Genomic DNA, 144,179 nt, shown 5'->3' with positions numbered 1-144,179 from the left:
GGTTCCTTGGCTCTTCTTTTGTTCTTCCTGTGTTATGTTGGTGAAAGTTTTGGTTATACTGTTGCTTAGTATGTAAGTGTGTATTCTATGTTTTAATTAGTGTCCTAGTCATGCATAATGAATTGTCGTTGTTGTTGTTGTTGTGGTGGTGGTTAATAGTTTGGTTTGGTATTGTTATTCGTTATTTGTTTGTTTGTTGTTGTTTTGTTCCATAGTGCTCTCATTTGTCACCGTTTTTTTCATGCGGATATATATATCTTCTAAATGTTATCTTGGGTTTCAGTACACAACAAATTAAGGTAACATCTACCGAGATAATAGAGTTCCCAAAACCGAGATTATAAATTGACCAATAATCTCATTTCCAAAAGAACTTTGACATAATATCTAACTTTATAATCTCTGTTTTGATGTTAAAAGTCGAAATGAATAACAAGAATAATATTGATTATAGGTGCATGCCCTTCCTACAAATAATAACATCATTGTTAATTAATAAATATGACCCAACCAACATTTTTATTTAAAATTCATGTAAAGGTAGGCCTATCTTTGATTCATACGCTCTTGTACATTTATATAGTAGTGACTGGTGAGCAAGTTGAATCTAATGTCATTGTACTTCTCAAAGTTGTCAAAAACAAATTTTAATTACTACGTAGGAATTTAATGACATGTGAATGAAATTTAATGACATGTGTTGTCCAATCTTTAAAACAACCTTGTTGGCAGCATCAAGCTTTGCCTTGTTGGCATCTAAGTCATTTGCACCGAGTGCGTTCCTAAGTTCTGAAACCTTGTTGGCATAAACGGTCACAATACTATACCATGAATTGGTGATTATAAGATGCATGAATATATGTGTTTGACTCTAGTTTCATCTAATTTTGTACTCACTTTGGTACTGAATATTAGGTCATTGTATGTATGCGTAGAGTTAGCTGGAAGTCAGTGTATGCCTAGAGTTAGCATTGTAACTCCTTGGCCTAGTTAGTGTATGCCTCTACATAACTATTTAGCTATTTTTCTTGTTCTGAGTTTCATTCATTCTTTCTTATCTCTTAGAAGTACATCATGGAGTCAACGTGCTTGATAGATAAGAGTTGGATTGATCTAGACGATTTCCGGCATCCGCGTTTTATAAGAGGTGTTACAGAGTTTGTAACCTTTGCCTCGGAACACCACGTTAACAAGAATGTCCTACCATATAAAATGTGGTTCTTGCACGATGAGAAAGAAGTGGAAGAACAACACAATGAAAGAGGGTCGGGATTTCAAGAGAACGTGCATGTGGTTGACATGAATGCTGCTTTCCACACCATTGCTCAAGAGTTTAGTCTTGACAACTTGGACACTTTTCTTGGAGATGATCCAGGAGGTTGTACAGAGGGGAGAGAAGTCATAGACGGTGTTGCTTTTAACGCTAACTTGCGTGAAGCAATGACTGCATTATATCCTGGATGTGACTTCAGTGTTCTTAGATTTGTCGTGAAACTCATTAACCTGAAGTACACAAATGGGTGGAGTGATAAGAGTTTTACCGTATTGCTTCAACTACTCCGCATGGTGTTACCTGCTGGTAACAAGATACCAGAGAATAACTACAGGGCAGATAAGATGATTAAAGACTTGAAACTGAAATGCAAGAAGATTGATGCATGTAGAAATGACTGCATCTTGTATTGGGAAAAGAATGAATTTAAGGTTACCTGTCCTACTTGTGGAGTTTCTAGATACAAAACTCCAACCATTGAGGATTTGAGGAAGCGAACCAGGGTGTCTGCTAAGGTCTTGCGATACTTTCCACTTACGAAAAGATTGAAGCGATTGTATAGTGTGCCTTGGGTGGCAAAGGAGATGCGATGGCATTCTACTGGAGAATCAAAGCCTGGCACGATGAGGCATCCTGTTGACTCGGCAGTGTGGAAGCAAGTCAATTTAAAATATCCAGACTTCTCTGTAGAACCACGGAATGTTCGCTTGGGACTAGCCACTGACGGTTTTACTCCTTATGGCAACTTTGGGCATAACCACGTTCATGGCCTGTTATGCTTGTGAACTATAACCTCCCGCCTTGGCTATGCATGAAGTCTCAATTCACTATGCTTTCAACTCTCATTGAAGGTCCAAAGCAACTAGGTAATGATATTGACATTTATTTGCAGCCGTTGGTTAAAGAACTCCAAGAATTGTGGCGTGATGGGGTGATGGTTAAAGATGCATTTAAAGGTGAAGAGTTCCATATGCGTGCCATTTTATTGTGGACAATCCATGATTTTCCAAGCTTATGGGAATATCTCCGGGTTGTAGAACTAAAGGAAAAATTTGCTTGCCCTCCTTGTGGTCGAAAAACTGCTTCTATAAGACTTCACCATGGAAGTAAGCATGTGTATATGAGAAGTAGACGGTGGCTTCCATTGAGATCCGAGGCTAGAAATGATACAAGAGAAAGCACCTATGATAAGACAAAGGAAGAAGGTGAGCAACCAATAAGGTTGACTGGAGTTGAAGTTAAGAGAATGACTAAAAGTTTGAAAAATCATCAATTTGGGAAGCTCGGCAAGAATAAGGAAGGGAATAAAGGAAATTTGTGGTTTTCAAAGCGATCTATCTTCTTTAAGCTCAAGTATTGGAAACACATTCTCGTCCATCATAACCTTGATGTCATGCATATTGAAAAAAATGTATGTTAAATTCTTCTTGCTTTGATGTTGAATACTAAAGGGAAAACTAAAGATGATGTCAATGCACGCAAAGATTTAAAGCGCATGAAGAAAAAGAAGAAATATTGGGTGACTAAGTTTGGCGGGAAACAGGTTATGCCTCAAGGTATCTTTTGGCTTCGAAAAGAGGAGAAGAAGTTGTTCATCCAAACCTTGCGCAATCTTAGTGTACTTGTTGGGTTTAGTGGTAACTGGTCTAATATTGTCAAAGGAGATTCAATGGATTTGAGACAAATGAAGTCACATGACTATCATACTCTAATGCAACATTTGCCGCCGGTATTAATACAGCATGCTTATAGAGATGGCAACAGAAAAGAAGCTCGAACAATTATTACTACCATTTGTACTTTCTTTAGTGCTTTGTGTTCAAGAAAGTAGAGATTGAAACACTTGATGTCTTTGGAAAGGGGTATGGTCAAGGCATTGTCTTGTATTTGGAGAGAATCTGCCCACCATCATTGTTTGTTATTATGATGCATCTTCCTATTCACTTAGCTCATGAGGCTCGCCTTTGTGGGCTGTTTTCTTTAGGTGGATGTATTGTTTTGAAAGGTAACGTAGCCTGATTTTTTGTTACTTATTTTATTTATTTATTTTCTCATTTTTAAGATTCTATTGCTTCTAAAATACTTTTTAAGGTACATGAAATATTTCAAGGATTATGTTACCAACAAAGCTGGCCCGGAAGGGTGTATTGCGTGAGCGTTACTTGAAGGAGGAGACACTAATGTATTGTCTTTGGATATAAAGGAGGAGGTGGTCATTTAGATAAACTTGATAGGATGGCTGAAAATGAACCCGATGTTTTACGGATTTTTTGGATAGTGTAGGCGACAACCCACACCGCCAATGAGGGTGGGCCACTTGGCCCAAGTGCAAAGTATTTATTGGAAGGTGTGGAGTATGAAGCGAAGCACGCCAATGGGTACTAAGAAGTCATCCTAGTTATGACAGATGGCACACGTAAAGTATATCACGTCATTAAAGTTTTAGAAACTTAACACAATCTAAATTATATACATAATCCTAACTAACTTTATTACTTCAAAAATCATTTAGGAAGTACACTAGCTTCATTGAGGACAATAGAACAAGTGCAAGGAGGAGGATTGGGCACACTAGGGTTGCATTGTGTTCTGATGATTTCATCACATGGTTAACAAAACAGCAGGAGTTCCTCGAATCCACTGATGATCACTTCAAGGATTTAGTTTGAGGACCTACACACTTTGCTACAAAGTACCATAAGTATTGTGTTAATGGGTTTCTCTTCATCACCAAAGACTATCAGAAAAATAAAAGGAACCAAAACAAATAGGTGTTACCACAAGTTTTGCCCTACAACTTTTCGTTTCTAGTTCTAAGGATAAAAATCCAATTGATGAAGATGCAGATTACTATGGCGTTCTAACAAACATTGTTCAACTAAATTATCGTGAAGACTACAAGACTGTTTTGTTCAAGTGTGATTGGGCTAAGTGCACACAACTTGGTGTGAAAGTGGATGAGGAAGCAAAGTTGAGGTTGGTCAACTTATCCAATCAACTTCGATTCGGACCATATATGTGATGAACCATTTATTCTTCTGAGAGAAGGCTATTGGGTTTTCTATTCCCAAGATCCCAAGAATCTTGAATGGCATGTAGTGCTGGAGGTTCCAAGAAAAGTGTATTTTGATGAAGGTGGATCGTGTCTCTCAGAGGAAAGAGTGGTGAATGATTCAGATATAGGGCCAAACAACCTCAACATTTCTATGGTGGATGAACTTATATTCAACGACCCAGACGACATGTTTGAAGTTGTTGAGAGTAGCAGAAAAAGAAAGAGATCTAGAACATAGTCCATTTATATTTTGTGTTGACTTAGTGGTGTGAGTTTTGTGGTATTAAAATTTTGGTAGTTCTTTGATTAAGTGCAACTTTTTGTTTGAACAGGGTATGCCTGTACTTGAATCTTTTTATTTTCCGGCTGTATTTTTCATGTGTGCATAATAGGCCTTTTATGGAATGCTTTCTCTTGCTAGTTAAATAGAAATTTAAATAAAAAAATTAACTGATCTTGATCTTTGCACCATGGGCATGCATACTTGTTGTATTGTATTACAGCTCTTTGCACATGGACGAGGGACAAACACATAGCAGCTCACATTCACTAAGTGATAGCCTTGGTGATGACTTAGGTAATGGAGATGACTTTTAGTTTTCAGTTTTCTATACCATTGTTTTGATCTTACTAACAAATTTGGTTGATATATGCAGGTGAGACACACATTTCTGGTGCATCAACTTCCTCTTCTAAGGAAACAAGAGGTCCTTCGATAGGTGTTTCGAAGGAACTGCCCGAAAGCTATGAGAAGGTAATCATTAAGCTTAATGAGTGGGGTCAACCAGATGAGCCCAAAGAAGAGGTTGACCATTTCATCACCAAGCTTGGTCACATTGCTCGCCGTGACATCCCAATTCACTATGATAGCTGGAAACCAGTTCGTTCGCATGAGAGCATCATACCCAAAGCTATTAAAACTTTAGGAAGAATGTATGTGTTTGAAAACATCGATACTATTTACACGGATTGGACAATAAGCAAATTCCAGAAAGTGTGGAAGGAGTACAAGCATGAGTTGTTCAAAAAATACGTCAAAGATCAACCTCCTTCCTTTGTGAGGGAACATCCCAAACAAGGAATTCCTCTGCAAGATTGGCGACAATTTGTAGATAATTGCAATTCCGAGAAATTCAAGGTTAATGGGTTTTCTGTTTTATTTCATGGTGATTAAGTATATGTGTTTTGATATAAATTAAAGTGCACTATTACTAACTTTAACATGTGCAGGCTTCTAGTTTGAGGAACACAGAAAATCGTAAGCAACAAAATAACTCTTCGTGTCTTGGGAGGAAATCTGTAGCTGTAGCTAAAGTTGAAATGGCAAAGGAGAAAGGGGTCCATGTGTCATCTATCACTAGATTGGACCAATATATGCACAATCATAAAAGAAAGAATGGGGAACACCAAGACCCGGAGCTAGTTGTTAGTGTACTGACTTAATAAGAATTGAGATACTAAATTATTTTTAAGATAGTAATTTGAGATATTTTTGTTTATCCGATTTACTAGGAAAAGCTTAATGACTACACTGCTTTGCACCCGGAGTCACGAGAGACGTCTGTGAATGATGCCCTCACAAAGGTCTCATATTGAATCATAGTTATTGTAATTAATTGTTGTTTGACATGATTTTAAGGGTATTAAATTGATTGTCCATTAAGTACAGGTTCTTGGGCCAGATAGTAGGGGTTGTTTTCGAGGCATGGGTGAAGGGGTCTGCAAAACATCGGTGAAGAAGATGAAAGTTATGGCACAACAGAATTTAGCTTTGAAAGAGATGAACACGGACCTTGTGAAGAGGGTAGATGTGCTTCGTATCTGATGTTGGAGAATTCAGCTTTGTTGAGATAATTTATGCGCCTAAGGAAGAATGCCTATGGCAGATGTTGATTCGCCATACGTTCTAGTCACGCTTCCCGGTAATTATTCGAAGTTATTTTTGAAAAAATATCTCTTATAAGGAAAAAGACCGATAACACAATTTAAATTTGTAGGTTGTCAATGAATATATTGGTAAAGAATGTGATCTGCGTGGTGGTTGGCCACTTAGAGTCGCATGGCGAGAGGTATCGCGGCAAGATATTGATCCTAATACCGAGTTTGGTAACAGGAGATTGGAAGAGGGGAACTTCAAAGTTCATGTGAGCGTGGTTTATGAATTTAAGGTCTTTGTACTACCATTGCCTCATGATGATTGGAGATCAAAGCATGGCGAGGTCGCTTCAAGGAGTGTTATCCGCCCAAAGAATTACTAATGTTGTAATCATTGGGTCACCTTCTTGAAACACCGCTCATTTACTTAAATGTTTTTATTGGCTTTACGGTGCAAGTACTAAGTAAACTAATCGGCTTTTTGTTATTTCCTTTTGGGTTTTCGTGGTTTGTGATGTATATTTTTATCACTATGTAATATGGTTCTTAGGAAAGCAATAATTGAGTTGTGTTCTACCAACCCCTTGGTAACTTCGGCTGTGCAAACTTATGATAAGTTTGCATTGCTGGTCCCAAGCCCAGATAAAGGAGGGGGGAGAAGGATGGCATATGTTTTGTTTTGCTGGATTCACCTATGTTAACTGAAGCTGCTGGTGCTATTATAGATGTAAGTAATTCTTTTTCTTTCTTCTACGATTTCTGCTTGTTTCTATTCATGGCGAGAAACTCATATTTTACTCCATCCTGTTTCTTAGGGCAATATGGAGCTTTTATATGTTTTACATGGACAAGAAGGTGAAGTTACACATGTAAGTGAATACTATCATCCTTTCCCCCTGATATTCATCATATATGTGTTGCCTATGTTTTTCTCCCTTCTGGTGGATGCATTTTTTAAATTTGATTGTAAAGTTTAGATTTCGTCTCGAATGTACTATTTCCACTTTTTCTGCATGGAATCTTGCATGACTCTTATATCCTATGCAATTCTGCCACATGGGCATCCCATACCACCCACCAAGTTGGAAAGACAACATTTGGTAGGAGAAAAGTGTCTGGATGGTAGAAGCGAGAAGCCAAGTTATAAGTGAATAGCTTACAAGGAGTGATTTGGACTCATAAAATGTAAATTAGGTGTTTGACAGACCCTCAAAACCCTCTAAATAGCATTCTAAGTATCTTCTTTCATTGAAAAAATCAAGAATATCCCTCTTCATTTCTACCTATTCACTCTGTCTTTGAATGCAGTTTGAATCTTTGGTATCAAGGTGTTAATATTCGGGTTTTCAATACACATTCTTGATAAGCGTAAAATGATAATTTACCTACTTAAATGAGCGATAAAACTCAAAACGTAAGTAAAACTAAAACTCTGCTTTGTTACTAGATTATCAAAGTTTTCTACTCTCAATCAAATTAAGATATAGTGGAGTAGGAAATTCGTTCCACTCCTAGTTATTTAGCATGCGATGGTTTCGTGTCAACTAATCAATCATAAGTCTAGTGAGAGATTTACGAGGGGAATTCTATACTACGAGGTGAATTCAATTAACAAGTTACGAATAACGAAATGATAGAATGCTAAGGGTTTGAATCTAGATAAAGAATTAAAGGGAATTAAATCCACCTTAACTCGACTTAATCCTACTAACAAAGACTCATCGTGATCCAAATTGAATGCTTCGCATATCAAAATAGTAATTCTAATCCCTAATTATACATGGCATTTCTACCAATTCATAACTAGCATGTGAGCGATTAAACCCATTCTCATGGTGAATTAATCATTTCTAGAGTGGAATAACTATCACGACGATTTCTAAGTTTAACAAAGATCAAGCTTCATCAAGGCTTCTTCAACCCCTCTAATGGGGGTTTAGCCTTGATTCATACAACTATCATTTCCCATTGAATTAAAACTAGACATCATATAAAAATTCTATCTTTATGCAATTTGTCTAAACAATAATTGAAATCTTAGGTAATAACTGGGAAATGAATAACAAGTAATAAAGGAATTTAGATCTAAACAATTGTAAATGACAAAATCAAAATGAACAAGAATCTACTATTTTATTTATCTAATCGATGAAGAACAATGATTTAAGAGTTTAATCTAAAACAAGAATTGAATTGAAACTAAATTTAATTAAAAACAATTAAAACTAGATCTAGAATTATCTATAGTTTAGGTCTAATTAGCTACCATAAACAAAGAGCTAAGCTTTTGTTTTTATATGCTTCAGATCCAAAAATCGTGCATGGGCTTGGAGCCATGAAATCGGGCCCAAAACCCAATTCTTTTAGTCAAAAAAGGGATCTTCAGCTGGATTTGGCTTCAACAAACTTTTTGTCCACTTCTGCTCCTCTGATTAGGTCAAGACTCAGACCATTAGAAAGATCTTTCCGAGCCGGTCGTTTTGACATAAGGTAGACCCGATTCTGAGGTCTGAGTCCAAAGATACGGCCTTCGGAAGTTCTGCTGACTTTGTGTGCTGTTTCTGCCCGCGTTGACTTTGACTTCTTAGCTTTTACCGGGCTTTAGAAAGGCTTTGTCTCCTTGAATCTTGGCCTTTATCACAGAACTTCTAAGCAACCAATCCTTACTCCTTTATCTCGCCAAAGTAGCACATTTCTGCACATAATTGACTTTACTGCCTTAAATACATAAAAAACACGTAATCAGTGTTAACTCTTATTTATTACTCACATAATTGGTCTAAAAGTATAATTATTAAGGGGTTAAAACTACAGTTTTGGGCTCTTATCAGTTACTTATTTTCAAATTTTACCAAGAGGGTATCTCTTATTTTTCTGTAGTTTACTGTGTTGAAGAAGAAGTTTTGGTGAAGTTTGGAAAGAATCTGTGTGTGAGAGCTAAGAAGATGGTGGGGGCTATATCACTTATAGGTTCATCAGTTGTGGACTCACACACTTGCCCATGTCTTTGTTTGGATGCCCTTTCATCATCTACTATGAGTTTCAAGAGTAGTGGTGATATTGGTTTTAACATAAATTCATTTGGTAAAAAGCAATTGAAGCGAACAGAACAATTGGAATTGAGTAGTTCATTTGTTGATTGTTGTCATGAGTGGCGCCTTTTTATGAAAGTGCTCTCTGGGATTGTCAATGGATATTCTAACAAGAGGCAACGGAAGGTTCGAAGTCTTGTGATCGTCAATGAACTGGATGGTCAGTATGAAGACAACTTTGACGATGTAAAATGGGTTAGGGAACTGATCTCATTTAAATAATTTGTATGTATAATTTTGTTCTAATGCTGAAAACATGAATTTGTTCACCTAAACTGTGCAGCTCATATGTGGTAGATTTTTTTGGAAATTGTTATTACGATTCAAGTGAATTACGTTTTAAGATCTAAAATTATATATCCTTCTCAAGAACGCTTTGAGTTTGTGCAAGACCAACTCTTTACTTTCCGCAGGTTGTAATTTGCATTTAGTATGTCTCGACTAACCGGTATTTCTCTTGATTTCATCACCGTAAATGTTACGCTTTTATTTCCCTTGTTTGTGTGTTTGAAAAGCATCTCTAAAATCAACGAACACTATTATCTGCTTTATACTCTTGCAAGGCTCACTCTCTCAATGCAAATAATTGGGTTCTTTGTGAGGATGGCGTCTTCAGTAATATGGATCCAGATTTACAGAATGGGGGTTTCATTTGTAGACAATACACGGGAAGCCGATTATGATTTCTTAAGTAGTTTTTGACTCCCTCAACTTAGCCTAGACTAGGCAGAATTCTCATTCTGACGAGATTTTAGGAAGCTCTATTTATAGTCCAGCTTATTTCTCATCTCTTTTTGAAGATGTTCAAGAGAATGGATCTGCTGATGGGGTAGTGAGTTTCTTTCTCCTTTTGTTTTGAATCCTTTTACTTTTCTTCTTTCTATGTTATAGGTGAAATTTCCATGATCCCGTTAGCTTGTTTTGACAAAACCCAGTTGATTCAATGCCTGAAATATGTACCTTCTGGAAAGAAATGAAGGCGAAGTCACTAGTGAACATGCGTAATCCATATTGGAAAGAAATGAATGCAAAGTCTTTGAAACATAATGGGAATACTATTCTTTGATTTGATATCTTAGACTACATCTTACAAGTTTGAAAAGATTGTTTTGTAAAGCATGCTTTGGAGAAGGGATCGAGATTGTGGCAATTGGCTAGTAATTTACTAATTTAGTGGTGTAAGGACTATTCAACTTTTCAGTGGTTCAACTTAGTGTTGTTTTCCTTTAGCTTCTCCCTGATTAGAGGTATTTAGTTTCTTAGCATTGAATAAATTCTTATCCGATTTTCACTTGGGAACAAAAAAAGCAGATTAACAAAAACAACATTAATAATGACAACAAACGTTTCCAGTAGTTCAGTGCGAATTGTTAGTTTCTTTTTTTATTAATTTGTATAGACTCATTCATCGGAATTATTCTTTTTGTAGGAAAATAAACTTGATACTGATGATTTGGAGCGTCTGCTGTGCTGATTATTTTCATTGCCAGTAAGGAGTGGACCTTCTAAATATCGTTGTCACTATATTTTGTCAATTGTTAGTTAGTTTACTATGTAATTTCCTCCAACATCGTTCTAGAGTCTTCGCCTCTTAGGTCTCACTTCCCATTGATGTATTCATTACTTTGGTATAAAACTTGTTTTGGTGGGTTTAGATGACATCTGGGTTGGACTGTTGTATTCATTCTTCTTTACGGCGACCTAGCGAAGTCACCAAGGACAATAGCGATTCGAGGATGATTCATCGATGAGGGCGAGGATGAACGACCGCCAAGACTTTAAAGAAAAATGTAAGATGAAATATTTTTGTGAAATGTCCGGTTTGTTACTTTTTGTTTGTGTGTACCGTGTATCCGCATCCCTTGGTTACATCTTTAAGTTGCACACTAAATTTCATTGTGTAATCGTTTATAGTGGGAACTTCACTTTTGAATTGGTTCCCATCACCTATCTCAACAGGTTTGTCGAGTACTTTCCAAGGTTTTTAATTTCGATTTTGTGTGGTTTACAAAATTTGATAAATGATGATGCCTCCGAATTTAACTAATGTAGGGAGCCATCACGAAGAGAATGATAGCAATAGAGGAAATGGCGGGCATGGATGTGCTTTGCATTGATAAAACTGGAACTTTGACCACGAACAGCCTCTGGAGACGGAAATCTTATTGAGGTTAGGCGGATAATACTCTTTGGTGGTTTGTTCTTTTCTAACGACATACGTTATGGAATATAGACCTAATAGATCTGCATGATACTCTTTTGTTCAGATTTTCTTGAAGCTGTGTTAAATGAAGTTGTGGATTTGGTACTTGTTTATCTCTTCTTTTTCATGTAAAGTACATTTTTTTGGTTTTTTGATGAGTTTTGTGATGTTTTGAGTGCAGGAAAACATACCCATTGAAGAAGTATTTGAGAATTTAAGATGTAGTAAAGATGGTTTAACAAGTGATGGTGCTGAAGAGAGATTAGTCATTTTTGGTCATAACAAGTTAGAGGAAAAGAAAGTTTGTTTCATTGACACTCTTCTATATGCCATTTGTTTTATTCATTTTGCTTCAAAATTTGATCTTTATTTCATTTCTATGTGTTTATAGGAAAGTAAGTTTTTGAAGTTATTAGGCTTCATGTAGAACCCTTTGTCTTGGGTCATGGAAGTAGCTGCAATTATGGCTATAGCACTAGCAAATGGAGGGGTGAGCTTAAATTATGTGTTTTATGAAGTTGTTTGTTTGTTTTATGTGATTTTGTTACGATTTTTAAGAATTGTGTTGCAGGGAAAGCCTCCTGACTGGCAGGATTTTGTGGGGATTATTACTCTACTTGTTATTAACTCAACGATTAGCTTCATTAAGGAAAATAATGCCGAAAATGTCGCTGCAGCTCTTATGGCGCGTCTAGCCCCTAAGGTTAAGGTACTAGATTGAACAGATTTTGCTTATACGGGTTTTTTTTGCATTTAGTTGTTTTCTTCAATCGATCTGTTTTAATTTTAAAATTTGCATCGATAATTATAGCTATTGTTTAGAATCTATTTTAAAGAAGTTATGAACACCATTGGTTTTAAAAGGCTTTTTTCAAGCGAAATCTGCTTTGGAAGCCGACTTTAGTTGTTTGGAGTTGGTATAGTTTTGATTACTATGCCTAATGATGAGAAATTGAGTGTTGGGTTTAGATAAAAACTAAACTAGAATTTGAGTGATGGGGTCATTTAGGTGAAAATAATGATATTTTAGGCTTGATAGTAGTAAGTCGGTGATATTCTAAGTGAAGAGTAAAAAATAATAAGTTGAGTGGCGTTTTTGAATTTGTTTCATTTCCATGTGGTATCTAAAATTGTTATGGGTTCATGAAACTAAAATAGGTACCGAGATGGAAAGTGGAACAAAGAAGATGCGGCGAGTTCTTGTTCCCGGAGATGTCATCGATTATAAAACTTGGAGACATAGTACCGGCCGATGCTCGTCTCCTCGAGGGAGACCGATTAAAAATTGACGGTGACTCTACTATCTAATGATCGTCCCTTTTTAAAACTCATTATGCAATCGAGAATACCCCTCCACCCTCTTAAAATTCTAATCTGTTCTCCTTTTGAATTTTCAGTCTTCTCTAACCAGGGGAGTCCCTTCCTGTAACAAAGGTCCGAGGAGATGGTGTTTACTCGGCTCTACATGCAAACAAGGTGAGCTTGAAGCTGTTGTGATCACCAGCATGGTGTTCATACCTTCTTCGGAAAAGCTGCCCATCTTGTAGACTCCACAAATCAAGTTGGCCATTTCAAAAGGTAAGTAATCTGAGAAAAAGAAAATTTCTTGTTGAAGTGATTTACCTATATTCCTATTCACTTTTTACGTGCTAGTTTTATATCTGTATATACACTACTTCTTAGGTCTTAACCGCTATTGGGAACTTCTGCATATGTTTCATTGCCGTGGGAATGATTATAGAGATCATCGTCATGTATCCCATACAAGACCGGAAGTATCGTCCAAGAATTGACAACCTCTTAGTCTTTGCTCATTGGAGGAATTCCCATTGCAATGCCCGACCGGTTTTGTCGATTACAATGGCAATTGGTTCCCATCGCCTAGCTCAACGGGTTTGTTAGAGTACTTTTCAAGGTTTTTAATTTTGATTTTGTGTGGTTTACAAAATTTAATAATGATGATACCTCTGGAATTTAACTAATGCAGGGAGCCATCATGAAGATAATGACAACAATAGAGGAAATGGCAAGCATGGATATGCTTTGCGACCGATAAAACTGGAACTTTGACCTTGAACAAGCTCTCGATTAGGAGAAATCTTATTGAGGTTAGGCGGATAATACCTCTTGGTTTGTTCTTTTTCTAACCTAACATACATTCGGAATATAGACTGATAGATCTCGCATGATATTCTTTTGTTGATTTTCATGAAAGGAGTAGACCGGATAAAGCATCGTTCGATGGCAGCCGAGCTTCGTGTGGAGAATCAAGATGCAATAGACGTTTTGCTATAGTTGGAATGCTGGCTGATCCAAAGGAGGTAAGTGGACGAACCATCTTATTGTGAAAAAGATTTTTATTTTTATTTTAAAATTTTATTTGTAGTTTATTACCTCTGTTCTTTTCCCCATATTTTCTTTTGGCTGACTTGTCCCTTTCTCCTCCTGCCAATAGGTGTGAGCTGGTATTCATGAGATTCACTTCCTTTCATTCAATCCGACTGACAAGCGAACAGCTTTAACTTATATTGACAGTGAAGGCAAAATGCATCGTGTCAGTAAGGGTGCACCTGAGCAGGTAAAATTCGTCTACCTACACATTTACTTTTGCTCTATATTATTATTTTTTGATTTTGTGATTTTGTGACTCTTTGATTTTGTGATTTTCTTCGCTATCTGGATCAATTACTTGATTTTATTTATTTATTTTTGTTCTTTTTTTGACTTGTGTCGGTGATCGAGTTGGCAATAGCAAAGGAAACAGTCGCCATCTGGGAATGGGAGCGAATATGTACCCTTCATCCGCTCTACTAGGTCGAACAAGGATGAATCAATTGCGACCTTGCCTATTGATGATCTAATAGAGAAAGCCGATGGTTTCTTTGGTGTCTTCCCCGGTATGGTTCACTATCCTCGTATAAGGTGTCAAATTGTCTTATGGGGCTTAAAGTTTGCGTCTCATTCGCGTTTTATTGTTTTAGAGCACAAATATGAGATTGTGAAACGCTTGCAAGCGAGGAAACATATATGTGGAATGACCGGTGATGGAGTGAATGATGCTCCCGCCCTTAAGAAGGGTGACATTGGAATAGCAATCACCGATTCAACTGATGCGGCTCATTTCGTTTGCCGACATTGTCCCGACAGAACCTGGCCTAAGTGTCATCATCGGTGTTGTATTGACCGAAGAGAGCAATCTTTCGGAGGATGAAAAACTATACGGTGATTTTTATTATGTTCATGGTCTAATATGGATTAGCTATACTTTACATTTATCCTTTTCACCTGCAATTTGATTGCCATATTTTGCTTTTGGATAGTAAATGAAATGAAAACTAGATCATGTTTTGTGTTTTCTTTTCTTGATAACGTTTTTGGTGGTTGCGGATATATATGCGGTTTCCATCACAATTCATATTGTGGTAAGCTTCCTAGTAGTCTTAGGGTTATTCACTTGCATCATTTGAGTAATTGTAATCGGAAAAGAGTAGGCATACTAGATAGGAGTCTTTTTAGATTTCTATCATCAAGTTTATCTGATTCTTGCCTTCTCACCATGATTTTCATTTGACAGTTTGGTTTCATGTTGCTTGCTCTTACGTGGAAGTTTGATTTTCCACCTTTCATGGTGCTCATCATTGCAATCCTGTGTCATGTGTTGAAGATTGAGCATTGCCAGATGGATTGGAGAAATGGCATATTAGGCAAGGCTCAACAGGAAAGGCAATTTCTAGTCGATTTACTTTTATTCATAAGAAATTATGTTTCCCTCCATGATCAGTAGGTAGATTTCTATTAGAGGCATATCAAATACCTCTCCCAGGAGACGTTACTAGTAATCTTGTGATAGTCAAGTGATCTAGTGACTCATGTCAGAGATCCAAGCTGGTTAGACATTCAATGGTGGCGTTACTATGTGCTTTAGAGCTGACCAGTCCTAATTTTGAATTTCAGCAGGTTGCTAAACAATTGGTGCTTAGTCATTGCTATGGTACTAGAGATTACTAGGACTAGTTGCTAGACAGATGGTGTGGTGCTGATTTTTGGTTTCTGAAGGAAGTAATATGTATACTTAGTGAACGACATGTCTTATTCTTGTTTTTTTTTATGAACACATTGTTTCTTTATGAATACATTAGCGTTTGTAGCATTTGAGTAGGAACTTGCAAGAATGTAATTGTAGTGCGGGGAAAGAATGTAATGTTGGGATACGAAACAATTATTATAAGAAATATTTTTTAAATAAAGAACTAATACCCGACGGATAAAAGCTGTCTAATAGCAAACTACCCAACGGCTAGTAGCCTGGCATATCCGGCGGCCGGTGATAATCCTGGTCTAACCGGCCGGTTCATAGCGGGAGAACTATCCGGCCGGTTTTTAACGGTAGGAATATCCGGCGGTTTTAGCGGCGAGGAATATCCGGCGGTCTTTGGCGCCCGGCAACTATCGGCGGTTTTGACATCCGCATATCCGGACGGTTATTAACAGTAGGAATGTCCGTCGGCAAAGATCTTCAACCCGGCGGCCTGTTTTGACCAATAAAACCGTGAAGGAAGCCTATGCCGACCGAGCATTTTCCGGCGGTCTTGCGGCAGTTTTGGTCTGTCGGGTAATACCTTTCGCGACAGCCATAGTCAGTCGGGTAAAGTCGTTCTTTTTGTAGTGGGTAACTAGAGGAAAACTATATTTTTAGGTTTTTAACGTTTATTTGGCTATATCGATCCAAAAATATAATGGCCTAAATTCCCTCATAGGATATGGTGTGGTGATCAAGCAAGTGGCGTGTGGTCATTCTACCCAGGCATCATTTGTGTCATCACTCGATAATCATTCAAATGAGGCTTTTGGCTAGATTCTCACAGGATATGGAACTTAATTGTTCTAAGCTTGGCTTCAAAAACTCACTGCTATATACACACAAATGCTAATGCATGCCATTCATGAAAAAATACATAAACTATTGTACGTATATTAGTCTAAATTCGAAGAACAAATCCTTAATCTGTTGCTAAAATGAGACTTCTAAACTTTTTATTCATCATAGAAAAAGGAAACAAGACTTTTTAATACTAAACATAAAAATATTTTTGGACTTTTTAGAAAAAAAATTTAGAAAGGAAGAAATATACTATTATATATACTATATAGAAAATGCCTAGTTTTTGAAAAATGTTACTATACCAACTCTATGATAGAATTATGCTTGTCTTCAAGGTATGAAGAGATAAGGAAAGAGATTACCATAGAACATGAGCAAAAACGGCGATACACCTGTATTCTGTTCTTCATGATGAAAATACGCCACCCCCAAATAAGTTTAGGGGGCGTGGGTTTTTTGATATAGAACGAGAAATGCATGGTTTATTATACTAGGGATATTTATTCTACTATAAAATCTTTTTAGGTTTTTGTATTTTTGAAAACATATATGAAATGCAGAAAATATAACATGTATGCATGAATATTATTACACTAACAAGTGAAGAAATAAAAAGTGCGAAATGTAAAGTATGTAAACAACTATCTATACATACACATATGAAGTGTGTGTGTGTGTGTGTGTGTGTGTGTGTGTTTTGAGAAAAATTGTTTTTCTCAATCTAAAGATATCTCTAATCATATAGAGGTTTTGACAAGAAGATAAAATTATACGTGGATCCGGTATCATTTTGGTTACTCCGGGGCATATAATTTTCATTTTTATATCCTCTAGTTTTAAAAACTATGGAGAGATGTTATAAAGAGACTCGTACTCAAAAGCCATGATTTTTATTGCTAGTTTTTGAAAAAAAAAACCATAACAGTACTTTCAGGCAACTTTCGTGTCGGCTCTTTATTGAACCCAATCCAGTCAAACTGTGGCTTCAGTATGTGTGTTGGGGGGTTTACTGTGCAAGATATAATGGAAGGGTTTAGCTGGTTGGACACTAGTGGGTGGTGGAACTAGGTCTCTTTGGTGGATTTTGGTAGTTCTGATTAAAATGGGGTGGAACCAATGCTCTGTTCTGATTGTTGTAGGTACCTTGTCCTTGTCTAAATGTATTTGGTGGTTGACATGATGATATGTTGGTGACAAGGGACAATTGGTATCTATATAGTTTAAGCTGAGACAGAAAGTGCATGGTGGTATAGGCGACCCTTAGTAAGATATAACTAATCCTCAAACCGCCCTTAGAAGAATGAAGATTGTGTACTTCTAAGGGTTGGTCTATGTGGAATCCATTGTCCGTTTTGTTTTTGGAAAATCACATCACTATTGATGTATCTAGAACCTTACATAATGAGAACGGAGAAAAACAACAATATTGAAAAAGAACTGTAAAATAAAGAAAAGAAAAATTGTATACTCGTTCCACATGTTCACACTTACTCAAACGATGAGTAAAAAGTGCTAACAAGGAATATACAAATATATGTGGACTAAGGCTCTGGCACTTACAACCACACACTCCAAATGGAGTGGTCCGGTTACCTTAATGATGCACTCCCATGGAATGCATCGAGAAAGCGTAACATGAATATTTTATAGTCAGATAGTTAAGACTATATGTGGGGTCGTTTTAAGTCAGATTCCCCAAGACTATGCATATAAGATGGATGATATGTTGTTAACTATATACTAATAGTCTAAATAGTTGGGGGTCAATATAGAAAAACATATAAAAGCATACACCCCCAAACAGAATGAAATGATACATTTGGAGTGTAAGATGCAGAATGATAAGAGAAAGTTTATGCAACCCATCATAGAGCTTATGCAATAACCCGTCATGTTTGAATTGTCCAAAAGAGTGTGAGGTTGGTAATGGATGTTCTTAAGGAAGCTTAGATGATGTGGAATATGATATACTAAGGTTTTGAACCACTTGAATGATGGGTTCATCATCACATGCTTTCAAGAACTCCAATAACTCTTTATCTAGCTTGGGTGAATCTACAAAATCAGGGTCAGTGTCGGCACCTTTAAGAAAATCATCGATTTCGTCCATTGTTAAGTCCATAACAACCAAGCTAGATTGGGATCCACATAACACCATAGAATTTGTTTCCTCTTTTTTTGACACTTCAATCAAAGCGGCGTTCTCATCAACTGGAATGATAGGCTCATGAGTATGTATGTTGGGCAAAGTCTCTTTATTGGGAAGGTTTAGAAAATTATGAAGGATCTCAAAGGCAATTGGCTTAAGTGCGAAATTGAGGTTTCTTTAAAATGGTTTAGTGGTGCAGTCCTCAGAAATGGGTAGATTTTTTATGAATGGAGGTTGGATTTCAAGAGGTGTTAAATTGGGATAGTGATGGTTGGGTGGTTGATAAACGTAAAATGAATAGTTTACCTACGAAATGAACGATGAATTCACAACGTAAGTAAACTAAAACTGAACTTTTATATTCTTAATTTATCAAAGCTTCTACTCTCAATGCGAATTGCACTAAGTGGAGTATGAAGTTCGTTCCACTCCTAGTTCCCTAGCATGGATTGTTTTCTAATCTAATTAGTCGCTCTTAAGTCAATGAGAGCTTTACGAAATGTTATACTACGCTGCAATATGGAAAGCAATATGTTGAATGTCGCTACGAAATATATGGAAATACTAATGTTCTTGAATCTAGATAAAGAATTAGAGGGGAATTGAATCCACCTCGAATCCAACTTAATAACCTAGCAATAGATTATTGTATCTCGATTCTTACGTTCTTACGGCAAGAATTCGAGTTCTAATCCCTAGTGTTCATGGCATTTCTACCGAATACTAACTAGCATGTGAGGTCGTCCTCCCATTCTCATGGCGAATCACGACCTTCTAGAGTGGAATAGATTCTACAACGCTTCTACACTATATCACTAAGTTTTCATCAAGGCTTCATCAACCCCTCTAATGGAGGTTTTAGCCTTGATTCATCAAACTAACATTTCCCATTGAAACTAAACTAAACATAATATAAAGATTCTAACTTTATGAAATTTAACTAATCTAAATTAAACAATAACAAAATCTAATTAATAACTAAGCATTGAATAACAAGTAATAAATGAAATTAGATCTAACAATTGTAATTGACAAATCGAAATTGAATCAAGAACAACTATTTTATTATCTAATTCAAGGGAGAACAATCATTCAATACTAAATTTAAAACAAGAATAAAAACTAATTACTTTAATCTAAAACTAGAATTGAAATGGAACTAAAACTTAATTTAATTAATAAAACTAGATCTATAATTCTATATCTTAATTTAGGTCTAACTAGCTACCATTAACAAAGAGCTAAGCTTTTGTTTTTATACATCCAGATCCAAAATTCGTGCATGGGCTTGGAGCCATGTTTTGGGCCAGAGAATCAGGCCCAAAACTCAATTCTTTCAGTCCAAAAAGGCCTCTTCAGCTGCAGTTAGCTTCCACAGACTTTTCGTCCACTTTTACTCCTCTGATTGGGTCAAGGCTTGGACCATTGCAAAGCTCTTTCCGAGCCGGTCGTTTTGACATAAGGTAGGCCCAATTCCGAGGTCTGAGTCCAAAGATATGGCATTCGGAAGTTCTACTGACTTTTGCTCCTTTATCTCGCTAAAATGGCACATTTCTGCACATAATGGACTTTGAAGCCTGAAATGCATAAAAACACGTAATCAGTATTAACTCTTACTTATTATTCACATAATTGGTCTAACAGTATGATTATTAAGGGGTTAAAACTACAGTTTTGGGCTCTTATCAGTGGTTGTTCTTCATATGATCTCGAGGACTTAGAGAATTCTTCACCTAGTTTTGGCGTTTCCACAAGATTGTGGTTCATATCTGCAATAGTAAGGATGTCACAAATTTGTTCCATCAATAAGTCTTTAATGGCCAAACTAAATTGAAATCCACTTTCCACCATAGTATTTACTCACTCTTTCCCAAGCACTTCATTTTATTTATCCTCTCTGCCTAGATCTTCATAAATTTTCTCAATACCATTTTCCAAATATGTCGAGTCCAATACATGCTCTTGAGTTTCTTCTGCTGGAGTTTTCTCATTTATAGGTGATGATGCGTTAAGGCATGTGAGGGAAATTGTGACTTTAGGCAGATAGTCATCGTCATAAGATCTAGAATTCACACGATAGTCAGGTAGATGGTGATGGGATTTTAATTGGTCATTAATATCAAGATGGGCTTTAGCAATGGGTGTTGTTATAGTAACACCTTGTTTCTCTTGTTGGATGGGTTTTGGACTGGGTGGAAGGATATTAGTCTCAAATGTGGACTCTTTTGAATTGGATTGGAGAAAACATAAGGTAGTTGCTATTTCCTGAGTTAGTATTGTTTGCTTGGCCATTTCCTGGTAGAGTTGGTCTGTGATGGATGGTGGAGTGGAATATGAATTTGATATGGATGGTGATGTGAATAGTAATGGGTCTTGGTTGAAACCATACTCTGACTGACCAAGTAGATATATGAATGGTGTTTGACTATTTATGGTGGAACTCCATGAATTGTCGGCATGACTAGAAAACTCTTGAGTGCATGGGGTACTAGGGAAGTTTGAAAATTAAAGCTCGTAATTGTAAGGATTTCCCGTAGTAGACTCGAATTCCGTATATGATGGACAATGAGATAACCAGTGATAAGGACTACCGCAAAAAGAACAAGGTTCTGGGGTTGCATTGTAATTCCATGATGGTTGCGATGCATATTGAAAAGACATAAATGCTCAATCAATGATGATGCACAAACAGTAGAAATTCATTTTTTTGGATTTTTTTTTTAAATATTTGCTTTGGTCTATAATTTTCTATGCCCTATTTAAAGGAACAATTGGGCGCGAGACTAAGATGGCTCTACTACACGTCTCAGAAGAGTAGGCAGTCACTTCACCAAGTGGTGTGCTACCAAGAATCTCACTCACAATGAATCCGGGGGAGGGGAGTGAGGAAGGTAGTTGGTCCACCGGAATATGGTAACTAATTACTCTAAATCTTCGTGGCTATATTTTTGTCCTTTTCTAGAAGAGCGTGACTACTTTGGGCTCTAGTTGATTTGTTTTAATTAATTTTTTTGGTCTAGGGCTTTCAAGAATCAAGCAACATCCAATTTTACTTACATTAGGTAATGACTTCCCAATGGTTGTTATGGCTCGGGTTCAGCCTTATGTGCTAATGTGAATTGTAGTGTGGAAAGTAAATTTCAAACAATCACATAAGCATACTTGAACACACAAGTATCCTCTTACTTGGGCTTCGAGGAGGTTTAGAATTTACCTCTCAAGCTATGCTTAGATGCTGCTTGAGGAGAAGACAACGTCAATGGGCGTTTGATTTGAGATTTAGGCCCAATCTTTCGAGCTTTACCCTGTTTTAAGTTACAAATAAAGGCCCACTTAAAAAGCTCACAAGTTGGGTTTTTGACAATTTATACAACTTTGCCTTCAAGGGCTCAAACTTAAACTAAACTAAGATTATATTAATCTAATTAACTAGTTTTAGATTAATCTCCTAGATTAACTAGAGTCATTTGGACTTAGAGTGTTGATTACCAAGTTGATTCAAACTGTGTGAGCTATGATCCACAACTTGCCTCACACACTTGAACTTCCCAAGGCAATTAAAACTCTAATCCCTTAGTAAGTATTAAACTTAAACCAAGTTTAAGCCCTGTTCATTATAAGAAATCAATCAAAAACCAAGTTTTCTTTTTTTTTCGTTTTTCTTTTTGTTACAAACAAGTTCCATTGTTTTCTCCTGCTCTATTACAAAATCCAGGCTCAGAGTACAATTGTGTGTCACAAATGAATTGGACCTCGAAAAAATCTCACGCACTTCTATGGAGGTGAACCAGCAGTTGCACTCGCGCCGCCCGCTCGGTTGTCGGCCGGCACCGGTGGATGGCGGTCGTCTTTGGCCTATTGGATCAGCTCTTCTCCACCTTTGTTGTCCCACAACCTGATTTGCAAAAAAGTATCTCAGCACAGAGAAACAATAAAAATAAAATGATGAAAAATAAAAATAAAAATAGAAATGGAGAGGTGAGAATGATGCTCCTTTCTTAGATTCTCAACCAATCACTCTCACTCCTTCAATCCCAGGCAGCGGCACCATTTGAAGCTTTCGTATTGGTGGAAGTATACTTCAAAAGAGTTTAGAAGTTGAGGTTCATCCTAAATTATTTAGAGTTTGAGTGAGGGAGATAGAAGAAGAAAAGTAGACTCTTGAATCTTAGAATAGTTCTAAGCTAATGAACTTGAAAACTTTGATTGTAGATTAAAATGACTTGAAAACATGAAATAAAAATTGATTAAAACATTGAAATGAAACAAGAAAACAAGATGAAGATTGAAAAAAAGAACAAATAACAAGTTGATTGAAATAAAAGAAATGAAATAACAAGTTGATTGAAATAAAGGAAATGAAATAACAAGAAATTAAAAATATGAAATTAAAAACAAGACAAAAAAATAAACAAACCAAATGGTTTAGATCCTAAGACAATGGATGAGTTCTCTCTCCTTTGCTTTTTGATTATATACTCATACTTTTGCTATTTACAAATTTGCCCTCATCCATTCTAAACAAAACACTTCACCCCTTTCACTTTTGCTTTTGCTTTATGGATGCCTTCTTGACCAAGATAGGGTTAGGGATAAGTCTTCATAATTTGAAATAAGGGTCTCCATCTTTGGTCTTTTGATTTGAGTCCTTTGACTGTTAACTTTGACTGTTGACTTTGACAGGTTGACTTGACTTTTTCAGCACTTTTCCATAGCAGCTACTGGTCTTCATAATAAGCGTGATTAATGCTCCTTTTGGTGCTAAGACGCAGCTTTTATGATAAGTGGTCTGAAATACTCCTTAACCTAAAAAAGGCAGTAAAAACTATGAGTTGTCTTTTCGTTAAGCGTAAGAGGGACTGTAATGCAACAATATACGGGTAATAAAACGCACATTTGGGAGCTGATCACTAGTATACTAGTTAGTATCCTTTCAGGTTCACCTGGGGATTTGACTGTAGGTAAACGAAGTAATAACTTTCAGTTTTGGCTATCCGTGACAATACTCATCATACTTGTCGTACTGGTCAAGTTGCATGATCATGTATGCTGCACATACCCCTTTGAGCTCATGCTTCAAGGGTGTATACTTGACACATTGTCTCATGTGCCAAACCAAGTTTTTGTTTAATTTGTGCACTTTATGTTTGTACACATTTGTAGTTACAATGTCTTTGCATATTACATGTGTCAGTTAGTATTAAGTCACATCTGTTGGAATCTTTTTAGATATTTCAAACTATTTGTGTGTGTGTGCAAAGTGGAGGAGATGAACTTTGAGTGTTCTCTCCACTTGTGCTTTGTTTATAGTCCTACATTAATTAGTAAGTCACCACTAACCTTGTATGTATATATGGGCTTTCTCTAGCATAAGGGCGTGCCCTTAGGGTATAAAGGTTTTTGTGTTAGAAGAGAGGACTCACACAAATCCACATGCGCTCGCGCACCGTACCGAGCTGAGTCACGTCACGTCGTGACATGTCTAGTTCGGGCTTGGCTTGGGCTTATAGTGTGTGTCTGGTTAGTGGGTAGTGGCAAGTTTCGAATTTCTATTCCCAGTAGGTTTCCTATTCTGTTTTGGAAATTGACTGTGACTGAACTCACCTCTATATAAGTGGTATGTGCGTCCAGACCAGAACTTACTTACAAAAATAGATCTTGAGCCTCTCCTTTTCTTTCTATTAGCCGCCAGAGAGTGTTATATCATCGTTCTAGAGAGAAGTCTAATTAGTGCAAAACTAGGCTTCTGTAACCATTGTATCCTGTGAGGAGAAGACGCCACTATAGCCTTTCTGCACTATTGGAAGGGGCGAAATCTTCTTTAAGGATAGTGTAATCCATGCCTTGGTTGTCTACTGTTCTTGCTGTCCTCTTCTAGTTACTATTTCCATACACCGGTTTGAACAATCTTAAGGAAAGATATTCAAGATGTCTTCACCACCAATCACACCGAACAAGGAAACAAATTCTGGAATAATTGAGGTCACTTCTGATTTGAGGGATACTGCTCCCATACTGTTCGCATGCAACTTACCTGATGTGTCCAACATAGAATCCTTCAGCGGCTCTCACTTCAAGTGTTGGAAAGAGAGGGTGTTCTCAGCCCTAGATGTTCTCAACTATGCAAAGTATCTCACTGATACATCACCCATGGAAGATTCTATTGATTTCAAAAGAAATCATGTTGCTTGGCTCAAAGGAAACAAGGTATGTCGTCATGTAATTTTGAGTACCCTATCTAATGAGATTTTTTATATTTATTGTTCATCTAAGAATGCACATGATATATGGGATAGTTTGAACAAGAAATACATAATTGAAGACGCTGGTACTCAAAAATATGTTGTAGGGAATTTTCTTAAGTTCCAGATGAGAGAGGATAGAGATGTAACGTCTCAAATCCATGATTTTCATGTGCTAGGTAGTGATTTGAAAACTGAAGGTATTGATTGACCTGAGACATTTATTGTTGGATGTTTAATTGAGAAACTCCCTGAGTCTTGGAAGCACTATAAGAATAGTATGAAGCATAAACGCAAACCGATGCTTCTTGAGGATGTGATAATTCACATTATATTCATATAGAGGAAAAGAACAAGACTCGGGATGATGTATTGTCTAAGGAATTCAATTCCAAAGCCAATATAGTTTAAGGTAATCCCAGTAAGTACAACAAAAACTCTAAGAAGCAAAACTACAAAAAAGAATACGAATTTCAAAGTCAAAGGCATTTCTTTTAAAAGAAGTGGTACTGGCAATGTAAATTGTTATGTTTGTGGTAGACCGGGACATAAAGTTTTTCAGTGCAGGCACAAGAAGGGCACAGATGATCCTCCCAACGCTAATTTAGTTGGGGGAGAGGACATCATAGCTGTTATTGTGTCCCAGGTTTTCATGGCTACTGGGAAGAAGAACTGGGTACTAGATTCTGGTGCTACCCGCCACATTTGTGGTGATGTTGAAGCCTTCTCATATTACATACTAGTGAAAGATGTAAAGGTCTATATGGGTGACTCAAGGTATGTTCCTATTGAGGGAACATGTAAGGTTCTACTGAAGTTAACTTTAGGGAAAACCCTTTCACTTAGTAATGTTCTCCATGTTCCTGAGATTCGTCAAAATCTGATTTTTGTGTCACTTTTGGGAAATGTTGGTGTCAAGGTGACTTTTGAAAGTGATAAGTTTGTTCTGAGTAAGAATGAAAGCTTTGTTGGGAAAAGTTATTGTAATAACAGTGGTCTTTTCATGTTGAATATACTTGACAACATTATTATGAATGAGAATAAATTTGTTTCTGTTTACTTAATTGACTATTTTAATACTTGATTTACCATATAATATATTGTAGAACTATTTTTAGAGATATATTGTAGAATTGTTTCTAGAGATAAAACTGAATTACTTACCCTTATTCATACAGATTTTGGTGAATTTAGAAGTACCATGTCTAGAGGAGGGAAGTTATATTATATTACATTCATAGATGACTTCTCTAGGTACATCATGGTATATTTACTTAGAAACAAGCATAAGGCAGGTGAGATGTTTCTCAAGTACAAAGCTGAAATTGAAAACCAGTTTAACCGTAAGATTAAAAGACTTCGGTCTAACAGGGTTGGAGAATATGAGTCTAACCCCTTCCAGAACTTTTATGGAAAGAATGACATTATTCATGAGACTACTCCACCATACTCTCCTGAGTCTAATGGAGTAGCAGAAAGGAAAAATAGAACACTAAAAGAGATGATGAATGCTTATAACTTCTGGAGCTTCCTTGAACTTGTGAGGGGGGGAAATAATCCTATCTGCTTGCCATATACAGAATATGATACCCAACAAAAAAACAAGGAAGAAAACACCATATGAATTATGGAAGGGTCATGTACCTAACCTGAAATACTTCAAAATGTTGGGGTGTAGATAAACGTAAAAATTGATCCTTAATTATCTATAGAAGAGCACAAACAACTAATGATCAACTTCCTTATCAATATTATTCCTACTCTCAATTCATTATGCAATATAGAGAGTCAGGATCCGTTCCACTCTTAATCATTTAAAATTCCACTAGAAATCATGGTGAGAACAATGAAAGTAGTGTTGTGATTTATTTAAACTAAAACTAATTATAAATTAATTAAACTAACAATGTAATAAACTAATTATAAATTAAACTAATTTAAACTAAGCAATTAAAATGTGATTTTAATGAATAGGAAGAACATAGAGGAAGGATTAATCCATCTATGTGAAGCTATGATTATTCTAACTAGTTTCTCATATTTTAATCTTAACCTTTATTAATCTACACAAGATAAAACAACAAAAGTCACATTTTTTATTGATCCCTAACCAATCCTAGCAATCTCTGTACTAAGATATGATTAGCATAAGAGAAATTCTCCTCCACAAATCTTTTTGTGGAGTTTCCATTCTCTAGTTCAACTTCTATAATCTCTATCTCTACGATAGGGTTATATACTAAAAGCATTACTTTTGTATTAACTCTAATTCTTCATTTTTTTAATAAGAATCATATGGGCAAATGTTATGCATATTAGTTATATGCATGCGTCTAATACTTTATGTTGTAGATAATATGGTGTGAACACACAGAAGATCATATCATCAGTACCTTATAAAGTATAAGTAATCGTTCACAACCTAGATAGATTTGGACAAACCATTAGTACGGTTGTAGTATAATCTGGTATTAGTCTATCTTGACTATAGGATTACACTAGTACACTTTGTGTGTATTGAACAGGACCAAGTGAGGTTGTTTCTCTTTATACTAACTATGTAAGAAAACAAACGCCTCTGTTATTATGGATGTTTGTCCTCCTAATCCGGATATAATAACGGGCACTTACGTGCATTGTACATTACTTTAAATCATTAATGAGTGAGATTCATTTGTGAATCAACAAACTCGATGGATTGGGTAATGACATTGTATGTAAGGTGTGTTATTGATTATAGAAGAAATCCGTGTCCTGCAAGAAGTCGGGTTGATGATGTCCCCTTGAGGAGCTCAAAAAGATTGTCATGTAACCCCTGCAGGTGGATTTATTCCGACATGACAATGAGATTGAGTGGTACTACTCAAAGACATAAGAAGTTGATTAATGTAGTTGTCGAAGAACTTGACTTAATCAGCGGACATTCGATATCTTAAACACGGGGAGATCAACGAGCATATAATATGGAGCCCATAAAAATCTTGACCGTAATTTGGGAATAGGGCGGTAGTGCAATAATGGCCTTTAGTGGAATAAGCCATTTGTTGATGGACTTGGGTCGTGTGTTCGGGGCGAACATGGGAAGCTCAAGCCCGTCAGGAGGTCCAACCCTAATTTCTCCTCATGGTCCCTGTTGTAGCCTATAAATAGAATAATCTCTCTCTGGCCGAAATTGACTATTCATCTAAACAGAAAAAGAGGCAAGGAAAGATAGATCCAAAATTGGATTTAGCTTTGTGAGAAAGAAGGGGGTTGGTAGATCGTTGTCCACACAGCGTCCAATCTATTCTAAAGGAATACAACAGAAGATCAAGGGGTTGATTGTTGATTCAGATTCATAAATCTTGGATTCTCAGAGTTATCAAAACCGGATCTAAAAGGTATGTTCTCTATCCAAATCGTGAGAACCCATTGATTCCGCTGCGCGTGGTTCTCGCGGTTTGTAGAAATATTGATTCTGAAAATAACGGTTCCTACATAGAAAACTATAGAACTTGAACTTGAAGCACATAAGACAATAAGAAAACTAATGAAGAACAATCATAACCTTCACATAGACTTCATAAAACTCCTCTAATGGAGTTTTTAGCCTAGTTTCATTGGGTTCATTAATAATAAACAATAATAAGAAGACATAATTAAATTAAACTAAACTTATATTAATAAAACTAATAATGTAATAGAGTTGGAGGCAACAACATTAAACCCTAATTACTCTAAACTATTTGGGGAAGGAAGCAGATATTATTCTAACTAATGGGAGAGAGAGAGAGAGAGCTCTAATTTACAACTAAAATAAAGAGGGGAGTAGTCTATCTTGTTTAGCCTTAACTCTCTTTATATAGGAGAGAGTTAGGTTTACAATTTTATGCATGGGCTTTTAGCCTAGGTTATGGACCCATAAATCAAGTCCATAACCCAATTGGTTGAATTCAAGACTTCCAATTCTGGTCATGTTACTGTAGCGCGTATTTTCACTAACTTATACTACTCTGATAGAGTCAAGGCCTAAACTATTGGAAAGGGTCTTTCTGAGCTGGTCATTTTGATATAATATGGGACCAAATCCGAGGCCTAAGTCCAAAGATATGGCCTTTTGAAGTTATATTGACTTTTCTTTAGCTCTCTAATCCGGTTTGACTTTCACTTAACAGTTTTGACTTGGTCTTTTTAAGGGCTTTTTCTCCATTAAATTTAGGCTTTCTTCATGAAACTTATCTAGCAATCACTTTAGCTCCTTTTAGCGCCTAATTAGTAACGAATTGACATTTATTCAACTCCAAAACCTGAAATACTCAAAAGCACGTAATTAGTGATAAACCTATATTATTAATAACATAATTGGCTAAATAGAAATACTATTAAAAGGTTTAAACTACAATTTTGGGCTCTTATTAGATGTCTTGCTAGGTTCTAGTGAACGAACCTAAAAAAAGAAAATTGGGACATAGAACTGTTGATTATGTGTTCATTGGTTATGCTCATACTAGTGTTGTGAAGAAGTAGAAAGTGGTGAGTTTTATTTTATTAGTTGAAGTTCATCCTAAATCTTAAGATGGGAAAAATGGTTGATAACTAAAAACAAGAACTTTTTCAACTTTTCTTATTCATTGTTCTATATCTAAAGAGGTATTGAAAAACAAGTTACTTATGAAGGGAAAAACATTGAAGTTGGTGTGGGATTAAAACATGAAGTGAAAAGATGGTGTGGGATTAAAACATGAAGTGGAAAGAGAGGAAAGGAGATGACTTTGTCACCAAGTCACACTCACTTGATGTCTTCAAATGAGTGTAACTTGTGCTCTTGATATTTAAATGACAATGAAAGTTTAGAAACAAGTGTGATTGAAATGACAAGATTGAAAACAAGTATTAAAAACAAGTATTGAATACAATAAAGAACTTGAAAACAAAGAAAAACAAATAGATTGAAATAAAAGAAATAACAAGACAAGAAAATAAATTACAATAATGTAAATCTACCTAAGAAAACATGATAAAATTTTATCTCAATTTTTGGGTTGTCAAACCAAAAATTGGGTAATGTTTTTTCTCTCTACTTTTTGCTTTTATACTCCTATTTTTGCAATGACTGATTTATCCTCTCCCTCTACAATTAAGGCACCTCACACATTTGTTTTTTACTTTTCTTTTTTCCTTTATGCTTTTGTTTTTCTTCTTTCTTCTTGAGAAAGTTAGGGTTTGAGCAAGGCTACTTTTGAGACAAGGTCATCCATCTCTAGTCTTTTGAGTTAAGGACATAATTTTCAGTCTTCTGGATTTGAGTCGTTGACCGTTGACTTTGACTTTTCAGCACTTTTTCATATAAGCTCGAGTCCTCATAAGAAGCGTTAATAGAGCTCCTTTTGGTGCTAAAATGCATTTTTTATGATAAGTGGTTTGAAATAGCATGTAACCTGCAAAAGGCAGTAAAAGCTATGAGTTGTCTATTTATTATGCATAAGAAAGGCTATAATGCAATAATGTAAAGGGATAAATATGCACATTTGGGAGCTAATAATGCTGCATATAGATTTTTAGTTGTAAAATATGATAATAACCTTGTGGATGCTAACACTATTATAGAGAGTAAAAATGTTGATTTCTTTAAGAATGTGTTTCCTTTGAAAATTAGCATTAAGAGGTTGGTTGCTCCTAGTGAACAATAATCGACAAACCACGAAATTTTCGAACAAGAAATTGAGGAAGAGTAAAAAGAGATAGAAAATTGTTGATGTAGATAGTGGTGTATTTGAGGTTCACCATGGAATGTTTAAGGAGAATGAATAGAGAGTTTTTAGAGAAGGAGGAAAGGTACGGTAGTTTCAATGAGTTTGATCTTTCAAAGTTCCTACTTTGGTTTGGTTTTGTAAGAAGAAGATGACTTAACTTTAAATGAAGACTTGAATGACAACAATTAAATGAAATGTTGAGAGAAGAGTTGAAATGGAAACAAACATAAGGACTTGAGATTAAAACTTAGAATGAAGAACTTGATAAACAAATTTGGAATTAAAAACTTGATAAACAACAAATGAAAATAAAGCAAATAAAATACTTGAAAATAAAGGACTTGAATTAAAATTCTACACTACTCCTATTGTCACTAGACTAACTCTAGGTGCCTCTCTCTCTTCTCACTTTTTCATTTATATACTCCACTTTTTACATACAAGTTACAGATTTGCCCTCCTCCCTTGGATTCAAGCCACCTCACGAATTTGCTTTATATTTTTTCTAGATGCATGGCACCTTATGAGTTTGTTTTTTCCTTTATGCTTTTTCCTTTATCATTTATGCTTTAGGGTTTCTTCTTGAGCAAGCTTGGATAAGGATGGCTACTCTTGAGATAAGGACATCCTCTTCAGTTTTCTGAGTTAAGGACATAATCTTCTGTCTTTTGGGTTTTAGTCATTGACCATTGACTTTGACCTTGACTTTTTAGCACTTTCTCTATAAGTTTGAATCTTCCTAAGCAGTATTATTAGAGCTCTTTTTGGCGCTAAAATGCATGTATTAGGATTATGAGTCTTGTAAATGGTTTATTAAGTATAAGAATGACATATTTGAAGCATTGTAAATATAATAAAATGCACATTGACTTTGACTATGACTTTTTAGCACTTTCTCTATAAGTTTGAATCTTTAAGCAGTATTATTAAGAGCTCCTTTTGACTAAAATATTTAGGATTATGAGTCCTAAATGGCTTGTATCCACGCAAAGGATAGCAAAAATATAATAAAATGCACATTGTAAATATTTGCACATTTGGGATCTGATAAAAAATCCACCAATTTTGGTGATGACTTTTACACGTTTTTAGTTGATGATGATCCAGTAACATATAATGAGGCAATCAGTTCTAGAGATGCACCTTTCTGGAAAGATGATATCAACTCATAACTAGATTCGATTATATCTAATCATACATGGAAGATAGTTTATCTACCTCCTGGGGCGAAACCTATACTTTACAAGTGGATCTTCATAAAGAAACTGAAAAATAGAAGGTTCCATTGATAAATACAAGGCTAGATTAGTAGTTAAGGGATTTTCCCATAAAAAGGGCATTGACTATTTTGATATTTATGCTCCTGTAACTAGAATTTCTTCTATAAGAGTTATAATGGCTCTAGCTACTATTCATAATTTATTTATTCATCAAATGGATGTAAAAACTATATTTTTGAATGGTGATCTTGATGAAGAAATATATATGATTCAGCCTGAGGGTACTATTATACCAGGGAATGAGCATAAGGTATGCAAATTGGTTAAGTCCTTAATTATATGGGTTGAAACAAGCACCAAAATAATGGCATGAAAAATTTGACAGTGTGATGATGTCCAATGGATATCAAATTAATAATGCTGATAAATGTATTTACTTTAAATCTTTTTATGTGAATAAATTATTTGTCTATATGTGGATGACATGCTCATCATGAGTCTTAGCCTTGATGTTGTGAGAAACACCAAGATGTTCTTATCTTCCCAATTTGAAATGAAGGATTTGGGAGAAGCTGATGTGATTCTTGGAATCAAAATTATCGAAACAGTGTGATGGTTATACGCTTTCACAAGAGCATTATGTTGATAAGTTTTTGAAAATTTTTAACAATTATGATAGTAAGCCTGTGTTGACACCTTATGAGGCAAATAGTGAACTTAAGAAAAATAATCAACATAGTGTATCTCAATCTAAATATGCCCAAATTATTGGTAGTCTCATGTACTTGATGAATTGCACTAGACCTGACATTGCTTATGCAGTTAGCAAGTTAAGCATATACACTCATTGTCCTAGCAAAAAACATTGGAGTGCTTTAGAGAGACTAGCCAAGTACTTGAAAGGAACAATGAATTACGACATATGTTTTAAACGAACTCCACCTATGATAGAAGGTTATTATGATGCAAACTGGATATATTATTCTCATGATATCAAGTCCACTAGTGGTTATGTTTTCACCCTTGGTGGAGGTGTAGTCGCTTGAAAATATTCTAAGCAAACCTTGATAGCTCGTTCAACCATGGAGTCCAAGCTTATTGCTTTAGACAAAGCATGTGATGAGGTTGAGTGGCTCAGAAACCTCTTGGCAGATCTTTTTTTTTTGAACAATAAGTTGAGGTTTTGGCCTACCCCTAACCTGCATTAATTAATCCTCATATACATCTTTCCCTCCATGTCCTCCTTTACAATTGTTTGCAACATTTCAGACAATGGAGGAGTGAAGATAATGCAAGAGTCATCTAACATGTGCTCTGAAGGGTCAACCAAGGATGCCAAGTGATCCGCTGCCCTATTAGTTTCTCTAAAGACATGTTTAAATTCTATAAACTCAAAAGACAAACCCATTCTCTGAATGGATGCTACCATATCTACCATCTGCCATGGGGGAGCTTCTATCTTCGTTATAGCATGAACTGCTCTTCATGAATCAGACGCCACCAAAACTTTTGGGATACCAAGTCGCATACATAAATCCAGCCCTTGATGTATAGCATTTAGCTCTTGGTATAGGACAGAGTTATTTAAACTACTTCCCATGTATGCCATTAAAGTGTCTCCATTGCTGTCTCAGATGATACCTCCAGAACTAGCCCCTCAAGAATTAACTGCTCCATCAGCGTTTCACTTCACAATTCCTTCATCCAGTTTGATCCAGAAGCATGGTGTTTCTACAATCTCTTTGAGCTTGACTTGGAGCATAAGAGTGTGTAGTAGTTGTTTGGTGTCTCTTGTATCCACAATGTTTTTAATTTTGGCCTGTAGATAGATCTTCGTTTGCTTAACAATGAGCTCGATTAGTTCCTTTGCTTGAGTATGCTGAGCTGACTAAAATCTTCTCCTATTTCTTTGTCCATATCTCATGAACCGTAGCACATATGAATGCCCGATATATATATGCAAGATCCTTTTTTTTCTCACATGATCGAAAGATGATGGACCATTCTCTATTGGCATTAACAATGGAAGTGTACAAATTCAACAACATCTTAATCCCATCCATGACTTCCCGAGAGTAGGAATACTCAAAGAACAAGTGTTTTGAGTTCTCATTTGAGTGATGGCAAAAACAACATTCAGAGTAATGAAGAACTTTTCGATGCACTAACACGTCACGAGTTTGTAAACTCCCCGAGAAAAGTTGCCAAGTACAAAATGCATGTCTTGGGTGCACCCATCTTTCCCAAACCAAAGACGACCATCTAACTGTTGGAGATTCTCTTGTAAGAGTTGTATAGCCAGAGCTTGATATGTATAGACCTGATTGTGATGGAGTCCAAATCACTAAGTCCTCTTGTAGATTCGAATGTATTTGCACGCTACTAATCTGTTGTTTCAAGGTTGCATCTTGAATGAGGTTTATTTGGGAATTCCATCGGCCATTCGTAATCAATTCACTCACTTTAGCCTCTGGTGGTAGAATCCCATCCCAAGCAACTTTTGCATGTGCATTTTGAAACAATGGTACTGTCAAGCACCATAAATCATGCCATATAAGAGTGTTTGAGCCATTAGCAATTCTGCTCCTCATGAACTAGGCTGCAACGGATCTGGTAGATAGAACTTGCCTCCACACGTAAGAGCAATCTTTGGGACAAGGCATGGACTAGAAATGCTTACCATGGAGGTGTTGCTCATATACCCACTGTACCCAAATAGATTGTTCCTTTGCTGCAATACTATACACAAGTCCATAGTAAGCTACTTGGTTCCATCTATGCAAAAATTTTAGGTTCAGGCCACTTGCTTCCTTTGTTAAACATATTTGTTCCCAACTAGCCTGATGCATCTTCCCTTTCAATTCAGGTCCACTCCAAATAAATCGGGCACATATACTAGAGATAGTATCGAGAATACTCTTGGGAAGTAGAAATGATCTTGCCCAATAAACATGAAAAGACTGTAACATAGATTAGACAAGTTGAACTCTTCCAGCATGCGACAGAAATCTAGCCTTCCAATCTGTAATCCTCGAGGTAATCCTCTCAATGAGTGGTTGACAGTCTTTGATCTCTAGACGTGCTGCAATAAGCGGTACTCCAAGATATGTAATTGGTGGGAGCATAAGTTTGACATGTATGCTATCAGCTAATAATGTGGCATCACCCTCGGATAGACCCCCAATCAAAATTGTAGTCTTAGAGTTATTTACTTGAAGACATGAAACTGCAGAAAATATGTTCAGTGCATCCTTAATAGCAGTTAATGATGCATGATCTGCCCGTGAAAAGATTAACAGATCGTCAGCAAAGCAAGAGTTTTATCTTCTTGCAATGAAGATGCAACTTGATGGACTTCAATATAATCCCTTCCTATAGTAGACACCCAAGGATTTCCATAACCAACACAAATAGATATGGGGAGATGGGATCCCCTTGTCAAAGCCCTCTTTTCCCTCTAAAGAAACCTTCAACACTTCCATTGACTATGACAGAAAAATGTAGAGTGGTCATACATATAGAAATCCATTTAATGAGCTTAGGAGGAAAGCTAAATATGTGCATCATAGTTTTGATTGTTTCCCAATTCACCATGTCATATGCTTTTTTAAGATCAACCTTGAGAGAGCATGCATCTGGGAGAGAGTCTGTTCCTGGTGTAACCTATTAGCAGTTCATGCGATAGAAGAATGTTGTCTTGAATGTTTCTCCCCGGAATAAAAGCAGTTTGATTACGTGAAATCATCTCTTCAATCACTCCCTTGAGTCTGTTTGTGAGAACTTTTTTGATGCACCTATAGATAATGTTACAACACGTAATAGGCCGAAACTCCTCCAACTTAGTAGGATTCTTAACTTTGGGAATTAGACATAACAGTGTAGCATTTACTCCCCTTGGCATGTTAAAAGAAGTAAAGAAGTTGAGCACTGCGTTAGTGAAATCCTTGCCCACTGTACTCCAACTATGCTTAAAGAAAAAAGCATCGAAACCATCCGCCCCTGGTGACTTTGAGTCATCCATGGAAAACAAAGCTTTCTTGATCTCTTCTGGGCTCACATCAATATCGAGTGCAATTGCAAGTTTAGGGAATATAGTCTTCCTGGCTCGAAGGTCCATAAAAAAATCAGCATTGACCTGCATTTGATGATTGGTACCCAAGAGTTCTTGATAATATTTCAAAATCTCAATAGTTACCTGGTCTTGAGTGCTCAACTGAACACCAGCAGATGATACAAGTGACCTGATTGTATTTTTGTTCTTTCTTTCCTTTAGACAGTTGAAGAAATATGTCGTGCCCTTATCTTCTTGTGTGAACCAATCATGCGAAGATTTTTTATCCAATTTAAAATATTCAGATTTGGCCAAAAGAGCATACTCCTCCATAGCAACATTTTCCCTTCTTACCAAAGAAATATTCAAAGGGTCATCCTGAATCTGCTTCTGAAGACTGAGCATGCATAAGCTCTTTAATTGCTTCAACCCTCGAATGAATACTAGAGAACAACCTTTTTGCCCAAGGTCGCAGCTGACTTTTGAGTAGTTTGAGCTTCTGAAGAAGGATATACATATGATTGGTACTAATAGGTTGGTTCCACACATCGAGAAGCATAACTTTAAACTCTGGATGGTGTACCCAAGAGTTGAAAATTTTGAACGGACTTGCTTTCCTACTGTAATCATACCACTTCACCTGTAATGGACAATGATTAGAGATTCCATGCATGCGGTAGAAACTCTGCCTCTGATGCTATGAAAGACTGTAGCTATGCTGAGTTAACTACGCATCGATCAATCTTAGTCATTATTCTGTTTCTGCCTTCTGAGTTGTTAGACCATGTATAAAAGAACCCAGAATACTTCAAATCAATTAAGCCTACAGTCTGCAAATTCTCTTGTTTCTCTTGGATGTAAAGATGCCCCACCACATCTCTCTCTAGCATTCGTCACATTATTGAAATCCACATCTCTCTTGACAGATCTTCCTATTGGCTCCAAACTGCCTCCAGCTATACCTATGCATTGTGACTGTCAGGCCACAATAGCAAAGGTAAAGAGCAAACTATACAATGGGAAAAGCAGACATATACGTCTGAGACATAAGTCTATAAAGCAGCTGTTGGAATTTGGAGTTGTGGCTCTAGATTATATGAGGTCAGAGTTAAATTTGGTCGATCATCTAACAAAACCACTTAGCAGGAGGCATTTGGCCGGTTGAAACGTCTAGGCTAGGGGGATGGGACTTTTGCCTAAGATATAGGGCGACACTAACGGCAACCCTACCTATGTGATTGGTAATCCCATGAAGTAGGTTCAAAGGGAAAAACAAGTCATTTTAAATGGATGCTCGATTTGGGCCGAATTCTTTGAATTTTTAATTCTGCCGTCTAGAACTTGTCAATCAACAAAAATCTCAAAAACTACAAAATAATCAATAAAATATTATTAGGATAGCGGTAAGTGAGGTATCGATCCACATCTTGAAGTGAAATAGGGGAGAAGAGATTTCATAAACCAATAGCTAACTTGGCGATTAATATTAGAACAATTGTTGAGAATTTTTAATTTCTTATCTAAACTAAAAATAAAAGTAACTTGTAAGGAAACAATAACTAACTAAAGCAATTAATTTTCAAAGATCAATTTATAAAAACCCTTGGTAGAAAGTTACTAACTCACCAACAATTCTTGTATTTCATTTTGGGTTAGTTAGTCATACCCCCCAAATACACACAAAAAAAAACACGGTCAACCCAATTTCCCCAAGTTGATTTTTTTTTTTTTTTTTTGGGGAAACTTGGGGAAAATTACCCCATCTAGGTAGGGGGGAAATCCTAATTGGCTCATCTAGTTAACCCTTTCTACCTCTTGTTAATTTCTCCGAAACTTCATTAAATCTTAAACGTTAGTTCTAGAATTAGTGGAAAATATAACTTTAATAACATAATAAAACATCTCAATATTAAATTCAATCATCTATTCTCTTTGACTCCAAATAAGAAAATTTTAGGCATTCAATGTCCACAATAAGAAGTATAAAAAAATCCCAAAAATCCCTTAATAACTAATAAAGACGAGTCTAAAAAAAATTTAACAAAAATAATAAACTAACAATGGAAAATACCCCGTATTTTCCACGCTGATAGAAACCATGCACATTTAACCTTAGTGTAAAAAATCAATTAAAAAGAGATATCATTGAATTTCATGAAAAACACATATAGTGGAGATTCTAACAAAAATGACAAAAACAAAATAACAAGAATTTCATGGAGAGCTTTCACTTTCCACCATGGGGTGGAAGCTTAGCCCTCCATGCTATTAATTAATATGAAAGAATAATTAAAGACAAGAGATATAATAAATATTGAAACCGCCTTTATTGCTTTGATGTTGATCTTCCGAAAATTGCACACTCTAGAGCACACTTCCTCACTAATTAAATGTACTAAAACTGCAAAGCAAAATTTCAACTAATTGAATACTAGAATGGAGATAAAATGTGCATTGAATGGGGGTCTCCTCAATGCCAATTCTCTTATCTGTTTATAGCTTCCACAAACAAGATCTTAGTGCATATAATATCTCCACACAAAATGCAAATAATCTTTAGGATATGGGAAGAAAATATAAGATAAAAAAATTTAGGAAATGGAATATGGAAAAAATATTATCAAGGCATGAGGAAGGAATGAAATATAAATTGGTAATCAAATAAAAGATAAAATGGAATGATATGGTTTTGAATTAGGAATGGAGTAATTGGCAAGAATATGGAGGATATGGGGGAATATATATGGTGGCAAAAATATAAAGTATTAAGGAATGATTTGATAGAATAAAATCAAGGGGATAAATAATTAATGGAAATGGGGATATTTAATGTGGTGAAAATAGTAAGAAATATATAGTGGTAGTTACAATTATCATTTCTTGATTTTCTTCTATAATTATTAATTCTCTAATATTTCGTTCCATTATTGATAGCACAATTTATTCCATAAGCTCTCACTTATTGATTCTTTAAATGATTCTCTTTGGCTCATGGGATCGAGTTTTGATTGGGCTTTAACCAACATCTTTATTTCCTACAAAAAATATTAAACCAACTTAATAAAACATAGGGTTAGTTAGAGTTGCAATTTGCAAGATCCAAGTGATACCCCCCTCTGAGATATATATATATATATATTTTAGGATGAAGAAATATGACCATTGGATCTTACAAATTATGGGGTCTAACTAACCCTAAAACATATTTTGCATAAGACTTTTCCAAAGATATGCACATATATGCAAATAATTATTTATGACAAAAAAATGTGCATAATGGCATGGAATAAAGCAAATATATGGTTTTAAGTTAAAAATACGCAATTAAGCATAAATTATATTAGAAAGTGCCTATAAAACTATATATAAGATATACAATTTTAGACACTTATCACTATCGCCTTTTATTTTTGAGACGTCCCACCCTATGACGATATGGTAATTTTGTATACATTATATAACTAGAATTGCAGTGATTAAGGATGAGTTATTTTACTCTTATTGGAATTCATAGTCCATTTTATTATGAGATAGTGTATTTTAACTGTAATGTACACTTGATGGAAATCCACAATCCACCTATATGAATGTAGAACTGGGTCGGTTCTTATCGATATTTAGGCATGTATCCTAGAGCATTCATGAAACACAAGTAGCGCAGGGCCAAAAAGCGCAACACCGAAGAACTGACATATAATGAAAGGCTAGTGTGGGTACATATCATCTATTTCACTACAAGGGAATGTTGGTTCAAAAAAATTATATCTACCACTTTCACGTGAGATAAGATATGTTACCCTATGACTGGTTTAACCCCGTAAGGCACCAGTATCTTAGACATTACAATTTCGTTTCTCTCTGTAGGCATTTCGTAAAACCTTTTTTTTTGTAATATCCTATTCCAAAATAGTGGGAGATTATAAGTATTTTGAAATAGTGGGGGATTGTTGGAATTTCTTTAGATATTTCAAACTTCTTGTGTGTGCGTGTGTGTGTGTGTGTGCAAAGTAGAAGAGATGAACATTGAGTGTTCTCTCCACGTACTTGTGTTTTGTTTATAGCTAGTCCCACATTAGTAAGTCACCACTAACCTTGTATGTATATATGAGTTTTCTCTAGTATAAGGGCGAGCCCTTATGGTACAAAGGCTTCTGTGTTAGGAGCTGAGGGAGGACTCACACAAAGCCACACGCCCGCACTGGGCCGAGCCTTGTCGTGTCGGGTTCGGGCTTATTGTGGGTAGTGGCTTGGCTAATTGCCTAGACTTGTTTTTGCTTTTCAAGTTCCTATTCTGTTCTAGAAACCTACTATGACCGAACTCACCTCTATATAAGTGGTCTATGCGTCTAGATCAGAACTTATTTACATAAACATATCTCGCACACAAAACCCTAGCCTCTCCTCTTCTGTTCTTTCTTTCTATTAGCCGCCAGAGAGTGTTATATCGTCATTCTAGAGTGAGAGAAGTCTGATTAGTGCAAAACTAGGCTTCTGTAGCCATTGTATATCTTGTGATAAGAAGACGTCACTGTAGCCTTTATGCACTATTGGAAGGGGCAAAAATTTCCTTAAGGACAGTGTAATCTACTCCTTGATTGTCTATTGTTACTGCTGTCCTCTTCTAGTTATTGTTTTCATACCCTGGTTCTAACAACAACTCCCTATCCCTAGCTATACTACACACAATGCTTATCATACAATAAATATACTAAGTGAAAAGAATAATATCAAAGACAAAATGGAAGTGACTTGGAGGTTGCAATATATATAAAGTCCACTGCCACACAGATCGATAACCAATGCCAAGTCTCCCAATGCATTGGTGACAATGATTGAGATATGTATTGTCAAATGTAAAAATACATAATGGCAGAATTATAATACTGAATGGCTGAGTTGGCTCATGGACATGCAATGAACATGCAATGAATGAGGAACAAAGGACAAATAGTCTAACACGGAGAAGACACTGTGGACCAGCTGGGAACCAACACATAGCTTTCCTGGATTAAGCCATTTAAAAGATTTGACTTGAGGCTCATAGATCACTTCGTTTTAGGCCCCAGTGACCTAAGAGAAAAGGGCGCATGAAGCTTCACTATCATCAACATATATTCAGCCAACAAGTCTATGACCCCTTCTTTCTATTTTTTTCTTTATTTTTCAAGTCGGACGTTGACATAGATTTTGTATAGCCAGAAGGGAGTTAAGTTGATCAGTTTGGTCGGGCTCGCTAGTACAGACACATGTTCTAAGTCTCTAAGCCACAAAATGGTGAGGCTCATATGTATTGCTGATTTTTTTAACGTAGTCGTCACTTGATGTAGGATTTTGGTTACACTGAGACCCATCTACCAAGTTATTTTATAAAACCTAAGTAAGTTTTGGAAGGATACTAAGTTACTAACAAACAATCACGCCGAACATCAGAATGTGAAGATCGAGCATGTGGGTTTTGGAGGCGACTAGAAGTCTAGAACTCTAGAAGTCATGTAGTTATTTAGCTCGTTGATGCACTACAGTCCTCCAGAAACCATATAGTATCTCGAATTCTCAATCGCCAGCTATTATAAGACAGAAAAACGCATACATAAATACAGAGCAGTTGATCAGTAGGCAGCCATTGTCTTATATATTTGTTTATGAAGCAAAAATTATTAACACATCTATTAGTTATATAATTAACTAATCCTATTAAACTTGTGCCAATTAAACTAATAAAATATAGCAATTCAACTGATTAAAAAAATGCATCACCAATAAAAGGGAACTGATTATTCAATAATGGTTTTTTTTTCCTAGGTCAATCACGGGGCTGCAAAAGCGTGGACACGTGAGGAGCAATCAACCCGATGTTACACAATACATTCCAGCTGCTAATGAGGACTTCTCCTACTTTTACATGATCACTTAGGACTGCAGAGTCAACCAGTTTAAGGGTCTTATTCTAAGTGAATATGAAAGAATGGATAATTGTTTGAAGCATTATTACTACTTGTTTGTTCAAGTAATACGCAGTACAAGTAGTCATGGAAGAAGCTAAATTTAGTGTAGCATGTAAACAATACAGGCAACTTCAGAAGAGGTACCTGTAACATGTAACCGGCCAGTACCTTTAGCTTGTTTTAATTATCAGTTTCACAAAATAAAATGGAAATAAAAGAAAGACTGCAACAGATTTTGAATGGACTTTGAGAAGAACTACTAAGAAAGAAAAGTCAGCTAAGTAGATTTGTGGCAAGAACCATATCTTAGACAAACTTCTTAAGATCACCTATTTGTGCACACAAACCACACACGTGGTAAAAGAGATCAGATGCATAGATTGCTTCTCTAACACACTGTAGGCCACAAGAGAGTGAGACAAGCACGCTCTTTTGTTTTCTTTTGGTTTTTATATGAAGGGAGATGGCCATGCTAAGAGTTGAAAATTTTCGGTTGGGAAGGTCAAGCATGAATATGGGACCAACTTATATCTGACTAAATATTTTGTCAACGGTTACATTATATGGAATCAGTCCCCGGATTCAAAACTCAACGTCTGGTTTTCTAATACTTGTTACTATTGCGTACTAGGCATCCTTTGCATTCCTTTCTCTTCTCTTCTCTTCCTATAAATACCACCATGCACCCTTTATTTCATCACACCTCATCTCTTTTCTATCACAAGATTTTAGTTTTTTGTTCATGCTTCAGGCCTCAATTATTAAACCATATCATAAGAACTTCGCTATATTCTTAATTAGCTTCAATCCATTCTTTTTTATTACATCATGTCACCAGCAATGACCTTGCCAATTAAGAGAAGCGTAGAGGATGATCTACTTAACAGCTCATACCAGAAGGGAGTGAAGCATCTATGTGACAGTGGTTCCTAACAAGTATGTCTTGCCTGTGTCTGAGAGACCGAATAGCAATAGCGAAAAACAGAACCAGCTGCTGATGAACATTGCCGCCAATGGCAGCATTAAGTTGCCAATCATAGATTTTGCACAACTGCAAGGTCCTAATAGGCCTGAAGTTCTTAAATCACTAGCAAAAGCCTGTGAAGAATATGGATTCTTTCAGGTTAGTGCTGAAATATATGTTGCAGTATCAGCTACCAAATAAAATAGGACTACAAATTTTAATCAAAATTTGGATTGATTTGTTAATGCAGGCTATAAACCATGGCATTTCGCATAACGTTATTAAGAATATGATAGACGTCGCGAAAACCTTCTTCGAACTCCCATTTGAGGAGAGAGTTAAATTCATGTCGCGTGATATGTGCGCCCCAGTTCGTTATGGAACCAGTTTCAATCAGAGTAAAGATGGTGTGTTCTGTTGGAGAGACTTCTTGAAGCTGATGTGCCACCCCGACGTTCTTCACCATTGGCCTTCTTCGCCCATGGACTTCAGGTAGGTGTCTCTCCTCAATTTAGTACCAAATCCTCATATAAAAGGAAATTTGAACATGGTTCAAGCTTATACTTTCCGAGGTTATTTAATGACAAGTTTACTTGCTTGGCAATTTTAACAGGAAAGAAGTTGGTTCTTATTCCAAACAAACCAAACTCTTGTTCCTTAGTGTCATGGAGGCTGTCCTTGAAAGCTTAGGACAGGAATTAAGTACTGAAATTGCAAATAATTCCGACATTTTAGAAGAATTTGAAGATGGGAGCCAGTTAATGGTTGTTAACTGCTACCCTGCGTGCCCCGAACCTGATCTAACTCTAGGCATGCCGCCACATTCTGATTATGGATTTCTCACACTTCTACTTCAAGATGAAGTGAAGGGACTTGAGATACAGCACAACGGCAAATGGGTAACCGTCGAACCACTCCCAAACTCTTTCGTCGTCAATGTTGGTGATCATCTTGAGGTTAGTTGAGCGAAATCCCCTTATGATTTCTTCATTGTTCCATTTCTTATAAAATTACTATTCTTAATTTTTGAAGTTGGAAAATCCTCTTCATTCACACAAAATAATGATTGATTGATTTTTTTCGTAACTCTGCAGATATTTAGCAATGGAAGATACAAGAGTGTGTTGCATAGGGTTCTTGTGAATGACTCAAAATCTCGCATATCTGTGGCTTCTTTGCATAGTCTGCATTTCGAAAGAATGGTTCGACCATGGCCAAAACTTGTCAATGAAGCTAATCCAAGACGATATAAAGATACTGACTTCGCTTCGTTTCTTGATTATGTATCATCTTGTGAACCTATAAGAAAGAACTTTTTAGAATCCAGAAAGTTGACATGAAAGAAATTCAATTCTGAAATTTTTAAAAAGAAATGAGAGAGAGAATTTTGTACCTCAACTTCTGTAACAAAGATTGTACCTAGGATAATTTAATGGATTAAACAAATTACAAAAACTCAAATTCAATGTACATATACCGAAATTGTTCATCTCCAAGCCAAGCAGCTGCCACAAGATACTGGAGTACATACCTCTGGTTCTTTCCAAGCAATGCCAACTTCTATTTGTTGTGAAGTTCGGTGTATAGTTCTGAATTTCTCATGTGTGGAACATTGTATAAGCTGCCTGTGAGTGGCTTCTTTATAGTTTATGCATGCTATCCAAGGGTTTTAGCTCAACATAATATCAAAATGTTGTAAATTTCTACATAAGCAGAATTTCAAATAACATAGACGTTGCTATATATTTTTCGGCCTTTGGTGTTCATTATGAGTTGCCTCATTTCGAAGTTACCATCATAGCATGAAAACCGACCTACGGATCAATATATGGCATTGTGAATTCTGAAACCTCAAAGGTACCTTTATCCCCTCCCTGCAAGTATCCTATTTATTTAATTAGGGCGCGATGCCATGTCATCTCAACCTAAAATCTAACGCCTAATGCAAAATGAGATCCAGGGCTCCAGGCTGAAAACAAACCTTAAAACTCTAAAACCATGAGAGATATACTATATAAGACTAGATCAAATTAAGGTTTTCAGCATTGACCTAATTCACTTATGGTCATTAACCGCAGCTGGCAATCGGGTATGGACTGGCATTTTGGCTTGTGTACACAACTACACACATACAGGCGTAGGCGAGAAACTGAGCAATTGGTTTTTTAACTTTCTGGTGGTTGGGCTATTTAACAGACTTTTTAGGTTATGGTATTGAGCTTGTATAATGCTTGAAAAGTTGAAAGCTCAGCAGGGCCAACTTTGGGCATATTGGATTTTCATATTGCAGTGAACTTTAAAGCCCAAACATATTCAAGTCGACAAGTAATGATTATTGTTATGTTATAAAGAAATGCTAAAAGCCTGTAGAATGCGCGCAACTTGTATAACTCCTTAGAACTTTAGTAGTTAGATCCTTGTATAATCCAGTACTAATAAAAGTATGGAGTAGCAATGTTTATCACGTTTCAATTAGCTATTTATATCCACCATATACAGTATAAGCTTGCAAGGGATAATTGCAAAAGATTAGATAATTCATCCCCTGGCATAGGTGTGATACGGTATGATATGCTATATTGGCTGAATCTTTTTGTTTCAAATCATCCATGTGGAGTATTCCACTGTTTAGTTTATGTTTATCAATCTTAGTGGATGTGGATAACGTTTAATATGCTATCTCAAGTTTGTTTGGTTGCTATAAAAGATCTCATAAAGATACTTCAATATTGGATACATACTTTCACAATTTAGGATAGAGAGCAATAGTACTTTTTATGTTTTTAAAGCAATCAATGTCAACCATGGTCGACTCTAAAAGAATCTACGAGTTCAAAAGTGAGTGCTCACATCAGGCCATCAGCTAGATTTCTCTTAAATTGCAGTATGCACAATGACAAGTGGGCAACCTTACAGTCGGCATACCTTTTTCTAGATGAAACCATATATGATTAGAATCAGCGGTTGTACAAACTATATATATTCACACGTACAATATAATAAAGGTGTACGATGCCGGCAACACTTTTATCTCCCAAGTACTTATCTTCACACCTCCCTCCACTACTCTCACTCAGTTTCGAACTATATATACACATTTTTCTCGTCTTACTTTCCTAACATCACTGATATTCACAAAAACACAATATATTACACACAACACCTAGACAGATGAATACCCTTAATCGCAAACTACTATCCAAAAATGCACCACTTACCACTCAATCATTACCACCTTCTCAACCACCAAATGCTAAACAGCCTTTAATTTCCTTAACAAGCTTTGACTGTTTAATCATTTTAACCATCTTATTCCTCGTTACCATCTTCTTAATCTCTCTATACTCTTTCTACATTCGTCGATTTTCCACACCCGACCCACTAGTCATCTCGCGTCTAAGAACGCAATTGGTGGGGCCCACATCTTCTCATGGTCTTGACATGTCAACTGTACAATCATTGCCTATATTTGGTTATGATGGGAATGCAAAGGAGGCTGTTTATTGCTCTGTTTGTCTAAGTGAGTTTGAAGAGAAAGAAACAGTTAAACTGATTCCAAACTGTGGACACGTGTATCATTCTGAGTGCATTGACAAGTGGTTCGTTTCACACGTGTCGTGTCCCCTTTGTCGTTCCATCGAGTTGTTCAAGAAGGATACGGTAGTAGTTCTAGAGTGTGAATTGCTAGAGCATAGTAGAGAGAGAGAATGAAGAAAAAGCTAGCGTAAGAAGGAATAGTAGCTGCTCTAGCTTAAATGAGAGAATTTTGTTACAAAGGAGCTTGAGTTTCTCATAACAGAAGTGATGACTACCATAAAAGAAGAGAAACAGAATGACCACTCAATTGGCACTTCTTGTAGTCAGCTGAAACGTATTAGTTGGATATAAATGACCAGACACTTAGAAATTTAATTTGTATTCTATCATTCTATCATTCTATGGATCAAAAACAATTTATAGAAGGGAGTGGAAGACCAACATCAGTAAAAAGGCTTTTGGGAAAGAAGAGAAAGGAAAAAACAGTCCATCATTTTGTTTGTAATCCTGTCCAAAAAGATGGCATTCTCGTATATGTTCGATCAGGTAATAGCCGTATAGGCCCCATTTCCTGTATACGTAGTATACCCATATTAATTTGGGCCTTCCTTCTGGGTTATTTGAGTGGGGCTTCTGCAATCGGAAACTGTACATTGGCATCAGCAACCACTTGGTGAAAGAGATCACCAGATACACTTCACACTTGATAGCAACGAAAAGCGTCCTATAATCGACTAACCAATTACTGCAAGTCCTTTGCAACATTCAAGTTTTAATTGTGTCATTTACGCAATTCCCAAATACAGTCTTCCGCATTTACGCAACATGGCAAAAAATAAACAATGCAACACAAAATTTGACCTGTTATTAGAGAGCACACAGACAGTTGACTCTGCGTCTTTAGTTCATTAACAAACAAGTGAATAGGGCGCACCCTTACAAAGAAACAACATAAATTGTATGACTGTCCATGTTTCTTTATACTAAATCCTAAACAAAATACTTTATAAACCATCTGCAATAATTCTCCTGTAGACCTGTCCCTTCTATTCTAAAAGATGTTACACTTCAACAACTTCTTGTTGTGTGTTTCCACAACTCTTAACCCTTAAAGTCCTATTTATTTTTATTTTTTTTATGTTCAGTCTTGACAAACACCACCTGAGACTTCAAGCGAGAAAAAAAAACACCACCTAGAGACACTAGAACATTTCAGATAAACTAGCATACATTTTGCTCCATATATTAAATCAGTTTAGCATTCACAAAGGAAAGACGGGGCAAGAATAATAGCTGTCTTCACACGATTCAATCCATGTAGCACAGACTTTTGTAGGCTAACACAAAGCAGTTTCTAAAACTGCAGCGATGTCCTGCTTTGTCCACACCATTGCACACAAGATTACAGTTATATCCTCAATAACAAACATCAAGCATGACTTCAAATCTATCTGCTACGCCTGGGTGACAAATCAGCCGACCTAGACCTTGATCCAGGTGGGGATCCAGAAGCACGTGCCGGTGATCTCCATTCAGGTCGACCTTCTTCAGTATCATCATACACAGGCTTTCTGCATTTAACCAAACACAAATTGTTCAGCTAACAAGGCATTGTAAATTGACCAAATTACAACAGAGTATACGTGATCAACAGAGCACTTGAGACAATGCTGAATAATTATGACGTGTCCAGGAACCTTTCAAATTACTAAAAACAGCTCTTTCTATCTTAGAGTATATTTTACAGTAGAATTAATAGCACATAGTACACATCTAAAATAAAAAATACCAAAAATAAAGTCATGATCAAACAAAAAAATACTTCACTCACTTTGCATGGCCATTATCAGCTTCATGATTATCAGCACTGTCGTAGCCTGGAGAGAATGATCGGCGGCGCACATGACCACTTTCACGTTCTTGCAAATGGTCTCTTGGCGATCTTGAGTGATCCATAGCTCTTCCTCTAGGGGAAACAGAATAATCATCTCGCTGTCTTGGAGCAGGAGAGTAGGACCTTGAAAGGCAAAAAGCAATAAATTAAACCACAAATAAAGCACAAAAATTCAAAAAGCTCCCCCCCCCCCAGCCAATATCTTAGCATCCTCTTAACATCATGCTGCCTTGTGAACACACACACGCATATGGGGAATAACAGAGGGAGACAGAGCTTACCTTGAGCGGTATCGGCCTCTAGATGCTGAAGTGTAACGAGGAGAACGTGAACGAGATATGGAACGAGATCGTGAACGACCTGGAAAATAACATATCCGAATTATTACAAATCTCAGTTCATAAATGCTTTATGTTATTACAGATGCAACAAGTCCAGAACAACAAAATCAATACTAGAGCAAACTAGTTTTGCTCTAGGCAATGCGGTACACAAATGCATTAAGCACTTAACATCAGTGTTATTCTGCAATACCTTGAGTTACTAGAAAAAATTTCAAAATGAGAATGTCAACAGCTGAATAAAAATATAAACATCCTACCATAATGAGACGATCGGCGCCCACCATATCCGGAAGAAGGCCCTCTGTAAGAAAAGCAATTGTCATATTGTAGCATTTTTAATGTAGGTTGAGATGTGACACTAGAGATTCCACATACCTAACCCTAGCTCTGCTACGCATTTCCTCAGGCCTTTTCCTCGTCTCTGCAGCAAGTACTACAGTTATCTCCCTCCCACCAAAAAGTTGCCTATTCATGTGATACTGAGCCTCTGCAGCATCATAACCATCTACAAACTGAACAAAAGCAAATCCTCGAGGTTCCCTGCATCAAGATTGGTGTCATTGTTCAACATCAAATATGGAAGTCCGAAAAAACAACAGCTTGTGAGATATGGGACCAACTGCAAAAAATGTTCACCAGGCAATATCAGCCAATTAAGTCACGCAGACAACATGTTCACTTGGTATCACTTCCTCGCTTTAGTTAAACTCATTAAGCTAAGAACATTTCCAAGAAAGAGGCAGAACATAATTTTGGCCTTAAAAGAAGCTAGCAAACCAAGTTTAGTAGCTAACCTTTTCTTCTATACTCAAGTATGTAGGGCAACTTCAAAAAATGCAAGAGACTTGAAATTTCTTCATATGCTTGTAAAAACATGAAGCACTTGAAATCAATGTTGCTCCAAACTTAAATCTTCTCATGCAATGCCCAACTCAAATTCATCAACGTTCAATATTCTTCCTCACCAAACTTCTACAGAGTGAATTAATATTTTGCCTTCATACAGGAACTTTCTTCATTTGAACAAATTCATAAACACCCTTGGGGGCACCACAATAATAGGCAATGCTAAACAGTAGGTCTTCGTCATATGCGGGGCTTGGGCTTGTTTTAACTTCAAACCAACACACCCCCTGACAAACCAGTTAAAAAAGTAACTTACCATGGAAACAAGTAAAACAAGAAGAGAGAATCCATTGTATTGATATATCAGATTCTCTTTGGTTCGAACTCGAGCAACTAAATTTATTTACTAATTGCGCAGCACAGAATTGATGCACACTACATATATGTAGAAACACGGACAAGACAAGGCTAAGCAAGCGATAAACGACTCACAAATCTCAAATTTACCCGAGGGTGTATGGTGGTCCCCTAGTCAAGCCTTGGGTGATTGAATCCTATGGTCTAGGGATCAGAACCCACCTCCACCGCTGAATTGGGATTTAAGAGTATCTGGGTTGACATCATACAAAGCCGTACCAATAAAAAAAGAAAATACAACTAGAAGGTATCTAGCCTTGTATTATTCCTTAAGGACATCCTTTTGAGAGGTAGTAATCTACTAGCTGGAAATAAGTGTCAATGTTCTCTAATGTTCTCTGAACCCATAAACGGAGCTCTGCTCATCATATAATGTTTTAAAAAATATACCTACTCACAGAAGACACATGCTAGCATCAAAATATATGAAAATTATTTGCAACGCACATTCAATAACAACAATAGGATTAAAAGGTTAAGCAACAACCACATAATTCGATCACTGTCCATTCACTTAAAAAAGAAAATCATACCCTGTGTAATAGTCCTTTGGCAAATACACATCCCTTACTGGTCCAAATCTTTCAAATGGAACTCGAAGATCTTCAGGCCTGTAGTAAGTAATATACCATAAGCAAATGTTGATAGACACAACTGCATACAAAATGAAAAAAAAAAACAGAAGAAACACACAAACCTGCAAGTGAGAGGAATATTTCGAACCAAAAGACTTCCATTATTAGGTTCCCTGCTGCGTCCACCGTACCCTCTTCGTGGGGGACTCCTTCCTCGACCACCGTATCCTCTCCTAGGAGGACTATGGTAAGGTGGACTGTACCTCCTCATTATATATCTATCTACAATTAATAATAATAAATCTTTAAACTCAAAACCATCTAAAAATTTCTAAAGAACAAACATATCAACAGATGCAAACACACTTAGCAAGCAACTCCTCACTTGGGCAATTCTTGTTGCTTCAGTGAAATTGGGGTATTTAAAATTAAGGGGTGGACTGCAAAAAGCAATATTTTTCTAGTTCATGCTAAAAAGAAGTTGTATTTAGTTCCATAACAAACATTCTAGGTAAAATTATTACTTAATTTCATCAAACCCTAAACAAGTAGTTAAAAAATCAATTTTGTGTAATTGATACTAAAATTATTATGATTAAACAAAAGATTAAAGTAAAAAAAGAGTAAAAAAATAACCGAATCGAAAGCTTCTAGTCTGATTTGAGTGTGAAGAAAGAAGCACAAGTTTGGAACACGATAAAACAAATGGACTTGTGACTCAACCCTAACTTAAGTCAACTTATTCACGTACCCCTAGGACTGTCAATGGGCTTGGGCCCGTTTGATACTTTGAAGATAGCCCATATATGGCCCAGTGATTGACCAATACGTATGTGACATCAAACACAACAGCTAGTAGTAACCCAAAATATATATATATCTGACCTAAAAATACAACGTATTTTGGTGTTTATTACATTAAATACAATATATTTTTTTTCTTGCCTAAAAATACAACATAGTTTTAATTTTTTACAATTGATATCATTCGTTGGATCTGATTGGACAGACTACGATTTGGCAGTTAAAAAATGGTCACGTGACTTGCACCCACTACCCACCTCCAATTTTTTTTTTCAGTAAACCACCACCTCCAATTTCCCATTTTCTGTAATGAGATTGAAATTGAATCACCATCTTAATTTTTTGCATCCACCAAAATAAAACTAGTCTAGTTCTAAGGACAATTTCAATTTAATTTACAAAAACAATCCAATTACTCATCTCTCACCAATCCAAACTGTAATATTGTACCTTGAAAAATCACAATAATACATTAAAAGAGTTGTGTGAGATATACAGTTTTACGAAAGAAGAAAGAAGAAACCATCTTTTGCTCAGCTTTGAAAATCAGCATTATTTGATCACCATGATCTTGAAACTCAGACACAAACTCAAATACCCTTTTCTTTATCACCTCAGAATCTATCTCATTATCACTCCCAGCAAAAACACCATTACCCAATTCATTAATTTTCTCAGGACCAACAATATAACCATCAATAATAACAACTTTTGGTAAAAGGGTACTGTCTAAATCAGTTGGTAATGTAACAAAAGTTGTAGAAACAAGTTTAATTTGAGAAATTTTATTGAAAGAAGTATCAATGAAGTGAAAACTTTAATCTTTTCTACTAGGCCAAGATAATGAAAGAACATACTGTGAAAAATATAATTGTCTCTAAGCTTTTGAAGTGAAGAATATGAAGAGAGTAAAGGTGTTACAGTCTTCTAAAGTTTCAGCTATTTGGAGAACAATTGGTTCAAAGAGAACAAGAGAAGTACTAGTTTTAATGGGTTGGATAGTGAGATGAGTTTTTGTTTTGAAACGGGGTTTTGAGAAAGACGGAGAAACTAGTTTTTGTTGGAGAATTGGAAAGAAAGAGAGATGAGATGGTTGAACAAGAAGCCTTGGTTGATGGGGAGTGAGTTTTAAAGGTGATTTTAGTTGAAATAAAGAGAGGTGACAATTTTGGATGAGTTTATGATTTGGTGGTACACGATATATTGGTGGTGGCGATAGGGATGGGGATGGGGCAGTGGCGATTCAGGCGAGGTGGAGGAGGAGATAATAATACTATTATCACATAAAATCCATAGCAAAAGATGGACAATGGGAAGTGGGCAGTGTCACGTGACCTTTTTTAACAGTTAAATCGTAGTCCGTCGAATTAGATATAACGGATGGTATCAATTGTAAAAAATTAAAAGTATATTGTACTTTTAGGCAAGAAAAAAAATATATTGTATTTGTAGGGGTCAAATTCGTGACATATAACATCGTTGGTGGCGAAGGGTCCGTATACAGAATAGTGATGAGAAGACCGGGTGCAGCGGATCTGAGCCACGGCACCATATCCGCCGAGAACTGCGGGGCATGGCAGGGGTGGTGAGTAGGCAGTAGTCAGAGTAATGAAGATACTACAGGGTGCATTGGATAGGAGCCGCGGAACCCTAACTGCCGAGAACTGCGGTGTATGTTGTGGGACAGGTGGCAAGCTGATGCACGTAGGATCAGGGTGGATGGACAAACGAGAGAGAGCGGTTAGAGAGAAGAAAAGTATAAGGACAAAGGAGAGAGAAAAGATAGAGGGAAGAAAAAGACGAGAGGAGAGTAAGAAGGAAAGAGACTAGTAATTTCATAGGGTGTAATTCTTGTAGTTACATTTGGCGCCGTCTGTGGGGACCCGAAAGAAAAATTGCTACTGTAGTGAAAAGAGGAGTAGGAAAACCTAAGAAAGCAACGGTTAGAGAAGTGGTGGAGGAAACGGAGAGCACCGAGGTGGAAAGGGTAGGAGAGGAAGAAGTATCTGACGTGGCGGCGGACGCTACCAGACTTCTCCAAGAGGAGATAGTCAGGCTACGAAATGAGAATGACGAGTTGAGAAAGGAGAGAGAGATTACACATGGTGAGACTCGGCGAATGATAATCGGGAGAAATGAAGTGGAGGGGGAAAATGAGGAGCACCCACCACCGGACGCAGAGCAAACGGTGAGTATCACATTGGAGGTAGTACAGGCTATGATTGAGAAGGATAGGAAGATAACCCGCGCAGCATAAAAAGCAAACTAGAGTGCTACGCAGAAGGAGGTTGCAAGCCTCAACAAAAACCCTCTGGCAGATTCGATATGGAATTCGGAAGTGCCCAAGAGGTTCTCCCAACCCAGGTTCGAGAGGTATGATGGGAAGGGAGACCCGACGGATTATTTGCACCATTTTCGGCAGCAGATGCCGTTGTGGCAGGAGAGTAAGTATGATGGGCTTTGCTGCATGATGTTCCCCGCAAGTTTAAAGAGGGGAGCCTCGGATTGGTATTATCGGTTGGCCAGCGGAGCATCAAAAGTTGAAGAACTGGCCGCTTGTAGCGTTGTTGACCACTTCATACACCGAAAAAAGAAGGGTGGTTGATATCGCCAGCTGCATTCAACATAAAACAAAGGTCTGCTGAATCATTGAGAGAGTTCCTGTGCAGGTTCAAGGAGGAGACCTTGAGAGTGGAAAATTTGGATGAGAATACTGCGGGAACCAGGGTTCATGAGTCGGTTTCCAAAATCGAAATCACTTCGTTGCATGCTTTGTATCCCAAGGTAGAAAAATACATACGCTATGAGGATATAATGCAGAGGAACGCGAAGGAACAGAAGAGAGCGGGAAAGGTAGTGCAGGCTGTCGACCGAGATGATCGGAAGGGAAAAAGCAGAATGGAAGAAAGAGAGGAAAGAGCGTATAGAGGGGAGAGCCGAGGTCCAGATAGGACGGGAGACCGCAGCAGAAGGGATATCCGAGAGAGGAAGCCATACTGAGAAATCAAGCAGACACCTCTTAACTACAGACCCTTAGAGGAAATCTTGCCTCTAATTAAGGGGCAACAGTACTTTGAGGGTCCGCAGAGCACACCGGTGGAAATAGAAGGGAAGCCATTTTGTGGCTATCATCAAATCAGGAATCATGCCACGAATGAATGTTATGCTTTGAAGTGGTTAGTGGAGAGAATGATTGAAAAGGGGATGCTCAGGGAGTTTGTCGCAGAGGTTCGCCAAGCCGAGAGAGTGCCTGCTCTGGCTAGAATTATAGGTACCATCAATGTCATTTTTAGTGAAGAAACCCTGGGAAGAAATGCACACAGAGAAAAGGTGAGAAAGACAGCGAGTTTACAACAGATGAACGAGGTCGTCAGCATACCGTGGTTAGTTAAGGGAACCGCGAAGGGTGAGGAAGGCATAGTGTTCACCCTGAAGGACTTGGAGTCAGTAATTTCCCCGCATGAGGATGCATTGGTGATTACTATAGCGATGGGTAATTATATGGTAAAGAGAGTGTTGATAGACTGCGGAAGTTTAGTAGATCTGTTGTTTAAGGGGGCCATGGAGGAGATGAATATAGGTAGAAATCAGTTGAAAGCTCCTCAAACCAATCTGTATGGGTTCAATGGCAGCATGACAGAGCCCATGGGGGAATTTATGTTACCAGTTACAGCCGGCCCGACAACGGTATTCACCAGATTTATGGTGGTGGATTCTAGCTCCCAGTATAATGCTATCTTAGGGAGAAAATGGATCCACGAAATGAAGGCCATCCTATCGACATTTTACGGTGGTGGCTTCCCGACTAATGGGGAACGTGACGAAATAAGGGGGATCAAGTGGCAGCCGAGAACATCCATCAAGTTTGATAAAAATATGGTGCGCGGTACCAAAAGGGGAGAGGCCACACGAACCGGGGTCAACATAGCAATTACAGGGAGTGCCGAAACGAAGTGTACGAGCCTCCGCTGGGACCGAAAACTTTGGATGAGTTGGAAGTGGTGAACCTTGGGGTGGGAGATGAAGAAAAGTTTACATCGGTTGGAGCTGACTTGCCGGAGGAATGGAAATGCAAGCTGGTGCAGTTTTTGATGGACAATACAGATGTATTTGCATGGGTAATCGAGGATATCACTGGTTTAGACCCAGAGTACGCCTGTCATCATTTGCATATGAATGAAGATGCTAAGCCAGTAAGACAAAAGATGAGGAGCATAAGAGCCAAATACATAGAAGGTATTCGCGAAGAGGTGGTACGGCTGAAGGGGGCGGGGATAATAAGGGAGGTAGAGTTTACGGAGTGGTTTTCAAATGTGGTCGCGGTACCAAAAAAGAACGGCAAGGTTAGAATGTGTGTGAACTTCACAGATGTAAACAAGGAATGCCCAAAAGATTGTTATCCTATGCCCCGGGTGGATGAGTTAGTGGATAGAACGGCAGGATATAAGGTGTTTTCCTTCATGGATGCATCGATGGGGTACAATTAGGTCGCGATGTATGGGCCTGACAAAAAAAAAACCACCTTCGTGGTAGAAGGTGGTACCCCATCGTTACACCGAGAATGCCCCCGGCTTGAAAACGCGGGTGCTACCTTCGGCGGTTGGGAGAAAAGATGTTTAAAGGCAAGATTCGGCGGGGATCGAGATATACATTGACGACATGGTGGAAAAAAGTATGTCGGAAAAGAAACACTTAGAAGGTCTCCATGAGACTTTTGGCATATTGCGCAAGCATAAGCTGAAACTCAATCCCGAGAAATGCACATTTGGGGTAACTTCAGGAAAGTTTCTGGGCTACATAGTCACCCACCGCGGAATAGAGGCGAATCCAGAGCAAATTCGATCATTGATTGAGATGCCATCTCCGCAGAATGTGAAGGAAGTACAAAGATTGGCTGGTAGGGTCGCGGCACTTAACAGATTCATTTCCAAGTCTTTGGATAAATGCCACCCTCTATATCATTTGTTGAGGAAAACTCCTGACTTCCATTGGACCGCAGAGTGTGAAGGAGCCTTCCAGGAGTTGAAAGATTACTTAGGGAAGGCGCTATTGTTATCACGACCGGAACAGGGTGAGAAGTTGCATTTATATCTGGGAGTTAGCGAGTACGCAATAAGTTCAGTGCTAGTGAGAGTGATCGACAAGATAGAAAAGCCAGTTTACTTTCAAAGTAAAACCCTACTGGATGTAGAGACCCGGTACAGTAGGATTGAGAAGTATGCTTTGGCTTTGATATTTTCAACCCTTAAGCTGAAGCCTTACTTCGAAGCTCATTTTGTGGTGGTAGTGACGAATTTGCCTCTCAAACAAGCGTTGAGGGGTGAAGTCGCAGGATCTTCGAAGTGGGGCGATTATTACTAAGTTCTTATGAGATTACATACCAGATCAGGACGGCTGAAAAGGCGCAAGCCATGGCGGAGTTTCTAGCCGAATTCCCATCAGAGGATCCCAATTGGGGAGAGGAAATGGTAATGGAATCGGATGGGGAGGTCAGTTGCGATCCTTTGGATCCTTGGGATATGCACAATGGGTGGAGAGTTTTCATGGATGGTTTTGCTATGGATACCGGGAATGGAATTGGGGTCGTGTTAGTAACTCCTGAGAACAATCGCCTTGAGCTATCAATGAAACTGGGGTTTGCGGCTTCAAATAACGAATCTGAATATGAAGCTATGATAGTTGGGTTAGACTTGGCCAGAGATCTGGGGGTGAGTGAGTTATCTGTGTTTTCAGATTCCAATTTGGTAGTTTGTCAGGTGAACGGAGGATTTGCAGCTCGCTGGCCCCAGATGGCGAGATACCTGGAAGTCCTACAGGGAAGGGCAAGCAAGTTCGACAAAATAAAGTTTGCCCACCTAGGCCGCAGAAAGAATAGACATGCCGACACTTTGGCTTATGTAGCGGTGGTTCTTCCTGGATTAGAAGGTCGGTCTATTGAAGTTAGAGTGTTGAGCAAACCAAGTACATCAGATGAGGCTGGCGTTTGGCTCACCACCGAGTGGGATCAGGGTTGGATGGAACCGATAAAGGCTTTCTTGAGGGAGTAGAGATAGAGAATAAACAGAGAGGCTTAAGAATGGAATAAGCCGGAGTCGAGGTACACATTCTTTGGAGGATGACCTATACAGGAGAAATTTCAACGCCCATTACTAAGATGCATAGGGCAGCGCGCAGGAGTTTTGGCAGAGGTTCATGAAGGCGATTTGCGGGGAGTCATTCAAGAGAGGCGAACAACTACTCACAAAGTTGATATCTCGGGGGTATTTTGGCCTCATATGAAGAGAGACGCCACGCAGTACGCCAAGAAATGTGAGAAATGCCAAAGGTTTGCACCATTCATACATTCTCCAGCTGAGCCCTTGCACAATGTGCTCAGCCCTTGGCCATTCTCCATGTGGGGGCTGGATATTGTTGGGCCTCTGCCAATGGCAAGCGGAAAAAGGAGGTTTATGTTGGTCGCAACGGATTATTTTACCAAATGGGTGGAGGGTGTGGCTCGCAGAGTGGTGTGAAGGAAGAGAATGTGAAGAAATTCTTATAGGAGAATATCATCTGCAGGTTCGGGCTGCCCCATACAATCATCGCGGATAATGGAACTTAGTTTACTGGAGGAAGAGTGCGATAGTTTCTTCAGGCATTTAGGGTAAAGCAGGGGTTCTCAGCCCCCTATAATCTTGAGGGAAATGGTCAAGCCGAGGCGTCGAACAAAATCATAATGGATAACTTAAAGAGAAAATTGGAGGATCGTAAAGGTGCGTGGGCGGATGAGTTGAATCACGTGTTATGGGCTTATCGCACCACACCGCGGACGTCTACTAAGGAATCACCATTCGCAATGGCATATGGAGTAGAAGCAGTCATCCCGGTGGAGATGATAGAGAAAACGACAAGAACCAAAGCCGTGGAATTGGGAATAAATGAGAGGATTTTGGCCACCGAATTGAACCTCATAGAGGAGAAAAGAGAAATAGCGGCGCGATAATGACCGGAGGAATATCACCGAAAAGTTCAGAGAGCGAGATGATAAGCGAAAGTGAAAGCCGGACTTTTAGCGTGGGGGATTTGGTACTGCGGCGTGTTACACTGGCCACTAAGAAAGAGAATGATGGTAATTTGGGTCCCAACTGGGAAGGACCATATGTCGTGACAGAGAAGGGTACTTCAGAAACTTACAGGTTAAAGACTTCGGCAGGAGAAATGATAGAGAAACCATGGAATATCAGAATGTTGAAAAAATTCCATAGCGGAGGCAGTCGCTAGTTAGTTTTATTTCTATTTGTAGCAGAGTAAAAATAGAATTGCTAATGAATAAAGTTATGTGTGAGAGCCTGAAATATTGTCTTTTGGTTATCTTAGTTCCTTGAATAAAAGGAGGGTGTTGATTCCTCTAACAAATAAGATATTGCATGAAGAACAACAACCTAGGGGCAAATTGAGCTGCCCCAACAGGCTTCACAGCCGATCAAAGACAGCGGGGGGGAAGAGCCATTCGTAGACTTTAAGTCCAAATCAACTTAGGGGCAAATTGAGCTGCCCCAACAGGCTTCACAGCCGATCAAAAACATCTGGGGGAAAGAGCCCTTCGCGGACTACAAGTCCAAATCAACTTGGGGGCAAATTGAGCTGCCCCAACAGACTTCACAAACCAATCAAAGACAAATGGGTGGGAAGAGCCCCTTGGCGGACTTTAAGTCCAAATCAACTTAGGGGCAAATCAAACAGCCCCAACAGTTTCACAACCCGATCGAAGATACGGAGGGAAGAGCCCTTCGTGGACTTTAAGTCCAAATCAACTTGGGGGCAAATTGAGCTACCCCAACAGCTTCACACCGATAAGGGGAGAGAGAGAGAGGGGAAGAGCCCTTCGTGGACTTTTAAGTCCAAATCAACTTGGGGCAAATTGAGTCGCCTAACAGCTTCACACAACCGATTAAAGACAATGCGGAGGAAAAGCCCCTTTCGCGGACTTAAAGTCCAATCAACTTGGGGCAAATTGAGTTGCCCCAACAGGCTTCACAAGCCTATTAAAGACAAATGGGAAGAGCCCCAGCGGACTATAAGCCCAAATCAACCTGGGGGCAAAGTTAGTTGCCCCAACAGACTTCACAGCCGACCAAAGACAAAGGGGTGGTGGAAGAGCCCTTCGCGGACTATATGTCTGAATCAACATAGGGTCAAATTGAGCTAGCCCCACAGGCTTCACAGCCAATTAAAAATTATTTGCAAGGACATAATATAAGCACCAATGAAGAGATCCCACTTTTGTCAAGAGAGTAAAATAAAGTTAGATGGGTGCATATGAATCAAGGAATATGATTGCACAAAATGAGTAAAGACGATAACAAAAGACACACTACATTTGATTGAATACCTGCTGGGCATACCCAGAAAAACAGGCAAGTTACATATTGCAAAATATACTGTTAGAGAGTGAACATCAGAATAACAAGGGTACAAAAATATATTTCAAACAAGCCATGCGGCCCCCGCGAACCACCCCATGCAGGGAAGAAACTTCGGCCCCTTCCACCGCGGTGTTTGAGTCAACATCCACATCAATGGGGGAGGTGACCCGTTGGGAAGTACCGCCAGGAAGCACTACGGTAGCAAAGATCGGGATCGCGAATAGAGGGTGAGGCATTTTGAGCATCAGCGACTGGGTCTGGAGGCGGAACGGGAAGCAGACGTCCAGCTGTAGCAAGCTCTTCGAGTTGGCTCTTCAATTCACGAGCAATTTTCCTCTCAGCTAGGACTCGGAATCGATCAGCCGCATCCTTCACAGCTTTGTCCACCGCGGCCTGAGTAGCAAGCTTCTCCATCTCCCTTTGGCTCTCCATTTTGGAGGTGACCCCAGCGACATAGTCGAGGTGCTTGTCCTCTGCTTGTTGGAGAGCTTTTTGGGCCTTCACGGCCACGATCCGAAAATCATCGCAGTCCTTCTCTAACTGGGCATGCTTGGCTTTCCACCCGTTGGGGCCATTGATCTCTTGTTTTGCGACTTCCAGAGAGTCCAAAGTGTTGGTCAGCCCGCGCACCACATAGCCAATGTCCAGACTCAGCTGTGGAGGTATTCGTTAGAAAAAAAAAAAAAAAAAAACCTTTTCCCAGCCAGTATAAATGGATGTTCGGTGAGAGGAGAAGGAGCCTGAGTCGTCGTATACTTGGTCTCGGGGGAGATGAGAGCTAAAAAATAGAGAAGCAACGACCGCGGGGTTGTCAAGGGCGGAGTCGTGTATATTTACATCGTGGTCTCGAGCCTTAAATCGCGGGTGCCATATCTCCACAGCGCCGGATGAGGGAGGGACTGCCGAAGAATGTTCTTTGCCAGGGGCGGCGGGATGTAACTGGGGGCCGCGGTATTTGGGTTGATGGCTCTGATGGAGGCGGAGGAGCAGTCCGGGCTTTTTTGGCTGGGGGGCTCTTGGCCACGGCTTCAGTAGGCTCATCACCTTCGGAGTCGCTGTCCCAGAGTTTAAGTTTGCTAGAGGCCATGTCCGCGGCAGGAGTAGAGGCAAAAGGATGGGTAAAATCATCTTCCCAATCCGCTAACGCAGAGTAGGAAGAGGGGGCGGTATCTGTAGGGGTAGGGCGGGATTGAGCGGCGGCTCGTTGGGCGGCGGCCTTGGAGTGGGAGATCTTGGTTGTATAGCCGAAGGATCGGTGAGTTGGGCGTCTTCTTCTGGCAGAAGGAGAGGATTTGGGTTTGCGCTCTTTGGGTGGCAGCAAGCGGTAGAGGGACCTTGGTATTTCCCTATATCTTTAAGAGAGGGGTCAAGCAAAAGAGGGTTGCCTTTGTCGGGGTCTATGCCGAGAACCTCGCACTGGTTACTCCCTAGATTCCGGAGTTCTTGAAAAATTGCAGAGGAGATGCCGGCGTAGAATTGAGAACGAGAGTCTGGTTTCCAACCTAGGCCACAGAAAGAAGACACATTAGAAAGAAGGATATGCAAGAGATCAGGGGACCAAAGTGTTTTACTTACCACTTGTAAGAAAATTGAGATGCCTTAGAAAAACTTCTGAAGGGAGGTCCGTGGAAATAAAACTTCCAGACACATACAAGGGATAATGGTGCCACACCTTGTCTGAAGTTGTAAGGCGGAGAACAAAAGACTTCTTCCGCAGACGTGTACAAAAGGAGTGGTACCCTACGCCCGAATTTAGTGCTCTTTTCAAATAAAACGGGGGCGATTATGTCGTGAGTTGGATTTTAGGGTGTGGGTTTTCGTTGTAATGGTTAGCGGCGTACATCACGCGCCAAAAGTTGCCTATGCCTTGACAAGGCGGAATATTAAAATGGTTGCATACCTCGATATCGAGAAGAGTTAAGGGGAAGCGCAAGCCGGCAGCTATCTGGCCAACAGTCGCGACAAGACATCCTGGCCGCGGTGCTACAAAGTGTGGAAAATGTGTAACGCCAGTCACGTGCTCTAGCAACACGTCATCAAGGATGCCATAGGCAGTTTTAACTGCTTCTAAATTAGGGCGGCGGTAGTATGATGGAAGGGGAGGAAGAGAAGTCTTCCTCCCAGAGGTAGAGGGTATAGCGGCTGGGCTGGAAGAGCGAGACGTTGGAGAGTCCGACCTGTCCGCGGTAAAGTGGCTAGATCTGGATGAATAAGCACCGGATCCATCGGATCTGGCGGCGGAGGAATCCGCCGAATCAGATCCCGACATGTCGTAATGGACACTAAGAGGGGACAGGTGAAGAATGGGGGAAGAACACAAATTATGAGAGAGAAAAGAATGTGAAAACAGTATTGAAATTGGAGTATAGCAATAAACGAAGGGGAGTGAGAAGGTGGAAGACAAACCTGAGATGCAACAGCAGCCAAGGTGGTGGAATGACCAAAACGGACGCAAACGGAGCAGGAGAGAGCCTTGAGAAAGAGGAACGGCGGGTAGAAGTTGAAGAGTTGGGGAAAAGGAAGAATGAAAAATGAGAAGAAGAATTGGGGGTTTATGGGTGTTGAGGAAAATGAAGGGTTTGGACGGGATTTGAAAAAGACAGGGGCAAAAGCGTAATTGCAAAAAGAGAGACCATGGGAAATGGGACACGTGGGTCTCGAGAATTGAGAGGTCATATTTTGGGCGGCGCATGCGCCGTTCTCACGCGACAGTAATGATGGAACATGTGTCATGCAACAGATGGAACGTCTTAAAATAATGGAGATAAACCAGGCTGTGAGATCGTTAGGTCTCGGCCCCATCGGTTGTCCGCGGACTACTAATAGGACCGAGAGAGGGCATCTGTAGGGGTCAAATTCGTGACATATAATATCGTTGGTGGCGAAGGGTCCGTGATCTGAGAATAGTGATGAAGACCGGGTCGCTGGATCGAGCCGCGGCACCATATCCGCCGAAACTGGGGCATGGCGGGGGGTGGTGAGGGAAAAGAGTCGAGTAATGAAGATACTACAGGGTGCATCGGATAGGAGCCGCGGAACCCTAACTGCCGAGAACTGCGGTGTATGTTGTGGAACAGGTGGCAAACTGATGCACGTAGGATCAGGGTGGATGAACGAACGAGAGAGAGCAGTTAGAAAGAAGAAAAATATAAGGACAAAGGAGAAAGAAAAGATAGAGGGAAGAAAAAGACGAGAGGAGAGTAAGAAGGAAAGAGACTAGTAATTTCATAGGGTGTAATTCTTGTAGTTACAGTATTTAATGTAATAAATAGTAGAATACGTTGTATTTTTAGTTCATTATGTCAAAATTAAAAATGTGGTTGTTTTTTTATGTATAACGAAATTAGTAGAATACCTCGGTGGTATTGCGTGGTCGATCATCCAGTGATGCTGAGAACATGGAGGCCGGTAAAACAGAACTTAGTAGAAGAAGTAAATAGAAGCATATGGATTATGAAAAGTCCGACCCCTTGCATCACCCACAACTCAATATCGTGATAGATCAACTATGACCGCAACGTCAAAGTTTGGTTAAAAGTCAAACTATGTATAAGAAAGATGCACTGATATGTAAGTATCAAACTTACGTAGCTAGCTAGTAGCTACTACTATCGTTCAACACTTCAACTCCACTAAAAAATACTGAACAACAATGAATGAAATCCAAGCACTCAAACAATTTCATTGACCATACATCAGCACAAACGATACAAGAATAAATTCAATAAATTTATACAGGAAAAGGGGCCAACCCAACTTAACATTAATAGTTCATTTCCAAGAAACGGATCGGAATGAATTGAACAAGCTTATAGACGCTTAGGAATTTACATCACAATACGTGGTCTCAAACTTTCTTGAGGGATCCAATTGCACCCCAACGGGTTTGCAGTAGACTTTTAAAGTGTGATGTGAAGACTTCCAAATCCCCACCTTAAAACGAATTCTTGCCTTCACTAGAACTGCCAATTCAATCTGGCCAGATGATTTCTCAATTCTAAGATTCTTAGATACTGAACCCATCAATGGAACAGATCGAGCCATGGGCTTCACCTCAAGTCTAGTAACATTGTGTCTTGGTTGATGAAACGGATCAACATAATCAAACGCGATGATTTTATCGTCATAGGCCACAGATACCTCAATTGAATCATAGTACAACGAGATCTTATGATTAGGATTGTAGGACTTTAGGATGAAATCGAAGCTTGCATTGAGATGGTTTTTGTATAGATCGAATCCGTGCACCTTCCCATCTTCAACAGTATAGACTAGTCGTTGTGGCCTGACCGCTAACCAAACAACTAACACTACAAAACCAACAAGGACAACTGTTAATACTATACCAATGACTATACATCTAACCAGCATAGGCCGTCTTTGGGGACTAATTGGTTGTCCTCCTATCGGCCCTGGACGACTGGCCATGGTAGGTAGTGCTGAATGGTTGTGATCCTAAGTTGGGATGAACACATTAATTTGTTCTTTCTTTTATAGGAAGCTTTTAAGAGTAGAATATTTGCTTTTCTTCACATTCTAAATTTCACTTTCCGCCCTTTTTCATTACTTCATTCAAACTCAATCGTTGGTCTTAGAGTTTCTAAGTTTTATTTTTGTCCATCTCTTGGACATTCAAAATGTATAAACTTTAAAATATTATGTATATCTTGTTAAGTGAAAATCCCACTGCCTTAATTACCATATATCAAATTCTTTTGAATATCGAATGTATAATTGTATACAACTTTAAACCATAAAACTGGTCACCAGTCACCACGTACTTAGCATGATTTTAGTGAGTAAAGGATTTTCCCATATATAGTCAATTATATTTTTCAGTGATACTTTCTTTATATTCTTCCTGAAACAATATAGACACTCTTATATTTCTTCTCCGAAATATTAAGATCGATTACATAGCATGATGCATTAGAAGCTACCTATTTTCTTTCTTCGTCATGAAAAAATAAGAGAGGGCTCGAGGGCGGAGGGCCAACTACGTGAGAATCTACTTTCCCATTTCCCTTATTTCTTGCCTTGTCCCCAAGTTATTCCTTACTTCGGGCTCAAGCAAAAAGCCCATATTATGAATATCTACGTCTTTCCCACCAGCGTAAAATCGCAGTGGAAGTCTGTTGAACAAGATTGTTCACTGAGCTTGACCTCGATTCCTTTCAATTATATTCGTCTTTAAAGATAAGTTCTATGAATATAGTAAATCCTAATTGGCTCATCTAGTGGGGGATAATACTAGCTAACCCTTATTTGTTTCACTAAATATTGTTTGTGCTTACATATGCCGCATGTCACACCCTAAATTTCCAAAAAAAATTAAAATAGAAAATTATTCAAGATATAATTATCTCAATCGTCACCCTATTCAATCATCTGAAAACCCAGGATGAAACGAAACCCTAATAACATATTATCAACCACGATATTAAAATATGAGATCAAATTTAAAACCAAAACGAATTGAACAATCCTTCAATCACATTATTAAACTAAAAAGAAACTAACCAACTCTATTACATCTGTCTCAAAACAAAACCGTCCACTTTCGAAAAACTTAAACCAGGAGACTCCAAAAGCAAATCCAAATCATGTGTCCTCATCCACTGCACTCCACTATCTATGTTTCCAAGAACACACCCACGTTGCAAAACAAAGCAAGCATGGGTCAGCAAGTTGAATTTGCTGGTATGAGTAGGACTAAAAATATAAAAACAATATGTTCAATATTTCAAATAAAGGAATATACTATTACAATCATTTCAACTTGGAAAACAAGTTAGTTCCGTTTCGTTTTTTCAAAACGGTATGTAGTTTCTTCCCAAGTAAGATTTCACTCCCAATATACAATTCCAAGAATCTCATATAACAGTACTCATCATTTCCACTTTCTAAAATAACTCACAATATAAATATCACTTACATTCCACTTATTAAATGCACATATGATAACCTAATTAAATATGAGTTTGATACACCTTATATTTAAGGCAACACGTCATCTTAGAGTAGGATATTTACGTCCCTGCATAAAAGATTAATAAATCCTACCCTCCTGCAAAACAGAGTTAGACATCACAATAAAATGATTTATCTCAGTCAGTCAAATTTTCATTCATAATCAAACCTCATTTAAGACATTTAAGTCTAATTGATACAACCTGATTTGTCCCGCATATTCGGGGAATACCACTTATCACAATACCTATATCAAGGGTAGTCATTCACATGACATCATTACGTCATAAAGTTTCTGCGTGCATAACCATAGATCTCAGACTATCACAAGTCATTAATATTTTCGTAATAACATATCAAGTTATAGTCATTTCGCAATCACATAAAAGATCACAAGCATTCACTAGTATTATTCACAGTCACACTTCGCATCCATAACATCAGACAAATTCACATACTTTCAGTTCAATCAATTCTACAATGTATCTTGTTTATTAATCACTTATTTACTGACCTCATCTTTAGTTCCTACTCCATGTTTTGCATTTCACACATTTGCCAAATCATACATACCCGTGTGTCTCTCTTACACCGAGTACCACAACAAGACATATGCCCGAAGCGGGGATGTCGCCTCTAAGAACATATTTACATCTTGCAAACTCGTAACTTGTGAGTCACAACCATCTCTGGGCCTTCCATGAGCATAATCACAGCCTCTTACAGGCATTCAATATCTCAGGTCATTCATGGCACATTCAATGAATACCTTGGGTCATTCCCACCACATTCAGAGAATACCCATCATACACTAACAAGTCATTTATGGCACATTCAATGAATATCTTGGGTCATTCCCGCCACATTCAAAGAATACCCATCATAACACTAACAGGTCATTCATGGCACATTCAATGAATACCTTGGATCATTCCTGCCACATTTAAGGAATACCCATCATAACACTAACAGGTCATTCATGACACATTCAATGAATACCTTCCTATCACATGACATCTCAAGTTATATTATATCATTACCAAATCCTGAGGCGTGGAGAGTTCTAAAGGTGTGGTCGACTCGTTGAAAATATTATTCTCAACTCACTTATCATTGTACTAGCATTAATCATGCACAAAAATTAATCACACGTGCATAAAGCTATTTTCACGCATCAATGCAAACCAATCATGCACACATTTAAATATCATTGAACACAACACGAATGGTGTAAGACCCCAAATTATTTTTACATTATTTTGTAACAATATTTAGTATTTCGGAATTTGATATTTATTTCTTGGTCAACGGGCTAGTAAATGTGAGCTTGATTTTTTTTTTATAGAAAGAGAAAGGAAGGAAAATTAGTATTTTGAATTTTGAATTTTTGTGTAGAGATTTTTAATATTTGGAAAGTTTTCAAAAGATATATTAATATAATGTATATAATAAATATAATACTTATAGTATATAAGAATATTTTATAATTAGGAATAGAGATAGTTGGTAAAATAAAAAGTTTCTAAAATATTAAGCTGAATATAAATTCTTTAGAATGGAATGGTTTATCATAAATTTAGGATTTTTAAGAAAAAATAAGTTTTTGCTTAGAACTAGACTAGTTAACTAAAAGAAATAACGGAGACACGAATCGTGCATCTTTTAGCTAACTTGGGATCGGACTTCTGGCGTGATATTCTATTTACTTTTTCGCGATACTATAGGTGAGTAGTTATTGTTTTTTTTTTTTATCTTTCACTGAACCTAGATTTTTACTTCTATTTAAAAATGGTCAAATATATATAAGGTTTCGCTTTCCAAAGATTCTTCTACTCATTTTCAAGGCTATATATGTCCGCCGACTTTGAAATACATACTGTTGATCGTATGGTCGAATATATGGTTTAAATAGTGTCCCTATTACCATTTTCAAATTGTTATAAATTGTTAATGGAGATATACTGCCCCAAAATTTTTATATTATATGAATTTCGCAAGTTATTATACTGTCTTTAGTTGTGTGAATAAAATTGTTTGGATGATCAAATGGGTTGTTGATTTATGTCGATTGGTTATTGGTTGTTGATTGAGTTGGGTGTTTTGAATTTTAGTGTGGTTGAACTGTTGAAGCTCTGTAAAGGTGTTAATGGAGTCGAACTAGATTTTGGGTATGTAAGTGATGGGAATCAAGTTTTGATTATATGATAGTATGGGGTTTTATTAGTAATCCAAAACCGAACTGTTTCAGTTGTGTTTGGTAGTGTGTAGAGGTGATGTTGAAGCTCTCAAGATTTGTTAATGGCGGTCCAGATCTAGTTTGGAGGAAGGGGATCGATGTAATGTATGGGGTTTTTGTGTTTGTTAAAGTATTAGGGGTTTTCATCAGGAGTAAAATCGGTGAGATGAAAGTGGAGGAAGAGGAGAACTCGTGGTGGAGGAGAGCTGATGGTGAGGTGAGGAAGACGACCTCTTAGTGGGCCTTGGGCCGAAATTTTCAGTTTTGTTTTCTTGGGCCAAAATCTTAGTTTGTTTCTTTGGGCCAAAACTAATTAGTGATTTCTTTGGGCCAATTCTATTTTTGGTTTTAGGCTGGTCCATATGACTTAAAATGGGTCCAATTGGGTATTTAAGTGTTTAGACTTTTGGGCTTTCGTTTTGGGCCTTAGTTTTGGGCTTTGTTTTGGTTAGTTGGATTAGGACTATAAGTTGAAGTGTTGTGCATACGGGTTTGCGTCAGGACCCGTATGGACGAACACCGATTTGGGACTGGTGACTGTTGGGTTTGGCCTTTTGACTGTTGACCGTTGACTGTTTATTGCGTTACGTACATTTTGTATATATTAAATTTTATGGACTAATCTAATGGTAGCATGTTGTAGAAGCCTGTGTAAATTGGTTTGTCATTATCTAAGAAAGATTTGACGTTGATATTGTGTAATTTTGACATGTGACGAGAGTGAAATTTTAAGAGACATGATATTCTTAAAACGCTATAAAAATGTTACGCGGTACGTTTGGAGCAATTGTGACATTATATGGTATGTTATGATATATATTAAATGCGATATTTTTGAGAAATAAATGTTAACGCTCCATTATTATATCGGTGAGATCCTGTTATGAAGTAGTATAATATTTGTGGATATTTCAAAAGGGATTGTGGTTTAGTGCAATATATTTTATTTGACACATGATAGAGTGAGATGGTTATAAGATACAAACATATGATATCTGAATAAATTATTTAACGAAAATCCTAGAACCTAGCTACCACAACTCATGTGATTGGCCCATGTGAAGGGCGTATGTGATATGATTGGGCCTTATGTAGGGGTATGAGATGTTGATTGACCCATGTATAGGGCAATCGTAGCTGAATAGTGGTTTGATTTTCTCGTTTGCAAAATTAGAACGAGACGCGCGATATTTTATGCCGAATAGTGGCAGTACCCACGTAATGACGTTTGTGTGGGGGTTACCTGGTATGCGATATCCCGCTTAGGGTAATTACGCACGGAGTGGTTCATTACGTGAGGGGAGACATGTGGATGTACATGTTCGGCATTGGGGAGCGATTGTGGTAGCCAGGGAAACTAGGTAAAACATATAGACGACGTGATTCTAAAGACACTTAAAGAAACTCTAAACAATAATTGTGATGAGATATCAAAGTATATGTTAAATCTATAATAAATGATTTATTGTAATTTATGTTGCATTCACAATGGTTTTGCAGAAGGGTGGGTTGAATTAATTATTTATGTAGGTGTGGCATACTCTGTGATTAGGCCTACACCAGTTTAAGTATAGAGTAAGTTTTAGTTTTGTTATTTTATTATTAGATGCAGTTGATCTAGTACGGTTTGAAGCTAAGGCGCCTCGGTGGAGGAACTAAATGCCTTATTATTATTGAATTGGAAACTAAGGCGCCTCAGTGGAGGAACTACCTGCCTTAATTATTGTATTTAAGAATATTGTATTATTCGTTGGATGTTAAAGCGCCTCGGTGGAGGAACTAACTGCCTTATGGATTGTGTATGTATATATATGTATAAGTATATTTTGTATATTAGGGCTACTCATACCAACATTGTTTATAATGCTGACCCGATTTGCATGTTTGTTTATCGAGTGTGTTCATAAAATGAACACAGTTGATAAGTCTTGACAGGATTAGTGTTGAAGAAGGTTGATTGCTGCTTGTGGTTCGTGTTAGCGTCTCATTACAGGATATGTCTTGTTTTCCCTTGAGGTGTAATAGATTTTTAATTGAGACAATGTTTTTTGTATTTTCAGTTCTAATTATAATTAAAGAGTTGTTGAAAGGAAATTTATAACTTAATCATACTTGTGAATTTTTGTAATGAAGAGGACTTTTGTTTATTTGAAATTTATATGGGTTTTTGGAAGTTGAGTGTGCATCACACCTCGAAAATCGAAAAGTTTGGAACAAATATTGTTTTTATGATTTTGTCGAAATTCGGGGTGTGACAAATGGTTATCAATCAAATACAATTCAAACAGCTACAATCACGTACACAATTAAATACTCACATTATACACATATAGTTATCACAAAAACTAATATATAATTTATAATATAATGGTTGCACTTTTACTCAAAGCTACCTACGTATCCAAATCTTTCAAGATTGGAATCAAACCTTCGTAGTTCTTATAGGCCACATATTTAAAGTCAAAGTCCATCAGTGCCAATATATATAATTGCATAATACCACACCAAATCTTTAGCTACCAATATACGCTCTATACATACAATATTCATCAAACAATTATGCATGCAACTCTTATTCCAATACATGTAATAGAACTCTTTAGACAAATAAATAATTGCTCCTCCAATAAATACACATTTATTTGAAATATTAATACGATGCAAATTGCATGATCATTACATTTTTTTTCTTGTACAGCTAAAACCTACACTAATAAGTTACGTATATTGTTCTATGCATGTAGGACAGTTTGACCTTTGTCCATTCTAAAAATTCTAGAGAATTCATATAATCAAAGGTTTGAATCAATTATACCATTCTGAAAATTAGACAGAAAATCCATTTCAATACAAAAATTCCTAAACACTAATTCGTTTAGTATGTACCCTAAACTATGTGATGGAACAGACCCAACAACTTAAATACTGCTATTCAATTTTCTGACGCACTTTCTTGTAAAATTCACATCAAATAGAATATAAAGTGGAATCAGTCAAGGCCAATTGGAAATGAAAAATGACTCAGAGAACTAAAATTGTTTAGTTCTGTCAAAAAACTAGTTACATCATCTAATTAGTCGAATCTAAGTCAAAAGTCATTACTTGTGCAGAATTTTGCAAACATATAATCTTTCCGAAAGACAATTAAAATTTCAAAACAAATAGCAAACGTTCATAATTAAATATGGAACTTTTATAAAATGGTAATGAATATATATATATATATATATATATATATATATATATATATATATATTAATCGAAAAACGAAAATGTTAGTGAAAGCAAAATAATCGGCAAACTCGAAAATCAATGGTAAGGTGTTGTCTTCCTCCACCCCTTTATCTTTCAAGCACTCTCAAACAATAGCTATCTCTCTCTTTTTTCTCTTGTACGTCTCTCTCTATTTTTCTCTTGTATTTCAGAAACCAGAAAAAAAAAATGCTAACAAAGAGGGAGGGTTCGGTTGTAACCAAACCCCTCTAACTCTCCCACGTTTTTATCTTATCTTATTTTATCTTTATCTTTTCTTTTCTTTATCTTTTTTTTTAAAAAAATCTTATTATTACTTGTTAAACTCTAATAAATGGGAAAAAAATATAAAGAAAATAAACGGGGTGTTATACCACATCTACATAAATACTAATTAAAGAAATGTTCTTCAACCTCATCTTGTTTTTTATGAGCTTCAAACATTTGATCATCTTCTTGTGACTATTAAAGTTTTGCACGACCCATTTAAAGTATACAGGCATCACAAAATTAGCCAACCCTAACTAAAACTGAAATTCTAAGAGCAAGTCCAATGGGGGCTATATGGGCTGTTAAAGGCAAATATAGCACCCCAATCACAAAAATGTCATTCCAATGGGGCTACTAAAAGGGTCTTAAATTTTGAAGGAGTCAAAAACCCAGCCAAAGTTAAGACCTTCGCTAGCAGCTGCTATAATAAGTTTCGGAAGACGGACGACATAGTTTCTGCCGTCTATTGATTATTTATGTACAGACGGTAGAAACTATGTCGTCTGTCTCCCGTTTTAATTAAATGGATGGACGGCAGAAACTCTGTCGTTTATACCTGGCAAACGCAAAAACTGAGAAATCTTGTTCTTCTTTTCATATACAAATTCATATCCACTCACTCCCCAATCCATTATCATTCATTCCACAACTCAACAATCCACACATCTATTCAACTAACCAAAATTCATTCATTAAACAAACATAATTCAATTTATTCATTAAACATAATTCATACAAACATCAATCAATACAAACATAAAAAAAAATAAACTAATTTCGACTCGAACCCTCGCCAGGTTGCCTCTTCTTTGATTTACTCCCTCACCGTGATTCTCACAATGTCATTTCTAGAATCTGCACTTCTAACTTTTGCTTCTCTTCTCGCTCGGCCACCAAATAATGACAAGATTCGTTTGTCAGTAGTCATAACGAATCCGCGATCCCATGCATCATTAAAATTGCGATTTCGGCATATCACGCTCTAAGTGTAGCCTACAAAAAAATCAATAACTTTAAGAAAAATCATCACTATAAACCAAATATAATTCAAGTTTCAAAATATAAACCAAATACTAACCTCTAGAGTGTCAAAATCCGGGACAAGGTTCAGAAGATAACTTTGATCAACATGAGGTATAGGTATGGCGACATGTATTCCCTGAGATGTAACTATGTCATAGCTCCATGGGTTATTTGGATCGGAAGGAGTTGGAACAAAAGCCTCGTAAGGACCTTGAGATGAAGAGTAAAGCTTAGCAGGGTGTGGGGTACGCAAATCACTTATAAATAGCCTTATGTCCCACAAAGTCCATGTTAGCAACTCTGTACATGTTAGCTGGCAATATAGGACCCCTCTTGAGATGCGATCCTAGTAACTGTCGTAGTCACCATTCACATCTAAATATAGATAAGTTTGTGGCCACAAGTCTTCATGCATTCTAAGATAGGACCTCCACTGACTGACTCTTCCCAATGGACACATATTCTCCGGAGGAGGGTGTGGGATGAAAGGTGTCCCAACGATTTGGTGCCAAGACCTATTGCCCAGGTACCACATGATGATACCTCCAAACTCAAAGACGATTTAGTGCATTTTAAGATTATACGAACGACGTACACACTGAATCGCATCACGTAACCAAACATCATCCATGGTATCTCCCTCCACATCATCAACATTTAATTGCATATATCGAGTATGAAACAATGGTGTCCACTGTATCGCCAATGCCGACCTAGTCTCGAGTTGGTTATGATCTAAGTGAATGTTGTGGCGTCCTTGACCACTTTGGTGATCTTTAAAGTCATTCATCCATGCTCTAATCCGTGGGACGATATCACGGTCCATGTTCGGTCTCAGAAGAGAAGCCATGGTAGGTACGTACTCATGCCACCAATACTATCATAAAAATAAATATCAAAATCAAACTTGTACGTAATTTAAAAATTATAATACTATCATAAAGTTATTATACTAAAAATTTAAAACTTACTTGTAAAAGAGGGGTGAAGCCACCACATTGACCATCTGCAACATTAGCTGTGACTCGGCACACTTGATCCAACGTGTAAATCAAAGCTCCAAACATAGCACCACCCTAATTATACTTATGCATGTAATCTAACTAAACTAAACACTCTATCCAACCTAATCTCAGTGAACTATCACCCGTGGGGAAGAAACACTATGTGATTAAGTAAAAATAGAATGCTCTCAAATATCTCTCCCGATCTGTACTCGTCGGGCACCAACCTTCGTCACTCTCTTTCGTCTTCTCCATGAACTCATTCACAAAAAATGAAGGTTTGTACCACCTTTAGCCCAATGCTCCGACCTTATATTCGGCCATTTTTGTTGTGCATAATCAAAAGTCACGAACCGACTTTCTCCAAACATAACAGCCTTTTTCCTTTCTACGCTCATTCTCGTGAGCATAGTAACATCTATTGGAGTGATGCCTATCTCGCCTTGTGGAAAGTGGAAAGTGTGAGTTGTATCCCACCACCGCTCGATCAAAGCATATATCAAACCACGGTCGGCGTTTTGATAACCACATCGAAACAATGACCCAAACGAAAATTGTAAAATTTCATTTCTTATGTCTTCAAAACAATCTCCCTTGGCAACCATTATCTTCCACCAATTGTTTACGGATGCCCAACAACACCATAATTTCATCTCCCCCCCCCCCCTCCCTAAACATTTATTCAAAATATTTATTCATTAAAATTAAAGAAAATACAAATTATGATGTTAAATAAATCAAATTTAACAATCAAATGCTTATCATATTTACACGATGAGAGATGTGAGTTTTCGGGTTTCTAGCCAATGTAGCATGTATTAGTAGATCGACTGGGTCAGGAAATTCAATTACTGGAGGGTTTTGCAAATTATAGACTTCATCGACGTTTAGTGCTGACGTCGATTCTTGTGTCAATCTACTAACTAATTTTTGACCGAAAAATCGTTTACCCTTGTTACTCATTTTGTGTGGCACCTGCAAGTCAATCAACAATATCATCTTTATAACTTCAATTTAAACAAAATGCACAATTTCAAATTAGCATTCTAACATCAATTCAATTCAATTCTAAAATTTAACATTCAACATTCAATTCAATTCAATATTCAATTCCAACAGTCAACATTCAATCAAAATAACCTCAATCAAAATTAAACTAATCAAAATAACCTCACAATCAAAATAACTCACAATCAATCAAAATAAACTCAATAAAATCGAATTTTAAAGTTGTAATAATTCATACCTGGTGAATGTATATCAAAATGTAAATAAAAAATTGAGGTGAGAGAGAGGAGGCCGCGAGATTGAGAGGGAAGATACAAGAGAGAAGAGAGAAATAGAGAAGAGAAAGAAATTTGCATTTTTAGTAACTGCCCTATATAGATGGCATAGTCTCTCAAACTTAACAACTGCTAAAATGTGTGATTGGAATGGTTTTTTGGTTATGGCCTGCTAAATATGGTTGGGCCTGCTAAAAGGCCTATTTGACACCTTTTAGCAGCCCTCCATTGGACCTGCTCTAACCTCAATTCTTTCCTAAGAGTATCTTTAATGGTGAGACCTGAAAAACACCAAATTTTTTTGAGCAAACCAACACGAAACCAAATAAACACCAAACAACTTCAGTGGAAATATCAAAGAGTGGGCACCAAATGTATGTCGCGGTGTTTCCAAAACCGCGCCAAATAAAGCCCAACACAGCTGCTGCTTTCGGAACAACGCGAGAGAAAAGCCCATAATAGAGGCTTATTTTTGTCTAGAAATGAGAAAGTGTTTTTGCCTACGTGGTGTTAGGAAAGCCGCGCGGTGTTCGAAACACGTACTACATCGTACATTTGGTTCAGCCCCAAAGCAAACACCAAATTCCATCTGATTTGGTGTTTGGTTTGGTATTCAAGATCGAGGTCTCACCATTAAAGATGAAAAACACCAAATTTTCAAGAATTTGGTGTTTGGTGCTCAAGAGGTCTCACCATTAAAGATGCTCTAAATAAGGTTCTTTTTTGAATTTGGTGTTTGGTGCTCAAGAGGTCTCACCATTAAATATGCTTTAAATAAGGTTCTTTTTTTTTGCTAAGATGCAGCTTTTATGATAAGTGATATGAATTGCTCTGTAATCTGAAAAAGACAATAAAAGCTATGAGTTCTCTTTTCACTATGTGTAAGAAGGGTTGTAATGCAGTAATGTAAGGATAATAAAACGCACATTTGGAAGCTGATCATTGATGCATGTGTGGTAATGAAAAGCACAAGGCGAAAGAATTTGTACTAGCTTCCTAACTAGAGGTGTGGTTAATTGGAGCATGTGGAGATTGTTTTCCATATTTGGTTGTTGTAAACTCTACTATGATGATATATCGTGGCTCTTGAAAGGAACGGAATGTCATTTCATTTAGGCATTTTGAATTGGATGTGGAAGAGATATCTCAAACTGTCGCTCTTTGTGATGAAAGTTTGGATGGGTACGCAGCTAATGAAAGATTAGAAGCTACAGTTGTTGTTGAAAATTCTCAATGCAAGCCCATGAGTATATTGTAGCTGCGAAGTCCCTTGTTGTTGTTGGGAACTGTATATGGTTTTGGGGTTGTTGGTAACCGTACACGGTTTCAGGGTATTGGAACATCTCCAAATATTAGAGAAGGAATTGGATTGGAACATCTCGTAATCCGAGAGAAGGTATTGTAACTTCTCTAGAACTTGGCAGTGGAAATGGTATTTGGTAGTATGAACCCCATATTGTTGAAATTGGTTGGTGATTCTTTAGGGACTCACGTCCTTTGGGGCATTGATGGGCTTTGTTGTTGATTGAAGTTGGAAGAACTACAATGGCTTGATCCCTTGGCTGGGTATATACGTAGGCAGCCACTATGTGGTACAGTTTTGTTGGTCCTTCGAGACATTGGTTGGTTGTTGTTTGGTGTCTCTCATTGGTTGATTGGATTGTTGTTGGTTGGTCAGCTCAGATTTGTTGCAAAAATTTTCACCGAGGTGGAGAATTGTTGGAATAAGTCGGTGCATCAAATTGGAAAGCACTGCATGGTTTTTTTTTTTTTTTTTGCTTGTTGCCAAATTTGGTTTGGACTTAAACCACCGCCATGACATCTCCTAATTGGTATTACGTATTAGATTAGTAATTGTTTTAGAAACCAATTACTAAATTGTAATCACACACGCTTTGGGAAATCATTGGGTCAATATATCCATTGATATGTGTGTTTGGCAAGCAAAAGAGGAGAGCCAAAGTTGTAGAAAAATGGTGAGAGCCAAAATTGTTATGAGAAATTGGTGAGAGAGAATTTGTGAGTTCCATTGGGGCTCTTGGGTATTGGTGAGTGTTTGTAATTTGTTTTCTCTATTGGAAATAATTGAATCTCTTTTTGTTGGTGAACGTAGGCATTACCCCCATTACTACAAAAATGCAAATAGATAGCATTTGTTTAATAGATTTAGAAAAAAAAAAAGGCTATAATTTTTTTGGGGATAGCGTTTCTTCATTTAGTGCTATCATTTTTTTTTAGTGAGAAGCTTAGGATTGCATTTTTATGAGCTCACTGCTGTGCCCGGGTCATTGCTGGACTCGAACACCCAATTTTGGGCTCGCTCAAACCAAAAGCCCAAATTTAAGTGGGTGGCTTGTTGTTTTTCTTCTTTTAATTAACCACGATCTGATTTCCTCTCTCCAGTCTCCACCACCTCCAATCAAAATTCATTCTTTCCTCTAATCTTTTCATTCTAAAAGGCCCCAGCTTCAATTGTTAGAATTTTATCTCTATTTTTACAAAATAAATTCATGACCACCGTACAATCGACGGTCAAGTATCAACGATTCTCTTTAATTCCTCTAAATCAGGCTTTCTAGTTTTAAATTCCAAATATGGTTATCCCTAGTTTAAACGTTTTGATAGAAAATTTAGTATTTTCACGAAAGTGGGTTGTTTGTTAAAGCATATGTAAAATGATTATTATGTAGCTGTTTGAAATTATTTCAATGCGTGGGGATTCTGTTTTGTGGGCAGAAGACGTTTGATAAAATGCTTAGCTGGTGAGTCTGGTTATATATCAGAGGCTGAAATTGGATCCAACAACATAGTGCTATTTGTAATGTGTTATTGGTAATTCACTGTAACCCTTGCTTTTGCATCCTGTGTTTACTTGGTAGGTTCTAGAACACCCAAGTGACGACACAAAGTGTTCAACTTTGTGCTTCTTTGGTCCAATTACTGCTACTTAGAGAAGTACTGAATTTGACCATTTTTATTTGGGTTCATATACATACATTAGCCAACAAGCTAGAGTTTCACAATTGCAAAATATTTTAATGCCATTCTTTATGTTCCACTGATTGACTAATGCCATTCTTTAGAGTTGAGGACTTACGGTTTCTTGCGTCTAAGTACACCTCATTCTTAAAAAGTTCCATTTTTAGTTTCAAATAAACCTTCCAGATCTAGCTTTTTCTTCTGAAAAATGGGTGAACAAAACCAGTTCATATATTATGGAATTTATCTAAGTCTATTTGTGAAAATTTGAATGCTTCTAGGTTATTTTTCTGGTGGTGGGACTCATGCAGGAAGGATCTACGCATGAAGTAGCTAGCACAAGGTACCCGGTAGTTCTCTGTTCAAATCTTTAGTAGTCTTGACACTTTTAACTGATTTGAAGTCTTTGAATCTAAATAGAATGAATCATTGTAGTTTGAATTGGGTTCCTTTCCCTTTGTAATGATCAACACTTTCACTGTACTTTTGGAATCAGGTTAGTGTTTTAAAATTTCCGCCATTTCGTATTTCTATTTTCTTTTCTTCCTTTTGGTTGCGAGAATTTGATTATTTGGTTTTTTTTAATGAATCTTGTCTTTTGTTGGATAACCACAATGTCGTAGTCAATGGTGCAATTTATGTGGATATAGTTGATACAAAAATGATGAGCAAAGTAGTTATGCAGACATACGGTGTTATTAGATGGATGCCCAATGTCAAATCTTTGACACTGCTGTGAGTAAGGTAGGCCCTCATTCATTTGTGATTTCATTGAGTTTGCTTCCTCTCGTTAGGTGTCTTGAGTTCTCTATGACATTTGGTTCTTGTAGCTGAACTATATTCTTTTCTTCATTTTGATTTGGGTGTTAATTCTTACTTCTCAGTTATTCATATCTTGATTTACGACAAGTGGTACTCTAAGTTTGCTAAGCAAATGAATTGAAGGACCGAAGGTTTGTTAAAGGATTAAAAGTGATAGGTACGTTAATGCGTAATTTTTTCATAGTTGATAGATTATTCAGTGGACTACTAATTTTTTCAATTAAAAGTGATAGGCATCATCCTATTTTGTCATTTGCATTTTTTTTTCTCTTAATATGCAGGAACAAAGATAGAATATAGAGAAGTGCAATGGGTTTGCTAGATATTAGTCAAGGAACTTTCTTTAGCTAATTTTTATTTTTTGTTATGTATTGCCTTTCTTAGTTACAATAGATGCTAAATGGAAACTTTAGAATGTTTTATTCAATGTGATATTTGAAGTACCTCTTCTTAATTAAGCTTATTTTTGTGCTCTTATATTTAGTAGCTAGTTATTTTTGTGTTGATTCCACACTGTTTAGACAGATTTGCTCATTAAGCTTTTAGTGGCGAGACTCCTGTAGAAAGGAGCCATGCATGACGTAACTAGCACCCGGTACGTGGTAGTTCTCTGTTCAATTCTTTAGTAGCCATGAACTCTTTGAATCTAAATAGTTATTGTAGTTTGAACTTTGAATTGAGTATAGCTTTTTGCCTTTGTAGAGATCAACACTTTCACGTTGAATATTTATTATATTTTTTGCATCAACACATACTACACTTTTTGAAATTAAGTTGTAATATTTTTCTACAAGTTTATTGAGTGGGGCAAATTTACCTAGAGTACAACTTATGCTATTTAAATTGAGAATAGCCCAAAAGTTGTTGAATTTTGTAGGAATACCTTACAAATGCAAGCATATATAGGAGGCACACATGGTCTATGATGTTTAGTTGTTCCTATGAAATAACTATATTAGGTCAAGTTTGTTAGATATTTCACTAGTTCATATGGTGGAATTATCTACGTCTTCTAGCGTGGAATTCGACCAAAATAACCAGTAGGAAGGTTGTTGAATGTATGGTTTGTCAAATTTTGTTTTAAAGGTTACTTTAGATTGATGGAGTGCTCCTAATTCTTTTACTAGTTCCGTTGTAAAGTTTGAGATGAAACTAGAGGCAGCGGTTCAAGCATAGGTATAAGCTCATATTGACTAGAACGATGTGCTTGGATGATCTGGCATTAGTCGAGACATTCAAGTACTAAGTCTCAGTGTTGTTGTGATCTCATTTTTGTACACTGGTTACTTAACTGCTCTGGTATTGATCGAGAGGGTTTAGTAGCTGAGTTGTTGAGTTGATCAATGAGATGTATATTGTTTTGATTTTTAGGTTATGACAAGTTTTATGTTCATGAAATATCGAAAATACAGAGGAGATTCTGTCGAAATTTTACCAGAAAAGTCACGTATTATAGATTTGTAATTGTTCGAGTTTTGGGGCGTTACAAAATCCCTATTGAGGTTAGTGTAGACCTATTGCCTATTCTATTATGTTTTTTAAAATTACAACATTCCACTGAATTGGAATAAGCATGAAATCTTTGCATGGTACAAATTTTGCATGTTATATAAGTAATTTTCATGGATTAATCGTGCTTGTATCTATATTATGTGTATAGTCTGGAGATATCAAAGACCATGAATACTGAGTAGTTGAGAATGCTCCCAGTGACCCACGTCAGCCCTCTTTTTTTCTTTGAGACTGACACATCAGATTTTATAATAATTCAGCATAAAAAAAACAAATCTACGCCGTTTTTTGCCGATTTTAATTGTTTGTAACCCAAAATAGAGAAAAAACAAAACTCCTCTTTCCAATCTCTCTTTTTAATTGTACAAAACACTCCCAACTCAAAAAAAAAAAAAAAAAAAAAAAAAAAATCATCTCTTCAAATCCTATTTCTTATTCTTCTTCCAAAATTAAAATAAAGTTATCCCTTCAAGCCCTCGATAACCTTACCAACATTATTGAAGTTTCAAGTCTCACAAAAAAAGAAAGAATAATAAGCGAGAGACTCTCTTCAAATCAGAGATCAATTAAAACGAAATCAGTCATTGGATTGATGATTACAGCAGCTTCACACAATCAAAATTGCTGACCCTACTGGTGGTATGTTGAGTCAAGATGACTAGGAACCTTTTGCCAATGCCATTGCAAATGTCCTCGACCCCAATGATCTTATTCAGGTGAATATTGAGTTTGTGCTCTTTTTTTATATTTTTATTTGTTTTTGAAGGAAATATGGCGTGATTTGGGTCTTAAACGGCAACACATAATTGATCAGCTTCCATCCTTTTATGGGGTGCCACCTGGTTCCAATTTCATGTGCAGTGCTTCTCCACCACCATCTCCTCATCCTCTTTCATATGCTTACAGTGCTCAACCACCACCACCTTTTTCTATTGTCCGATTGCGCAGACTCCCCTTTGATTGTGTTGAACCAGATATTGTTGAGTTCTTCAATGGTCTTGACATAGTTGACATTCTGTTGGTCAACAAGGACGGGAGGTTCAGTGGCGAGGCGTTTTATGTTTTGGGGTATCTTCTTCAGGTTGATTTTGCTCTTTAGAAAAATAGGCAAAGCATGGGTAGGCGATATATTGAGGTTTTTAGGACTAAGAGACAAGAATATTACCCAGTGAAATTTGATTTTATTTCCAAAGGTAATTTTTTCTGATTCATATGCAAATGCATAAGGGCGATTGTGTGATTGAATTACAAGAGAGAAAATTTGAATGTGGCACTGGAGCAGGTGAGTGCGTAAATTGGTGCGGATTTGGGATTGCATTGCATTCAACTGCTATGGAAAATTACTGAGAGCCCAAAGTAAAATCCACAGAAGTGATCGATCGTTTACAAAGGAGTCTACAGACTCTAGAAATTTATGGGTTACAATCAGTGTTTTGGAAATCAAAATTGAACCACGCTAAACAATGAGGGAAAGATGGATGATTCATCCATGGACCACGGTATCATTCTATCAGCACTTAATCAAACTTTTGTCAAGCCCTAATGGTTTTGCACTTTTGCTACTTTGCTATGTGCCTCGATTCGAGTGTTGATTCGATTATTAGTGAAACTATCAGAATGTGTATTGTACTTGGCAATCATCATGTTTCATTGAAAGTGAAGAAAGAATTCAAGGTTGATAAATTGCTTCTTTACAAATTATTATTGTAGAAATAGTTGTTGCAGCACTATAAAACGTATTGTCAAACCTTGAATCACTTTGCAGGTTTTCGATAAACAATGGTACCAGCTCAAAGTATCTACTTTGGCAACAATCAGAGATCGAGAGGATCTGGAGAAATTTTCACAGGAGGAAAGACCATAAGTTGGTAAGCTTCATAGGCTTTGTGTTGGCTCACTTTTTTCAGTTTAAGTATATAACTTAACATATGTATATAAATGAGTGCTTTGTGTTGGTGATGCTGGGATTTTTCGAATGTTTATTTTTTTATGATTTTGCAATCTGCGATTAATTTGCAATCAACTCTTTGTGTCAAATCGATGATTCAATACCTCCATAATGAATGATTGAAGTTTGTCTTTGGTTCTGAAGTCAGCTCTTTTTCACTAACTGGAATAGTTTCTTTGCCTACATCATTTGGAAAAGAAACAGAAAAACTTTGATTTGTACAATAAAAAAACGTAAGAACGTACCATAGTTTATGTTCTTAATGGTTAAAATGTACTTATCAAGATGAAGATATTGGTAAGGATTTCTTCGTAATATGACATTTAATTTGCAGACTAAAGAAGACAATGTCATGTTTAATCAGTCTTGACTATCGTATGTCTGAAGAATCTATATACGTCTTTCGTGGTTCTTCTGATTTCAGTCTAACTAAAGTGGGTAAGTATATTATAGTAGGGGGTGAGTTAAAGAAATTCAGTCGTTGAACTAACGTTTCGAGTTTAAAATCCTTCTTGGGTGTGTGTGTGTATAAAAAAAATGTATAACTTGATAGTACATAAATCTTTCTTAGGTGTCTTTTGGTTCAAGGGTATATTCAAGTCACTAAATTACTTTTAGATTACTTTTTCTTCGATAACAAATATGACATGATAATAGTACTAGCAACTTTTTATGCATTGCATAGGTAGGTTCGGATTCAGGACATAGAAATGCTCAAGTCTTGAAAAGTGTATGCCAAAGTTTCATGTAGATTTGCTCTTGAAATTTGAAGTAATCAACAGCTTAACAGTGCATTAAATAGAATCTTAGAGCCATTAATTATATATGTACTATGTAGTCTTAACTTTTTTTACTTTTGACCATAAGGAAGAATCAAGCAAAGTTGCACTAGTATGTCATTGCTTGCAAATTATTTACACCTATTTTGAAAAACAATTATTGTTTAAAAAAATACCAAGGGCAACAAAACACATAATTATTGTGTGAAAAAATCAAGTGCTACATTGTAGATAGGAATCCGAGTCAGAAAGCATCCTGCAACTACCCTTTTAGTGTTGTTGTACGTAGTAGTTGTCCTCTTTTTAAAGTCTTCCCATTAGTAGTTGTTAATGAGTTTGTGGTTTGTCATGTTAATTTCTTTCATTGCAGTAGGTGCTCTAAAATTGATATCGAAATTTTTATGATTGGAAGTGGATGCCGTTTCCAGTAGTGTATGCTTTTTTATTGTCCTTTTCTCATTTTTTAGTAACACCGCTTTTGATAAATGCAATTTCTTGCCTAATACTTCTGCTTTCTTCCCCAATTTAAAGAAGATAAAAGGGTTTCGAGACACTAGAACTCATATATATTTTTTCTTGGTGCTGCTCTCATCATTTTTATGTTTTTGCTTTTGCAGCAAAAAATTGCATTACACTGATCATTGGATGAAAGATGAAGGCTCGATACATGTCTACATACTCCTCGCAATATGATTGCTTTCACTTTCTAACTCTAAGATCAAATGGACCATTGTAAGTTCTTGTAGCTAATACTATAAACAATCTAGTTCGTGAATAATCTTATAAATAGTCAGACTGAAGCCTACATTTGATTTGCATTTGCACATACTTTTTAAATTATTATGCCAAAGCCTAGATTGGCTATCTGGCTCTGTAGATGTGACTTTGGTGTAGATGTGACTTTGGTATGTACTTTGGAATATTTATAATTTAAGCAGAATATTATAGTGCTTATTAAGGTTTTTGTTAATGTGGTTAATGTGTTTTCTGCCTCTAACCTGTCTTTTAATTTTCTATCAAATCTTATTTAGCAATGTATTGAGATGCTATCACTTACGAAGAAGCCATATTCTACTGAAGAGTACTTAACCACCACAAAAGTGCAAGTAGGAGCTCAGGTCAACATGATACATTCAAGATCAATTTGAAAGTTAATTACATGTTAAAAGTGTGTAAATTCTATGACTTAACATGAAACCCATCTGTCCAAGCTTCTTGAAATGCACTCCTTCGTTTTCTAACCTGATGTGAAGACACATGACACGTGGTTATGGTGGCTGCATATCAGCTATGGTGGTGGTGGAGGTGGTGTCTATGGTAGTGGAACCAATTTTGATGGAGGTGCTACTTGCCTGGTGGTGGTTATGGTGGAAGCGGTGGGGAGTATGGTGTCAGCCATTTGTTGGAGGTAGCGATGATAATTTTTAGTGTTGGTGCAAGTGGTGGCGTGGCTATGGTATAGTCAAAATGATCTTTTTTAGATAATGAGCCCGAAGATCTTTGGAGGTGGCGGTGATGATAATTTTTTAGTGGTGGTGCAATAAGTGGCAGCAGCTATGGTACGGTCAGAATGATCCTTTAGATAATGAGCATGAAGACTTTGTTGACAAGAGGGGATCAGAAATCTCTCTGCATAATGTGCAAAAAATGACTCGAATGCTCATAAGATTTGAATTTTTGTACCAAGTAGAGTGAAAATAAGGATATTAGTTGGTCGTGATCCCCCTTCTTTCTTAGTTAATGGCCATTCATTATGTTTTGATTTTTATGTCGGTTTTAATGTGAGAATGTTTTGGCTAATTGGTCATATGTTGTCATGCGTACCAGATTTGATAACTAAATATGTCAAAGCGTAGTTACTGTACAGAGTAAAAACAGTTTATTGTGAACTATCAATGTAGCAGGTTTTCTAATGGTAGTAATTGTGAACTATCAATGGTAGTAATTGTGCTGGAAGAAGGTTTTCTAAATATTGGATGTTGCAACCCGAGTGTGGTGACACGTACAGTTCAACATTACGGGTATATACAAGAGTCTGGCTGTCCTTGAAACCTGAACACCAAGTATTCACAAGCTTACCTGCTCTGTAACAAAGAGAGCCAACTGGGAGGGTCTCAATAGTAGTCTCACAAAACACATTACAAGATTACAGACTAGCTCAATAGATGCATAAACATTCTACAAACAAAGATATTTACCAGTGTCACAAACACGCAAACCAGTTATCTCTAAGCAACTGTTGCCCTGTAAACACGAGCCTGTAAAGTGGGATGTAGATCCAGAGTCCTGTAAGAGCAAAGAAGTGTTGAGCACCCCGTAAAACCCCGCCAACATCAAGCTACAAGGGATGAGTGGAATACATGCACCAACTAAGCACACAAATGAAATACAGACAAAGCATGTAGTCAACAATGTAAAGGTTCCCAGTTATGCTTTGAGGAATGAGGACCCAACAGAGTTACCGAGCACCGCCAAATCACAATACCACGTAAAAACACATGCTTTCATAGCCTAAGGAGCCACCTTTGAAGTTTTGTTCACCTCAAAGATATTCATTCAAAATTATAGCAGAGGCGTGTTGATCTTTCGGCCGCATACTAATGCCAGACAACAATCAAGACCAAAAATCCCACAGAAGGCCAGTTTTACACACAAGGTTTATTGCATGGACAATTATCACGATACGAAAAAGATTAGGTATGAACATACAAAGGGTAACCTAATGCCTTATGAAAGCTTATATTAAACCTCCAAATCTGAGTTGCATTGAAAGTTTGTATATGGTGAGTTAGACGCGAGTGATGAACTGAAAAAGAATTCAACTAGAATATTGTATGTTATAATCACTCACTTGAATTAGAGTCATTCTAGGGCGGTTGGATTTTACAAAATAAAACTCCACTGATACAAAATATATATTTACTTTTGGACGGTGTTTTGTCTATGCTTTATGATACTTTCTCTTTGCAATTGATAAGGTGAAAAAATGGATTGAGTTTATGTGATCTCTTTTGTTAAAATTTAATACATTGAAAGTTCACCCTTTTGGGTTATGGATGTCATGGAAGAAGCAACATTTACCGGGTCGCATTTAGCTTTATTTGTAGTGGAATCATTATACAAAATAAATAGCAAATGGTAAATTGGTAATGCATATATTGTTACTAATGTACATGAATTTTTCTGTTTGTTTCATGGATTGATGCAGTGAAGGCTTCCCCTGAGAAGGACCCAAACAAGTTTCGCGAGCTCATTGTTTTATCTTTCAGTGAATATCACTTGCATTGGTATACTTCTTCTTACATTTGTATTTCATTATTTTCGAGTACCTATCTAAATTTGCTCTCCAAAAGGAGTTGATCCTGCGGACTTGAAGGCAGTAAGGCACACAGGAAGTTCAAGAGCAAAACATGATAGTAAGACCACCCTCATTTGGTATTCATTCTCTACAGATGCTTTGGATTTGGTACAACTAAATCCAGCTCAATGTTTCCCATTCTAATTGGGTTTGAGCAAACTCCATTTTTTGAAAATTATCCATTAAGTAATCTAGGAGATGTCAAACCTGAAATGAGATTTAGAATAACATTTTGCTCGAGGTTTCACAACCCAATTGTTTCCCAGTTGAGTTTTTTCGGACCAGTAAACAACATTACTAATAATGAAGAATAGGGGGATAACATGAATTTATTCAATTTAAAAGAAAGTTTCAAGAACTTAGTTTTATATTTCAAAAATATGTCGATGAGCCTAAATGCAGAAAAATGCTCAGCTTAGTTCACATGTTAGTTGTGTTGCATAATTGCATTGTCGAGGATGCAACAACAGCCAAAGGAGGTTTCTACTTTTTTCGTTATTCACTCAGATTCACTAAGAAATTTCTTCCTTGGTTCCCCCTTACAGAATGACCTTTTGCAAGAGCTTCTGAAATTTATTACAATGTCGTGTTAAAAATAAAATGGCTTGGATCTTGGGAAGAAAAAGAACCAACATATTCAACTTCTACAAGTGTTTGAAGGTGTGCCTCTATGTCCTTAATTTTATTTCTTCTTTGTTAGTGTAGTTTGTTTGGGTTTTCTTTTTATGAAAGTACACATCTGATTCATGTCTACTTTTATTACATTCGGGTGTATTAAGGGTTTTCTAGCATCCCATTAATAGAATGATAAAAGTAAAAATTGTTCATCGTGAACTATCAATGTAGCAAGTCCGGCCGCAGGCGGACTAATTGGCTAGTTGTAATTAAGTACTTCGGTATCATTATAGGTGAATTATGTAAAATGGCAAATTAGGGGGCTGAAATACAATCAATCCATAAGCTTGAAATGGAAGAGCGCTCAAATAATTGAGAGGTTGATGGTTCGAATCCATCTGGATCCAATTTCTTTTTCATTCACTAATTTAATAATTTTAATATGCATTTGAATTTTCTAATTTTATATTAAAAAAAACAATAGCATTTTCCTAACGCTATAAAAGTTTAATAGCATGAAAGAAATCACTAGTAGAAAAAAGGTTTTTTGTGACTGTTTTAAAATGTTATTTGTGACTGTTATGTTTGAAACGACCACAAATGGTAGAAAAAAGATTTTTGTGACTGTTTTAAAAAGTTTTTGGTGACGTGCGTTTTTGAAACGGTCACAAATATGGAATTTTTCTAAAGACGGGCGTATATGCGTGGAGAAATATTTGTTTTGAACACGACAATCACATAATTAGTATATATTAATTGTCACTGTTAAAAACTGCTGACGTAAGAAATTAGAAACAAGTGCCTACGATTCACGACTCGAAAAAATTCTAGACTTGCCCACACACTAACTCCCCGCCTCTTTAAAACAATAATAAAAAAAAAAACTCCCAACTCTACACCAGTACGGTATCAAAATTCCATCCCTCTTATAAAAAAAACAAACAAAAAAACTTTCATTTTTTTCAACGAAGAAATAGGATTGCGACCGGTGTTCTGATCTTGGTTACAAAGAGGATTGCTTTGCAACGATCAATTGAACCATGTTAGTTATTCTTATCTTTATATTCTCCTCTCTTCCTTGTTAGGGTTTCTTTCTATTAAATTAGAGCATTTGATTCTGGATTTCATCTCCAGCACTTCATTCATTGGTAGTCAACACTTACTCCCACTCTCTTCATTTCTTCTTCAAATTCGAAGGTATGGCTGGTGAGATTTATGGTAGTCTGAAAGCTTAACTACGATATTGCAGATTGTGTAGAACCCTAACCAGAGCATGAGGCTTCAAGGTTCTTGCTTTGGGTGGGTTTGTGATTCCTTTTCATTTTCACTTATTCCCCATTTTTCTTTTCATTCACAATATTGCTGCTTATCGTTTTAACTATGTGATGTACCTTTAATCAGGTTGCTATAATGGTAATTCTTGGAAGTTGGAAAGTTGAATTGAAAAACTGAATTTGGTTGTTTTTTAATTTTTTTAAGTTCTTTTCTTGGTTAAATTGGCTTTAATTGTATTACAGGAAGTGTGCCACAGTTTCGATCGATGATTTTTATTTAATTGCAGAGAATCAGGTAAAGATACTTGCAGTTCTGATATACATTCTTCTTCTCTGTCTCTGTTTTCTAAATGCAATCTGTGATATACATTTAAAGGCTAAGATGAGGGAGCAAAATCCAGGAAATACTCTCTTGGAGGTATCTATATGAACACTCTCAATCCTTGTATACGTGTAACTGTGATGATTTTTTTGTTTTATATGTGAATTTGCATTCTCAGTTACAAGGAAATGCTGGAAGCCATGATCTACCATTATCAGTTGAAACGCTTTAGGGTCTAACTAAAATGACTAAAAAGGGTAATGCTCCCTACATGCTTGTTAATTATGTACTTCACATTAATCCTGATCTACTAATTCAATTACAAAAGTTCAAACTGGTATCTTCTCTATAGACACATATCTTTCAAGTATTAACTCTATGCTATGCTTATGATATTTAGGTATGAAGATGAAGCTACCACGATATAATAAAGTAAGTACTAACAAACAACACTATTGTTGTTTGCTAATTGATACACATTATTTCAACATTACTTATTCATGAATTCTTCTATAGTCTGCATATGGTAGGAAGGGAGACAGAGCCGATCCTTCAACATGGCCAGAGGTTAAAGGGCCACTAACAGTAAGATAGCAACATGCAAGACTTGTATGTAAATTTGAATTTCATCATGCCTGTTATGCTCACATCTTTTGCTCTTTGGGTGTCAATACAGGTTGTATTGTTCGAAGGTTGGATGCTTGGTTTTAAACCCATTCCAAACGAAGTTGTTAAAGCTGTCGATCCACAGGTAAGGAGTCTTTGAGATTAGGTTGACATTAAAAGTAACTTACTGTGTTAGTGCATATAGGAGCGTAACACTTTCAACATGTTAATGCAAATGGATTTTGATTAGAATTATGCTTCACTTTCTGGCTGGAGGTTGTAAAGAAACCTTGAAGCTTATTATGATGCATGGGACAAGTTCATTAATGCTTGGATAGTTATCAAGATTAAGGAGCCAAGCCGCGTCTACCAATGGCGACAGGTATGGTTAAATCCTTCAAAACTTATTTAAACCTTTGTGCATTGGAACATTATTTTCAGCATTGTGAACATAAGTTCGTGGGTTACTTTGCGAATAGAGATTGCTATGAGAGAGGAAGGCAAACCCGAACGCCCGATGAGGAGGTTTGTCTCCAGAATCGCTTTTTATTTAAGTCCCGGCTTGATTGAATTATGAATGCCCGAACGTTATTGTCTCAAACCTGCAATGATCACTTGATTGAAAACTTTCTTGCTCTGGATTTTTGTCGTCCTAGATTTTGGAAGTGTTAATTTGTGCCGGGTTTAAGACATTTTTTTTTTTTTTTTTTTTTTTTTCCTGCAAATTTTGCAGGTTAGGGACTTTGTTTCACGCTACTTCCAAAGCATACAAGGCTTACCTTCCCAAGAATGTACTCGAAGGACCGCTTGGTTATGATCCGAGCATCTCTTAGTTGTTGATATTGGCTTAATTTTAAAGAAATCCCATCCTAGGAAACTATCTGACAGCAACTACTTAGAAGACTAAAGCCAAAACTGGAGACTATTTTTTATTTTTTATAATACGTAGGAGCATTATTTTAACATCCATTTTAGAATTTGTTAAATGTAAAGGTTAAATGTGCGAAAAGAAAGTTTATATCATACATTGAATGTTTAGCCATTAAAATTAGCGCTGCCATTCCCATTCACATTAATGTTCGCTTAAATTTTTTACGATAAATAATTGCCCAAACGTAGTAAGTTATTTTGCCTTGTTCATTATTTTGGAAATGTACTTTTCATTTGTTTCACATGGTGATTCTTGATCTTGGCTAGTTTAAATACGAAAAACTTTCACTTTAGGATACAATAGTAGAGACGTACACTCGCTAATTGTTTTGCATGCAGGATGAGTATGAGAATCAAGTTGTGGAGGGAGCTATACTGAGGGTAACGTAGTCCTCATCTTGTTGGGTACTATGTGTAAAGTCCTGAATTATTATTAAGGGTAATTGTGTAAATTTCATATCAAATCTAGGGTCATTTATGTAAATTAGTCGTCGGGTTTATGTTTCAAACGTACGTAACTGGATGAAACTTAACTCCGACTCATAAGTCACGTTAGGTAAGCGACCCATATACGAAAATTTGACAAAAGGCCGGGTAGCGGTTTTAAGCGTCTTGGGCACGAAGTTAACGGTACTTACGCTGAGTGGGTCATTGCTATAGACTGCGGTGAGATAGAATATAGAAGATTAAATTTAGCGGGATGGGCCGGAAAAATAATTACGACGCGACGTCAAACGAGTTGGCGGTTAGGAGCGTGAGGACCTTAAGTCTAATTGTAATATATTAGGCTTGGGCCTAAATATATCGGCCCAACTAGAGAAAAACGAAAATCGCGAAATAGAACCCACGAAATCGCGAAATTGAAAAAAATCAAAAATCGGCCAAACTGAAAATCGCGAAACCCACTTCTTCTTCCCCAATTTTCGCCCTTTCTAAAACCTAGGAGAGAGAAAACAAAATTCTCTCAATTCCCATCGATTTTACTTCAATTCTTCACACTCTCAAACCTAGAAACACTAGAATGAAGTGAGAGAATTGAAATCTCTTGGAAATTCGAGCATCCCGAAGCCAAATCGCCGCTGCCGGGTGAGTGAATGCGTCTCCAATCGATTCCACTCAAAAACTTAAACGCCCAATCACTAACAACATTCAATCAAGCGTGGGGATTCAAAAAAATAGTGGAATTGGCGTTGTATTTCCGCGAAAGGTAAGTTTGAATTCGTTTCAATTAATAGTTAGCTTCAATTTCGATTTCTTGAGGGTGTGATCTTTGAAATGGATTGTATTAGGGGTGTTGAAGGTCGGCAATAGCGGTTGGACGAAATGGAGTGGAGTGAAAACAGATGGTGGAGTCGAAAAATTATTTGAATTGCGTCGTGTTTTTACGAAAGGTGAGTAATTTGGTTTCAAACAATTAGTTTAAACTCGTTTTAGTGGTATTGGATGAAAGATATTTGAATGGGTTGGTTGTACACTTCGGCAGTAGCTCGGTTTGGAGAAGGAGAGCTGCGATTTTGGTGAGGCAGCGAGCTAGGAACGATTGTTGCTGCTGACTTGGTAAGAATTTGGTTATTCATTACAATTTCAAGAGATTTATGTCGATTTATAACTGTATAAGAGTTGATTGAGTAATGATCGAGGGATAAGGAACACCCACCGATTTTATTAATAGAATTAATGTTAATTGAGAAGTGGAGAATGGGTTGTAGTTGAAATTTGGACTGGGAATTGGGATAGAATAGGATTGGCGTCGATATGAGGGCCTGCCATGGCCGAAATAGCCGTAGAGACCGTCAGAGTAACAGTGCCAGAAATGGCCTGTAGCTCTGTTAACGGTAGTTAGATGGAAAGTTATCCGAAACCAAATTCTTAACGGCGAGAATTCTTCTCGACTTACACTAGATAAGAATTCCTCGTTGTTCGATCAATTCTAATAATCGACATATTTGTATATGCTATTATAGGAATGAATTCGAGTGGATTGGGTTAAGCGGGATTGATTCAGTTAAGTGGGCTTGAGGAGAACGGAGCTTGCTAAGGTAGGAACCTACATACCAATATATAATCTGCTTATTTTCATGCATGATTTGAGTTGTTTAAAATGTTAAGAAATAGTTTGCGTATCAACCATGCATGTATATATGATATTCATGTTTTTGCATTGTAGTTTTCCTCGATATGAATTAAGTATATGGATAGCTTTCGCGTGAAATGGGTTTTCTGTAAAATCGGGGTAGCGAGGGATTGTTTTCTGGTTAAAAGTGAAAAACTGGTTTTGGGGAAAAGGTTCGTCTCTCTTGTCCGCAAAGGAGACAGAGAGATGGATTTTGTAATGCGGGTAAGGATTACCCGATTGTTTGTAACTAGGTGCGAGGTTCTGGATTGGTCCCGGGATGGTCGTGTTATTTACGATGATTCGCCGTTTGGGAATCATCGGTTGTTATTTACTATGACTGGCCCGTTTGGGAGTCATAGGTTGTTCTACTCGATTTCGGGAAATCCGTGAACTCACACCTATATAATCAACAGTTTTAAAAGAAAAACTAGATATGTAACTAGAGTATTTGAAAATAATCGGTAATACTAGTATATATATATAGATATTACTATGTTTATCACGAGGAGATTTAGAAAAGGAACTGTGAATTCCTATAAAGAAGGAACTGTTGTCGCATTTCCGGAGGCGGCAGTTAAGCTCTAGATTCAACCGTGGTGTACACCTTCGAAGGTGGTGGGCCACCTTTAAAGGGATGCATCCTTTGGATGTAGTCCGGGAATTCCTTTTCTACTTTTCTAGATAACCATGCTTGTAGTGTCACTGTTGTATGGTGATTAGCGAGTGGGGTTACATGTTACCTCGATGAGGTTTAGGCGAGGAGTGAGAGTTTAGTCCACTCACGGATGTGTCGAGGATCCCGGCGGTCCTGCTAGATCGTCGAGCGGTTGACCACCGTAAGTTAGGTGACGGCCCGTGATAGGGTCGCGGGTCACAAAGTGGCCCACCCGAGCCCTAAAAGCTTTGGGGATTTTGTGTGTCTGAACACAACAACGGCATTTTAGCTCCCCACGGTAAAATCGAAAACAACGGTGCATGGTTCACAATGGGAATCTTGAACCGAGATTGCTGCGGATCGGGCCGAGAGTACCGTCATTACCCTCACCATTCTAATAGGATCACGGCCACAATAGTTGTATGATGACCGGAAAACTCTATTTTGAATATTAAAGAAGCATGCCGATATGATTTATGCTAGCTAGTGATTTATTGTATAGTCACGATATTTGAATACTATTATAGAAACCCTGCATGTTTTAAATGTTTTGTATAAGTAGTCTAGTATTGGTTATGTATGTTTCTACTGGGATTTGGGAGGATTCCCTTATGCTTGACGAGAGACAGAGTCAAGTTTACATTTTGGGCTGTATAGAGATAATCTAGGTTATTCTTTTGCTGTAGATAATGAGCATAGCTCTTTTCTTTGGATGTATAGAGATAGTTCCTTCTTTTGTTGTATATATATAGAGCTCCGCTCATTTTGATGTAAAATTTGATGTATTTAAGTAGCAGTTACACTTACATAGTTGGTGGATGGGATGTGATGTTGTTTAGAAGGTTGGGTTGTATATATATGGTTGTTGGAAGGGTATTATGAAGTGTCCAGGGTTATGACAGGTTTATGACAGGTTATGACAGGTTTTTAGGGTTTACGAACGTCGATCAAACAAAGGAAACTCTGCCGAAATTTCGGTAGAATCGGGATAGGTGTCGGCCTCGAGATTCATTCCACGTCCTCGGGATGTGTGTTGGGTCGCGGGGCGTGACACTATGAAATATTGTAGTTATACTAGAGGTGTAGACTATTAGCAAGGACGCGAGTTTGTTGGCTTCATCCAAGAATGTGTTGTGTTTTGGTGGGTTAGGATGAATATGTTTCTATTCTACTGGGATATGTTTAATTTTGATTTATATTCAAATACATATATCGGCTTATCCAAGTCGATCTTGGTTTGTAAAGCTTCACTTGAATTAGTGTTTGTAAATACTATTTTAAAATTTAATGGATTATGTTTGTTTGTTTAGAAAACTTTTATCAGTGCAGATATGAAATGTAGGTCTAATTTAATGTGGAATGGTTAGTTTTTGTTTTCACAAATATTCACTATTTTTTTTTGAAAAAGAAAATATACATATCACTGCTTTACCTAAACCGTCATGACTAATGGTACTTTTTTAGACCGTTCAAAAGAATGAATGCATAACAGTTTATTTAAAACTGTCACAAATTATATGATTTGTTGTAACGGTTTTTGAGCAGTTGTTACCGTTTTTTATGGTAGAGAGAGGCTAGTTTGGAACAAATATTTGTGATGGTTTTGAGAAAAAAAAAATGACTCTCACTCCGTCACGGTTTTGGAAAAAAAAAACAGTGACAAAAGACTTTTTGTGACTATTTTTAACAGTGATATAAAGCCTTTTTTCTTATAGTGAATGCTATTGTTTTGAGGCAAAAATACTATGGAATCTATTACATTCTTAACAAACGCTATTACTTTGATAGCGTTTTCAGACAAAACGCTATTAATTTGATAGCGTTTTCGACACAAACGCTATCTTAAAAAGCATAACATGGACATAGATAGCGTTTTGTAAATGCTATCAAGTAAAATTCATAGTGTTTTTCGTATGCTATCTATGCACTTTTCTACAGTAGTGCCAAACCACATAAAATATTTGGTCTTTTCTTCTCTTCTTCTTGTTGGTTGATTACCTTAGTGAGTAGTTTAATCTTATGTACTACTTTTGGTTAGGAGTTTGGTTGTTTGTCGACTACTATTATTGGTTACACACTTCCACCACACGTTATTTGTTTATCGCTTCTGTTCAGGGCGGACCTAGGAGAGGGCTGGACCAGGCTTCAGCTCGGGGTCCTTTTGTTGCAAAATAAAAATAAATACTATACTACCTAAAGCCCATTTGCCCAAGGCAAAAAAGTTTGCACACATGCTTAGAAGTTGGGCTTTAAGGATTAACAGCCCAAAAGGTCAAAAGTATTTGTTGCTGACATTAAACGTGATAAAAATGATGGTTTGTTCTCTTTCTCTCTCTCTCTCTCTATGTTGAATGAATTTGAATAGTTAAGGCCCCTCAAGTCCTCAACAAGTTCCTCTCTCATTCTCCCTATAATTTACTTTTATTTTTATTTTTTAGTATTTGTATAGTTTTTTTTTAATCAATTCAATTGTTGTTTGTTACTTGTTAGTTACTTAGTTAATGATTTTGTGTCAATGTATGTATAAATTATTAAATTATAATGATTTTGCATTTGGACTTTTGGTATTACTTGTTTCCATATGTATTTGTTTATATTAATTATTATTAATATTTCAGAATCAATGTCAAACAAACGTCCAACGTCGAAGGGAGTACAAAAGATATATTCCTTCTTTAAACCAAAAGAAACTGAGATATCAATTCAAATATTGCTAGTACTATTGAAAAGGATGATCAAGATCGTTCGAAGTTCCAAAGAGTTGAACACATTAAACAAGTTTGTCCCAACTCTCAAGGGATTGAACCTAGCAAAACCGGTGTTACTAGTTCTTTGGTACGTGATCCGGGGTTGCGTTGTCAAATAAGTGAATATCCTATTAATCAACCTGATGAGATTCAACGAGCTTATGTCACATTAGGGCCATTTCATTCCAAACTCAACGAATTTCCACCCACCAAAGATGGAAAGCAAAATCAATGAGCTTATGTCACATTAGGCCATTTCATTCCAAACTCAACGAATTTCCACCCACCAAAGATGGAAAGCAAAACCGTTATTTTAATCGTCATTGGTTTGATGATTTTCCCTGGCTAGAATATTTTGAAGAAAAAGATAGTGTTTATTGTTTTCCTTGCTTTGTCTTTGGTTCCAGTTGCTATAATTTTGTTGTTGATGGATTTAGAAGTTGGAAGGGAGTTAATTGTGGAGTTAAATGTGCATTTTTGCAACATGTTGGAGGCCCTTGTTCCTCTTATATGTCTGTTGTAGTTGTTTGTGAGGATCTAGTGAATTCATCTCGGCATATTTAGGGGCGGCCCTGAGACTTTGGGGGCCCAATCCAAAATCCAACTATGGGGCCTAACTAAAATGTAAATCCCAGGAATCCAATTTACCTTGAGAAGACTTGAACCCAGGAATAACAAGTTGGAAGTTAGTTTTACTACCAACTGAGCTATTTCGTGTTCAAATCTAGTATTTACTAAGCTAATATACAATATATTGTTCAGGAGGATGGGGCCTAATTTTAAGCCAATTTTAGGGGCCCCAGCCACTCGCATGTGTCGACTGTCCTCAGGCCGCCCCTGAGCATATTGGTAATCTTTTAAATGCCCAATACAAACAGGAGGTAGTGATAAATAGGTTTATGTTGAAAACAATATTATGGACTCTCGGATGGCTTGTATTACAAGGTTGTGCACTTAGAAAACATGATAAATCAATCAAGTCAAGTAATCGTGGAAACTTTTTTGAATTTATTGAGTTCTTAATTAGCTGAATTGGATCCTAATATTGATGTTGTTGTTTTAGATAATTCTTCCTAAAAAGCCACTTATACTTCTCTAAAGATTCCGAAAGAGCCTTTTAAACATTATTAGTGATCATGTGAGGGGTAATATTCGTGAGGAAGTTGGAGATGCTAAGTTTTGTATTCTTGTTGATGAGTAACAAGACGTTTCAAATAAAGAACAAATGACTCTTGTATTAAGATTCTAGCTTCATGTTACTGGCCTTATTTATTTTTAGTCTTGAATTTGTTTTGTTTAATGGTAATTGTTACTTACTGTTGTTGCTCTTGAAATCTGTTTTGAATGAATAAGTGTTGTGCTTAATCAACTTCATTTTATGGAGTGGTTGTTTATCTAGCTCATAAGTTGCTATGACTTCAAGTATTTTCTTCTTATTATTGGAAAAAAAAAAAGAATTTTCTTCTTATTGGTTATGTTTTGTTTTTATCGGAATTATACTAGAGATATGTTTTGCTAGAGAACTGTCATGAACATATGCCTCTTTCTCCCTCATAATCTCTAATAGTAGCATATCCTATAATGATCGTGGCCTCTTAAATTCATCCGGGTATTTTTCTTACGCATAATACCCCAAATGAATAATTAAATCAAACACTTAAATACTATTAAGAATAACTATTTGGTCTTTTTACACCCCTATAAATTCTTAGTACCAATATTGTCCTTCAATGTTGTTTAACACTGTTTAATAGGGATAATCGGTCATTTCATGAGGTGGTTAATTAAAAAACCAAATCCACGCCATTTTTAATTGTAATCCACACAATAAATACCCACTTAATATTAATTACGGGTCATTAATTACCATAAATACACATAGCCATTTCACTTTCTGTCTCCCTCTCAAATCTCAATCTCCACTCTACTCTCTCCCACTTTCTTTTGCAAACAGTAAAAGATAACCAAATGAAAAAAATTCATATTTTCTTCTGCTCTTGAAGTTTAATTCTCCTCCTTTTTGCTTTCTGATTTCTCTATTTTTTCATTTGTTAGGTATAACTATAAAAGCTCAACTCTTACTTGAAGCTGATTCCAATGGAAATCTACGGCATCTCAAGAGTAACAGCTTCACTCTTAACTTCTCTACATTTGTGTTTCTCGACTTATGGTATTATCATATAACCGATTTTTTTTTTGGAGTAAATTTGGCTGCAGAACTTGATGTTGGAAAGGGAATAGCGGCAACAGTTGCCAATATTAAGAATTCAAAAGGCAAATCAACTCTTCATCTTGGTGCTGCAGAGGGAAACGGTGATATTTGCAAGTACTTGAGGTTGGGACTTTTAGTGAGAATTAAGATTTTGGTGTGAAGTATATTTGTGAATTGGATTGGTTTCGAAGTTGGAGTTTCGTCATGGCGGCTGTTGATGTAATGAAATATGCTCACATCCCTGTTTACCAATCATTCTAATGCAATCAATCTATGTTCGATTTGGGACTGTGCAGAAGCTCCTTATTCATTTATTGGTTTTGCAGCCATTGTAGTGATATCTATCTCCTCTTTTTATTGAAGAGGGAGGGATTTTTGACAGTGAAAACCGATGAGTGGCCTGAAGAGTTGAATCAGTTTAAACCTGAGGATGAAGAAGCTAAGAATATAGCCATAGATTTGCTGGATTGGCAGGTGTGTCCTCTTTTCTTTGCAAGTTTAGTGATTTTAATTACCTAATGCAATCAATCTATGCTCGATTTCGGACTGTGCAGAAGCCATTCCTTATTTATGTTCAAAATTCCCTAAATGCAGTGTACATTAGTAATTTGTGTAAAATTATTGCTTATGGTCAACTGTCATTGTTCCCCTCATAGTCATCCGCACAAAAGTTATGCATGTTTTTAATTCATCCCATAGTCATCCGCGCACAACGTTGTGAACTTTTCTGTTCAGCCAAGAAGAAATATTGTTTTTAACTAATATGGGCTTGTGTCGCGTGGTGATCATGTTATATTTATTTTGATGCCTATTATGTTAAATAGCTAACCAATGGTCCTCATCGGCGTTGATAACAATGTTAGAGGAGATTTTGTATATCTCTTATAGTTAATTATGCGTGGTCAATCAATGGGTGCTGTTTTCAGCAGGATTTTACTTGCGTGTAGTTTTGGGATTTACAATTTTTTCCTTGATGTTCAGTCTTTTCCTTGCTGTTCAGTCCTTTTCCTTCATGGGCAGCACTAGAAAAGCCCCAAAAACTGAATAATCTGTTCCTTGATTCAGTGCCCCAATTGAATGTGTCTCCATTGACTCCTTTTTGTAGTGATTTTACACTAAATGAAATGTTGCCCGATGACGCTATTTCCCAGTATGCTCTCTTTATCTTTCTGATCTTCTCTGATTTCTTCTGTCTCTCAATCTCTCTTTTCTTTCTTAGTTTTGTTTTCTTCCTCACAAAGACCCGGAAAAAATTTACTTGCTCCATTTCTCTAACCCTTTGTGATGCAATGTACTAAAACCCGCCCAACACACGACACATCATAACCATGTCAACTCATGCTTACGAGGGAGACCTCCATCCTCATTGTTGTTAGATGTATATCCTAAGAACTCCTTGGTAAAGCGATGTGTTAACGTTCATTTCTTTCAAGTAGTCATGTACGTAGTGTGTCGAACTTCAACTTTTTTATTTTATTTTATATAAAGTAGTCTTTAAATGGTGTTGTTTAGTGCTTACTGTCTTATTGCTTTTCACTGTATTATTGCTTTATAGACTGCGCACTTCATATACAACCAAGTTATTTTCCATTTGCCAACGTTTGGAAATTGCTGGGACCGGAAGCTATCCAAATTTGCTTTCGATTAGTGATAATAGTGTGTGCCAACAACAACAACAGGCAGAGAGAATTAGAGAAAGAGAGAGGCAAAGAAATTTGACTTCAATACAGATAACCCACCGAAGGGAGCGTATCCGAAGGCATTATTATCGACGAGTCCAAAACCAAAGAAATGAACAACTTGCTTCTCAAAGAGAACGCATGCGTGTGGCATGGCGCTCGCCTCGATTGATTCCTGCTGATGAATTGTTGGACCCCAACAGTCTAACCCCTCATAGGCTGACCCACGTACGCCGCCAAGCTAGGAATATTTCCAGCCAAATGCTTCGTGCAAGTCAACATTCACAGCGAAGATGCCTGACTCCTATAAGGCAATGAGCCCGAAACTTAGGCAATCAAGAATTGGGTTGTATTGATGCAACATCACTTCCATCAGAAAGTGGAAGCAATGATGGTAAATCTAAAACCCCTAGAATTATTTTGTGACTAATACCACCCTAGCTTATTCCTCAATGAGACAAATTATTCCATGCATATCGCATTATTGATTGAATAAATTTGTCCGCTCGTATCGCACGCATCTCCTATTTTGTCTTATTTTTGGGAAATAGGTTGATTGTCTCAACTTTTCAATCCCAACATACCCACAAGTATTTCCAGGAGGACCTGTATGTCAATTTACAGTTTTTTGTGTTCCTATTCCTCAGCTCTATTTGACACTAAATTTCTTAGGCTTTTAATCCTTTAGTGCATTCTGCTTTTTGAGTTAAGCGGGAAGCCTACTTATCCTGTTTTTGACCAAGGTCAGGATCATGACTTTGAGGAGGATTGTGGTTCCAGGTAACACTGTAGTCAAATACATTAGGCTTTGTTGTGTGAACATAATAAAGTGAATACTTATATCATAAAATGAGGAAACTCTGGATGCTGGTCATAATTATCCCTCCCACATGTAGCCATGTAGGTCACGCCTAATTGTGTGTATGTACTACATTCTTTCAGTTACATTGCGCCCAAATGTGTGAAAACAATTTAATCGAAGCTTCGATTAGGTGGATCTTTATTTCATAACATAAACTAAGATATTGGTAAACAGAAGGCTGAAAATGTCAATAAGTATTTTCTTATTCAATAAGTATTGCGAGATTCCTTCGAGATCGATTGAAGTAGACTTTTTTCAAGATCGGTGTTTGTCAAGATGTTATATCGCGGGTCTGTACTTGGTGTGACCAAACAACCGGAAGGCATTAAAGGACCGGGACCTTATCGTCCTCTCAGATATTTTAATCTATATACTTGTAAGGATTTTTAAGTGTTACTTCATAAGCTTCCGACATATATATGTATTGCATCATTTTTAAGCTGTTCCTTTGTTTCTTCATCATTGATGAGGTACCATCTCCGATGAAGTGGAGGTTTATTTGGTTCTACAAGATTGTCTTCGATTGAGAAAATTATGTGTTAAGGGAAGAGGTTGCTCCTTGGGACAAAGAAGTCATAATTGATCCGAGAACACCAAAGCCCGGTCCAAATCCATTTTCATACTCCTTGAGGCAAAAACGACGTGAGTTTATACTTTTGAAACTTGAATGCTACTACAATTTGGTGATTTTGTATTTCCATTTCTTCAATACTCCCCTCTTCTGCTTAGTAAGTAAAGACTGAAATCATGACTTGGTAATTGCTGTGGGGATGCGTCCATTATTTAATTTCTTTTCAAATTTAACTGTCCTTTATTTATTTCCACTTAAATATTATCCTTTTCCTTTTCGTTCACAACATTATTTTTGGATGGAAAATGGAGTTGTTCAAGTTTATGCAAACAAAGATTGTAAGATGTCAACTCCACAGTTTATTGTGCTTAAGGATTTTCTTACATCCTTTCTTATTATCTTCAGAATTTTTTATGCTGGTCTTTTACCTCTTTTCTTTTAGCGACATAAAAACTTTTCCCTGTGGCTGATGCAACAACCTTTTTCACTGATCTACATTGTATTCTTAGAGTGATGATTGCGATAGAAATATTCGAACTCTCTGTCATCATCACCTGGTCCTTCTTGAGCTTATTGTGTGTTACTTAGGGATTTAATCCATGACTTAGAGAAAATCGGCAAAAACAATTCTGTCATCATCGCCTGGTCAATATATGAGCTTACTGTGTGTTACTTAGAGATTTAATCTATGGCTTAGAGAAAATCAGCAAAAACAAATATTAAAATAATATAATACTGCAAAAAGATGGATTCTAATCCAACCTTTGTCTGATTTGCAGGTCCTTCAAAGTTATGTAGTTGCAGTTTAGGATCTCAAAGCTACTCCTTAAGGATTTTTTATTTAGTAGAAGTTTTTAGTTATTAGTTTTTCTCATTCCTTTATAACAATTGTGGCGGTAATTAATGTATCTTTCTGATTCAAATTTAGAGGAAACATTTATTCTTCAATTCCTATGTTTGCTATGTTGAGTATGGTATTTGACTCAAATCTATAATAAACAATTGCAATTTTTTTTCTCACATTCTTTGTATGGTTCCGTCTATAGAACCAGATGACATATTTTGTTAGATTATTTTAGTTGTCACTTTGTAAACAAGTTATCATACATATTTTTTTTAATACATTAAATTTGTCGTCCACGTGTTTTGCTAGTCATAAGTAACAGTTCTATGGTAAACACAATGACATATGCTCTATTTTCTTAACTCGGTAGTTCTGTCAATCGTTGCATTGATATTGTCGTGCCTCACTCGTCTTGGGGCAACACAAACGGCAGCCAGAACATAAGAACAGCAGCAACTTTGGTCTTTGATAACCTCGTGAACTTTGGATGTCAATCATTAAGAAACATTATGATTCGTTCTCCAAGGAAGCTTACAGTTCTGCTTCGCCACTCAAATTTATCTGAATTTCACTTTTGAAGTTTTGATACAAATGTAACTTTTTTATTAATAAAAACAAAATTTTGTTTACCAGTGAAACAAAGAACACACCAACTGCGTTAGGTTATGTCGCTCAATTGGCACATCAATAGAACACGTACGTACAATAATTTTGGGTAGCCTTAGATAGTTAGAAATCATATATAGAGAAAAGAGCCATTAAACAGAATTTATCAGCAAGCATTCTCTAACATTGGTTAGCTAAGAATAAAACCATCTTATATACTTCAACATGAATTACATCGTCTGATCACCTCTTACACAGACATCAGTAAATGAATCTTAAGCAAAAAATGCGGCTTCCAAAATAGTAAAGGGCCAATAGTAAATAACTTAACAAGCATATCTTCAATAATGGTTATCAATGTCTGCAGCTGTCAAGTCATTATAGTATTATTCTTCGTAAAGCATTGACCCTTGAGGCCTGAAACACTTGATATGGGAGGCTAGCTTCAATATCTCCTCATCATCTTCATCGAAACCAATGCAGTCCCTACTCCCTAACATCAAATAATACTAAGTCTTTGCCATCCATCCAATATTTGTATGAGATGCCCACGAGGTCGAGAACAATTCCTCAAAAACAGATATTTAATTTTCGTAGATTCGTAAAAAATTGACGTTGCCTAGTCAATATATCAATATTAGAACCGGAGATAAGCCACGCACGGAATATTTCCTTTTTTGTAGTGATATTTTTTTATTTTTTATGTTTTGTTTGTTTTTTACTTTTTTTTTCCGGTTTTATCTAACACCGTTAGTTACTTTCATTTTGGTGGTTATATAAGTGGGCACTTGTCTAAAAGATTTGTAAGGTGTAAAACATGATCTTTTCCACCCGGGTGGAGAAGATCAGAACTCATATATTAATACATGCTGTTTTAAGGTTCACTCAATCACACTCTTAGGTAGTCCCATGTTTAATTAGCCATGCATGAAACATGAACAAATCTTTAGATATATATTATAGGTGTACTTTCTTGACTCTATTTTTTGAGCATTCACCGAGTTTCTAATATTTGTAAAACTTTTTGGCTAATTACGAAAATATAGGAGACTAATATAGAAAAATCAGATAATTGGAGCACTCACATAGACTCCAGTTTTTTCTAAACTCTATTACTAATTATGAAAAAAAAAATATGATATAAAGAAGAAAACACTCTCATTTAGAGTTTCACAGATTCTCCAACTTTTCCTAAACACTATAGCTAATTACGAAAAAAAATAGGAGACAAAAAAACTAAATTGCTAAAAACAATAGTTTCCACCAAAAACGATTTTTTCTATAACTCTTACGCCACAAAGAATAGTTTCCACACTAATCTTAGGTGAAGTTTAACATAACAAAGTTTCTTTCTAGAAAAAGACAATGAAATAACGAAGTAAAAAATGAATTGAGTTGCATGAACATTTACTTTATATATTTGTTAACCTTAGATATGACTGGGACAAAAAAGGAAAAATAAAAGTCAACTAATCATAAAATAAGTAACAATGTACACCCAAAACTAAGCGGACAACAAATAAAATATAAAATTGTATTGTATGCACTATATGTCTATATGGGCCTAAACAAATAAAGTTGAATATATTTAATACACCATCCACTTTGGGATTTAGACATTTAGTCATTGTTAAGGATTTCAAAAAACACAGTAATTACAATATATTCCAATTAAATTTCTAATTTTTTTTTTCAACACTATAATGTAATTTCCAATTTTATAATATACAAAACCAAAACAAATTACAGTGGAAAATTAAATTATATAAAAAATAACATCACAAAATATATAATAGAAAATTTTGCATTCATTCTAATGCAAGCTCACATGTATATAAAAAAATAAAAAAATAACGGCAAACCAATAATGACAAATATTTTAAAATATATATAATACTACATGAAACTAAGCTCAAAGAACAATTAATGGGAAATTGAAAACTGGATGCAAATGCATCGAACTAACCTCAAATAATATTTAACATAAAATAAAAAAATTGATGCAAATGCAAACATTAAACTAATATTAAAAAGTAATTAATGGGAAATCGGACTATGGATACAACTGCATTAAACTAACATCAAAAAATAATTAATGAGAAATCAAAACTTGGATGCAAATACATCGAATTAACATAAAAAATAATAATTGTCGGGAAATATAAAACTGGTTTGAAATGCATTGAACTAACCCTCAATGATTAAATTAATGGGAAATCGGAAACTGGATGCAATTGCATTGAACTAACATCAAAGAAAAACTAACTATAAATTGGGAACATGATGCAAATGCATAGAACTAATCTTAAATAATAATTAATGGAAAATCGAAACCGATGCAACTGCATTGAACTAATCTCAAAAAATAAATTGAATGCAAATGCATTGAACTAACCTCAAGAAAACTGGATGAAAATTCATTGAACTAGCCTCCAACAATAATTAACGGGTAATCGGAAACTAGATGCAAATGTAACCTTATCGAATAATAAACAATAAATAAAAAAATGGATGCAAATGCATTAAAATAATATCAAAGAATAATTAACGAAAAATAAAAAATTGGATGCAAATGCACTAAATTGACCTCGAAGAACAATTAACAGAAAATTGGAAATTGGATGTAAATGCATTGAACTAACCTCACAAAATAAATAATAGGAAATCGGAAACTAGATGCAACTACATTGAACTAACATCAAAAAATAAATAACGAAATTGACAATCAGAAACTGGATGCAAATGCATTGAACTAACCTCAAAACATAGTTGTGTTATATGTTGTGGGAATATCTCAATAAGTATAATTTTGCATTTAAAATAGTGTTTATCTTATCTCTTTTCGTATGATTAGGAAAGCTTTGCTATTTAAGTAGCTTCAATGAACTTCGCCTTATTAGGCAATCTCGCAAAACTTCAATCAAACTTCTATTATTAAACAACAAAATGAAGTTGAAGGGTTTTATCAAGGGTGAGTTCTTTTTTTTTTAATTGATAGTGGGGTTTTCACATTATAAGAAATTTGGATAAGTGATCAATATAATATTCATATATAATAGTTCTGCATATATAGTTGCAAATATTTTTTAGAATAATTAATATAACATCACACGTTCGTAGATAATCTTTGAAGATCCCACATAGTGAGTCATGTATAATTTAAAGAATATTTAACGGAAAATCGGGAACTGGATAATTTTTTATGATCCCACATAGTAAAGAAAACATAATTTATTTTTATGTCATGTTTGAAGTTGGTATTACACACCACATTAGATAATTAAAAGAAAATCAGAAACTGGATTCAAATACATTGAATTGAGCTCAAAGAGTAATTAATAGGAAATCAGAAATTTTATGCAAATACAATAAACCAGCCTTAAAAAGTAATTAACCAAAAATCGAAAACTGGATGTAACTGCATTAAACTAACGTCAGAGAATAACTAACGAGAAATTATAAATTGGATGCATATCTTTGAAAAATATTTAACGGGAATTGAAAACGGTATGCAAATACATCAAACAAACTTCAAATAATAATTAACGGGAAATCGAAAACTTGATGCAAATGCATTGAACTAATCTCAAAAAATAATTAACAGAAAATCAAAAACCGAATGCAACTGCATTGAACTAACTTCATAGAATAATTGGCGGGAAATCAGAAATTAGATGCAAATGTATTGAAATAACCTCAAAGAATAGTTAACGAAAAATCAGAAACCGGATGTAATTGCATCGAACTAACCTCAAAACATAAATAATCAAAAACTAGATGCAAATATATTGAACTAACCTCAAAGAGTTATTAACGGGAAGTTAGAAATTGTATGCAAATGCAATGAACTAATCTTAAAGACTAATTAATTAACGAAACATAAAAAAAAATGGATGCAACTGCAATGAACTAATCTCAATGAATAATTAACGGGAAATCATAAATTTGATACAACTACATTGAACTAACCTCAAAAAATAATTAACGGAAAATCAGAAACTTGATGCAAATGCATTGAACTAACCTTAAAGAACAATTAACTAGAAATCAAAAATTGGATGCAACTACATTGAGCTAACCTCAAAGAATAATTAACAAAAAATCAGAAACTGGATGCAACTGCATTAAATTAAAATAAGAGATGAACTAATGGTAAATCAGAAATTGGATGCAATATCTTAAGGAATATTTAACGGGAAATCAGAAACTTGATACAAATGCATTGAAATAACTTCAAAAATAGTTAACAAGAAATCAGAAATCAGAAATCGGATGTAACTGGTCGAACTAACTTCAAAGCATAAATAACCATAAATTTGAAACTATATGCAAATGCATTGAACATCGAGCTAACCTCTAAAAATAATTAACTGGAAATCAGAAACTGGATGCAGATGTATTGAACTAATCTGAAAGAGTAATTAACGAGAAATTGGAACCTTGATGGAAATGCAATGAACTAATCTCAAAAACTAATTAACGAAATATCGAAAACTGGATGCAACTGCACTAAATTAACCTTAATGAATAACTAACGAGAATTCATTAACTTGATGCAACTGCACTGAATTAACCTCAAAGAATAATTAACAGAAAATCGGAAACTTGATGCAACTACATTGAACTAACCTCAAAGAATAATTAATGGGAAATCGAAAACTAGATGCAATAACTACATTGAACTAACCTCAATGAATAATTAACAGAAAATCGGAAACTTGATGCAAATGCATTGAACTAACCTCGAAACATAGTTGTATTATTTGTAAGGGGAATATAATGTCTCGACAAGTATAATTTTTCATTTTAAATTGTATTTATCATAATTCTTTTATTATTATTGAGAGTGTCTTTCTATTCAAATAATTTCAATATCATTTTCGCCACATTGAGCATTCTCATCAAACTTCAATTATTAAACCTAACAACTAAAAGAAGTCGATAGGTTTAACAAGGTTTGGTGTTTTATTTTTATTTAGAGTGATGTAAGAAATTTGAATGAGTGATTAATATAATTTTCATATATACCTCATAGCTCTGCATAATTGCTAATATTTTTTAGAATAATTTAATACAACGGTACCCGTTCGTAGGACAGGTTCAAAAACTAGTCTCATTTGATAGATCGATGGGTTCAAATATCTAAATACTAGATACTCAAACGTAGGTTTCTTAAATAATTCGATTCTAATTATGAAAAGGACTTCCCTGTTTGAAAATGGCGATCAGTCAGTTTGTGGAGGGACAAATGGCCAGTTGAACCTCCTGGGACTTTGAAAAGTCTTAAAGCAAGCAAAGGTTGGTGATCTTATTTTGTAAATGGCCAGTGTGGTCTATTCCAGTTAGTTCATAATATTTTTATGCATGCGGGGATGCATGAGATCCAGTTACCAACTCTGATCGAACTTGCAAAAAACGTACAGATCATAGAATTTGGAAACCCGACCTCAAGGGAGAATTCTCTGTTTTGTTTGCCTTCAATGAGATAAGACGGAAGATACCGAAGGTTGGTTGGTACAAAGCTATTTGGAACAAGTTCATTTACTCTAGGACCTCGGCTATTGGTTGGAAGTTAGTTCATAAATGTGCTGCTATTGATGACATAGCTCGCTTGTTTCTAGGTGTTATGTTTGTCGCTCGCATAGTGAGGACTTGGAACACCTTCTTTAGAATTGTATATTTGCAAAAAACTTTTGGAAATGGGTGGCTGGGTAGTTCTCTTTCAACTCTAACTTTGGAATACGCAAGAGGCAATGGATCGGGCCGGGAAAGCAATGTAGTTCTTATGTTAAGCACCTTTGGTTGTTGGTAATATAGTTGGAGGAATGGTTACTCTATGGAAGCATAGAAAATTAATTGTTTTTGAAGACAAAAATAACAACTTCAGGTGGTGTCAGAAGCAGGTCATAAAGTCAGTGCAACATTCAAGTATTTTGTCGAAAGGTAATATGAAGAACTTTGTTCGAGACCTTGAAGTGATTAAAAACTGGAATGTTTCTTGTAAGCCCAATGATGCTCCAATGATCAAAGAATGCAAATGGCAACTCCCTCCACCTGGTTATATGAAAACAAACTGTGATGGAGCTGCAAAAGGTAATCCTGGTCCTTCGGGGATAGGCGCAACTTTTAGATATGATGGAGGCGACTTCAGACTTGTCATGTGGGAAAAAATTGGAGTCAATACCAATTACTTGGCTGAAGTGCTTGCAATATTGGAAGCTTTGGAAATAGCATGGGAGCACGGATGGGTAAACCTCTTGATTGATTCGGACTCTTCGGATGCAATTAAGGCTTTTGGTACTGGTAAATTGCCTTGGTGGCTAACACGATCGTGGGAAAACATCAAAGGAAAGGTGGTCAATTGTATCTTGGCCAACACCTGAAGAGAAGCCAATTTCTTGGCTGACCTTTGCAGCCAACAAAGCGATCACAATGCCGTCTACTGAGACCTATTTTTTTAGGGTAGACCTGCTCGGATGTTCAAGTGGGAATCTCCTCACTTAGCATAATTTAGGTTTGTGAACTAGAGGTAGTGCACACGATTGGTAATGGTATGGAGGACCTACCTAGTAGCCTAGTAAAAAAGTCATATCTATTACAATGGCACTGCTAGTCAAGAAGTCATATCCATTACAATGATGGAATCCCCTCTATATAGGTTTTTATGGTTTTTTTTTTAATTTTCTCTTACCATGTTCTACTTCTCCTGTGACTTTTCCTTTTTCCTTTAATAAAATTTCAAGCTTACTTTGAAAAAAAAAAAAAAAAGAAGAAGAAATTAACACTATTAAAAAAACTTGTTACAATTTTTTAACCTACATAACTATAAGTACATCAAATTAACGAGGTAAAAAAAAGCTTGTTGTGTCATTTTTTAACCGACACAACAAGCCTGATGTGTTAGGTTTTTGAGATTTATAAGGCGACACAAATAGGCAACAGGTGACACAATAGATATGGTACTTGTGTCCGTTTTTAAGTATAAACTGACACAACAAGTATACTACTTGTATCAGTTTTAGCATTTCACAACTGTGAATTTGGAAAAGCACAAACCAACACAGGAAATAGAACTGTTGTGTCGGTTCTTCTTTAAACCGCACAAAATTGAATCCCTTTGTGTCAGTTTTAGGAGATCGCCTGTTTTGGGGAAAAAAAACGTAGAACAACAATTGACCTGTATAAAAGCATTGTCATCCACATCAATATAACACAACTACCAATCTCAAAAACAATTTCATTTCATTACTAAATAATTCCATTATCCAACATCAGTTTACAACCAACCAACTAACTATCCAAAATACAAAACATTCACAAAACCCACAAAATAAAACCTAATCAGCCTAATCTAACACCATGTGAGAAAATGATTTCACGTCTAGCTTTTATCCATCCTTCTAGCCATTATAGCCGCATTCTATAAAGTTCAATCTAAAAAAAAAAAAACAAAAAAAGTAGTTAGGTTCAATATATCATAAAGCGACAAAATTCATTATAGTACAAAACGCACATGTTCACATTGCATAACTTCAAATACGTGTTTTTAAAGTCAGGGTAAGCAAAAAACAATTAAAACCAACAAAATCTAAAAAACACACCATCCATTAATGAGTACATATGGGTGATCTAAAACTCGTATTCTTTCACATTCAACCCACTTTCCAATAACTGCATAGCCTTGTCACCTCTAACAATAACATAACAAGCACTACTAGTTTGGTCATCGGGTATATACCACTATTCCCCTAATAACAGTGGCTTATAGTCATTTACCACGGTATAAAACTCTTTTCTAGTTTTGGAACAAACAAATATATAACGCCCCAAAACTCGAACAATTACTAACCTATGACACGTGGTTTTTATAGTAAAATTTCGGCAACATCTCAACTTCTCCACTGTATTTTTGATATTTCATAAATATAAACATGTCATAACCTGAAAATCACAATCATATATTTCTCATTGGTTAACCCAGTTACTTAACCGTCTTGACCGATGCCAGAGCAGTCAAATAACTGGCTTACAAAAATGAGATCACTTCAACATTAGGACTTAACACGCCAAAATACTTGAATGTCTCGACTAATGCCAGATCATCCAAGCACCTCGTACAAAGTCATTACTGAAAATATAAGTAAAATATATACATCCAAGTCCCATAGCTATCAAAAAATTTACACCCTTAACAAATGATATTTACTATAAAACTTTCTGAAAGAGAAACAAGAGGCACAAAGACAATACTTATAGACCGCCTTTTAGTACTTTGGCGACTAAATTTAGTCTACTCTAATTTAGCCACATTCTTAAATCTTAAAACCTATGTTGTTTCTTTTGTAGCCTGGTGTGGATTCTATTGGAATCATTGTTGTTACCCATAATTGTCATGGGGTAGCAGCAGCATGTGGTCTCGTGAATTTAGAACCCATGAAGGTAAGTTTATCTCACTCATGGAAAGGCATGGAAAGAGGTTGGTTTCAAATTAAACAATCAAGTTGCTACTCTGTCACTAGATGAAACTAAGCTTAATTAAATGAAAGGAAGGAAGAAGACTCTAAAGTGGTAGGATCTCATTTGGTTTGGTATTGGGTCTGGAATATTTGCCATTACTGGTCAGGAAGCAAAGGGGACTGTTTGGCCTGTAGTGGTTCTATCTTATGCAATTTCTAGTCTATCTGCCATGCTCTCTGTGTTCTGTTACACCAAATTCGCAGTTGAAATCCCTACTGCAAGTACATTTCTAATAGAAACACAATGTGTACATACTGTATTTCCTAAAGTTTCCGTTTGATTATAAATTCAGTGTTTGCTTTCTTGTTGAGTTGGTAATGACTAATCTTATATCCATACTTAAATGAAATCCATTCCGACGCCTAGATCCAAATTTAGAACGAGTTCATCTTGTACTCTTCTCATTTCTCCTGATACCAAAAGATTGAGCAATATACCTAACTATTGAAAAAACTGAAGATTAACAACTAAAGTGTTCCAACATACACCATAGCGGCTACTTAGACTCCTTAACAAGCAAGCTAGCTAGCTACTCCATAGGTAGCTCAAAAAATAAATAAGAAAACAGTTCTAATTAATATAAGCCAATAAAGCCCAGATAATACCTTACACAAATAGCCGTGATGATCTATGGGATATATTGGTCGATAAAGTCAATGAAGTCCTGACGAAGTACATCTATTTTCCTAGTCGTGTACTTGTCCTTGCTAGCCAACTCCATCACCTAAGTGAGTCAAGAAAAAAGTTGATGGATCATGAATTTTTTTCGATATCATATTTTTTTGTTTATGTTGATGTGATATATTAAAGAACATGGTAACTCTATTCACCTTTTTTTTATTGGTAGACCAGGATCCTCGATCAAGTGTAGCATAAAGAACACACAGTAACCACATAGGATAACCCCATTTTGTTGTGGGCACTTCACAAAAAAAATATATAACAATCAATTATATATATGCAACCAATAACAAAGATACACATTGCACTTTCAACGGAAAATAGTAGTTTACAAGTACGGTACATAAAGGGCAACTAGTTCAATAGATCATAAAGTGACAAAATCCAATATAGTACAGAATAGAATACAAGTACGGTACATAAAGGGCTACTAGTTCAAATGGCACAACCTCAAATATATTCCAAGGTATTGAAGTAAGTGAATATACACAAACGAAAAAATATTGCAGTAATTCCAAACTCAACATGCACTAATCCAAAGAAAAAACCTGGAAGCTCAAGAACCTTAAGAACGGAGAGATAAGATCAAACATGACAATTGCCAATTCTCAATACTACAAGTAGACATTCAATCACTTGAAATATTTTAAGTACACTGCCACCAATATTCCACCTGGTAGCTTGATTCAAGATAAATAGACTCTCTTGGTGAGAAAAATAATACCTCTCAATATGGAATAAAGTTACTCAGCTCCTTAATTCTTATAGCTAGCATTACCGTTTCAAATATATATATAAAATAGAAAATGAAACTTATATCAAAACAATTAAGAATGGGTGGCATGCATTCATTCAAGGAACTTTGCCCTATGGCTTATTTAACAAGCAAGCTTACAAAGAAAATGCAACATTTGACACCCTTCTAAGTTCTAACAGATGAAGGTCAATGAAGACATGAATGGATAAATGTGATTTAATTATATAGAACCCGGTACCTTAGACAAATAGTAGTGATGATCATCAGATTAGAGGGCATGCGATTCGGTTTTCTTTTGGTTTTCTTGTTTTTCCCTCTTTCATCGAATTGATACCCTACACAGCACACCCAACGACAAAAAAATGATCTATCTAACTAGGTCACTGAAGCTTAAATTGACTCTCAACTATGCTAAAACGCAGCTGGAAATCAGTCCAGTACTAGTGGACTGGTCAGCCTACGACACGTGTGTTCATCCTTCTATTAAGCCTACAAGTTGTAAACCAAGACTATGGATACATTAGAGTAACTACTTACCTGACCCTCAAACATCCAAAGATACAAAGAAAACAAGAAAAGATTAGACCATCACATGGTGGTGATTAGATTACAATAACTACATGCAAAAGGGGCAGGAAATTGAGGTGGAACAGTCCAACTTTCAAAACCCATAACTCCCAGCTCAGTTATCCAATGATAATGAAACTGGGACCGTTAGAAATTAGATACAGAGACATAACTTTTCATCCTACGACACTTAAACTTAAAACCAACTCTAACCAAGACAAATAATTAAAAAGTGCAAAATTCGGCAAGTTTGGTGTTTTCACATTCACCTATAAGAGCTTGGTGGGTCAGGTAGGTCATGGGTGTTCTTGAATTGGTGAAAGGTGTGTTAGCCTCGTGGTCTTCAGATATGCAATCTCAAAAGGGAAGACGTATATGGAGAATGATTCCTTTTACGGTTTTGTGGGGCCTATAGATGGAACGGAATAGAAGAACTTTTGAGGGTGTTGTGGCTTCTTTGGAAGAAGTAATCATGTCAATTAAAGGGGTTATTATTTTTCTAGGCCAAAGCTCATGAGGAAACTAGTAACATTCCTTTTGAGCACTTTTGTGTAGATAGATGGGAAGATATTTTGATTTGAGAACGATGTTTTTGTTTTTTGTACATTTGATGTTGTTCTTTCTTTTTAGTTGGCTTTCAATGTAAGGATACCTCATCCTACTATTTCTATGTTTTTATATTTTTATATCAATGAAATATCTATTTACCGATAAAAAAAAAAAAAAAAGTATTCTAAACTTCTAAGCAAACGTGCAATACTTATAGAAATCTTATAGCATGGTTAAGGATCTAATTCCACACATCCACTCACCCTCACAAAGTGCTAAGGAGTGGAACCAAATAATTCAAGTAGAAGATGCAAGTATCAGACTATGTATCACCCAAGCTAATGACATAAAGAAAGATGGAAAGAATACTTACCGGTTCCTTGCGCATCAATTCTCAAATACCAACCAAACAATAAACTTAACTCATCTTTATTCTCACACAAACAAAACTTACTATAAAAGTGTTAATTCATACCTGACTAAACTTCCTTAGATACCCTTGAATTATCAAACCAAGACTTTTACATTTTACATTACAACTTACCTTCTCTTTCTTTCTTTTTTTTGCTCCCCCTTCTTATTCTATCCTCCCCTCTTTTTCAATTCAAAGAGATAAGAACAAAAGAGAACCCCCTCCTTCATCTTTTCGTGTCTATCCTTCACTTAGATATGAGCCTAATTAGTACAAAGCCAACATACAGGCCTAACTTGCCCCAAAATCAATATAAAGGCCCCAAAACAGTTCTAAGCCCACATAAAACAAATACTTAATACTTACGACTAGGCATCAAATGCATTTTAATGACACTAACAATTAAATGAATGAAGTATCCCATGCTAGAAATAATATATATGATCACGCCCAAATTCTCATAATTAATAGTAAAATCCAATCACTAACTTAAAATATTAAATTCTAATAATTGCACATTCAATCACCAAATCACAAAACCCATGTAAAGAGACGAGCTCCACTGACTAAACCCGATATGAACCCGATATATAAGCAAACAGAACAGCCACCAAACTTTGTGCCTCACCAATATACTTTATGTAAAATGAACTTTTCAATTATTTAGTAGTACCAGAAAGGTGTGCAAGCCAATGTAATGGTGTCGTCATGCCACAATCATTTTTAGAACTCTTATGGAGTGAGTTGAGAAGAAACCTGAAACTCATATATATCAAATTTATAGGGTGTGCAAAAACCATCAGCTAGATAAACGAAAAAACTCCTCTAACTACTAATTGATATACTGATTCAATAACTCCTATGATCAACAATAAAAAAAACAATACCTTCAATGACACCTTAACAATCAACTTTGCATTAAGTTCAGTGGACAATCCAACTGCCATAGCCTTTGCAAATCTCAAATGACACAAATGACAAAGAAACCAAGATAGCCTTCCCCTTGCATTTGAAACCAAAGAAACATATTCCAATCTTATAAGCAATGTCACCCATATCAATATAAACATATGAGCACAAGAGGATGCGATATGGGTGTTGAACCAATTTAGCTACCAGAAGAAGCAAATGTCAAAGAACTTGACACCTATACTTGAACTATACATACTCTAAGTACATTCTAGTTTGTGATATATGGTTTATTACAGTTTGAAAAAATGGCGATGTGAGCATTCAACCAAACAATAACGTTCAAAGGAAAGTAATAACAACACATGCATGAAGACGCGAAATGAAATCAGTTTACGGTTTTACGCAAACAGAATCCAAACAACCAAAATTTAATTCTTTTACTTTAGATAATAGTGATCATCACTCATCAACACAACTCAAACGACAACAAAACTTCCAACAATATTCAAACATCAAATAACATCTTGTTAACAGAAAATCAGTCATTTTCATCAACAAACCAACACCAACAACTTAAACGGCAGTCAAATTTTTCAAGAGGAGGGATATGAACTTAAAGCAAGAACCAACATATAACAATTTCAAATACACTGATTCAATAGCCTTCAACATGCCAAATTAAAGCTTCCATCGTAATTCTAAACTAACCATACACTTAAAACTTTAAATTCCACAAAAAAAGATGACAAAACAACATAAACACAGAAAATTTCAAATACCCATTTATCAAAATTTGAATCAAAGCATATAATCAACATCAGATCTACAAAACCCATTTTTTGAAACAATTCAATTAGTTAAAATCAGGGGGAATTTGAAATATTTTTAATGGCTTAAGTATCTATTTCGTTAAATCTGCAACATCTTCGAGTGTATTCCAGACCCATCGTCTTCTTCATTTAGCGTCTTTACCTTTTTCTTCAGTGAAAAAAAATAGTAGTCAAATTTTATAATTAAAGCGAGAAAAGTAATGAAATTGGGATTAACTTTTTCTTTAAGAAAGAAGAGAAAGCGTCGGCAATTTGTGTTTTGAGAGGTTCGAATTTTGATAGTGTGGAAAAGCTATAGTTTTTTTCTGGTGTGAAAGAGACGAAGAGGAGAGACAGAAATATTTGGGTATATTTTTGGAGCGGGATACTTATAAACATTTCATTGCCAAAATTTTGATGTGTCGGTCTCACAAAGCCCACTACAAGCACTAACTAAGATTTTATCAGAAGCGACACAACAACATGATTTGTAGTGTCGGTTTCAATAAAACTGATACAATTGAACATTTTGTGGTGTCGCTTTTCAATGAACTGACACAAGAAATGTATTTTAATACAAACCGACACAAGAAAGTTTGTTGTGTGGGTTTCTTATATACCCGACACAACCTGTTTTTTTTAACCGACACAACAATCTATTTTTAGTAGTGTAAGGTAAGAGGATCACACTGATAGGGTTATATACTAAAAGCATTACTTTTGTATTAACTCTAATTTTTCATATTTTGAATGAGAATCATATGGGCAAATGTTATGCATATTATATATGTTATTAGTTATATGTATGCGTCTAATACTTTATATTGTAGATGATATGGTATGTGAAAACACACAGAAGATCATATCATCACTACCTTATAAAGTATAAGCAAAAGTTCACAACCTAAATGGATTTGGACAAACCATTGGTACGGTTGTAGTATAATCTGGTATTAGTCTATCTTGACTATAGGATTATACTAGTATACTTTGTGTGTATTGAACAAGACCAAGTGAGGTTGTTTATCTCTTTATACTGATTATATAAGAGAACAAACACCTTTGTTATTATAGATGTTTGTCTTCTTAATCCAGATATAATAACGGGCACTTATGTGCATTGTACATTGCTTTAAATCATCAATGAGTGAGATTCATTTGTGAATCAACAAACTCAATAGATTGGGTAATGACATTATGCGTATTAAGGTGTCTTTGTCATTGATTATAGAAGAACCGTGACCCGCAGAAGTCGGGTTGATGATGTCCCCTTGAGGAGCTCAAAAAGATTGTCATGTAAACCCTGCAGGTGGATTTATTCCAACATGACAAGAAGATTGAGTGGTACTACTCAAGGACATAAGAAGTTGATTAATGTAGTTGTCAATAACTTGATTTAATCAACGGGCATTCGATATCTTAAACACGGAGAGATCAACAAGCATATAATATGGAGCCCATAAACGCTGACACGTAATTTGGGATTAGGGTGGTAGTTCAACAATGGCCTTTAGTGGAATAAGTCATTTGTTGACGGACTTGGGCCGTGTGTTCTGGGTGAACATGGGAAGCCTAAGCCCGTCAGGAGGCCCAACCCTAATTTCTCCTCATGGTCCCTGCTGTAGCCTATAAATAGAATTAATCCCTTCTCTCTTGGCCGAAATTACTATTCATCTAGATTGAAAAGAGAGGCAAGGAAAGATAAATCCAATTTTGGATCTAGCTTTATGAGAAAGAAAGGGGTTGGTAGATTGTTGCCCACACAACGTCCAATCTATTGAAAGGAATACAACAAAAGATCAAGGGGTTGATTGTTGATTCGGATTCATAGCTATTGGATTCTCAGAGTTAGATTAGCCGGATTTAAAGGTATGTTTTCCAATCAAAATCGTGAGAACCCATTAATTCCGCTACGTGTGGTTTTCACGGTTTGTAGAAATATTCATTTTAAAATAACGATTCCTACACACACAACTCCCTGTTTTCTCTTACTTTTTTTTCCTCCAACACAACGATACACCGCAAACTTGTAACTACATTTATATGCTTCTTAGAGTTTACTATTCTTAATTGTTTAATTTTTGGTTTAATCTTACGGCTTGTTTGAGATTCAAGGGGAAGAAACCTTTATTTGCTTTTCTCACACCTCATTACAGAGGGAACTTCAGATGATTTGCCTTTCACACTTGATACAAAAGACAAGGGGCAATGGGAGCCTCCTTCCCTATCGACCAGACCCGTGAAGGAAAAACGCACACCCTGGAAGATGCATTTTCTTTGCCATTATTGCATGTAGAATCTATATTGGTTGAAGATGATAATGATGAGGATGAAGATCAGAAGATGAACCAAACAAGACATGCAGCATTGGTTTGTGTTGTTATGTGCAGGTTCGTCTCATGATGATGTTAGCCGTGTTTGGGAAATTAGGGTCTCTCCCCCAAATACACAAAAAAAAGTCAAATTGGGTTGACCATGTGTTTTTTTGCATCTGGGGGGGGGGGGTAATACTAGTTAACCCTATTTTGGGAAGCATAACCAAAACTGATTAGACCTTCAACTTGTCCGCTCTTTGGTATTAACTTCTCCTCATAATGACTATATATATACCTGTGAGGCTGTGACTACTTGAATAAAGCCTTCTTCTGTTGTCTCCCATCCGCAACTAAATAAGTGGAAAGCGCTTTCTCAACCCCCACCCAGCCTTAATAAGGCCATGCATGGTTGTTTCCATTGCATTTGTTAACAATGGGAAGAATCTTCTTTTGGTCTTAATATTAGGTATGGATGTTTATAAGGTGGTTTCTTTTAATTTTCAAATGAGTAGGTGGTATTGTATGGAAGATTCTGTGTCTAATTTGGCAGAAATGAGTTTTCAATGAGTTGTAGTTGTGGGCAACGTTTGGTATGTGTGTGATGAGGGGAAGGTGATGGCCTATAACTTACCGAAATGTTTGTGGCCATTCACGGGAGACAACGCTTTTCCCATTTCTTTGATCCATTTAGGCAAGAAAACATTATGTCTTGTTTGTTCTCTAAATAAATTGGAGTTTATGACTATTTAGTACCACATACTTTCATTTTTTTTTTTCTAAATGGTACTCGTATTTTTTTCTCGCCTATTAGTACCACGAACTCTCAATATGTTTCAATTTAGTATCTTAGTCTCTTTTCCGTCTCAATCCATCTAATTTCACTAACGGCGTGTGCTTGGTTTATCTAATTAGCGAGGATAAATAACCCAATTAGGTATGTGGACACAAATTACAAACGTGTGGAAGAAAGGCAAGGGACTCAATTAATTTGTGTCCACGTAACTAATTGGGTTATTTAGCCTCGCTAATTAGAGAAACCAAACTCACCGTTAGCTAATTAGAGAAACATGTGAGCTCGCCGTTAGCGAAATTAGATGGATTGAGATGGAAAAGAGACTGAGGTACTAAATTGAACTAAATTGAGAGTTCGGGTACTATTTCGGAAAAAAAAAATGAAAGTATTAAATAGTCAAACTCAATAAATCGAGGATAAATCAAGGGAAATGGTTTTGACAAGCAACACCTAAGATAAACTAACCTAGTTCATCTGTTGAAAATAGGCACCTGTTGGGGACTTGGGGGTACCCGGATTTTAATTTATTGAATCCAGTCCATATTGTTTCACCACTTCCACCCAATTGAAATAAAAGACGATTGTTAATTTCAATTTCTGTTTTTAGATTTTTTTACTCCATATTCTTTTTCTCATTACCTATTTTATATTGCATAATATGATTATCAACATCGCACCTAGAGACTATACACATGATTAATGGGTATCACATACTGAGGTGCTCCGAGAAATTGGGTTCAATGATTAGACTGAGAAAAAAAAAAAAACACCAACAACAAACAAACAGACACCAACGCGCTGTGTGGTGAGAAGTGTTCGCGGGACAATTGCATGCAAAAGCACTTCGCGTAGATTATCTACGCATAGCACAAGGTGTATCCGTATGCAATCATAATTTTTTGTTTGACAAAGAATTTTTCACTTGCATTAACTTTAAGTCAAACATTTCTCAGTTCTCCGAGATTTGTTCCATGTGAGCTTGCAGTGTATTATCAGAGGCAAACTTGAACAGTGGAAACTATTTTTAACGACCATTTGCAACTTATTGTAGGTAGGAATATTCTTTTTCTTTGTTTCATAAACTGTATATCAGAAGAGCTGATTCTTTTTCTTGTTCCATAAACCCTATTCAGAAGCTGTACTTTGCAGTATTGCTCTTGTTTCAGTTACTTTACTAATGTTGTGGAATGTGGATATGGTCATCAGATTTAGTTTACGTCCGTGAATTATTTCCATCAAAACATCCAATTTTACTTTTAACTTTCATTGTGGTTTAAAATTGATTATAAAACTGATTTCGAATGCAGACGTTTTTCTTGCCAAAACCCGAGAAGACCACTCCAGAGACTGCCAAGACTGCATCATTTTAGTAGCTAAGATCTAAAATAGTAAAACCACAGTCAAAGACTTTAGCATTCAAGGACAAACGTATAACATGTCAGGACAAGTTGGATAACCAAAAGTGCCCACTTAATGAAAGTAAAACGACAAACATATAACAAAAGATGCCTAGTGCAAGTTCCATTATTTTAGCAGATACAAATTACTTAGTATCATTAGGCAATCCTACAATATTTAACAATTTCCAATATAGTATATATGATTGAAGAATCAGCAAATTAAAGAATTACATTCAGTCTATAATATCAGAAATTGGATGGAATAATAAGAACACGAGAAATATCTAAACGAGAGAAAAGTAGGAGTAGCGCATTGATATCAATTTGAATCTCAGATGGATGAGTTTATACTAACTTATATACGACTCATTGCCGTTAGCAGGAATAAGCTAGACGAGTAGCGATAAGCATGCCCAAGGTCTGCTTGACAAGGCAAGATTGAAGGTACATGCAATTACCAAAACCCAAGAAAAATATTATGCATCCAAGATTCCAAGTACAGGGCATTTGTTTATGTCTGAGCAAGAAAGGCAACCTTACCATACTTCAACAATCTTTACACCAGTCCTGAATAACAAAGTAACAAATCTAACAATAACAATTTAAGCCAGAATGGAAACTGAAGATGAGAGAGAGAGAGATAAGAGACGCTATGCTGCTCAGCCACCATATATACCCAAATGGGACTCGACATCCAACAGCATATTGAGCGGAGGATTCAGTAAAAGTGCAAAACACTTGAAAGATATTGTGACCAAAGAAATGAAGAGATTAAGGTGTGTAACTAAACATCACTTAGATGAAAGGAAGCCAGGGTGAAATGAACTTGGGAAGAGTTAACAATACCTACAGGGCAATTTACTCAAAACCTTGCAAAGTACTAACTATGTTGCATCAGCAAAAGTTCAAGGGCTCTACACTGTCTTTAACAATATGAGACCTTTAAACGTTTCCCGAGGGCATCTAAAGGGACATTTCTAGATGTAAAACCTAATAATATTTTATACACATATGAGAAAGAGAGAACCAAAATCAATCAAGGCTGTATACTCTCTTCTTTCCTCTTCTCCATCTATTTGTCTCTTCTTTTGTTCTTTACTCAATAACAAATATACAAAATTTTATTACAGGCAGCTCTTTCGTAGTTTAACCTTACATATCTGAAGTGATAAATATAAAAATGTAGTTATGTATTATCAAAAAATAAAAAACTAACAGTTTGGATATTATAGACCAGTAACTTCCAAGCTATCTAGGTATATATAGTAGACATGGCATGAAACCAGTGACTTCTAACTTGTTCTCGCCATCCATATATAATTATATAAACATCTAACCATATCAAAGTCAGGGTGCAAGTGGATATTTAAAATTTTGAACTCGTATTTGCACAAACGGGTATTATCTGGAATTTCAGATATTGGATTCGAATGAATTTCTATGAACAAAAGGGTTTCGGGTACAGATTCGAATACTGCCATATCCGCATCAGACAATACCCGACCGATCTGAAAACCTAATATTTGTTATAAATTACTTATTTGCTTATTATATATTGTATAAATAGGATAAAAACTAGTAAAATAAACTTATAATAACAAAAATATTTACATATAATACTACTATACTAATTGTATAAATTAATCAAAGCAGATAAAGTTTTTATTAATATTATTTTTCGGATTCAATATCATCCGATATCAGATTCGGATACGAATCTATGATATCCGTCGGATTTGGATTCGGATATCAGTAGGAATTTCAAATTCGGATACCATAACAGGTATATCCGATCCAAAACCTATCCATTGCATCTTTGATATCATTATGTTTAGTGTTCTAAAAACTTAAAAACACTTCCACGTCAAGACACAGAAGACTGACAGAGGATTATGTTCTTGTCTTTCGACGTCGCATTTACAGCAATTAAACACTCTTATGCAGAAAAAGTCAACACACAGACCTTCCCGCGCCAGCATGAACAGGAAACATTGGCAGAGGATGTGGAAGCTCACTGGTGTTTACAGCAAAGCCATCAACAATTGTTTTATGTCATAGATGTCACATGCATACATAATCCTATATACTCCCACCATGACAATAGAACATAACATCATCTACGGCCACAACACCTAGCCACCAACCCTACCTTGTGGAGTGTGTGTGTGTATGGCGGGCCCATGGTAACCAAAAAAAACTATCAGGTTTTCCAATTAGTCTCCATCCTAAAATCCTCCTTCAAGCTATTGTCCACAAGGCCACAGATATTAGAAATTGTACACCAAGGTTTACTCTCACTCCCACTACAACAAATTGTCAAAGAAAAAGACTGCTAAATAACTTCCCCAACCTCCTCCCCCTTCTCTTTATCCCAAATGGAAATAATACCTCGGGAACTACCCAAAGATGGAATAGAAGCTAAGCCCACTTCTCCTCTACCCCAAAGTTGCATGCCTTCCGCTTAGCTACAAACTCCTATCTCATTCCTGAATAACAAGAACATCCAGCCTCCAGTTCCTTCCTCCACCTTTTTTCCTTAATCCCCACCACAATGATGTTCCAAGACAGAATGTTAGGCTTCATTAAGGTTATTTGCAATCCCTATTTCACATCCAAGTCCTCACCCTATAATCAACTAAACTTCCATACTCTAACCGCAAAGAAAGGTCTAATGAAGAATCTCAAACCTCCACCCAACCTCTTCAATTCTCCTCTCATCCTCTTGCCTGTCAAATGGCTCCAACATTTTAGCTCCATCTTCCTTCACCCTCGCCCCCCATCTCTCCCAAAATTTTAAAATGTCCTCTCTTGTGATAGATATGAAAAAACTATGAGATTCAGCATAAGGAAGAATATGATGTATAATAATGCAAATGATTAGATAAAACAAGGTGATTTTCATAGCTATTGGGAAGGTCAATACATACTGGATGTAAATGTCTAAATTTATCCTACTGGATGACATTACACCAATGATTTAAGACTTAGCTCTAGTTTGGGATGGTTATTGTGGATGGAAATGGCTGCTTTTCATAAGTAAGAAGATGTCTACGTATCCAACACTACTTGAGTATGAGAGAAATCAAGAGTGAGACTGGAATCAAGCCAACGTAGTTATGGGGTTGGCTTTTATAGGCATTGAGGGTGTGTAGATAGTAAGACACATGTGGTGGTATGGACAGTTGTTAGGTTATGTGAACTGGCATAAGACCGGCGGTAAAAGTGTGTAATGCCGTATGGCGATGCTAATGATGGCAATGATGAAAGCGATAGGTGATGATGTCAACGAGACAAAGTCGAGTGACGAGTGCACAAATATAGTGACGAGTGCACTTCTGGAGTCGAGTGACAAGTATCTGTATGTCTAGAGTCAAGTCGAGTTGGAGTCGATATGATCAAGGTCTCTTACATAGTCCTCTCTCGTTAGGGCGTCTTTGTAGAAGACAGGCTGACGAGAAATCCGGAGAAATCTGGATGAGTGGTGGACGAGACGTCATTGGAGGAGACATTCTTCTGTGATTTGATGAAGCAGCCAAGGACTCAATTGTTATGTTGAACTGTTGAACGAATAAAGAATGTAGCCCTCGATAAGGGCTATGTAAGGGACCTCCTACTCCAAGTTGATCATATCGACTCCACCAACTCGACTTGACTCCAGAAGTGCACTCGTCACTATACTCGTGCACTCATCACTATACTCACGCACTCATCACTCGACTTCATCTCGTGACATCATCACCTGCCACTTTCATCATTGCCATCATTAGCATCAGGCTACAGGCGGCACCATTGTAGCAATCTTACCATCATTACGTCCTACACCAGCTCACACAGCCTAATATTTGTCCATACCACCGCACGTGTCCTCCCATCTATACACCCTCAATGCCTATAAAAACCACCCCCAAAACTACGTTGGTTTGATTCCAGTCTCACTCTTGATTCTTCTCATACTCAAGCAATGCTGAATACGTAGGCATCTTTTTACTCATGAAGAGCAGTCATTTCCATCCACAACAACCATCCCAAACTAGAGTTAAGTCTTAAATCATTGGTGTAATGTCCTATTAATCCAGTAGGATAAATTTAAACATTTACACTAGAAATGGCTTTAAGGAAAAAGAAAGGTGAAAGCAAATATAAAGGTAAGGCAATGCATGATTAGATTGAATGAAAATGGAAAATGGTGTCGTGACCGTTTTCATGGAGGAACACAATCATCTATTTGTGATCTTGTGAACCCATACATGTCAAGATCCATCAACTATTGTAAAAGTGTGATGCATGAGATCCAATGTCAAGGTTTTGAAAACAATGATAGTGTCTCATATTTCTTCAATAAGGTTAGAGGAGCAGAAAACTTGAATTTCATGGAATAAGATTGTTATAACTCGTTCCCCGGGCACGTACTAAGTTTTCAAAGGAGGGAGATGCATAAGAACATTTAAAAAAATATATATATCAAGTACCAAATAAGATTTGTTATTTTCTATGATCTTCACATAAATGAACAGAGTAGCACTTTCACTTCTGACGTGAAATCACACCTACTATAGTTTTTAGACGTTACGTCTTTTATCTCAACATTTTAAACAACCAACTACACAATTTGTGCACCATCATGGGCAATTTCTTATCTGGATATGGTTTGCTTTTTTCCGATAATCTGAAATGGTTCGCTATAAGATGCATCATAAAGTGTTTTTCATGGTTGTTCGAGAATTTTGTAAAGCAATGGGAAGGAAGAAACCAAAACCAATATTTAAAGAACAACTAATGTCAATTTCCAATACCATAAGACATGTGTTCCCTAATACCCACCAACATAGACTATGCTTAGAACATTATAACAAAACACAGCTAAGTGGTTGTCCGACGTTTTTAACCAATTCCAAACTCTCGCAAAAGATTTTTTGGTGAGCATATATGATTGTAAAAATATTCTAGAGACATGGAAAATATTACTCGCTATGTATAACTTACAAGGTAAAAGAGCAGTAGAAAAATTTATATAAAACTAACACAAAAATGGCACAAGTTCATGGTTAGGATCATCTAAATCAACTTGCATTACTTACCTCCATAGCCATGCACGATAATGGCATTAGCTTCCATTGCCCATCCATGCATTCACTATCATGGGGAAGTAATTAAAGCTGACTTAGATGATCCCAACCATGAACTAGATGATTTAAATGATACTTATATGTCATTGTTTTCTATAAAGTTTTGCATCCACTCGTTTCCTTGCAAGCCAGTCTTAGATAGTAACTTTTTCTAGCTTTCACAAAACTCTTCAACTGTTTTAGTATCACTTAAGTGCTCATCCCAATTATTTTTTTTTTGCAAAGGTTTGGAGTTGGTAAAAACCGCTAAAGTACCACTTTATGCATTTTAGTATGTATATGCTATAAGGATAGACTATTGTGGGTGTTAGGGAACACATCTTATGACACTGGCAATTATCACTTGTTCTATAACGATTATTTCTGGTTGTTTCTGTCTGATTGCTTCTTGAAAAATCTGGAACTATCAAATGAAATACAATATTGTCTTATTATTAGCAAACTACACCCAAATAGATTGCAATGACAATTTACTTATACAAGTGGCTCACAAACCATATTCTGATTTTCTGTTTTAAACATTCCGTGAAACACTTCACATATACATCTACAGCAACAAAAGTACTATAAAGTCTCTTATGTTCATCCATTCAAAGCTCGTAGAGAAAGAACTTGGTTTAGTAGCCTCTTATTTACTTCACAAACATTTTAATAAACATTGTTTATCTCTTTCTTCATGAAATTCCAGACATGTCTTGGGGACAAAGTTGTACCAATCTGATTATATAAAATTTAACTCTCCTACCCCACAAGCTTTAGTGAATATTATGAGACTTCATCATTGACTTCAAAACCTGAAAGTCTTATATCTCATACGAGACATTTTTATGATAACTTTTTAATTGTGCTCCTCCACGAAAACAGTCAGAAACAGACTTTTAGTTCTCATTCAATCGTATCAAAGCATTGACTTACATCCACATCTCTTTTTATTTACTTAAAGTCTCTTCTTGTTTGTATTAACCTTCACAGAGCAACAACTACCTCACGATACAACATATTTTCCTCACACTAAATGCAACTGTTTTGCATATCCATGACAAAAAAAAAATTATCTGCACACAAATCAACTTCAAATTGCACCCCAATTACTTGTACCAGCATTGTTTTCTAAACATTCATTGTTCTCAAATCCAACATCTACATCCATTTCTCCAATATCTTTATCAACTGCAGCTAATTTGATTGCACTAGATATAAATTATTATATTCAACAACATGTATCTTAGTTGGAATCAATATAAACTAATATGCACTGACAATATTCAAATATAAGTATATAACAAATAGCATGGTCATATATTATTCGTTTCAGCCTCCCACACCTCTCTCACCGTGAAGACACTAACACCTAAACCAGAGAAATGTTGGACAAGATCTATTTTGTTCTCTAACCTTGACTCCCCACTCTATGTACCTCGTAATCAAAAGAAATCACAAAGACACAAGAGCTGATAGATAAAACAACACTGATTTATAACCAACACTGATTCACAGGCTCTTTTAAGGCGCTCTTGATTTTTTCAATCATGCTAAGAATGTGAAATGTCTATATTCTCTATATGATTTGCATAACTTGAGGTCTTTGTTCTACAAATGCAGGACTTGTTTTCTCCTTGTCAAGTTATGTGTGAGTTCAATATACTTCCACACAGAAAACAACTGCATCTTCCCATCCCTGTTTAGCACCATTTTCTTTAAGAAAGAACATACTATTCATTAGTCAATAGTTCTACCTTCTCTAAGTGCATTAGTCAATTTTTTTTAACATTACTCCAACTAGGGGTGACTTCGGATCGGATCGGATCGGATTAACTTCTTTCGGAATTTTTCCAAATTTTTTTCGGAACCTAATATGCTAGCCAAACCGATCCAATTTTTTTCGGATTCAAAATATATTTCCAATTTGAACTTTTCGGAAATGAATAACTCGGAAAGGAATACTTGGTAAATTTTCAAAGATCTCTTTACTTTCAATTATTTTTGGAATATCATAATCAATGTTCATTGTAGGAGAGAAAATCATGTCCACAACACCAATGTACCAACAACAATACGCGACTTGTTTTTCGAGAAAACCCATTTTCATTCAAACAAGTGATCCAAAAAAAAACGAGAAAAAAGAACACCACCAATAGTAAGCATTCTTCCCTTCGGATATTTGTAATGTTTCAATCTTTTTTTATGTTGGAACGTGAAGTTCAATTAAATAATGGAGAAAAACATAATATTCTATCTTTGGAATTTGGCTTTTGGAGTTTCATTGTATGACTCCAATGACCATATCATTGTTGTTATTTAAGTGGAAAGGTTATGTTTTTGTTTTATTTTTGGAAGTAAAAAACTAGAAAATGAATTAACGGTCGAGATCTAATCAAGTGGATAGTGAGAGAAGTATATATTTTCGGAAATTTCGGATCGGATCGGATTTTAGAATTATATCCAAATCCGATCCAATTTTTTTTCGGAATTTTCGGAAATCGGAAAATCGGAAAATCGGCCCATGAAAACTACACCCAGAGCCAGACCAATTTCGGGTCGGATTTCGGAAAAATCGGAAATTCGGCAAAAAGAGACACCCCTAACTCCAACTCATTATTGCAATAGAACAAACACAAGCACTTAACAAATATAAGCTACATTCATTCAACCAACACGAAAACTCACTGGTAGCGTGGATCACAGTGACTAGCACTGGCGTTAAGCATTCCAACCAGACACGAAAAGAAGGACCTAGAAACGATCTACCATCTTCAATTCTGATTCAAAACAACAACACAGTCCTTAAAAGAATAAAAAAAAACTATAAATTATAACAACCCATTGCAAATTAAGTTTCATGTAATCAATCTAAACAGATAAAACTCAACAAAAGCTAGTAAAATAAGCAAGCCCCTTACGTTTGTTCATATTCTTATTATTCTTCAACAAAGAAGGGGTCAGTGAAGGAAGCTGCGTTGTGTGATGGTTTTGTAGCTATGAAAGAAAATGGTGTTTGAAGAGAGAAATTGAGATAAGTTTTTTTTTCTTCTGATTTTGGGCCACATACTATTTTGGAAATTGTACCAATTTCTATGGTGTCCTGTGTTGGGCACACTTCGGCCCAAGCCCAACACAGAGTCCAATACGAAAAACGCAATTTCAACACAACCCGGTTACAACTTGTTTTAAAAACAAAAACAAAAATAAAATGGTGATCTGGGTCGGGTTCTTGTCATATTCCATTCGGTCACGTGTAAGGAAAGCAAATTCAAACCCGACCCAATTACTAATCAGCATTGAGTTTGTCAAACCCAAATCCAACCCTCTTATATAACGGGTTACCCAACGAGTGACCTGCTAAGCCAGCAGGTCAGTTTTGGATCGGATTCACAGATACCTTGTATGTAAAATATTTAATATTTCACAGTTTTATTTATCAAAAATCTATATATAAAAAAGTATATATTAATTCTAAAAAATCATCTACAATTCATGTCGGGTTAGCGGGTCATATACAAAACTTTCACCCCTAGGGTGATCATGGACACACCCTATAAAAACACTCACATACCCCAACTTTAAAATAAATAAAAAAATTATTTTAGACACATTTAGGTTCCCAAATTACCCTTTTTTTTATTAGGCGTACCCAAGACAAAATAAGTCATTTATTAGAACATATATAGTGGGACTATTAAGTACTCTATACTAAAATCTTAGATATTCTACATTTTTCACTTGAAACTAAAAAAGAACGTGTTCTTCTTCATTTTTCCAAAAAAAAAAACAGTGTTCTTGATTTATTCTCTAATAATTTACTTTTTTAGCAATATTTCTCTCACCAATAAACATGCAAGCACTTGCTATTTATTTGAATCAATCATACAAAAGTAATGAGGATGAAGAAAAAAAATCAAAATCAAATTTTGACGAATGGGAGAATTCATAAGACTATTATATTTTGGATTACTACAATGGACAAGTACAAGTACCCACGTTTTTTGTCCAGCCTAAGTCTTGATCAACAAGTAATGATTTTGAATTATGAAGTGCAAGATTACAAGGTCGTGTTTTTTTTTCCCCTAATGGAAATACCTCAAATGAATTTGGGAGATATTATTGGATTGAGGCGGCTATTAGGGTATGACAAAATCTTTAGTTAGTTATGGTATGAGAGTGTTTTTATGGGTGTGTCCAAGATCGCCTAAACAAAATAATTCTTTTATTTTTATTAAAACCAACATAATAATTATTAAAACCAAGACAAAAATAAAAATAAAACACAAATAAAATAAAATAAAAATGAAGAACCATAAACCATAATAATAATTAAGAAAACTAAAATAAAATAAAAACAAAAATAAGAATCGTAAACAAAAATAAATATAAGAACCATAAACCTTAATAATAATTATTTTCTTTTTTTGGTTAAGAATACCAAAATAAAATAAAAACAAAAATAAGAACAACCATAAACCTTAATAATTCTCCTATTCTTATTATTGTTGAAATAAACAAATGCATCCTTCTATATAAGCTTAACCAAGGTCGTAATTAGGATGTAGACTAATACAATGAAAACCACTTAATGGTAGGGGAGCATGAAAACGAGGAATTGGTACGAAAAAGCATTTTTTTTTTTCTTTTCTTCGTTGTTTGTGCACGGGACAATTAGAAGTTTGAATGATAATTAAATAAACTTTAATAACATGGTTTAGTTCAATCAATGTTGGTTTTTGAGCTTGTTAGATAGTAGTTTGTTGGTCAAAAGAATATTTATTTGATATATCAAATGCATGGCAGAGAGTAATAAAGATATATGTATATAAGTATCGATACTGCTTTTAGTTGGAGTGGTATCGAAACTCGTTTTTTAAATAAAGATATATATAAGTATCGATACTGCTTTTAGTTGGAGTGGTATCGAAACTCGTTTTTAAAATCAAGATATATATAAGTATCGATATTGTTTTTAGTTGGAGTGGCATCGAAACTCGTTTTTAAAATCAAGATATATGTTAAGTATCAATATTACTTTTAGTTGGAGTGGTATCGAAACTCATTTTTTAACTTCAAAATATATGTTAAGTATCGATACTACTTTTAGTTGGAGTGGTATCGAAACTCGTTTTTTAACTTCAAAATATATGTTAAGCATCAATACTACTTTTAATTTGAGTGGTATTTGTAACGCCCGTATTTAAAATATGTATTTATTTATTTATTAATTTAATTATTTATTTAATATTTGATTGGATTGGATTTGAGATATGTGGGCCTAGTTTCTGGGCCCGAGTCTGTGTTGGGTTTGGGTTTCAAACCCAAGTATATAATCACATTGTTATAGAGAATAGGGTTTTTAGAAAATAAAATATAAAAAAAATGGATGCGGCTTGTTTGTTAGAGCATTGGAGCGCGACGATTTGGACTAGGAAGAATTCGTCGAGCTTTTAATACAGGTGAGTAGAGTTTATCTCTCACCACTACTAAAACTATAATTTTTGTCTGTTTAGAATCTACAAATTTCATAAACTATGGTTCTCATCTGTTTAGTATTTACGAATTTCCTGTCGAGTGTTTCCGACTAGTTTTTATAATTATTTATTTCTGTCGATATCTTTTAGTTTTTTTATTTTGAACTGTTGAAGCTCAAGAGAGCGTCAATGGCGGCTCCTCTGTCCGTATGCATTACTGTGATTCTTTGGATCCTGTGGGGGGGGGGGGTATGGATATATTGTTTTGAACCTGTATAATAGGTATACTGTTGTTGTTTCGAGTTGTTGGTTTGATGTCGGGGCTGTTGAAGCTCTATCCGAGCTTGGAGAAATTGTAAATGGCGACTCAGAGAAATCGATAGTAAAATGAATCGGAACTGTTATGGTTGTTTTTGTGTCGATTGGAGATTGGGGATGATGTTCGGTGATAGTGGGGAGTGTGAGGGCTGTCGAGTGGAGCGGGTGAAGCTTTGAACATATGTTAATGGCGGTCGAGATCTGAGTTTGGGGAGTGATCTCGACAGTCCATAAAAGTGCGTGGTGTGTTAATTAAAGGTTGTTGGTTTTCAATGAGGAATGAAACTGATGTGATGAGGAAGTGAGGGGTGGTGGCCGGAAAATTTTGGCTGGAACTTGGTGGTGCGCTGGTGGAGAAGGTGACCGAAGTCACGATCCAGTACACCTAATTCTTTTTTCCAGTTTCTAACTTAGGTGGGCTTGGGCCGAAAACCATAGGTCTGTTTTTGGTTGGACCGAAAATTAACTTAGAATGCTTGGGCCGAAGTAAATGGGTTTTGTTTTGGGGCTAGTTTCTATATTAGTTAGTTGGGCCTTAGTTGGTTTTCCTTTGGGCCAGTTCTATTTTTGATTGTTGGGCCGGCTCACATTAGCTTTCTTTGGACCGGTTTTTTTGTTTTTGTTTTGGGCTTGGTCCATATGTTTTAAAGTGGGTCAGGTTGATTCACTAGGCTAGTGTAGACTTTTGGGGCCGGGTTCTAAGGTTTGGGGTTTGGGCTCGGCTAGTTGGGTCCGAACCGTTTCCTTAGTCATGAGCCCATGAGCCATGCACCTTTGCCCTTAGCCATGAACCATGGCTATGACCCTGAATCTGTTGAACATGGAAACGATAGTTTGACTTTGACAATGACGTGTTGACTTTGACTTTGACCATTGACCGACCGTTGACCGTTGACTATGGAATGTTGAATTTTTCCAGTTTTTCACATGTTTAAGAATATGGACAAATGTAGTAATAAAATATTATCGAAGCTTGTTGTCATTATCTAAGAATGATTTGACGTTGATATTATGTATATTTTGACACGTGACGAGATAGAAACTTTAGGAGATATAATATTCATAAAACGCTATAAAAATGTATGTGATACGTTTGAAGCAATTGTGACATTATATAATATGTTGGGATATATATTTTAAATGCAATAGTCTTGGAGGAATAAATGTATAAACACTCCATTATTTTATCGGTGAGATGCTAATAGAGTATTTGTGGATATTTCTCACGGGATTATGGCATAGTGCAATAATATATTGGCACGTGACAGAGTGAAAATGGTTATAAGATATATTGAGATATTTCTAAATATTGTGGCTTAGTGCAATAAGGTAATTGACCTGCACGTGATATAGTGGAATGATTCTGAGATATAAAGGTATGACACCTGAATAAATTACGTAACGAAAATCCTAGAACATAGCTACCACAACTTAGGGATTTGGCCCTTCTGGTGTTTCAGTGAATCTGAATGGCCCTTCGGGTGTAAGTAATGTGATTGGCCCTTCTGGTGTTTCAGTGAATCTGAATGGCCCTTCTGGCGTAGCTGAATAGTGGCTTGATTATTCCGTTCGCAAAATTAGAACGAGATGAGCGATATTTTATGCGAATAATTGGGCGATTTACATAATGGCTTTTCGTATGAGGGTTACGGTGTCGCGGCATCCCGCCGAGGTAGTTACGCATGGAGTTGTTCATTATGTGGGGAGGCATGTGGATGTACATGTTAGGTGTTGGAAAGCGATTGTGGTAGCGGAAAAACTAGGTAGGACATAGATATGGACGTGATTTTAGGAACACGCAAAGAAAGCCTTAATTAATATAATTATGGTAATGTGTTGGTTAATAATGTATCTTTAGATAGATGATTGTATATGGTTTTGAAGTGTGGGTCAAACTAATTACTTGAAGCGCGAGACGACCCACTTTGTAATTGAGCATGAAATGCTTGATACGGATATAATATGCATGGTTGGTTATTTGTTTAGTTATAACCTAAAGAGCCTCGATGGAGGAACTACTGCCTTATTTATTATCGTATGGTTTGTTTTGTTGTGGTTAGTGGGAAGTTAAAGGCCTTTCGATTGGAGGAACTAAGCGCCTTACATGTGGTATGTACATATCGATATGATTGTTTTATTATTGGAAGCTAAAGGCCTCGGTGGAGGAACTACCGCCTTTAATTATGATACTTAAGGATGTTGTATTAGTCGTTGGAAGTTAAGGCGCCTCGGTGGAGGAACTAACTGCCTTATTTATTGGGTACATATATGTATTAGTATGATTTGTATTGTAGGGCTACTCACACCAGCATTGTTATAATGCTGACCCAATTTGCATGTTTGCTTATCGGGTGTGTTCATTAAATGAACACAGTTAATAAGTCTTGACATGTTTAGTGTTGAAGAAGGTTGGTTGCTGCTTGTGGTTGGCGTTAGTGTTGCATTTCAAGATATGTTTTGTTTTCCCTTGAGGTGATATAGATTTTCAGTTGAGACAATGTTATTTGTATTTTTTATTTGAAATTTTAAATAAAGAGTTATTGAAAAGAGATTTGTAACCTAATATTATTTGTAAATTTTTGTAATGAAGATGACTTTTGTTTAAGTTAAAATTTTTATTGGTTTTTAATTATCCGCATATTTAAACTGTTTATGGGTTTTTGGAAGTTGAGAGTGCGTCACACCTAGAAGATCGAAGAGTCGGAAACAAATATTGTTTTTCCGAATTCTGTCGAAATTCGGGGTGTGACAGTATTGAAACTCGTTTTTAAAATCAAGATATATATAAGTATCGATACTGCTTTTAGTTGGAGTGGTATCGAAACTCATTTTTTAACTTCAAAATATATGTTAAGTATCAATACTACTTTTAGTTGGAGTAGTGTTGAAACTATTTTTTATATTCAAAATATATGTTAAGTATTGATACGACTTTTAATTGGAGTGGTATCGAAACTCATTTTTAAATAAAGGTATATATAAGTATCGATACTTCTTTCATGCTTGTTTAAGAGGGGTATAAAAAATGAGACTATTTCCTGTGTAAGTATGATAAATATCATAATTGTTGCATACAAGATGAGACTATAAAATGCAAAAAGATATATTTTCCATAGTTCAAAAAGAGATAAGCCAGTTACATAATCATTTTAAACCAACATCAATATTCAAAATTCAGCATCAAAAGCAGTTTCAAGAGATAAGTGGATCATTGTATCAATATTACAGTTACAAAATTGTAAGACAGAGAAATTAGAGCTGGGTTGAAGTCTCGATAGGGTTTGCTTTAAATTTGTTTGATTCCATAAGGCAATTGAGACCAGCTCGAATTTCTGGATCGTCTAAGCTGCTAGGGGTGCTGATAAATGAGTCAGGATTAAAAACTGGGGCAGACAGGTTGGCTTCGACAGCATCAATGACTGGGGTAGCCACTGTGGTCTCGACAGTCCCAACAGCAGGGGATGCAGAGTTAACAACATTGGCATTCAAATCTTGAGTTGGAATATTGGAGGGCACCTCACTCTCATCATCCGAATCAAGATGGGATGCTTTGATAAGAGCGGCAGGTAGATATGGTCTGAAGCTTTTCATGGTGTCCACACAGTATTGCATGTTATCAGTATAAGCAACCACTTTGGAATGGGCTTGCTCCAGTTCAGCTTCCAGGTCATTTTTTTTTGCCCATTCAGTTTTGGCAGTAGCGAGGGAGGTTTTGGTTTGGGCAAGTTCTTCCTACATAGCTTTAAAAGAGCTTTCTAGTTTCTGGCGCAGTTTCTTGTGTTCAGAAAAATATTTATTCATCTCAACGGCATGATCTTTTTGAACTTTATCAAGGGATTGTTGAAGATTTTCTTTGTCTTTATTCAATTGTTGATTCTCCTCCTTATAATGACGAAAACTAGCCATTTCGCTATCAAACTGTCTCACAGCAGCAATTTTAACCTGGGAGGGAAATAAAATTAATAAATATAGAATAAGTAAATTAAGAGAAGAGTAAAGGGAATGATATATACTTAATTTTTCAATAGAAGAACACAGAAGTTGGAATCGTTCATCTATGCTGATTTTAGTCATTGCTGACATATCTCGAGGAAGTATAGTGTTTAACACAAGAGCTTCTCCGAGACTCGGTATCGAAGGTTCAGCTAACAGGGAAGCAGTTTTGGGGACTTTGGTCTGATCTCGAAGGACAAGTTTCACCTTGAAATCAACACCTGAAGAAGAAGAATCAGAAGTAGTAGTCTTTGGATTGGATGGAATAGTGGAAGATTTGGAGGGCATATGAGAAGGTACGGTGGTAGTAGTTTTACGTTTTTCTTGATTTCGAGGCTGGTGGTACTGGAATATGGCAAGGTTCTTTTCTTTTCTTTGAAAGAAGGCCGGTCTCGACATTCTTATCTTTGGAATAAGTGGGAGCTTGGGAAGAACTGCCATCTGTGGGTTTTCCTTTAAGAAACTTATCCATAGATTTTGATGATTTGACTGGAACTTGGGGAATACGAGATGCCATATCTGTGAACAATAAGCAGTGGTGATCAAACACATCGTTCAAAAGAGGATAATTATAGAAATCCGGAATCTCTTGTTTGATTTGAGGAAAAATATCTTCAGTTATTTTAAAACCATTAAGCATATATTCAAAATAACATCGAGGAATATTAACATGTAATTTAGTAGAATCAAAAGTTGTTTGTTGCCTTGCGATGGGGAAGAACCAACTTAGGCGCTGGTGTTGGCAAACGGGTAGAGATGGTGGAGTTCGGGTCACCCAGATCCATCCGCATATCTTGGGCCTGAACATGTTGGAGACATGAAGTTTGGGTTCTTTTCGCTTTGGGCTTGGCTTGGTTGGTTGCTTAAGGGATTGTTTCTAAGCGTAGGAAAATAGCATTTTGTACGGTCCAATTTGGGTATCCTCTAGATAATGATTTATATGCCTATGTAAAAGAGGAATCTTGAAGTTCTTGATTTAATACAGGATGGTACCCTTTTTAATTTAAAAAAAAAAAAAAAAATTCTTAATACTTTGTCAAAGGAACAAGGTTGTAAAGGACATGGAGTAGTTTTGCATGGCATAACAGATTGGGGAGGTAAATAATCTTGACCTCGAAGGATGGTACTTTTTAAGAAGTATAAAGGGACATAGTTATCAATATCTGGAAGGTCGACAGTCAGCTTTGGATTCTCGTATTTGTCAGTGCCAGTTCAAGCGTTGATTTCTTCTTCAATGCTTTTTAGAAGATCCGTTACTCTAGTAGATTCTCCAAGACTTTTCATCGAGGCTGGTTTTGGCACTGAAACAAAGTCGTAACGATAGGCCAATTAGATAGCAGCTCCGAGATGGAGGAGGGATGGGATGTTGCAAAATAATGTACCTCTAGTGTTAAAGACAGGATGTATCAAGGATGGAACAGCGAAAGCAGCAGATGATTCCCATTGACCAGATATGACGATAAGATATAAGGGCCATCTGAAATCGCTATCTCGATTTATCCTTATGATGCCGGCGCGGTTCATGCATTTTTTAGGATAAAAATAACCACTGGGTTCTTTTAAATTATGTTTGTTCTTCTCATTGCGTTCAAGAAAGGAGTTGTGTTTTGGATGTCGATAAGATGAATTCTTTGGGTTGGCCGGACATCGGGTGCAAGGTAAGAATTATAAAATTACAAATGTACAATAATCTCCAAAAATTGCCTGTGCCTTGGCCAGGTAGTTCAGCACTTCTCGATCGAGGTTAGATAGGGGAAGGCACAAGCCAACAGCTAGTTGCCCAACAGTAATAATAGTGGTTTTGAGTTCACCACTTTGGCATCGAGTTCCTTTTGTACCTCCAGCGTAATGTTGAAGATGGACAGAATCTGGTATTTGGTAGGCAACTCTAACTATATCTAAGTTGGGTCTTTTTGGAAAACAAGGGTTTAAACCATTACTCCACATGCTATGATTGTCCATAATTTCGCGATCAGAGTCGGATTCCACGGTCTCGAAGGGATGGCAAGGTAAGCCATCAACCAGATACGTAGCTCGCTATTCTGGTTCATCAGTCTCGGTCCTTTGTGATGACGAGGCTGAAGAAGATGAGTTGATTCGAGTGGCAGATTCAATACTTTCGGTCGACATGTCGATATCACTAGAAATAATTTTTTTTTTATTAGAATTATATGCTTTATCTGAGCCACTATCGCTATATATAGTATAGGTATATAATATATTATTAATTAAATACGTATCGAGGTGTCTTGGGGATAATGTCGGGTTTCGATGTGAAGAAGAAGCGTGTGATCAATAGCGTTCTTGGCGTTGAAGCGAAGCCGTGGATTATTTCGAGAGGGTGCGTTTAAAGTTAACACAAGTTTTTCTCCTAGCCATACTGTCAAAAAATATAATTCAAGGTCTAGTTAGTATAGAGATACACAAATAGAACGTTTAAGCTCAAAACCATAACCCTAATTTTTAGTGATTTAAAAAGAGAAACAGGTATAATTCATCAAGAAGATTAAAGACAACATTGAGTTTATTACAGAAAAACATATATTAAGTGTTTATGTTGGCTAACCTCACAAGTTTGCAGAAAGTTTTAATGATAGAGACAGCGGAAAAATCCAAGTTGAAGCTTTTCAGTTCGTCAATGGTGGTGGGGTTGGAGTATCTTAAGTTTTGTGAATAAGTGAGGAAAGAAAAAGTGATTGGAACTTTTTATATCTAATATTTCGTGATAACTATTCATTTTCCAAAAGGTAACCGCTTGATATGTTGAAATTTTGAATTTTGAAAAGTTTAAATTTATGTTGGTTCTCGAAACATTCAAATTTTTCATAGTCGAAATTTGAAAATATCGAGAGGGGGCGATGTCGTGGGCAAACATCGTCAACCTGATATTCCAGCCCATATATCGTCACTAATGAAAAATATCGTTCTCACTCAAATCCCTAATTCTCAAATCCCTAATTCTCATTTCTCAAATCCCCTGATTCAAATTCCTCTTTGCTATAATACACATCCCTAAATGCCTTTATCTAGATCTTAGCCCAAATTTCCAAATCATTTTTTTCACAGATTCCAAATTCTCCACTATCAATAATTTAGCCCAAATTCAGGAACGGCTTTTCAAACTCTGTTAATCATACCGAAAATTTCCTTACACCTTCTCCTTTCAAAACAATATATCAGTCTAACTTTTGGTTGAGGAGATATTCCACCTTTCAAACCATCGCCATTTTAAGTTTAAGTTTAAGCCTACTTTATTTATTTTCTTAACAAGCCCATGATCAATAATAGCCCACCTTTCTATATGTCCATATATTCCTGGTAAAATCCTACAATGCAAACATTGTAAGTTCAGGAAATGACGCATCTCATTGGCTGTTATATCATCTTATCTTGATTGGCTTGTTGTGACTGTGGCTCAATGCTCGTGCTCTATATCAAACATACCATATTCTGCATGTGGTTTAGTTTTTTCTTATTGGCTGGTTGTCATATCGTTTCTAGGTTGCCTAACTGTGGCTATGGCTTAATGCTCGTGCTCTCTATCTCCAATATATAAGTTTTTGCATGTGGGTTCAGAACTTCCATTAGGGGTTTACTTCTTTTTAGAAACAGTGATTCTGTTCTTCTCTCGGCTGATATTTAACGTATAATGCACGACTTCTCTGTGGAGTTTTCCCCTGCAGTGTTGGGTTTCAAATCTTTATGTGCTCTAAACAGGATTTGGCTGAGTTTACTTGTGATGATGTTTGTCTTAATCTAGACTCTTCTCTGGCTTAGTACGGGTTATGAGCTCAATGGGCAATGATGGTCTAAGGATAGAGGTTGCCATTTGGCAGATTAGTTTCATAAAATGGAGATTATGGATAGATTTTGGGGTTTTATGCATACAGATGGACTTGTATGTATGGGTAAGTGATGTGGTGGTGTTGATACCTCTTGACTGTGAAGGGATTGTGTTTGAATTTGGGCTGTATATAAGGCTATCGGCAGCTTATGGGTTCTTCACACTTCTTCAAACAGAGATCCTTCACTTCCTTATTTACATGATCCCTACCACAAACAAGGTTCTGTCTTCCACCAAGCACCCAAATTCTGTTGAACTTCTATCTATGGAATTTGCTGCCAAGATGATGATGCCTTATACTGAACCACCAATGATAACCAGCTCTGACAAAATGAAGAGTCTTTATGTAGGCTATAATAAGTCCACTCTGTTTGGTCGTGTTCTAGATGGCAGACTGAATATGACAACTGTAAAATCAGCTCTTGAAAAAGCATGGTACCCTTTCAAGATTGAAGACATGAGTCTGTACAAAGGGGAAATATATCAAATCCGGATGGAGTCTCAGGAACAGGTGGCTGCACTTCTGCTGGGGCAGCCTTGGATTGTCGCACAACACATTTTTCAGATTATCTCATGGATGGACTTCTATGAAACCAAGGACTTAAATTTCTCCAAGTTTTATGTGTGGATGCAGTTGCATAACTATCCTGAGGTTTATTTGGACAAGGAGATTATTGAGGGGAATTTGGTGGAATCTGGTTATTTTGATATGTCTGATCTCAAATTCCTAAAGTTGTATCCTAAGACGGAAACGCAGCCTAATTGTGTTCGAGTTAAAGTGGTGCTGGATGTTCATGCACCAATTCCCCCTGGCTTTCTCATACCGGAATCCATAGATGGAGTTGACTGGATATCGTTTGTTTTTGAGTATCTCCCAGTTTTCTGTTTTAAATGTAGCTTCATTGGACATCATTTTGCAGCTTTTAATGTAACTGAAGATATTCATGGGACTGAAGTTCGAGTTTCTCCAGGAGGACAAAGGTTTCAATTTTACTCTTCCAAAACTCGCATTGTTCCAAAACCATTTGGAGAGAGAATTGTTTCAGGCTTCTCCTTGATGTTTAACCCTGATCTAAACCAACCTTTTCTTCCGATGATCACAAATGTTGCTGACTCATCGGTTAATTCAAAGCGCACAGCTGCTAAACATTTAAAAGCTCCCATGATCATTGATATTTCGTCACCTCAACTGCCTGTGCATGAGGGTCCTAGCAATGAACCTGGATGCCATATTCCACATGATCACCTACCTATTGCGGTGGAAGCGCATAACCCCGGATACCAATTTTTTTCAACTCAAATGGATTTCAATAATTTTCATCCTCTGCATGAACTGGAATACCGCTGGATTTGCTCATATAGCAACCGACACTAAGAAGCTTCATTTCATTGATTTGGCTCGGTTACATAATCGCCGTTTCATCGGGATGATTACTCTTATAAAAGACAAGAGATATCACAAGGGGTTGCAGCCAAGGATAAGATGATACATGATCGGGAGATCGCCAATGAACTAGTTGAAAGTTTCTTTGAGGTAGGATCGCGCGAATCAAGAAGAAAACTCCTATTCATGATGAAGGTGAGGTGGAGGTTGAAGCCCAAACATACTGCACAAGAATTCTGCTGGGAAAGGCAAAAAGCTTCAGTCGGTTAAGGGTCCTGGCCGTAAGCAGACCCCAAGGATTCCATGAGTCTACTAGCTTGGAACAGTCGAGGGAGTGGCCGCCCTTCGATGATGGAAGAGCTGAAAAAACAAATCAGAGTTGCCAGGCCTTTCTTTATGTTTGTTATGGAAACTAAGTGTTCTGTAAATAAAGGAGTCAGACTTATTAAAAGGTTAGGAGATTTCGAGTCTTTTGTAGTTCCAAGCTGCGGTTTGTCTGGTGGTTTGTGGATCTTTTGGGAAAAATCTGTGGTTGTAGATGTTTTGATGTATGATTCCTGGTTCATTCACTGTAAAATAGCAGTACAAGTGAATGGTGTAAAGGAATGTTTCTTTTTGTCTTGTGTCTATGGTAATTCTAAATCTTGTGTTAGGAGATTACAGTGGCCTGTTCTTACTATGTTTAAGCCCAACAATAATGAATCATGGTTGCTCATGGGAGATTTTAATGAAATAACTTGTCCAGAGGAAAAATGTGGGGGAAAACCTTTTAATTATCCTAAAGTGAGGTTTTTCTTAGATATGATTGATGATTGTGAGCTGTTTGATTTAGGTTTTGTTGGTAGTATTTACACCTGGACAAATAAACAGAATGGGAGGCACAGAATATGGGAACGAATTGATCGAATGATGGCAAATGAAGGTTGGCGTTCAAGATTCTCTGGCTGGAGAGTTCATCATGAGTTGGCCACCAGTACGTTCTGATAATAAGTTTCTGATTTTAAAATTGCTACAAGACCGGGTTATGATTAGAAGGCCGTTCAGGTTTGAAATAATGTGGGCGCAACATGATGGGTGTCAGGAACAGATAAGAGATGCTTTTCACAAGGAGTTGCAAGGTTCTCCATCTTTTGTACTATGTAAGAAGCTGCAAAATTGTAAAGAAAATTTAAGATGGTGGAATAAACATGTTTTTGGAGATGTGGAACATAAGTTGGACTGTGTTTTACAGAGGCTGAGTGAGATTCAACGTTTGATAGAGAATCACAACGACACAGATGATTTATTCAGGGTGGAGAATGAATTGATGCAGGAACATAATGATATTCTGGTACAGAAAGCAAATCATTGGGGGCAGAAAGCTTGTTTGGATTGGTTCCAATTTGGAGAACAGAATACGAGGTTCTATCATAATATGGTAAATTGTCGTAGACAAAGGAATTACATACACTCAATCAAAGATACTAATGGTGCCATTTTAATGAGAACGGGCGAGATAGGGGATAGGCTCGGTTTTTTTTTTGAATACACAATGACTACTTCGGACCGATCTTTCATCTCCAGATTTTCAATGTTCGGCCCATCACTTGAAGCGAGAAAAAATCAAATCTGTTAAAAGAGTTGATCTCGATGAAATTGTCTTTGCTCTCAAGCATCCGAAGCCTTTTAAATCTCCCGGGACCGGATGGATATCGGGGCATTCTTTTTCCAAAGCATTTTTGGAATTTGGTGGGGGATCAAGTAAGTGCAACAAGAAAGTCTTTTTTCCTTTCGGGCTCTTTCTCCCCGCAGCCTAAATCATTCCTTCATTGCTTTAATTCCAAAAATCATGAATCCTTCTCTCCCGGAACATTTTCGGCCAATCAGTTTGACAAATGTGGTTTATAAAATTATCTCTAAGATTATTGTCAATCGATTGAGACCTATCCTGCAAAGAATAATTGGTCCATTTCAGTCTGCCTTCTTACCCAAGCGTAGTATTCATGACAATGTTTTGCTTGCAAATGAATTTTATCATAAGATAAGAGGGCATGGGAACAGAAAAGCTAAATATTTTGCTCTGAAGATTGATATGCAGAAAGCTTATGACAAAATTGAATGGAGTTTTCTGCGGGTGATGCTAGCAAAGTTTGAGTTTCCGGTGGATTGGATTAACAAGATTCTGTTTTGTGTTCAGAATGTTTCTTATTCGGTGTTACTCAATGGTGCTGCACATGGTTTTTTTAAGCCATCTAGAGGACTAAGACGAGGGTGATCCCCCGTCGCCTATATCTTTTATTTTATGTTCGTGAGCTACTATCTTTGAATTTCTTGAAAATGAACGAGGCGGGCTTATACATGGTTGCAAATCGGGCGATTTCGTCACCGGGTGTCTCACTTAATGTATGCGGATGATCTTTTAGTCCCACAGGTAAGTGTGGATTTGAGGAGCAAAGCATCATTTGAACAACTGCTAAAGGAGTAATCAGAAAGTTTCGTGTCGGACTATCAATAGAACCAAGTCGCAAATAATTCATCACCCCAAATTGCATCGAAGGTTTGTTTACTTTTGAGAAAAAGTTTCATGATGCCGTCGACTTGGTCCCGCCAATCGTACTTGGGAGTACCACATTTAAGGCAAGGGTAGAGTTCAAAGGTTTTCTCCTCTTTTGGAAAGATTTCAAAGGAAACTGGGCAGGTTGGAAAGTTTAATTGTTTATCTAAGGTCGGGCCGACTTACTCCGTAAATTCAGTTTTATCTTCACCGCCTACTCATATGATGTCTGCATAATTTACCTCGCGACGGATCCCGGATCGAATGGAGATTATCCAAGATCTTTCTTATGGGGTCATACACCGAGACAAGGAAACTACATTATTTTCCGTGGAGGGTAGCATGTATGTCAAAGAATAATGGTGGATGGGCATCAAGGAACTCTGATTACAAAATTATGTTTTATCGGGCAAAGAAAGGATGGGATCTTCCTCAATCCCACATCTTTATGGGCACATCAAATGAAACAGAGGTACTTTCACAACTCCAGTTTTTGATGGCGAAGTCAAATCTAATTCATCCGTTATGTGGAAAAACATTTGTGCAACACTAAACATTCTCAATCGCCGGATCGGTCCGAACCGGTAATGGTACTTCTATTAACGCATGGGAGGAAAAAATGGATTCCACATACCGAGGATTTGCCTCGAAATTACCGGGAAACCACTTGATATCCTTTTTCGCTTTGTTTTCGACTTCATTAACATGGACACTAATACTTGGGGACCGAGAGGTTAAATAAATTTTGGCGTAGAATATGTCGAAAAGAATTGTTTCGATACTTTTAACACCAAATGAGAAGGATACTTTGATCCGAAATGGGAGGACCATGGAGAATACTCGGTGAAGTCTGCATATAATGGTTGCATTCAGTTGATTACACCAACAGACACTTTAGATCGGGATAACAATTGTTATAGACAGGTTTGGAAGATGAAAGTCTCATTCAAACAAAGATTTTTCATATGGCAATGCTTGCAAGGTGTCGCCCCCAACAAGTGGATTTTTGGCATCTCATCATTTTCAAGTTTATCCGTAGAATGCACAATGTGTGAGTTTTTTCTTCAAAACTCAAAATCATGTTTTCTTTGAGTGTTCCTTTGCTAGAGCTATTTGGTGTGGCACAAATTTTAGTGGCCTTGTTGATCAGAGGAGTATGAATGTTGGTAGTTTTAAGGACCAGTTATTATGTTTATTAAAATATATAAGGACGAGGGCAAAATGGGGAAGTACAAATCTTCGCTACTTTGTGGGGTTTTGTGGTTTATTTGGATCGCTTAAATGAAACAAGGTTTCAAGGTAAGCGTCCCGCGATCCGCCTCGATACATCCACGAGCGTTGAAACACATACAAACCGGTTATGGAAGTCATGTTTCAAAAGCATAAAGAACAAATGCTTGTATATATTAAATGGTTTCCACCAAATGCGTGCATGGTTAAACTGAATCTGACGGGGCTTCTATTGGGAATCCAGGGATCTGCGGGGAGGATGTATTCTCGGGGATGCCGGTGGTCGTTTCATTATGGGAGTTTCGATTCCAATTTTCTTCGCGAACCAAGAATGAAGCGGAATTTGTAGCTCTCTTATATGGACTCCAAATTGTGGTAGAAGCGGGATATCGAATGTGGAGGTAAACAGATTCTCAATTGCTTTATAAAGTTTTAAAGGATGAAATCCTGAATTGTCACTGGTTACTAGCTCGAATTATTATTCAGATTAAGTTAGTGCTGCGCAAATTCCACGAAGTGCACTTCATTGGGTTTATCGGGGAAGCAAATGGTCGCTGCGAGATGCACCGGCTTCGCATGCAGCTCATCAAGTAAAGAATTTTA

General features: G+C 36.6%; 6 protein-coding genes, 4 long non-coding RNA genes and 2 pseudogenes across 17 annotated transcripts; 9 read left to right on the top strand and 3 right to left on the bottom strand.

Moving 5' to 3' along the window:
* Positions 1-9,148: 9,148 nt before the first annotated feature.
* Positions 9,149-9,517, top strand: LOC147482509 (chaperonin-like RbcX protein 2, chloroplastic). The gene has a single exon (XM_086579329.1). It carries the CDS (start codon positions 9,149-9,151, stop codon positions 9,515-9,517), a length of 369 nt encoding a protein of 122 aa, XP_086435455.1.
* Positions 9,518-11,543: 2,026 nt separating this feature from the next.
* On the top strand, positions 11,544-15,282 carry LOC147482508 (plasma membrane ATPase 1-like; annotated as a pseudogene).
* Positions 15,283-42,412: 27,130 nt separating this feature from the next.
* On the top strand, positions 42,413-44,144 carry LOC147482507 (putative 2-oxoglutarate-dependent dioxygenase SLC1). Its single transcript, XM_086579327.1, is given in 5 exon segments — positions 42,413-42,645; positions 42,647-42,842; positions 42,934-43,175; positions 43,297-43,639; positions 43,778-44,144. Coding segments are annotated over 5 exon segments (1,125 nt in total). The 5' UTR covers positions 42,413-42,547; the 3' UTR covers positions 44,024-44,144.
* Positions 44,145-45,730: 1,586 nt separating this feature from the next.
* On the top strand, positions 45,731-46,519 carry LOC147482506 (RING-H2 finger protein ATL57-like). The gene has a single exon (XM_086581237.1). The coding sequence runs from the start codon at positions 45,855-45,857 to the stop codon at positions 46,392-46,394; it is 540 nt and encodes a 179-aa protein (XP_086437363.1). The 5' UTR covers positions 45,731-45,854; the 3' UTR covers positions 46,395-46,519.
* Positions 46,520-47,430: 911 nt separating this feature from the next.
* On the bottom strand, positions 47,431-51,066 carry SCL30 (SC35-like splicing factor 30). 2 transcript variants are annotated; one of them, XM_086581235.1, is made up of 8 exons: positions 50,933-51,066; positions 50,419-50,578; positions 50,255-50,332; positions 48,834-48,998; positions 48,716-48,759; positions 48,396-48,474; positions 48,052-48,237; positions 47,431-47,791 (listed from the first exon to the last, which is right to left on the bottom strand). In XM_086581235.1, the coding sequence occupies exons 2-8, from the start codon at positions 50,565-50,567 to the stop codon at positions 47,668-47,670; spliced, it is 825 nt and encodes a 274-aa protein (XP_086437361.1). In that variant the 5' UTR covers positions 50,568-50,578; positions 50,933-51,066; the 3' UTR covers positions 47,431-47,667. The 2 variants fall into 2 exon arrangements, with proteins under 2 accessions (XP_086437361.1, XP_086437362.1); XM_086581236.1 differs by having other exon boundaries at positions 50,419-50,574; positions 50,933-51,016.
* A 3,223-nt stretch (positions 51,067-54,289) lies between these two features.
* Positions 54,290-55,587, top strand: LOC147482504 (uncharacterized). Its single transcript, XM_086579328.1, has 2 exons — positions 54,290-54,787; positions 54,997-55,587. Exons 1-2 carry the CDS (start codon positions 54,290-54,292, stop codon positions 55,585-55,587), a joined length of 1,089 nt encoding a protein of 362 aa, XP_086435454.1.
* Positions 55,588-63,162: 7,575 nt separating this feature from the next.
* Positions 63,163-63,956, bottom strand: LOC147482503 (uncharacterized protein At1g08160-like). The gene has a single exon (XM_086578239.1). The coding sequence runs from the start codon at positions 63,931-63,933 to the stop codon at positions 63,325-63,327; it is 609 nt and encodes a 202-aa protein (XP_086434365.1). The 5' UTR covers positions 63,934-63,956; the 3' UTR covers positions 63,163-63,324.
* A 12,894-nt stretch (positions 63,957-76,850) lies between these two features.
* LOC147482501 (uncharacterized) lies at positions 76,851-84,496 on the top strand. Of its 5 annotated transcripts, none has more exons than XR_015204257.1 (9): positions 76,851-77,375; positions 77,804-77,865; positions 77,958-78,018; positions 78,146-78,266; positions 78,407-78,501; positions 78,870-78,939; positions 81,622-81,724; positions 83,201-83,315; positions 83,615-84,496. It is a non-coding gene; the product is annotated as an uncharacterized LOC147482501 (long non-coding RNA). The 5 variants fall into 5 exon arrangements; XR_015204258.1 differs by having other exon boundaries at positions 78,866-78,939; XR_015204254.1 differs by having other exon boundaries at positions 78,626-78,939.
* Positions 80,911-81,317, top strand: LOC147482502 (uncharacterized). Its single transcript, XR_015204259.1, has 2 exons — positions 80,911-81,049; positions 81,139-81,317. It is a non-coding gene; the product is annotated as an uncharacterized LOC147482502 (long non-coding RNA).
* A 3,716-nt stretch (positions 84,497-88,212) lies between the features above and the next one.
* Positions 88,213-90,078, top strand: LOC147482500 (D-glycerate 3-kinase, chloroplastic-like; annotated as a pseudogene). Its single transcript, XR_015205496.1, has 8 exons — positions 88,213-88,248; positions 88,331-88,409; positions 88,553-88,584; positions 88,669-88,737; positions 88,829-88,903; positions 88,967-88,983; positions 89,044-89,140; positions 90,028-90,078. The product of XR_015205496.1 is annotated as a D-glycerate 3-kinase, chloroplastic-like (transcript).
* A 954-nt stretch (positions 90,079-91,032) lies between these two features.
* Positions 91,033-91,966, top strand: LOC147482499 (uncharacterized). Its single transcript, XR_015205749.1, has 3 exons — positions 91,033-91,079; positions 91,172-91,245; positions 91,653-91,966. It is a non-coding gene; the product is annotated as an uncharacterized LOC147482499 (long non-coding RNA).
* Positions 91,967-109,203: 17,237 nt separating this feature from the next.
* Positions 109,204-127,599, bottom strand: LOC147482498 (uncharacterized). 2 transcript variants are annotated; one of them, XR_015203647.1, is made up of 6 exons: positions 127,486-127,594; positions 114,351-114,465; positions 114,137-114,219; positions 111,328-111,419; positions 111,103-111,221; positions 109,204-109,414 (listed from the first exon to the last, which is right to left on the bottom strand). It is a non-coding gene; the product is annotated as an uncharacterized LOC147482498 (long non-coding RNA). The 2 variants fall into 2 exon arrangements; XR_015203646.1 differs by lacking the exons at positions 114,137-114,219; positions 114,351-114,465 and having other exon boundaries at positions 127,486-127,599.
* Positions 127,600-144,179: the final 16,580 nt, after the last annotated feature.

Source organism: Coptis chinensis, chromosome 8 (assembly GCF_015680905.1).
Source record: "Coptis chinensis isolate HL-2020 chromosome 8, ASM1568090v1, whole genome shotgun sequence".
NCBI classification, from domain to species: Eukaryota; Viridiplantae; Streptophyta; class Magnoliopsida; order Ranunculales; family Ranunculaceae; genus Coptis; species Coptis chinensis.
This window is presented reverse-complemented; position numbering and strand designations above follow the sequence as displayed.

Bases quoted from the DNA above. Each gene is read 5' to 3' on its own strand.
- SCL30 (XM_086581235.1), bottom strand. From the start codon at position 50,567: ATGAGGAGGTACAGTCCACCTTACCATAGTCCTCCTAGGAGAGGATAC. The intron at 48,238-48,395 runs GTAAGCTCTGTC...TTGCCTTTCAAG, and splicing joins AGAGGCCGATACCGCTCAAG to GTCCTACTCTCCTGCTCCAA. The intron at 47,792-48,051 runs GTGAGTGAAGTA...GGTTAAATGCAG, and splicing joins GCTGATAATGGCCATGCAAA to AAAGCCTGTGTATGATGATA.
- LOC147482509 (XM_086579329.1), top strand. From the start codon at position 9,149: ATGGTGGGGGCTATATCACTTATAGGTTCATCAGTTGTGGACTCACAC.
- LOC147482506 (XM_086581237.1), top strand. From the start codon at position 45,855: ATGAATACCCTTAATCGCAAACTACTATCCAAAAATGCACCACTTACC.
- LOC147482503 (XM_086578239.1), bottom strand. From the start codon at position 63,933: ATGGCCAGTCGTCCAGGGCCGATAGGAGGACAACCAATTAGTCCCCAA.
- LOC147482504 (XM_086579328.1), top strand. From the start codon at position 54,290: ATGATTGAAAAGGGGATGCTCAGGGAGTTTGTCGCAGAGGTTCGCCAA. The intron at 54,788-54,996 runs GTATTCACCAGA...CGGTACCAAAAG, and splicing joins TTACAGCCGGCCCGACAACG to GGGAGAGGCCACACGAACCG.